Source organism: Camelus dromedarius, unplaced genomic scaffold, assembly GCF_036321535.1.
Source record: "Camelus dromedarius isolate mCamDro1 unplaced genomic scaffold, mCamDro1.pat HAP1_SCAFFOLD_158, whole genome shotgun sequence".
Classification (NCBI taxonomy): domain Eukaryota; kingdom Metazoa; phylum Chordata; class Mammalia; order Artiodactyla; family Camelidae; genus Camelus; species Camelus dromedarius.
Window position 1 is genome coordinate 825,952 of NW_026989827.1, and position 144,179 is coordinate 970,130.

At 42.7% G+C, this 144,179-nt stretch overlaps 1 long non-coding RNA gene across 1 annotated transcript; it reads right to left on the reverse strand.

Moving 5' to 3' along the window:
- Positions 1-42,627: 42,627 nt before the first annotated feature.
- LOC135320874 (uncharacterized) lies at positions 42,628-92,499 on the reverse strand. Its single transcript, XR_010380213.1, has 7 exons — positions 91,146-92,499; positions 89,800-89,914; positions 84,755-84,854; positions 57,047-57,144; positions 53,061-53,304; positions 50,318-50,441; positions 42,628-43,711 (listed from the first exon to the last, which is right to left on the reverse strand). It is a non-coding gene; the product is annotated as an uncharacterized LOC135320874 (long non-coding RNA).
- Between the last annotated feature and the right edge of the window lie 51,680 nt (positions 92,500-144,179).

The window sequence follows — 144,179 nt, forward strand, 5'->3', positions numbered from 1 at the left end:
GTGCTCTGCCTATTCCATCCTGTCTCACTATGATGACACAGAGAGAGCAAAGGCAGGGCCCTGCCTGTGCTCCTGCATTTAACAGCAGGATGTGTGGAGTGGGCTTATGATGACTCTGAGTAGTGAGAAAGGTGTTTCAGATTTTGCCACGTGAGACATGGGGACCTGCCAGCAGCCATCACAGATTTATCTCAAGGGCATTATCGCTTGTGTTGTTACGGAAACAACAGGCCAGCCAAGAAACATGCACTGAGATTTATTACTCCGGCGGGCTCAGAGGGGCTTCTGTTCCGAAGCTCTGAGCACCTCCAAGACCTGCACATGAGGTTCTATAGGGTTAGTTACAAGTAAGGGGCTATTAGCCAATAAGGCTCAAACAACAAAAAGCAAGGAATCAGTACACTGAAGCTTATGAATTTGGAACAGATCACTTTACTGACAATTGTTGACCTTGGATTTACGAGTTAGCTTATTAGCCCAGTCAACTGACACTAAACTTCAGATTTACGAGTTAGCCCAGCAATACTTAGATCAGTAAACCGACATTTATCACACTTAGATTTGTGACTTAGCTCGTTAGCCCAGCTGGGCTTTTCCTTCACAGTGTCATTCATCTTTTCTATATTTCTTTTTTTTTTTTAAGTATTTAATTCAAATTTAATATCAGGTTTTTTTGGAAAGAAATTTCTCTTTTTCTTTTCTTTGGGACTCTTTTGGGGGGGTAGGTAATTAGGTGTATTTATCTGTTAGTGGAAGCCCTGGGGCTTGAACCCGGGACCCCGTGCACCCTAAGCACACCCTCTACCACCCCCCCATGATCTTTTCTTTTTGCTTTAGTTGCCAAGAATCTTACAGCTGAATTTCTAGTCGTCCTTTAACACTTGCCCTGACTCCAGGGAATCCATTTTTATGACTTTACCTCCCCCAGGTTTCATTTAAGTATTGAATCTCCATTTTCTCTTCACTCTCAGTTTTGCCTTTTTGTTGTTATGGTTGTTAAGGTGTGTTTAAAAAAATTGTTTAATTTCTCTTTTAGCAGGAGGCTGAAAGTAAATAAATATGTAAACAAACAGCACACTTAAATGCTTTTATACATTCTAAGCTGTTTAGTAGTTACTTAAAAACCGAATTGAATATTAAATTGATAACATTTTTAAGTTATTTTTTAATTTTTTACAAAGATATAGCTGATTTAAAATATGATATGTTTCAGGTGTACAATAGATGCTCCATTTATAGTTACTGTAAACATTGGCTGTATTCCCTGTGTTGTAAGATACATCCCTGTAGCGTGTTTACATAACTTGTTGCAGTTTGTATAAGAAAGTTGGGTAACGCAGAGTCTGGGGCATGGCTGTGTCTGACCCAGGGTCACGCTCACCCTGCCTGTCAGAGCCCAGGCCCTCACTCCTGTCTGCAGGGCAGCGAGTGGAGGCAGCCCTCATCAGCGCTGGCACCACCCTCTGAGCGGCAATGACAGCAGTGTCTGTGTGTGGACGTGCAAAGTGTTTTTCCAGGAGCTTTACATGCATTTCTGCATTTAATAATTAAAGCCCTCCTGTGAGGAAGCGTTTTATGATTTTAATGAATAATACATTTTATTTTGATATTGATAGACTTCAAACCTCCGGAAAATTTACAGGAGTAGTATAGTAAACGCTTAGAAACAGTTCACCTAAAAGGGCACTATTTGTCCTTTTGTGTCTGGCTTATTTTAACATAAAGTTTCAAGGTTCATCCATATTGTAGCCTGAGTCAGTACTTTATTCTTTTGGTTTCATAATATCCTTTTTCTTTTTTTTCGTTTTTGGTCTATTTAAAAATATTTTCATTGAAGTCTAGTCAGTTTATAATGTTGTGTCAGTTTCTTGTGTACAGCACAACAATTCAGTTAAATAGGAACATACCTGTATTCATTTTCATATTCTTTTAAACATAAGTTACTATAAGATATTAAATATATTCTCCTGTGCTATACAGTATAAACTTGCGGTTTATTCTATACATACTCAGTATCTGCAAATCTTGAACTCCCAATATATTCCTTCCCACACCCTCTCCCCTCTGGTAACCATAGTTTGGTTTCTATGTCTCTGTGTCTGTTTCTGTTCTGTAGATAAGTTTATCTTTTTGTGTCTTTGTTTTTTGATTTTTTTTTTTTTTAAGATTCCACATGTTAGCGATCTCATATGGTATTTTTCTTTGTCTTTCGGGCTTACTTTTCTTTGAATGACATTCTCCAGGTCCATTCATGTTTCTGCAAATGGCATTACTTTATTATTATTTTATGGCTGAATAGTAGTTTATTGGAGAAATATACTACAGTCTCTTTATCCAGTCATCTTTCAGTGGATATTTAGGTTGTTTCCATGTCTTGCTATTGTAAATAGTGCTGCTGTGAACATTGGGGTGAAAGTGTCTTTTTGAGTTAGGGTTCCTTCTGGATATATGTCCAGGAGTGGGATTGCTGGGTCATATGGGAGGTCAATTTTTTGTCTTTTTAGGAACCTCTGTACAGTTTTCCCCAATGGCTCCACCAAACTGCATTCCCACCACAGTGCAGGAGGGTTCCCAGTTCTCCGTAGCCTCTCCAGCATTTACTGTCTGTGAACTTCTGAATGATGGCTATTCGGATTGGTGAGAGGTGAGTCTTGATTGCAGTTTTGATTTGCATTTCTCTGATAATGATATTGAGCATTTTTTTCATGTGCCTATTGGCCATTTGTATGTCTTCATTGGAGAAAAGTTTCTTTAGGACTTCTGCCCATTTTTGAATTGAATTGTTTGTTTTTCTTTCTTATTAAGTGTAAAAGCTGTTTACATATTCTGGGAATTAAGCCCTTGTCAATTTCATTTATTGCAACTATTTTCTCTCATTCCATAGATTGTCTTTTTGTTTTGCTTTTTGTTTCCTTTTCTGTGCAAAAGCTTTTAAGTTTAATTAGATCCTACTTGTATTATTTTGCTTGTATTTCTATTGCTTGAGTAGACTGCTCCAGGAAAACATTGTTGAGATGTATGTCAGATGTTTTGCCTATGTTTTCTTCTAAGAGGTTTATAGTGTCTTGTCTACATGTTTAAGTCTTTAAGCCATTTTAAATTTATTTTTGTGTATGCTGTGAGGGAGTAGACTAACTTCATTGATTTACATGCAGCTGTCCACTTTTCCCTACACCATTTTCTGAAGAGGCTGTCTTTACTCCATTGTATGTTCTCACCTCCTTTGTCAAAGATTCAATGACCAAAAGTTTGTGGGACTATTCTTGGTAATTTTGTTTATCCGTTCATTGATGGATGGATATTGTTTGTAACCTTTGGTTACTCTGAAAGATACTGCCATGAATATTGAGGTGCAACTTTTTGTGAGAATATATTTTCATTCTGTTGGCTGTACAGTTGGCCCGCCATATCTGTAGTTTCCACTTTATGGATCCAGATGGCTGATTGTAAAGGGACTCGAACATCCTTGGATTATGGTATCCAGGGTGGGGGTTTCCTGAAACGAACCCCCCGAGGATACTGAGGAATGACTCTATATGTAGGAGTGGAATTGCTGTGCCATATAATTCTAACCTTTTGAGGAAACACCAGGCTTTTCCAAAGAAGCTGCACCATTGCCCCTTTCCAACCGCTGCATATTGAGGGTTCCCATTTCTCTGCCTCCTGACCGACACTTGTTATTCTCCATGTTTTGATTATAACCATCCTAGTGAGTGTAAAATCAGATATCATTTTGATGTTGATTTCGCTAGTGATGCTGAGCATCTTTTCATATGCTTATTGGCCAATTGTGTATCTATTTAAATACTTGGCATATTTAAAAATTGGGTCGATTTTCTTTGTATTGGTCAGTTGTAAGCATTTGTTTTATATCCTGGATACTAGTCTCTTATTAGATATAGGCTTTGCAAAATTTTTCTCCTATTCTGCAGATTGTCGTTTCACTTTAGTTTTTTTAAACATTAAAACAATTTCTTTCTAGGGGAGGTAATTAGATTTATTCATTTTATTTTTCTTGCTAAGCACGCACTCTATCACTTGAGCTACCCCCTTCCCCTTCATTTCACTTTCTTGATGATGTCCTTTGTAACAAATGGTTTTAATTGTGATGAAGTCCATTTTATCTTTCTTGTTTTTCACTTGTGCTCTTGGTATTGTATCTAGGAAGCCATAGCATATCCTTGAACCACAAGGATTTAAACTATGTCTTTATTAGAAAGTTTATATATTTAGTTTTTACGTTTCCGTCTGTGATCCATTTTGAATTAATATTTTATTTGTTATATAAAATACGGGGGTCCAGATTCCAGATTAATTATTTTGCCTTCAGATACCCAGGTGTCTCTGCACCATTTGTTGAATAGACTATTCTTTCAATGGAGTTTTGTTGGCACATTTCTGGAAAAATGACTGTAAATGTAAGTTTCCCCCCTAGATTTTTTATTGTGTCTCATAGATTTATGCATCCAAACTTATGCCAGTACCATAATGACTTGAGTACTATAGATTTGTAGTAACCTTTGAGTGAGTCCTCCAACTTTGCTCTTCTTTTTCAAGATTGTTTTGGCTGACCTGGTTCCCTTGCACTTCCATATGAATTTTGGCATCAGTTCTTCAATTTTTGCAAAGAAGTCAGCTGGAATTTTGATAGGGATTCCATTAAATTTGTAGATCACTTTCGGGAGTCTTAACATTTTTAACAATATTGTCTACCATTCCATGAACATGGGATGCCTTCCATATATGTAGATCTTTTAATTTTTTTTTGGTGATACTTCAAAATGTTCAATGTGCAAATCTTGTAAAATTTTGTTAAATATATCTCTCATTTTATTTTTAATGCTGTTGTAATTGGAAAGGCTGAGCTTCCTAAGGGTGGGACTATATATCAATTTATTTATTTCTAGGATTCCCACACAGCAAATACACTAGATTTATATTTGCTACATAAATCTATCCACAATTCTTCCCACCCCCGTGTCATAAGAAACCAAGACCCAGGTTAAGCTACCTGAACACCTATGTGGAAGTGAGAAGTGAGACCCTTGTTTGGGGCTTTGTGCAGATTATACTGAAAGCTTATTCATTATGGCTTCATCTTAATTTCTTTTAAACAATCCTTTCAGTGTATATAGTCAGATACATTAAGAAAATGCCCTTTCGATGTGTGGAGGAGCTAAGACTATAATTTTCAAATAATTTCTAGTGAGAGTGTTGTACTTGAAACTAATTTGCATCAATCTTTGAAGATTTATGTTTCAGGAGCTTTGACTATATAATACCTGTCTTTATTCAATAACTACAACTAAATGCACAAACAACATGTAAGAGTTTGAGCAAACTGCCCCCGCCCCATACTGCTGGTTGGCTGCAGCTGTAACTGGAGTCAAGTCTTACCTATCCCAGTACGCTTGGGCGGATCTGCTCAAAGGGGTTCGTCCAATAGTTTGTCGGTAGTCTTTTGGACAAAGCCATAAAGCATTGATTTAAGGTTGCTGGAATGGAATCTATTTTATTAATATTAAGTAAGCACATATTGAGTGCTTACTGTATGTTGGGAATTGTCCCTTAGCTTCACATGAATATTATTCCGCTTAAAACCTCTCATATTTCCTTGTTATTCACACTTTACAGATAAGGAGTCTGAGGATTAGGTTTTCTCTCTTTTGGGGGGAGCTCATTATCAATGATGGGAAGTTGTAAGGAAAAAGATACTGATTCATCCAGAGAAAACATTTTTCTGAGAGTCAGCACTGAAGAGGGTGATCATTGTTTGAGTAAGACGAGCCACGGTTTGTACGGAGTCAGCATCCCTGTCCTGGTCACGGCACGTGTAGTGCTGCGTGGTGGGTGAGGCAGCGAGGCCGCGCAGGGAACGCGGATGCCAGGCCGTTGGTCTGTGCTCAGGATCAGTGGGGCTTTCTCCTAAGGGAAGTGGAAAGTCATTGTCAGATTTTAAGTAGGGGAGAGAGGTGCTCTCGTAGATCACTTTTGTCTTGTAGAACGCTTAGAAACATTTAGAAGGCTCGGCAGGAGGTGATGTGATAAGTCAGAGTAGGGTGGCTCTTTGGTGCAGCAGTGTTCAATTTTCAAGTGGTTTTCAGTCCCAGGTTTGTGGCTCAGTAGCCGTGTCACTTTGGATGACGCACTCAAGGAAGTGAAACAATTTATCTTATTAATTGAAGCAGTGATATACCGACTTCCCAGGACTTCTGTGGAGATCCAGTGAGGTAACGTGTGCACAATGTGCAGCGTGGTCCCCAGCACAGAGTCAGTGCTGAGGGAGTGCCAGTGAGAACCTGGTAGTTGAGGTTTGGGTGGTGTGACTCGTTGACTGAGGAAATTGGGCCCTGAAGGAGGGGTCCAGTCACATCTGTGAGTGATGGGACTGAGCTGGGAGAGGCAGAGAGACCTTGCCCCCCGACAAGAGGCCCTGGGCAGGACGGCTATGGGAGGAGCACCGTGAAGTCAGCTATTTGCAGGTGGAGTTGGAGGTTCCCTTGAAACATCTAAGTGCAGTTCCACAATCACAGAGGAGGTCTAGGCCCGGGCTGTGCATTTTCCTATAATCTCAATCCCTGAGGACGCCAAGTTATTGATCATTGAACGTGAAGACATACTTACAGGACAAGTGAATAGTAAGTATCATCTCTGTCATCAAAGCTCAGGTCTCTTTATTCATCACTCACTTTGCTAATTGGGTTCTTACAGAGTTCACTTCACCATCCTCACCTGGGCTCAGGCTCCACAGAAAAGATCTTGTGAGTCTCCCTCTTTTCCAGAAGAAAACACATTTAGCTGGTAGACTTCTCTACTTCGCCAGACTTAGAATTTTAGTTTGTTGATTTAATTCTGTTTTCTGTTGCCCGTCTCCTGACAGGAGAGACATTTTACCTCATGGTCAGGTTTCAATTAGCTGTTACTGAGAACTGCTGATCTGATCTATAGTGTATTTTTTCTATTAACTTTCTAGAGTACTTATCATTTTTCTGTCTTTGTCCTTTAATTTTGTTTCCTCTTCAATGTTCTATCCTATTTGGGGCCTTATTTTATTTTTTAATTAAAAAATGTCTGTTAGCAGTTTAGAAAACAAAAGCAAATAAAAAATGCACATGATAGCTAGATTTAGAATATATCTAGTGTGTTTTCTGTCTCGGCATTTGAGGGTTCTAGAAACTCTTGAAAACCTTCATTACATAAGTTCCTTAAAATGCTGATTAAGAAATTATACCTTCCTTCCTCATCTTTCAAGCTGCACAGCTAATTGTCAAGAAAGTGAGGGGAAATCCTCAGAAGCCAAGTCAAACCAGAAAGCAGGGATTCTGGGAGATACGCGAGCCTTAGAAGCCCTGGGGAACAGTTGGCTCCTGAACTGAGTTTCAGTTGCCTTGACAGGAGTGCAGGAGGTTAACCCCAGGCCTCTCACACTGGGAGTTGGATGGCTTTTCTTATGTAAGGCCAAGCACATCCTGAGAATTCTGCTTTATAAAAGGGTGAATTAGAAAGAAAATTAAAAAAGCATTCCTCAAGGCAAGGAAGTAAGGAAAGTCAATTTTTTTGGAAGCGGGGAAAAATAACATATCCAATGTAAGTATTTAGTTTAAATCTGTTCTGGCATGAGAGTGACAACAAACTCCTGGCAGAAAATCACAGCTCCTCCCGGAAAGAGAAGTTGTGTTTTGAATGAATCAGTGGGCAGCCATTCCGAAAAAGTTCTCCAGAGTCTTCTGGATCAAGATACTGGACCCAAACACCTCCCTTCCATGGTCTCATTTAAATAACCAGAAAGGTTTTAAAGGAAAGAAGCCATAATCATAGTTCTATTTATTGACATTAATATATGCTAGGAATTCAGAGGTGACTATGGAGTTGTCTCCTCTTTTATGGACTTTACTTTCTATTTGACATAGTTGGGGAACTTGGTGGAGGGTGGTGTTAGTCTGTTGCAATTAGCCAGGATAGGAGATTAAGAAAGCAGTGAAGGGCGGGTGACATTTTTAGCTGAGGACAGTCCTGTTCAGTTGGTTTGTAATTGCAGGCTCGTTGAGTTGTCACTGAAGGGAATTGATCTTATGGAGTTTGGACTTAACTCAGGCCTCTTCAGAATGGACAAGTGAACCTGGAAAAAGACAGTCAAATTTGTGCAGACATTAAAGTCCACGTGAACGTGCTGTATCCCTGAGCCAAAGATAGGACAAGTAGGCAGCACTTCTTGAGGACAGAGGAGTGGTTTTTAAGGTTCTTCAATAATGAACCAGGGAACCGGGATGGCCAGTTGTCAAACTGTGACGTTGCTCTTTGGACGGTGTACCCACCGAGGTTATTGGCCGTTTATAGGTTTCCATTTCTCTTTAATGCATGACAGGTGATGAGGACGTGGGCATACTATTTTGACACCTTGTACCTGCCTAGAAGCGCGGGCACAGCTACGGCTGCGCCTTACATCTTGCCGCCCATCCCGCTCCCTGGTTCCGTGATCACGGCCGAGTGGTTCCTTGATGACCTGTCCGTCTCCTCTGTGACAACGTAACCCAACAAAATACCGGAGCGTATTAGCTTGGCTTAGTATTTTTCCATCCTTCCCTTCGAATGATGATGACTGATAATGGACCCAGTTACTTTTGCAGATGATTTACACATAGGGCTTTCAGTACAAACCTCGTAATCCCCACTGTGTGATCTAGAGAAGAAAGTGACATTCTTTCCAAATTGTTTTGTTGCACTTATGTGGGAAAATGATGTACGTTTGAATATGTATTTCCTCTCTGAATCATCATGGCTAGAGATGAATATTTGTAGACATGAAATGAGTTTACTGTATTTGAACTGTATGGTCCCCTAAATTCTCCCCAGCTTTTTAAAGTCATCACTGGAGTGCTACCTCCAGAGTGTCCCAAAGCATCCACCACTGCCTGTTCTTCGGACACTGTGAGTTTCCAAGTTGGAGAAGGCTGCTGGCTGTTGAGGCATTCTCTGGCACATCTCTGGCTGGCTGATGTGAGCTTAGCACACAAGACTTGGCAGACAGTATCTAACCATGGTCACGTCCATTTCTGGAACACTCATTTAGGATTTTACACCTATGCTAGGGGCATACGTTATTTCATTTAGTTTTCCCAACAATCATAATTAGATTTTATCACCTGTATTAATAAGGAAACTGTGAAAGCGAGTGACGTGCAGACTTTGGACTGGAACACGGGTCTTTCTGATCCCTGTCTCTGTTCCCTCCCCAGCCTATCCTTCCAAATGGCCAGGAGACTCTTCCTCAGTCTTGAGTTTCCCCCTGATGTTACCACTCTCTTTGTTTCTGGAGAGGAAAACAAGTCTAAACTTACTTTCCAGTTGGAAATGGAATGGAGAGTTAACGTTGGAAGCCGGGAGAGTCTGTCCTGTGATGAAGCGGTCTCCGAACCACTTCCATTGGGACTTCACGTCACTGTCTGGGCCCCTTGCACAGCCTGTGCACAGGTGATAAGCCAGATGTGCCGAGCAGTCCTCCCGGACAGGGCAGCGGGTTGGAAATGAGTTTGGGTATTTGGTTTCATTACATAGGTTCCTGAGGGCCTTGGCCTGGCACTTCGAGTGGGACCACTCCCTGTCCCACAGACTCATGCTCTGGGCCCGTGCAGACCTAACGTGGCCTCAGCCTGAGACTCAGTGCCCGTGGTGATGAGGAGCATTTTAGTCCAGGGTCTGCCGGAGGCTCTGACACTTCTGGGCAGTGGGAATTTGTCCAGGATGATAATAAATCCTCCCCGAGATTCAGATTTCCTTGCCTGTGAGCCGGGGTAGTAATATTTTCTGAAATGATTGTAATGATTCAGTAACGGGCACAGCGTGTGCTGGCAGGTAGCTGGTGTTTAAGGAGCAGAAGTCGCAGTCACTCTGTCAGCCTCTCACTGTGTGCTCTGTGCTTTGAGAGGTTGTGTGTTTGATGAAAGTCCCGCCCAAACCCTAGGGTGTAGATGAACTGTTGTTCCTTTACTTTCCCGTCCTTTTCCTCTTTCCCTTCTCTGTGTCCCATGTTTAGGTAGCAGACTCCTCTGTTTCAGGTAATACGGGCCTTTCTAGTAAAAGGAGAGGAGGAACGCGGAAAGGTGGGGCCCAGAGGGGGTCTGGAGCGTCTGCACAGCGCTGCTTCCCTGCATTTCTGCATCCGGTCCCATCAGTGCACGAAGTCAGCCTTCCTCTTCCTTCCTGTGTCATTGGGTCTCTGTTTTAAGGGAAAATTTTTTACGGGTTTTTTTCACTTACATGTTTCGTTCAGATGCTTGTTGCTTTTCTCCCTGTGCTTCAGCATTCCTAGGAGAGAATTCAGCAGTGCAGCATCCTCTCCGAGCTCTATGAGTTGATCGGCTTCCACCGCAAGTCCGCCTTCTGCAAGCGGGTGGCCCCCGTGCAGCGCGCGGCCCCCGGCATCACGGAGCCTGGCGGGAAGGCCTGCTACCGACTCCTTCTGCAGACGCTTCCTGGCTACAGTCTGTCGCTGGATCTGCAGGACTTCAGCAAAGGTGTTGGAACTAAAACATTGCTTCAGTCCCATTAACCATGCCTGGTTTGGGCCCTGCTGTCCTGTCTCATCAGGGTGAATCCTGATTCGTTTAGAAAAGGGCTCAGCAGACTTTTTCTGTCAAGGGCTTGGGAGTAAGTATTTCAGTGTCTGCAAACCTCCTGATCTCTGGTGCAGCTGCTCAGCTCTGCTGTTCAGACGCCAGAGCAGCCGGACATTCCACACACACACAGAGTTTTATTAACAGCGTTGGCTGGGGCTGGATTCGGTGTATGAACTGCAGTTTGTCCCCACAGCTCCTCACTATTGACGCCTGCACCAGAGCGTGCATTTGCGACAATGGGTGAACCTGCACTGACACGTCATCATCACCCAGAGCCCAGACTTGACACTAGGATTTACACTTGGTGGTGTGCACTCTGTGGGTTTGGACAGATGTGAAATGACATGTATCCGCCGTCACAGCATCATACAGAGTAGTCTGTCTTAGTGACCTTAAAATGCTCCGTGCTGCACCTCATTCATTGCTCCTTCCCCTCTAGCCTCTGACAGCCACTGATCTTTTACTCTCTTTGGTGTTCCCTTTCCCAGAACACCATACAGTTGGAATCAGACAGTTGCGGAACCTTCCCAGATTGGCTTCTTTCACTTAGTAATATGCATTTAAGGTTCCTCCATGTCTTTTCCATGCCTTGATAACTCATTTCATTTTAGCACTAAATAATAGTCCACTTTCTGGCTGGACCACAGTTTATCCATTCACCTACTGAAGAAGAGCTTATTTGTTTCTGAGTTCTGGTGATTATGAATAAAGCTGCTATTAACATCTGTATGCAGATTTCTTTGTGGACATAAGTTTCCATTTCGTCGAGTAAACACCAAGGAGCACAGTTGCCGGATCATATGTTAGGAGTACGTTTAGTTTTGTAAAAAATTGCCAGACCGTCTTCCAAAATATCTGGGCCATTTTACATTCCCACCAGCAATGCATGAGAATTCCTGACGCTCCACATCCTCACCAGCATTCGGTGCTGTCAGTGTTCTGCGTTTTGGCAGTTCTGACAGGTGTGCAGTGATACCTCGCTGTTTCAGTCTGCATCCCCTTGATGACAGATGCTGTGGAGCATCTTTCCATAGACTTCTTTGGCATCTAGATTTCTTCTTTGATGAGGTGTGTGTTCAGGCATTTTGCTCATTTTTTAATCAGGTTGTTCATCCTTCTTGTTGAGTTTAAAGAGATTTTGGTATATTCTGGATATCAGCCCTTTATCAATGTGTCCCTGCCCTTCACCTGCAGCACCGGAGTTGCCCTTGGGGTCTCAGTGGAGTGTCAGCCCTTCAAAGAGGTTCCCTGTCTTCCCTCAGCCTAAATACTGTCCTTGTATTTTTCACTTTCATTGACTCATTTTGTTGTTTTTAAATAGCATTTCCCATAATTTGTAAGTACATTAAAAAAAAGGGCAATGATTGAACACCACCTCCCCCACCAGGCTGTGTGCGCTGTGAGAGCAGAGGCCCTGTCCCCACTCACCGTTTCCCATGACAGCACATGGCACATGTCCATGTAAAAGTGTGTAACGTGGGGCCAAACCTGATGAGCAGCTATGATGACATGTGTTGGCTACCATTTATTGAGTAGACTTTGTTTCTGATCTTAATTATTAAATCACATGAATGAAACTTGTTTGTTTTGAAAAATAAACAACAAAGCACACCTCCATTTGATTGGTACTTTCCACTTAGCCTTCTGACCCAGGAGGGGATGTTCACCATCATTTTGTGGAGGAGGTTGGGGAGGTAAAGTAAGAGAGTGAGATCAAATAAAGTAAAAATGATAACTATCAGTTGGCTTTATTTTCACTAAGACATAAAAGTTACTTTAAACCCTATCTCAGGTGTTGTTCTGTTGTTTTAAACATTTCTCATAGAATTAAATGGAAGCCCATTAAACCCTGAAAGGGAAATTGTGTGCTCAGGTCCTGAAAATTGTTTATGTCTATTTCTTGAAATGCACATTTTCCCTGCTGGTTACAGAAATTCGAGGCGAGAACACAGCCGTGCGCTGTGTGTCTGCTGGCTTCACGGGCTGCTCACTTTCATTTTCATTTTCTTGTGTTGCAGTTTATGAAGGTTTTCCATGAGATATATTGCTCAGCCATTTCCTGAATGAAGGATTGAATTTTCCACAGGAAATCTTATGAAAGAGAGTGACAAGGCACATGGGTTTCCCAAAAAGGAATACTTGATGTAATAAATTCTCACTATGGTGAACTTTTTTAATACAAGCCACTTGAAAATTCTATCACTAGGTCATAGGCCACAAATCTGTCTTAAGAATAAAAAGATTCAAATTTTATAGAAGAAGCAGTTTGAATCAAGTAGAAATTATGATTTGTACACTAGTTGGTGTTAGAACTTATACTCAGTCTTATCATAATTGCCTGTGGTAGGAACTGGATCATTATTTATTTATTAAAAAAAAAAAATCCACTAGGTGCTATTTGCCCCATTCTTGATGCAGCAGTGCTGAGGTTAGTTAAGTTGGGCCATTTAGGATTGTTAGCTAGGTTTTCCGGACATTGATTTCAGCCTCTTTATCTTTTTTACAATCTCTTCTTTTGTATCGGCCTTTGGTTTTTTGACAACGTGGAAATACTCCACGGATCTGCATTTCCCTTTTTTCCTGTCTTTGTGGGAAAAGATTTCTGAAAGACAAACTACTAGGATATTAAGGATTTTGTGTGGGGTAAGTTTATTCAGTTCTAAGGATTTCAATTAATACGTATTAATACTTGCTATTCAGCTAATGACAGTAAAATTATAAACTAAATTAAGTGTACATCAGTAAGTATAGTACAATCAGCCCATCACCCAGATTAAGGTATTCACAAACTTTTCCATATTTCCTTTATTCAGACCTTTGTTCTTTTATTTGTCCTTTGTTGAAGTACTTGACAGCAAATCCAAGAAGACATGTCATTTTACCCTATGTGCTCAAGTAGGCATGTCTGAAAAATGAGGGCCTTTTTTTGATCAGGTTTTTCCATTTGACCCATGTGCTCGTTAAGTATCAGCTTTATCAGGCATCTCACTAGGCATTAGGGATCCTTGGGGCAATGAGACAGTCCTGGCTCCCAAGGAAGTTAAGGGCTGATGGAAGAAACCAACACAGGAGCTTGGGTGCCTCACTTAAGGTCCCTTCTGGATGACACCAATTGGACAAAATTTGTGCACAATACAGTAGGATTCACAGAAGGGACTTGTCAGACTTGTAGGGCAGGCCGTGAGAGAGGCGGTCAGCAGGGCTACAAGAGGAGAACTCATTTGATCAGAATCTGAAATCCTTTCTGCCAACCTTTCTACCAAGCCCCCAGGGCCCATCACACACAACCCTGTGCTGTAACTGTTTTTGATTCCAGTTACCACATCTCCTTCAGGAAGGATTTTAAGGTGGAAAATATTTAAGATCCGTAATTGTTGCCAGAAGGGACATAGAACAAGGAACATGTAAACAACACAAATGTCCATCAGCACATGACTGGATAAAGACGAGGTGATACATATATACAATGGAATACTACTCAGCCATAAAAGATACCATTTGCAGCAATATGGATGGACCTGAAAACTGTCATTCTAAGTGAAGTGGGGTGGAAAGAGAAAGAAAAATTCCATACGATTTCATTTATGAGGAATCAAAAATTAATAGCAATAATAATAAGACCACAAATGAACTAAATATTGTTTTGATTTTTTGAATATATGCAAGCACATCTGACTGTCCTTTGTGATTGGATTACCATATTCTGTTTATTCTTTTGTAGATGTCCTTAATCCTCTGGTAACTAATTTTAAAAATCTAAAGCTCTAATCTGTTCTTAGAAACAATAATTAGTACATATATGTAAACAAAAAAATGCAGTATGCTCTATACATATATTTGCATGCAATATGTGTATGTGAAGTTGAACTGTAAAAATTCTACCTAATAAAACTGAAAAAGGAAAAAATAAAAAATTTATTTTAAAAAATCACCCCTATTTAGATATTAAAACGTTCATTTCTGGGATTCTGTGAAAGACAGCATTGAAGTAGGTTTTTAAGATTTTCTCCTTGTTCCTCGGTGAGCAGCCTGGGCTGCACAGCTTGGCCGCCACAGGCCCCCAGGACTTGCCGGCTTGCTCCTCACTTGTTGGGAGGAAGATTAGCTGCTTCAGGATTATTTATGTTCTTAGAAGTTGCTGAAAACCCCACAGAGCTTCTGTTTACATGGAGTTTATCTGTCAATATACCCCATTATAGAAATTAGAACAGAAAATTTAAACCCAAGAACTGACAAGCACATGATGTCCCAGCACGTGGTCAAAGCAGTGCTGTCACGGTGGCGTGTGTTGGTTCTAGAAAAAATGCACCATACACTCAAGAATGAGGGTGAACCCACAGATCTCATCTCAGCAATGCTATGAAGAGGTGGGACCCAAAGCCCCTAAAACAGTGCTGAAGTCCCCAGATGTCTCAGAACACACAGAGCCATGAGATCAAGAATCCAGTACCTCATGGATCATCAGCTGAGGAGACTGCGTCCTGGGTCAGGAGGAGCAGAAGTAGGGATAGCAGGCACATATTCCTATTGAAAGCAAAGCTTTAAAGGTATTGAATTGACTGAAAGTTTGGCAAAGATTTGCATTTAGACTACTACATTTCCTCTCCTGGAGACGTTAGAAGGATAACACTGATTAATAGAGGATGATTGTAATGGATTAATTATGATACTGATGACATGGGCTGTGAACACTAACCCTGCACTCAGTGTAGAATAAGCCTTTTATGTACACACTTCATTATGTCTCCACACCCCTGCAACGTGGCATTAAGCACTCATACAAACATGAAACCAGTGACTATAAAACAGTCACAAGCCTTCCTCTCCAGCATGAGGTAGCAAAACCAGCAAGGGTTTTCAATGACAAAAGCCAAAATCATATATTTTTGGGAAAGAAAGCAAATGAAACACTGAAGAACAATTAACCAAAAGAGCAGATGGAATGGAAAATTTTATTGAAGAAAGCAATGATTGATTCAATTAAAACAGCTAATGTCCCTGGTATAATTGAACCATCAATCCAAATTTTTGGAAAAGTGGGTTGTGAAATTATTGTCTCATTTAATGTTGGAATTCCTATTTGGACCAATTTGATATGCATCACTGGTGTGAGGTTAGATATTTAGGTAATTAACAATTTTCCTATTTTTTAAGTTAACAGGAAACATAACACAGGACTCCAGATTTAGGGAGAGAATGCAAACAACTACTTTCATAATCCATCCAGTAAGGACACGTGTCCCTGCGTCACCAAAGCAATGAGAATTTGCAGAAAGTAAACACAGTTCTCCAATTGTGATAAATACGAGACAGTGAGCCATAAATTACGAGAACTAGCAACTGTTCAAATGCCATGGGCAAATTTTTTTTATCATCTTGAAAACATCACTGATGTTCTAGGTAAGAAAAAGAATTGTTTTACTAAAAAATCCAACTGACACAGGGGTTTTTCCAAGTGAGAAGGTGATTCTAAAAAGTGCAGTAAAATGAGTAAAGATGATCTGCGCAGTGACGGAGATGGTCTAGACTAACCAGCATCAAGATTCCTGGTTTTACACTTGCACTCTTCTCGTCATCTATGACGCAAGAACTCATGAAATGATTTTTTTTTTCTTTAGGGAAAAAAACATTAATAAAATCTAACTATAAGATGTGGTATGTAAAGTGGTAATGAAGTTTTCTAACCTTATGATGCAGCCAGTGTAATGTAGCACTTATTCGGGCACTAGAATTTTTTAATTCATGATTTCTTTTATACCCTATTTCTATCCTAAAGGAGACACTTAATGTTTTCTACTTTATTCAACGTATCTTGTGAGGGTTGTGATATACACTGGTATGGCAGTTTTAAGAGATTCAAAATCGCCTCTGTTGTTGTGGTCAGGAAAGGCAAGGCTCCCTCACAGCTGCGACGGAGAAGGAATCCCCAGAGTCAGCCTCCGGGCAGCTTCCAAACCGCATCTGCTTGCACTTGGCACAGGACACCATAAGCAAGTGTAACTCTGACAAGAAGATTTCCCCGGGGACCTGGGAGGTGCTCATTGTGAAGCCACTTGTTTCCCAGTTAGGTAAGGGTTGGAAAAATAGTTTATTAGAAGTGACTCCCTTTGTATGTGCCTTTTGTCCTGAGAGGTCAATAATTAGCATAGAATATAAAATAGCCCATAATATAAGAATTTGGGTATCCCATCTTTCCATCTACCTGTCTATTTGTTTATCATACTTATAGTTAGGTTACATTTTCTATGACGTTCACTTCCGGGCACCAGAAAAGAAAGGTTACAAAATATTTATTATAAATAGGGGGGACTGGGTCTAAGGGTTAAAAACCACTTCTGCTAACAATAAAAACCATATAATAATTTTAATCTCAGTTGCATCAGACCTTCCAGAATTAATCCCTCAATTTCACTTTTAAAACAGTAATGGAATCTCGGTTCTTTCAAGACTCGGGCCTGATCACCACCCATCCAGACATCTATCTGTGGGTCCCTACTTGTCCTCGAGGACACCGAACACACCATACGGGGTGAAATTTCTTCACTGTCCCTACTGTAGGGGAAACCTGGATGTCCCAGGTAATGTCCAGGATTCACACCTACCTGCAAAAATCAAAGTCATGTGACTGAAATGGGAAAACACAGGTGGTGTGATAGGGCTGAAAGCTCACCAAAAACAGGTTTGGGGGCCTAACCCAAGCCCTCAGGCTCCTAACATGAAGAAGGACAGGGAGTCCCAATTAGCCACGAGACTGGGGGGCTTCATTACTCCATGAATAAAGGATTTGTGCCAGTGCCACCTTTAGACAGGGAACCCCAGAACCCAGACTTGGAAGCATCCTGTCCCCTCCCCTCTGAACAAATATTCTCTCAAGACACGTAGTGAGAGATGGGAGCCCCGGTGAGCTCTGGAATAAGATGCAATCTGAAAGACTGCTGGTAACAAATGGTGTGGAGCTCGGGCAGCCCCCAGGGCCACCAAACATTCTTGTACCACTGATGCCCACACTTCCATCCACAACAGTTTCTTCAGGACACTTACGCACAATAACCATCACACAAAAATGGTTGCTTAGACATGTTTTAAGAGAAATAACATTATGAGAATGCCAAATTCATGACAAGTCAGAGTAAAGACCCCAGAGTATTTACTGAATGAGATCTCACGTGTGCTCCGCATGAGCTTTAAACCCTTAGGACACAGTCATGGAACAGTAGGAATTTTCTTTCTTTCCTCCAAGTTGGCTTTGCTGGAGAACTCCGTGGACACAGGAAGACTCTGGATCCCACCTCTACTACTTACACAAAGGGCTCAACATATAGAGATGTATCAGCGCTGGTGCAGCCGGCTCCAATGTGCGCACTCCCGTGCCCAGCTCCCCGAGGAGCAGAGCTCCCCCCACGGGCACTGCAGTGCCTACGAGGATCAGGTGTCAGATGAGTGAGCCTGGGGCGGGCAAGACAGGAAGCAAGCACCACTCCCTCACGCTCTGCAGGTGATCTCTGTGTCATCTTGAATAAATAAAGTCAGCATTAAAGATGTTTGACCAGAGGGTAAAAGGTAAGGCCTCCCCAAATCTCCTCGCATTCCTTTAGTTGGAGTCCTGTTAGAACACATGGTGACAAGAGACGCTGGCTTTACATGCGCACGTTGCCCTCAGGGCTGCAGGGGAGGCCACGGTGCTGCCTCTGCCCCACCTCCTGCCTTCGTCCCGCAGACCTCACAGGGGCCGCTGACTCGTTTCTCTGACTTTCTCTCCTTGGTTGTGCTGCTCTTCCAGCTTTTAAGTGCTCATAAGAACCTCACCAGAAAATCTTTAACAATGAATGCAAATCAAATGAAATCAACAACAGAAACACAATGCCTTCATCATTACTTTACATTTTAGGATGAAATTCTTGAAGACGACTCCCTGACCTGAAGGGATGGATGGAGGAGGAAAGAAAAGAAGACAAGCATCTTTGGCCCATAAAAAATGAGAGGTAACCAGATGGTGGCTAGTTTTCATTGCACCTCTCTGCCAGCCTCAATTTCACATGCCCCTCCCAACTCAGCTCATCGGAACTCCACTGAAGGAGACGGCTTTGCAAATTTATTGGTAGCCAAAGAAATCGCTTGAGAAATAGTCTCCCAAACCCAGCGAGAACACTGAAAGCTGACAAGTGCCAGAATCAGAATACTAAAACACACAGATTCAAGCTCCGACACCCTCCCTGGTGGGTGTACTTACAGTGGGGGTGTGGCCGTGCAATTTGTCAGCATCCAACATATAAAAATGAAAGGGACACCAGTTTTCAACATCACAGTCCCTCTGAAACAACTGGTAGTCAATTAGCGTTTGTCGGCAGCAAAAGTCGATTTTCTCCCCTGCACGTGGAGGTGAACACACAGAAGAGACTGATGATCCCCGCTGCGAGTGTAGCTAAGTGTGTCTAAGCAAACTGGCTCCATCAGCCTTCTGATGAACAGGGGAGTGTGTGAGACGACGGGCTCTGCAGACTGATGGCGAGGCAAAGAGGGCACTTCCTTATATTGGGGAGAAAAACACGGAAGCAGCACTCGCTGGAAATAAATTCTAATTAAAATTTCAGTTGCGCTTCCTGCAGCGTAACCCACGCCAATAGATGAGGCTCCCTCCGTGCTGTCCAGTCATGTGAGCCAGGCTCATTACTGTACCAGTGTGTATGGTTTAGCAAGTGAATCATGTCTGTTTTCTGGAAATTACATGAGGGTGGAAAACCTTCCAAACATGTTCATTTATTTGCTGTGGAATTTGTTTAATCCTCTTGAGAGCATTTACAATGACAACCTTCTTAAATAACCATCTTTGCCCGAGAGGCCTTCCCAGGCACATGCGCCGAAATCTAGGACAACCCAGAAGCAAAATCAAAACCGTTAATAAATAATAATATGTCATAACACTAACCACCAAAATTATATATATTTAAAAAAAAAGCAAGGGCTTTATGCTGTCCAGGGTTTGATACATTTATTTAACGTGTCAATTGTTACAAGAATAAACTTTTCTAAATGTAAAACCTCCTCAGAAAGCTTAAACTACTATTCAAGAAAAATATCACAGATAATTTCTGAAAAGTATTTAAAGGAAAATCATTTTTAACTGAATCATATTCTAGGCACACAGAATAAATTCTCTTTAGAGAACTCCTAATTTTTTTTTTAATAAATGACCTATAAAAATACAACCAGCATTAATCAGTAAATCTTCATTCCTTATTTTTAAAATTTTTAGGGCATGCTATTTTTTTAAATCAAATGAGGAGGTATTTGCAAGCCAATGGACAACGGAATTACCTAAGAAGACAGTATAAAGCAGCAAGAGCAACTAGCACTGTTACAAGCATTCTGCCTGAGAGTCACTCGTACCATCTCATTTTGACCTAGCCACTTGGAAGTGAGCTCCATCAGCCCATTTAACACATGAAGAAACTGAGGCTCTAGGTGGTCATGTTTCCAGTACTTAGGGGAGCCAGTATCCAAACCCGGATCACTGTCTATAGAGCCTGTGCCTTTACCAGATCACACTTACATTTCTCACACTTCAAATGCACTCAGTCCCCGAGGTAACACACCTTCCTTGCGTTTCTAAGAGTTTTAAGAAGTACTGAAATACAAAGACTTATCAGGCATTTGTGTGGGCTAATTTTTTATTTTCTGATTTTCCTGAATCAGTTCAGGCTGAATTCATACTACTTATGAGGAGAAGTCCTGAGGCACAGGAGAGAGGGGAAGATAATCCAGACATAAACAATTTCAAGAGATCCACTTCATCAAGGAAGCAAAGTATTAAATAAACCACTTCAACAACAGGCTTGTCAATAAACCTTGGTGTCTCTGTCTCAGCCTGGAGGGTAAGCCATCCAGCCCATCTGCCTTCCAGCCACATACCCTGGACGATCTTGGTTCCCTCACCTGTGACACTTGTGTTCTCCAGGGAATCTTTGTAGAGATTAAACGATAAAACTATATGCATAGGGGATACTTATTTGTTAGGCAGTAGGCACTAAACAAATAATAAAATTATTTTATTTCATGAAAATGGGAGGTAGGTCTCCCAATTAAACATTCCTGACAGAATCCCAACAAACACTTTAATTTATCTGCCAGAAATTTGTAAAATAACATTTCTTTTTAAAGGCTGTATCCATTCTCCCTACTTTTTACCAATCCTGGCTGTTATCCTGAAAATCTATTCCCAGAACTTGGCATCCATCTCCCATATTTAAATCCTTTAAGTTTGAAATTATGATGAAGCTTGGGCACATAAAGATTCACACCATAATTCACAGAATAAACAAAGACCACAGGAACAGGGCCACTTCCAGACCCCCTGTGCTCAGGACAGGCTCCAAACTTCATAAAATCAGATGCATGCTGTTTGAAGAGAAAGAAAATTGAATGTGATCAAGGAGGCTGACATAGAGCACTGGCTGGCTCAAGAGACGACTCCTTCAACCCCTCGTCTGACTTAAGTCATCTAACAGTTATCAGGTGATCTCTAACTAAAAGTAAAACAGGGGTAGTTTTGAAAAGTAAATTTTTTCCTACAATATATACATATTGTCAACTAAAAATTGGCACTTGCCATCTGCCTCTGATTTGATTAAGTCATGAGCCACTGCAGCTGCTGACCTTCAACACCCTCTGAAAGTAGATCTGTGTGGAGATCAGGAATGGGGCGCTCTGTGCTCTGGGAAAATGGGCAGAAAACTTTCAGATAGACATTTTCAGGAAACTTTAAGAGCCCAAGTTCTTGCATTTCCTCCTATCTAGAAAAGCACTAAAATCATTAACAGAGACACCTGTTCCTCGACTAGCAGCAGCCTCTGACTTAATGTATAGTTGACGGCACGTCCCACTTCAATGAAATCTCATATTATGCTGAGATCCCCCTCATCTTCAGAGCAGTTCCTCCGAGCTCTCTGAGATGCTGTCACCTGGGTTCTGGTCCTCATTTTGCCCCAGATAAAACTTAACCCAGAACTCTCACATTGTGTGGTTTATTGACAGTACCACAAAAATTAAGCTCATAGTAAACATTCAGTATCAAACATTTCTTGACTTAAATTACTTTTTAAAGTAAATAATTATTCCATTTCTTAAATATAGCATCTTTAAATATAAATTAACAGATATTTGTGAACCTTCGAAAAATATATTCTGGAAAAATTTTTAGCTAATTAATAAAAAAGCTATTGTGTGGAGTTTTAGAAATTCAGAAGTGGAAAAGAATAGTATTGTAACTCAAGTTCTTGTTTTAATTGCAGAGATCCTGAGGCCTCAAAAGACATATAAAGTTTCCTGATTTTATACACTGTCCTTTAACAGAAAGCCTAGAACTAAGACCCTGGTCTTTGAGAAACCAAGGCTTGCTCGGCTGGTGCAGGGCTGAACTTTATGAAAATGGGTCATGAGAAAGAACCAGAATGCTGGGGCCTGGGCGAGGCAGCGGAAGGAAGGAGGGTCTCACCTGGTCGAGGGTGAGAAATAGGCTCCCGCAGTGCTGGTGTGATGGGCATCCCTCAAGGGCCTGAAAACTACTATTTAGCACACCTGCCACCGAAATGCACACATGCTGTTTAACTAGAAGGCTGACCAGGAGGCTTTCTCAGTTACACAAGAAGCTATTTTCATGTGAACTCTACAACTACAGGAAGAGAAAGAATAGAAAGCTGATATTAATTACTAATAATTTACACCAAGTACCAAGGAATTTCCAGGAGAAATATAAAGAATTGTTGGAAGTTTCATTATGTGAACTTACTGCCAATTCAGTTGTCTTAAAAATTGTTCTATAAAATATATTGTCTTTTGCTGTTCCATATCACATTTGAAAGAATAATGTTTCTTAAGGGTGTTTCTGGAATTTTCTTCTATTTCCTAACACCAAATCTCAGAGCTTTAAAGAAATGGAGGGTTGGAATTTCGTCCACTCTTTTCTAGGCAAATTATTGTTCCTGCAAAGAACAAGGGGGTAATCACACAGAAAAGCATTTGAGCATCAGGCTGCTTACATTTCCTCCGGAAGTCTTGGAAAATAACGTGGAAATGAACAGCAGGACAGAAACCTGGCGGGAGGGTCACTGGCTAGAAGGTGAGAACAAATGTGTTCTCCAACGTGCTCTGGTCGCCACTAGTTTAAATGAACCGAGCAATTGTTCCAGCATACACGCACCTCTACGTGAAAATCTCAACCGTTACCAACTGCTCAGTGCAGCCCGAAGCAATGGACGGACTGCAGAGGCCCCCGGCGGCTCATCGTGGTGTCTTACACCATGTGCAGGATGATCGGTTCCTTCCCGCCCACTCCCTCCACTCCTCTCAAGGGAGATGGCTGGTCGTGAGTTGATCTTACCTCATAGAAAGCTGTCTCTCAGCCCTCTGTCTAAAGCAAAATAAAAGCAGGAAAGCTACAAGGGACTTTACAGAACCATCCCAAAAGGGAACTGAAGCACATTTCTTCCCTCCTTTCTGCTCCTGGAATGTGGACCTGATGGTTGACCCTCAGGCAGCCACTTTGAGCCATCAGGTTGATGGGCTGAAGATAACAGGCATCTTGTTCTCTGACCCAGGGGCCATCATGCAAACCAGCCCTGGGCTACCGATTGCTTGACTTCTTTATGTAAGAGGGAAATACAATTTTAGCATGTTTAAGCCACTGCTGTTATCTGGGGAACTAGGTGTTGTACATTGCCATGGTAAGACCTAATAATAAAGTTCAATATTCACCAAAAACTATTTACCAAATAGTTAATAAATTATAAAGAGATCTTGATTTTTGTTTTAATGCTATGAAATGTAAATCAAGTTTCAGCATATGCCAATAAAACAAGACACTGCGGAGATGAAGCAAAACAGAGTTTGTAGAACAGAGACCCAAAGCATCCTCCTCTCCAAGGCACAGGAGTACAGCCGTGACTATACATGCCAAGGCTGGAGTCACATGGGCTCCCTGTTATCCATGTCTTGGGTTGTGTTCTGTTTCCAGCCTTGGGAAAAATGGATAAGACTGCTGGTCAAATCATTTCAGGAGCAGCTTCCACCGTGTAGAACCCATGTCTCTTCCTTTCCTCTGCCTCCTGGAATTTTCTGACACAATTAATCAGTCCAGCCTTCTAAATTGAGCAAATGGAGCTCAATCAATCTGCTTTTAGACAGAGCTAAAAATAGACATTAAAAAGCATAACTAGGAAATCTTACCTTCCAGAGGTCATTGCACAGATGAAATAGGAGAATATCTGTGAATCACTCTGTAAACACTAAGTACAATACAAACAATATTAGTACTGATTCTATGTTACACTCATCAATAAAGGAACACAGAACCCTTTCTTACCAGAAGGAAAAGTGCTTTGTAATTTTCTGTCACTTTAATTTTTCAAAAGTTTCTATAAAATTGATGTCCTTAAAAAAATCAGAATTTGGGACTAATTTTAATTCCTTCATCTCCCCTGGTTTAACACATATCAAGAATGTTACCATTTCTAGATTTTTATTTAGGAAAGCCTTTGGTATTCATGAGGCACAGAGCACGGCAAATTGTCAGTATCACTCAGGATAGGAAAAGCATTTTTGATACCCGAACTTGAAGACATGAAGAAGATGCCTGACATGTCCCACTGACCTTTCAAGCTATTCTTTTTCAAACACTTGCTTCTTCTTGGTCCAGAACAGACACGCATTTTTTGATGTGAGTCTCTTTAAGTGAAAATGTCAACCCATCATTACCACTTTAGAGACTGAAATCTTACCCTCCTCATCCATATGGACATAGCATTCTTACTGATTCCTGACATGAAAAATGACCATCGATGACATCTCAGGAAGCTCCAATGCAGAGGTTCTCTGCTGCAGTGAGGAGGAAAGAGCCGTGTGCTTCAAGACTCACTTCCTGTCTGTAGCTCACTTGGCAACACGCTACAACTTGTCTTAGCTAAAGCTTAAAAGTGGAGAATACAGACAACATCCATGGCAAAGGGCAATCGGAGGCTAATTCCTTGGCCCCAATTCATCGCTTCTCAAGAGCCTTGGGCAATACCTTGAGAAAGGCAGCAACATTGTACCCAATTCATCAAAACCTGCACCTCCTACTAGTTGACATTAAAGCAAGTGTCATCTGGCTCAACAGATCTCCCTGTGTCTCTACAGTGTATGGCTACATTTTCTTTATTTTCTCGGTTGGGGGACATTCCATTTCTGAAAATCCCCCTCCCTGCAGTAGAAGTTCTTAGTTTCCCAATCACAATGCAGGATTGAAGGGGGGATAAAAGATCTGACAAAACATAGATCACTATTTATTCCTTGATATATTTTTGGCACATGGACTAAAATTCTTTGGGTCAGTTGGACATCAAGATCATATCTAATTTACACAATTGTCAACTGTCATTTTACAACCAGCTCCTGAAACAGTCACGTGGTCACTAGTTTTTTTTTTTTTCTTTTCTTACCTTGACCCATGGATTTGATGATTTCTAAACAGACACAATAGATTTTTGAAAAGAAATCTGGTTCACCTTTTGCTTTTAAACCTAATTTGTGTACCTGACCCTGACTTCACTCTAACATTCACAAAAAGCTATCCAAAGACACCACCTTTTGACATCATATCTAGATGTCTTGAATACACTGCTGAGCTGAATCTTCCAGATAATTAAAATATATATGCACATTATGCTGTGGTCCTCTTCAATTTGTGGTGTTTTCAGTAATCATTTCCTCTTTGGATACTTTATTACACATTTAGCATTTCTTTATCCAATTCAGTTACATTAGTATATAAGATTTCAAAAGAACTCGTTTCTCAAAATGATGATATTTAACATCTATGGCCTTTTCTTAATCAAGTAAATCTATAAGGCTGTCAAGGGCAGCAGTGAACTTTGTGTGTGGTGATTGCTGCTTCAGAGTCTCCGGTGCCGCCACAAGATCTTGCAGGTGTTTACGCATCCTTGTGAATGTCAACACATCAATCTATTAGGAGCTGAAATTAAACTACATGGATGCTAATTTTTCTTTTTAAAAACAATAAACTCAATTTCCCTTACTCATTCTTTATTGTTTCTTATACTGAGTCTCACCACTTTTCCTAATATATATGTATGGTGGGGAGGGGGGCACAGCCCTGAATGCCTGCAGACAGCACCAACTCTATAAGATTAACCAGAGGTGGCCGTGGATGTTGTGTGACTTCAGCCACTGAGCACGAGCACCTGCTGTCCCTCCAACTGTTCTGCCTCCATTGCTGACAGCCCTGAAGGTCACTGCCTCTTGTAAAATTCTACAACATTACAGTTCATAAATTTTTAAAAGGTATCAATTTGTGAAAGTCGTCTGTGTAAAATGGGGGGTACTTGCCTTTGCTCATTTCAGGCTAAACTAAGTCCAGAAGGACACACACACACACACACACACTCAGTTCTGGGTGCCGCCAAAGAAAATTATAAAAGGCTTCGGGAAAGTGGTGGCACTCAAACCTTTGGAATTTTGAGCTCTATGAAAGTATCACTTATTCAGAAATTAAGCATTATAATTCTAGGCCAAGAGAATCAGAATCCCCCACAAGTTACTTACCAGAATTTTTTTAAAGAAACTATCTTCCCTAAAATCCAATGATAAATCAAATATCCATGGAAAGAATATAGATCAGTAATATCAAGCAACAATTTCTACACTAATGCTGATTAGCCATCAGCCCAAACCAAAGGACATAGAAATAAGACACCTAGAGATAAAGAGATGGAAGAGAGGTATTAAAAAGCAAGAATATAAAAGAAGTAATGGCCCTGTGGAAACCTGCTCATTTTTTTTGAAATAATTACTTGGTTAAAGGAACTCAATTTTGAGAATTTGAAATGCACCAAGGGGAAATCTAGCAGGGAAAAGAAGCAGAAGCAGGTCTCAGTTTTCTCCGAGGATGATCCTAAATGAAAAAAAAATTTTTGGCTTCCACAATACACAACCTGCATTGATGTCTAAGCAGAAGAGTGAGGAGGAGAGAAAATCGAAAGTGTGTGGAAGCCATCCTTCACCAACACTGCTGGAAGCACAGAACTGTGGTGTTGGGGCACTGCCCGACAGATATATATAACAGCAGGAATAAGCTCTAACTAGGTTTCTGAGCGAAAAATGCTTTTAGCTTTAAATCTACTCAAGTAAACATGCAGAGAAATCATGGTAAGTGCTTGAGATGAAGCCTTGCTGTTTAGGTAAGATAAAGGAATGCTTCTACACTTGTTCCATTTTGGAAACATATGTGATTAGAAGCCAACCTTCACCTAGGTTTTTGAGAACCCAGAGTTTCTGGCCTCGGGGAATTACGGTACTTACATATATAAGGGGAGGCACAATCTCCAGGAGGCTTTTCCATTCCAAAGAGCTTTCACTTGAAACCGGCTTTCAGAATCATGCTGAGAAATCAGAGTTAGTGTTTCTATATGTCACTCCATCTTTTATGCTGTATGAAAGAACTCCACACCACATGCTCAATTTTTAGATATGTATGAGTTTGGAAGCCATCCTTCAACTAGCTAATTGGGAACCCACAGTTTCTGGGATAGGGAAACTACGCTACATACATATCTATTGGGATGCACTAGTACCAAAAAGGTTTTACACTGCAAACCGCGTTTACTTGCAACCGGCTCTGAAAAACATACTGAGAAATCAGTGTAAGTGTTTCAGTATGTCACTTAACCTTCAATGCTGGATGAAAGAACGCCTCTCCACATGATAACTGCTGACATTTGAATGTGTGTTGGAGCTGTCCTTCACCTATCTTGTTGGAAACCCAAAGTTTCTGGTCTAGGGGAACTACGCTACTTACATACCTAACCGGAGGCACTCGCTCCAACGCGGTTTTCCTAAGCAAACCACTTTTACTTTGAAACCAGCGTTAGTAAACACGCTGAGAAATCAGAGAATCTGTTTCTACATGTCACTCTGCCTTTTATGATGGATGAAAGAACGCCACTCCACATGCTCTATTTTCAAATCTGTATATGTACGGAAGCCGTCTTTCACCTAACTTTTTGGGAACCATAGTTTCAGGACTAGGGGAACTACGCTGCTTTCTTATATTTGGGGACGTCCTAGCACCAACTCGCATTTCCACTGCAAAACGTTTTTACTTGAAACGGATTTCAGAAACATGCTAAGAAATCAGAGTGAGTGTTTCAGTATGTCACTTAACCTTCAATGGTGGAAGAAGGAACGCCTCCCAACATGCTCACTTCTGACATCTAAATGTGAGTTGAAGCCATTCTTCACATTCTTCGAGAACAAGGGTTTCTGGTCTAGGGGAACTACGCTGCTTACATATCTAAGCAGAGGCTCTCGCTCCAAAGCGGTTTTCCACAGCAAAGCACTCTTCCTTAGAAACTGGCATTAGGAAACATGCTGAGAATTCAGAATAAGTATTTCTGTATGCCACTTAACCTTCAATGCTGGATGAAAGTACGCCTCTCCACAAGATCACTTCTGACATTTGAATTTGTGTTGGAGACGTCCTTCTCCTAACATGTTGGAAAACCAGAGTTTCTGGAATACGGGAACTACCCAATTTACATATCAAAGCAGAGGAACACGATTCAAAACAGTTTACCAAAGCAAAGTAATTTTTTTGAAACCAGCATTTCACAGTATACATAAAAGTCAGAGTGAGATGTACAAACACGTTCTCTGATTTCTCAGTATGTTTCTTAAACCCGGTTTCAAGTAAAAGCGGTTTGCAGTGAAAAGCTGAGTTCGTGCTAGTACATCCCCATATATATGAAAGCAGCGAAGTTTACATTGGAGTGAAAGTCTGGGTTTCCAACAAGCTAGGTGATATGCGGCTTCCACACTCCTACATTCCTGAAAATTGAGCATGTGGAGAGGCGTTCCTTCAGCATAAAAGGCAGAGGGACTTCTAGACACACATTCTCTGATTTCTGACCGTGTTTCTTACGCCGGTTTCAATGTAAAAGTGGTTTGATCTGGAAAACGAAGTTGGAGCGAGAGCCCCCCCTTACATATGTAAGTTGCATAGTTCCTCTATACAAGAAACTCTGGGGTTCCAACAAGTTAGGTGAAGGACGGCTTGAAGAGAAATTCAGATGTCAAAAGTGAGCTTGTGGAGAGGCTTCTTTCATCCAGCCTTGAAGGTTAAGTTACATACAGAAACAAGTACTCTGATTTCTCAGCATGTTTCTCAAAGCCGTTTTCAAGTAAAAGCGGTTTGCAGTGAAAAAAATCGAGTTCGTGCTAGTACATCCCCATATATTGGAAAGCAGCGTAGTTTACCTTGGACTGAAACACTGAGTTTCCAAAAAGCTAGGTGAAGAACGGCTTTCACACTCATACAGATCTGATAATTGATTATGTTGAGACGCGTTCCTTCATGCAGCATAAAAAGCAGAGGTATTCGAGACACAAATTCTCTGATTTCTAAACATGTTTCCTAACGCCTTTTTCAATGTAAATCCAGTTTGCTGTGGAAAACCACTTAGGAGCGAGTGCCTCCCCTTAGATATGTAAGTAGCGTAGTTCCCCTATACCAGAAATTCTGGTTTTCCAACAAGTTAGCTGAAGGACGGCTCCAACACAAACTCAGATGTCAGAAGTGAGCTTGTGTGGAGGCGTTCTTTCATCCAGCATGGAAGGTTATGTGACAGAAATAATTACTCTGATTTCTCAGCATGTTCCTCAAAGTCGGTTTGAAATAAAAGTGGTTTACTGTGAAAAACCTTGTTGGTGCCAGTAGGTCCCCATATATATTAAAGCAGCGTAGTTTACCTTGGACTGAAACTCTGGGTTTCCAACAAGCTAGGTGAAGTACGGCTTCCATACTCATACAGCTCTGAAAATGGAGCATGTGGAGAGACGTTCTTTCATGCAGCATAAAATGCAGAGGTATTCTTCACACACACTGTTATCTCAGCAGGTTTCCTACCTCCGTTTTCAATGTAAAACCGGTTTGCTGTGGAAAACCAAGTTGGAGCAAGTGCCTCCCCTTAGATATGTAAGCAGCTTAATTCCTCTATACCACAAACTCTGCGTTTCCAACAAGTTAGTTGAAGAATGGCTCCAAGACACATTCAGATATCCGAAGTGAGCTTGTGGAGTGGCGTTCCTTCATCCAGCATTGAAGGTTAAGGGACATACAGAAAGAAATACTCTGATTTCTATGCATGTTTCTCATAGCCGGTTTCAAGTAAAGGCGGTTTGCACTGTTAAATCGAGTTCGTACTAGTACGTCCCGATATATATGGAAGGAGCGTAGTTTACCTTGGACTGGAACTCTGGGTTTCCAACAAGCTGGGTGAAATACGGTTTCCACACTCATACAGTTATGAAAATTGAGCATGTTGAGAGGAGTTCCTTCATGCAGCATAAAATGCAGAGGTATTATAGACACACATTCTCTAAAATTTCAGCATGTTTCCTAACACCGTTTTCAATGTAAAAGCCATTTAGTGTGGAAAACCACGTTGGAGCAAGTGCCTCCCCTTAGATATGTAAGTTGCGTAGTTCCCCTATACCAGAAAATCTTGTTTTCCAAAAAGATAGGTGTAGGACGTCTCCAAAACAAATTCAGATGTCAGAAGTAAGCCTGTGGAGAGGCGTTTTTTCATCCAGCATTGAAGGTTAAGTGATATACAGAAACACATTTTCTGAGTTGTCAGGATGTTTCTCAAAGCTGGTTTCAAATAAGAGCGGTTTGCAGTGTAAAACCGAGTCCGTGCTAGAAAGTCCCCATATATATGAAAGAAGGGTAGTTTCCATTGGACTGAAACTCTGGGTTTCCAACAAGGTAGGTGAAGGATGGCTTCAACACTCATTCAGTTCTGAATATTGAGAATGTGGAGAGACATTCGTTTGTCTATAATAAAGGGAATGGTTTGCAGTAGAAACACCTACACTGGATTCTCAGTAAGCTTCCTAGTGCTGGTTTGAATTTCATGCAGTTTTCATTGTAAATCCCAGTTGGAACTAGTACCTTCACATTTACACAAATGTAGAGAATTTACCCACTCATAAGAAACTGTGTGTTCCCAACAAGCTAGCTGATTGAAGACTTTCACACAACTTAACTCTCAGAATTGTGCAAGTGGAGAGACGTTCATTCATCTAGTATGAAATAATGGGTTGCAGTCGAAACACTTGCTCTGGTTTTTCAGTATGTTTTCCTAGTGCCGGTTGGAGATTCATGCAGTTCTCACTGAAAAACCGAGTTGGAGCTTGTACCTCCCAAAATAAATTTATTTAGCTTAATTTTCCACACAAAAGAAACTGTGTGTTCCCAACAAGCTACGTGATTGACGGCTTTCATACTCATTTAAAATTCAGAATTGAAAATGTGAAGAGACGTTCGATAATCTAGCATAAAGGGAATGGGTTTGTAGAAACACGTACTCGGGTTTGTAGAAACACGTACTCGGGTTTCTCAGTATGTTTTCTACTGCCGGTTTGATGTTCATGATGTTTTCACGATAAAACCGAGTTTGAGCTAGTACATCCATATACATATATAAGAAGTGTAGTCCCCACATAAAAAAAACTGTGTGTTCCCAACAAGCAAGGAGATTGATGGCTTCACAATTAAATCTCATAAATGAGCATGTGGAGAGAAGTTCGTTCATCTAGCTTAAATGGAATGGTTTCTACTAGAAAGACTTCTACTGGGTTTTCAGTATGTTTTCCTCGTGCCAGATTGAAGTTCATGAAGTTTTCACTGTAACACCGAATTGGAGATAGTACTTCCCATTATATATGTAAGCAGTGAATTTCCCGGCTTTAACGAAACTGTGTGATCCCAACAAGCTAGGTGATTGAAGGTTTCCCACACACTTAACTCTCAGAATTGAGCAAGTGGAGAGACATTCGTTCATCTACACAAAGGTAAAGGGTTGAAATAGAAACACTTACCCTGGACACACAGTATGTTTCCTAGTGCCGCTTGGAAATTATTGCAGTTTTCACTGTAAAACGGAGTTGGAGCTATACCTCCACACATGTATTCATGTAGTGTAGTTACCCACTGAAAACAAAATGTGTTTCAAACAAGTAAGGTTTAGGATGGCTTGCAAAATCATTTATCTCTCAGAATAGAGCATGTGGTGAGACGATGTTTCATCTAGCAAAAATGGAACTGATTGAGGTAGAAAAATTTCACTGGTTTCTCAGAATCTTTGCCTAGTGCCCTTTAGAAATTCATGAAGTTTACTCTGTAAAGTCGAGTTGGAGCTAGTAATTCCACATATATATGTAAGCAGTGTAGTTACCCACTGAAAAGAATATGTGTTCCAAACAAGATAGAAGATAGAAGAATTCCCACACACTTAACACTCAGGATTAAACATATAGACAGACGTTCGTTCATTTAGCTTAAAGGGAGTGGTTTCTAGTAAAAGAAATATTCTGGTTTCTCAGTCTGTCTCCTAGGGCCTGTTTGAAGTTCATGCGGTTTTCAATGTAAAATCGATTTCGGGCTAGTACCTCCCCATATATATGTATCGAGTATAGTTTGCAACTGAAAACAATCTTTGTGTTTCCAACAAGCTAGGGGAAGGACTGCTTTCATACACCATTATCTGAGAAGTGAGCATGTGGAGAGAAGTTTTTCATCTAGAAAAAAGGGGACGAATTGCAGGAGAAACACCTACTCTGGTTTCTCAGACTATTCCTAGTGCCGGATTGAAGTTCCTGCAGATTTCACTGTAAATCCGAGTTTGAGCTATTAAATACCCTTATAGAGGTATGTAGTGTAGTTTCCAACTGAAAAGAACCTTTGTGTTACCGACAAGCTAGGTGAAGAACGGCTTTCACACACACTTATCTCTCAGATCTGAGCATGTGGAGAGACGTTCGTTCATTTAGCGCACAGGGAACGTTTACAAGAAAATCACTTACTCAGTTTTCGCACTCTGTTTCCTTGTGTCTGCTTGAAGTGTCTGCAGTTTTCAATCTAAAACCGAGTTGAAGATAGTACCTCCCTATATATACGTATGTACTGTAGTTTCAAACTGAACAGATTATTTGTGGTCCCAACAAACATTGTGAAGTTCGGTTTTCACACACAATTATCTCTCAGAACTGAGCTTGTGGAGAGACGGTCGTTCAACTAGCACAAAGGGAACGGCCGCAGGGAAAACACTTAATCTGGGTTCTCAGTCTGTTCCCTAGTGCCGGTTTGAAGTTCCTGCAGTTTTCACTTTAAAACCGTAATGGAGCTATTATCTCCCCAAATATATGTAAGAAGTGCAGTATCCAAATGTAAAGAAACTTTATGTTCCTATCAAGCTAGGTGAAGGAAGGTTTTTACACATACTTATCTCTCCGAAAAAAGCACGTGGAGAGACGTTCGTTCATTTAGCACAAAGGGAACAGGTTGCAGGGAAATCACTTACTCTGTTTTCTCATAGTGTTTCCTAGTGCCTGTTTGAAATGGCTGCAGTTTTCCCTGTAAAACCGAATTGGAGCTTGAACCCACCAATATATATGTATAAAGAGTAGATTCCAACTGAAAAGATATTTGCGTTCCCAACATGCAATCTGAAGGACGGCTTTCACACACACTAATCTCTCATAACAGAGCATGTGGAGAGACATTCGTTCATCTAGCACAAGGGGAAGTTTTTGCAGGATAAACAATTACTCTCGTTTCTCAGTCTGTTTCCTAGTGCAGGTTTCAATATCCTGCTCTTTTCCCTGTCTAACTGCGTTGGAACTTGTGTCTCCCTGTATATATTTATGTTTGGTAGTTTCCAAATGGAAAGAAATTTGTGTTCCCGAAAGTTTGTTGAAGGACTGATTCCACACACAATTATCTCTCAGAAATGAGCATGTGGATCTACTTTCGTTCATCTAGAACAAAGGGAACGGGTTGCTGGGAAACAATTACAGTGATTTCTCAGTCTGTTTCCTTGTGTCTGTTTGAAGTGCCTGCAGTTTTCACTGTAAAATCGAGTTGGAGCTAGTACCTCTTCATATATATGTTTGTAGTGTAGATTCCAACTGAAAAGAAACTTTGTGTTCCCATCAAGCTAGCTGCAGGACGGCATTCAGACACACTTAATACTCCGAAATGAGCATGTGGATAGACGTTCGTTCATCTAGCAAAAAGGGAACGGTTTTCAGGGGAAACATTTACTCTGTTCTATCACTCTGTTTCCTAGGGCTTGTTTAAAGTTCATGCAGTTTTCCCTCTATAACAGAGTTGGAGCTAATACCACCCCATATATATGTATGAAGTGTAGTTTCCAAATGAAAACAAACTTTGCTTTCACAAAAAGTTTGCTGAAGGACGGATTCACACACAGATAGCCCTCAGAACTGAGTAAGTGGAGAGAAGTTCGTTCAACTTGCACAAAGAAAACGGGTTGCAGGAGAAACACTTACTCTGTTTTCTCAGTCTGTTTACTAGTGCCGATTTGAAGCTCCTGCAGTTGTCACAGTAATGAATACTTGGAACTAGTACATCTACATATACATGTATGTAGTGTAGTTTCTAAAGGAAATGAATCTTTGCGTTCCCAACAATCTTGGTGAAGTCGGCTTCCACAAAAAATTATCTCTCAGAACTGAGCATGTGGATAGACGTTCGTTCATCCAGCACAAAGGGAACGGGTTGCAGGGAAAATACTTTCTCTTGTTTCTTAGTCTTTTTCCTTGTGCCTGTGTGAAGTTTATGAAGTTTTCAAACTTAAAACGTGTTGGAACTTCTACCTCCCCATATATATGTAGATAATGTTTTTCATCTGAAAAAAATTTGTGTTCTCAACAAGATATATGAAAGACGGCTTTCTAAGAAACATCTCTCAGAACACAGCATGTTGACAGACGTTCGTTCATCTAGCACAAAGGAAACGGTTTGCAGTGGAAACTTTTTACTGCTTTCTCAGTTTGTTTCCTAGTGCCCGTTTGATGTTCCAGCAGTTTTCACTGTAAAATTTTATTGGAGCTAGTACCTCAATATATATATCCATATAGTGTACTTTCTAACTGATAAAAAATTTTATGTTCCCAGCAAGCTAGTTGAAGACGGCTTTCACAAAAAATTTTCTCTCAACTGAGCATGTGGAGAGACGTTCCTTCATGTAGTCCAAAGGGAACTGGTTGTAGGAGAAACATTTACTTTGTTTCTCAGTCTGTTTCCTAGTTCCGGTTAGAAATTCCTGCAGTTTTCAATGAAAAAATGAGTGGGAGTTTGTACCTCCCTTTATACATTTATGCAGTGTAATTTGAACTAAAAATAAACCTTGTGTTCCCAAACAGCTAGGTGAAGGGTGGCTTTCCCACACACGTAGCTCTCAGAACTCAGCAAGTGGAGGAATTTCGTTCATCAAGCTCTAAGGGAAAGTGTAATAGTACAAACATTTACACTGGATTTTCAGTCAGTTTCCCAGTTCCCGTTTCAAGTTCCTGCAATTTTCACTGAAAACAGAGTTGGAGCTAGAACATCCCCAAATATATATGTATGTAGTAAAATTTCTAACTGTAAAGAATCTTTGTCTTCCCAACAATTAAGGTAAATTACGCATTTCACACATACGTATGTCTCAGACTGGGCATTTTGAGAGATATTCGTTCCTCTAGCATGAAGGGAACGTGATAAAGGAGAAATATTTTGCTTTCAAAGTGTTTTTCTTTCTGTCGGTTTGAAGTTCCTACAGTTTTCAGTGTAAAACCGAGCTGGAACTTGTACCTCCCCATATATGTGTAAGTAGTGTAGTTTCAAAATGAAAAGAAAATTTGTGTTGCCAACAAGATATGTGAAGGGCTGCTTTCAAACGCACTTCTCTCTCTGAAAAGACCATGTGGAGAGACGTTCGTTCATCTAGCACGAAGGGAACAGTTTGCAGGAGAAACACATAGTCTGGTTTCTCATTCTGTTTCCTAGTGCCGGTTTTAAATTCCTGCCCTTTTCACTGTAAAACTGAGTTGGATTTAGTACCTAGCCATATATATGTATGAAGTGTATATACCAAATTAAAAGAAACTTTGTGTTCCCAACAAGCTAGGTGAAGGACGGCTTTCACACACACTTAACTCTCAGAAGTGAGCGTGTGGAGAGACGTTCGTTTATTTAGCACAAAAGGAACGGTTTGCAGGAGAACACTTACTCTGGTTTCTCATGCTTTTTCCTAGTACCGGTTTCATTTTCCTGCCGTTTTCACTGTAAAGACGAATTGGAGCTAGTGACTCCCCATATATATGTATGTAGTGTAGTTTCCAACTGAAAAGAATCTTGTGTTCCCAACAAGCTTGTTGAAGGACGGTTTCCACACAAAAGTATCCCTCAGTATTCAGCATGTTGAGAGTCGTTCGTTCACCTATTAGAAAGGGAACGGGTTGCAGGAAAATATTTTTCTCTGTTTTCTCAGTCTGTTTCCTAGGTTCTGTTTGAAGTCCCTGCTGTTTTCACTGAAAAACCGTATTGGCGCTTGTACCTCCCCATATATATGTATATATTGCAGTTTCCAACTTAAAAGAAACTTTGTGTACCCAGCACGCTAGGTGAAGGACGGCTTTCACACACACATATATCTCAGATCTGAGCATTTTGAGAGACGTTTGTTCATCTAGCACAAAAGTTAAGTTTTCAGGAGAAACACTATTTTTTCTCACTCTGCTTCCTAGTTCCTGTTTCAAATTCCTGCCGATTTCACTGTAAAACCAAGCGGGAGATAGTAACAACCCAGATATATGTATATAGTGTAATTTCTAAGTGAAAAGAAATTTTATGTTCCCAACAAGCTAGGTGAAGTACGGCTTTCACACACAATTATCTCTCAGAACTGAGCATGTGGAGAGACTTTCGTTCATCCAGCACAAAAGGAACGGGTTGCGGGGGAAACTCTTATACTGGTTTCTCAGTCTGTTTCCTACTGCCGGTTTGATGTTCCTGCAATTTTCACTGTAAACCCGTGTTGGAGCTAATACCACAACATATATATCTATATTATGTAGTTTCTTCCTGAAATAAACTTTATTTTCCCAACAAGATAGTTGAAGGACGGCTTTCACACACAATTATCTCTCAGAACTGAGCATGTGGAGAGACGTTCGTTCATCTAGCGCAAAAGGAATTTGTTGCTGTAGAACACTAACTCTGGTTTCTCAGTCTTTTTCGTAGTGCCGTTTTCAAATTCATGCCGTTTTCACTGTAAAATCGACTAGGAGTTAGTATCTCCCCATAAATATGTATGTCGTGTTGTTTCCAACTGATAAGAAACTTTGTGTTCCCAACAAGCTAGGTGAAGCATAGCTTTCACACACACTTATCTCTCAGAACTGAGCATGTGGAGAGACGTTCGCTCATGTAGTAGAAAGGGAACTGTTTGAAAGATAAACAATTACTCTCTTTTCTCCGTCTGTTTCCTAGTGCTGGTAAGAAATTCCTGCAGTTTTCAATGAAAAACCGAGTTGGAGTTTGTACCTCCCCGTATATATTTATGCAGTGTAGTTTCCAACTAAAAAGAAACTTTGTGTTCTCAACAAGCTAGGTGATAGTCGGCTTCCCCACACAATTATCTCTCAGAACTGAGTATGTTGAGAGACTTTCTTTCATCTAGCACAATGGGAACGGGTTGCAGGTGAAACAATTACTCTGTTTTTTCTGTCTCTTTCCTAGTGCCGGTTTGATATTCCTGTATTTTTCACTGTAAAACCTATTTGGAGCTAGTACCTCCCTATATATATCCATGCTGTGTTGTTTCTAAGTGAAAGGATACTTTGTGTTCCCAACAATCTAAGTGAAGTTCGGCTTTCACACACACTTATCTCTCAGAACTGAGTTTGTTTAGAGACTTTCGTTCATCTAGCACAGAGGGAACGGCTTGAAGGTGAGACACTTACTCTGGTTAGTCAGTCTTTTTCCTATTTCCGGTTTGAACTTTAAATTTTTCACTGTAATACCGTGTTGGAGCTAGAAACTCCCCATATATATGTATGGAGTGTAATTTCCAACATAAAAGGAGCTGTATGTTCCCTATAGTCTAGGTGAAGTTAGGCTTTCACACAAATTTATCTTTCGGAACTGAGCCTGTGGAGAGACGTTCTATAATTTAGCAGAAACGGAAGGGGTTGCCGTAGAAACACTTACTGTGGTTTCTCAGTATGTTTCCTAGTGCTGGTTTGGAATTAATTCAGTTTTCACCTTAAAACCCTGTTGGAGCTTGTACCTTCCCACATATATATATTTTCTGTTTTTTCCAACTGAAAATAACCTTTTTTTCCATCCAACTATGTGAATGTCGTCTTTCACACACATTTATCTCTGAGAACTGATCATGTGGCGAGACGTTCGTTAATCTAGCACAAAGGAAATGGGTTGCTGTAAAAACACTTACTCTGGTTTCTCAGTATTTTTCCTAGTACCGTTTTGAAGTTCATGCAATTTTCAGTGTAAAACCGAGTTGGAGCTTGTACCTCCCCATATATATGTATGTCGTGTTGCTTCCAAATTAGAGAAACTTTATGTTCCCAACAAGCTAGATGATTGACGGCCACACACACACGTATACCTGAGAACTGAGCATTTGGAGAGATGTTCTTTCATGTAGCACAAACGGAATTGGATGCTGTAGGGTCACTTACTCTGGTTTCTCATTCTGTTTCGAAATGCCGGGTTTTAATTCATGCAGTTTTCACTGTAAACCCGAGTTCGAGGTAGTAACAATAAATATATATTTATGTAGTGTAGAATCCAACTGAAAAGAAATTTGTTTTCCTAACGAGCTAAGTGAATGTCTTCTTTCACTCACACTTATATCTCAGACCATAGCATGTGGAGAGATATTCGTTCATCTAGCTCAAATGTAGTGAGTTTCAGTAGAATCACTTACTCTGGTTTCAGTATGTTTCCTAGTGCCTGTTGAAAGTTCATGCAGTTTTTACTGTAAAACAGATTTGGAGCTAGAACCTCCCCATATATATGTATGTAGTGTAGTTTCCCACTGAAAAGAAGCTGTGTTCCCAACAAGCTACGTGATTGACTTTTTCACTCACACTTATATCTCAGAATTGATCATGTGGAAAGACATTCGTTCATCTAGCTTAAGGGAAATGGTTTGCAGTTAAAACACTTACTCTGGATTCTCAGTATGTTTCCTCTGCCGATTTTAAGTTCCTGCAGTTTTCACTTTAATTCCCAGTTGGAACTTGTTCCTCCCCATATGTATGTATGTAGTGTTGTTTCCCACTTAAATGAAACTGTGTTTTCTCAATAAGGTAGGTGACTGACGGCTTTCACACACACTTAACTCTCAGAATTGAGCATGTGGGGAGACGTTCGTTCATCTAGCATAAATGGAATTTGAAAGTGATGATCATTACCTGTGCTTGTAAAAAAACAGTTAAGGGAGCATTAATTTAGAGCCTTTATAGTTATGGCCATGAGACATTACAGAATTTCGTTTTCAGCAGTTGATTTCTTTTTTTTAAACTTCAGAAAACTTAAGTTTTTCCTGTAACTGGATATAGATAGTGAATATCTTAAAATCTTGAGCGACCGCTTCAAAGTAGACTAGTTATTTGCTTTTGGTCTTTAATCTAAAGGAATATCCAGAAGTCCAGTGGCAGTTCGTAAGCAAGGGCATTATCTTTGCCTTTTCATTTTTTATGTGGAATAGGTATAACTGTATACTAGGTTACTGTGTTTATCTGAAGAGCTTCTTGAATATGTATATGTAAGTTATATTTTCAAAAATTATAATATTATGAAAATCAATTAACCTTGGAGATATATTTCATATATTTTATTCTTTAATAATATAGATTTAGATAGCCCTGTTTTATGTAATACTTATGAAAATAAGTTGGCTTTATATAAATCCTTTTTCGATAAATCATTTAAAAATTGGTTTTTTTTTATCATTTGCTTCTTAAAAATAAGATATTAATTGCACAATATGTATTTTCCTTCAAGTTCATCCTTTTTTCTCTATACTATCTTGAGTTGCTTAGATAATTTTTCCCGCAGTATTATTTATTTTAAACACTCAGTATGTGCTTCTGTCTGTTGCTTTATTAGAGAGCAAGAATTCATTATTATTTTTAATAAAATATACTTTCAGGAAACTATACTGGGATTCTTTCATTCACACAGTTAAGCAATGATACCTGTTTTGTTATATCAATTGTCTAAGCCTCTCAACTTCCAAAAGATTACATGGACAAAGTTTAAAACGTCATAAATGATTGACTAACAAAGTTTATTGTGTTCCTTGATTAAAAGTACAAATATGAGTCAGTCTTAAATTCGGATGTAAACGTCTTATAAATTACATGAGTCTTCTCCAAAATTCTTTAATTTGGGCTTTAAATCCTCCAGTAAAAAACTGGTTTGAAGAAGAAGAAAGTCGAGAATAGATTCAATCCAAATTCTATGGGAATAAACAAAGCTAAATGTTTCAGTCATTTTTTTGAAGCAGAATAGGTATGTTTTGTGCACCATATGATTTTAATAGTATTCATCTGAACATACGGTTTTGACACCATGAGACCACAAGCCAGCAAACAAGATCTCAGGCAAAGCAAGAAAAACAACTGAGGGGATTTTCTGCTGCAAAACTTCCCCTAACTAAAACTGTAATTGAGAACAAATCTGACGCCATATTGGATCTGTTCCTTCAGTTTGAAGCACTGTGCCCTGTTTTCCAGGCTTAATCTTGCTGGCTTTGCACCTTTTGTAAAACAACGTTGCCTTTAGCCTAAAACCTACAGGAAAGCCTATTCTCGGGGCTCTGACCTTTAAGGATGTTAGCACTTCTGCACTTATGCAGAGATGGCAAGTTGCAAAATAGAGAATAACCTTTGTTTTGTTGGAGGCTTACAGGGACACAATAGCCTGAGCCACATGGATGGCTGCAAGAACAAAGAATCCCGGCAGCAAGAAGTTTCACAACCAACCACACCCCCTCCCCTTTTTAGTTCAAAAGGAGCCTTAATTCTGACTTGGGAAAGATGATTCTCCAGGACATTAGTCCCCCATCTTCTTGGTCTGCCAGCTTTCTGAATAAAGTTACTATTCCTTGCCCCAAAACCTTGTCTCCTGATTTATTTATTTATCACTGTTGTGCAGTGAGGAGAACAAGTTTGGCCTCAGTAACAGAACCAGCTTTGTCATTCCCTCTGATGTGAAATCTCTCTGGGTGTACAAGTGCTTGCCTGGTGGTGGTGGTGGCGGTGGTGGTGGTAGGCAAAAATATTTCACATCTCCTGATTTCAATAGGCTAAAATTTACTGCTATTTAAGTCAACTCTAGACTTTTACACAATCACCTGCAGATGTGCTTCTGGGAGCTACAAAAATTCCAACAATGAAAATAATTCTATTGTCTCCAGACAAGATAATTTTCCTCAAAATTGAGCAGCTCTGAAACACACTTCAGGAGTACAGATAGATGCAGTGTTCTTCATTTCCCATGCTGTTCTGACACAATTTTCCACTTATATCAAAGTAAATTAAAATCAGTCTTCAATAGCAGATGCTCTGGCATGATACAACAATGTCAATTCCACTTATTTATTGAGCCAGAGCAGCTTTAGAATAAATGACTTTATACCAAACTCCTGCTTGATATCCTGTCTTCTCCATGGTGGCTAATTCCTTCTTCTTACTTCCTAAAAGTTCTCCTGTTATGGGAAGTTAGCCTTTACTGTGCACATTCAATTGGGAAGGCACAAATTAAATATGTGAGGGGATGACATACATATTTAATTCTTACTTATACATAAATACAAGCACACAGGACCTGTGTCTTGGAAGATGTCACTTTCTAATGTGGGCAAAAGGATGGTCTATAGTTCAATCAATGCTCTAAAAGCAGTTTTCTAGGATATAATAAAGCAGTGCTTGAGTTATAAGACAGAACAACTCCTGGATGTGAATCAGTGGCACCAATCAGTGGGTGCACATGTGTGCATACACACGCCTATGCACACGGAGCAGCCTTGGAGACACTCCATCTGTGCTGATGGAGCAAAGCCATGCTGGGGAGATGAGGAAAAAGTGCCTAATACAATCAAACCAGGACACCTGAGTAATGGGTAATAGGAGTCAATTGAATTTTCTGGTTAGCTGAAGGCCAAACAAAAACACTTTTAGTTTCAAACGTCATTGTTAAAAACTTTCTTAAAGCACAGAAGCCTGTTTTCCTGCTTTGCTTAGTGTCACATGGCATATTAAACATGACAGATTCTTAGTTCTCTGACTGTGGAACGGGAAAGGCCTTGCTGTCATATTTCTGAACATTAGTCTATGTTTTGCAGCACAGTGGATACTGAAAATGGGGCAATTTGAGTGAATGGGAATGGACATAACCTAGCAGTCACTGACTGTGTGTGATTTGCCAACTTTCTCCAAAAAGTAGGGGTAGCAAGCAAATCAGATAAATTGAGGGATCCTGGGGTGGGGAGTCAGGTGGGCTGACAGCTGGGTGGTCCCAGGTAGTTTGTTTTACTGTGTAAAATTGTGACTATGATCCAGACAGTAACACACTGTCAAATTCTTGTGCCTGTAGCTTTGATACCTGGCCAAGTCTGTGAGCCAATTTTATCGATGGTGCATAATGAAGATAACTAACATTCCCTGAGGACCAGGTTGTGTGACTTCCATGCATTGACTCACTGAATTCCCTAAGAACCCTTTGTGGTACATAACAGTCTTAAAATCTGCAGCAGGGGATTATTCTGTTTGCAGATGATAAAATGAAACTCTGAACTGTTGAAGCCTGGCCCGAAATAATGCAGATGGGAAGACGCCGTGCTGGGAGCTCAGCTCGGGCCAGGCTACAGAACCTGAAGCTCCCAGCAAGTCCCCTCACCCAGGAACCTGGCCCACAGCCACTGCCTGGCCCTGTTCTATTTCTATGAGTGCTCATAGGAAAAAGCCAGGTACTCAGGGTCAATGAGACTTGATTAAGAAATTCAAACTGGGATAGCCTTTTGTTGGGGACTGTAACCTGGGAGTGAAACTGGCAGTGAAATAAGGGAGGAAACATCTCTGGTTGTAAGAATATTTCTAGGGAAGAAGGTTCCCTGATGGGCTGGCATGGGAATCGCTGTGGTTGTGAGCCCCGTGTTGCACTGTGGGGTTGTGGGCAGGGAAGGAGAGAGGCTGTTCATACTGGTCATAGTCAATACAGTTTGTAAACAGCTGAGTTCTGTTCCCTCACAGCTCAGACACATGCAGGACATGAGGATGCTTAGCTAATGACCAACAGTTGTTATCAAAGGCCAAGAGTGGGGTGGGGAGGAGAGATGGGGCCACCTTCTGGAAGAACCGCTGCCCCAGGGGACCAGGAAGGTAGTGAATGATTGGGGATGCACAAAGTGTTTCTATGGCCTCATCAGGTAGTTCCTATTTTAAACTGATAGTCTGGAATATATGGTCAAATGCGGTGGAATGTCTGCTCTTATTTTAAGTTCTACAAACACTTAAACGGATAGATTTCTATCTCCATTATACAAGCACTGCTGGGTGACCTTTATAGTCAATGTGAGGATCAAAAGAGTGAGTACTTATTAATGCTATTACCATGCTTCTACTGAATTAACACTTCAGCAACAGTATAACGGCCACGCTCCTTAACAACTGCCTCTGTAAGGGTCTTGTAAGTCACAAATAATAATTATAAAGAAAATATATTAAAAATAATAACAATTACAGTTACAACAACTATGTTGTTTATAACGATGATAGTGTTAGCATCTCCCTCTCATATTAAACAGTACCCAACACTAGATTCCTTAGGAAACAACACCAATGCATTTTTGGACTTTTCTAAGTCTTCACCCAATGAAGCCTTTTTATTCACATTGGTCCACCAAAGCCAGAATTGCAGTTCCTTGCATGGTGGGCTGCCATGCTGCGATGTTCTGGGCTTTCTGGCACAATGCATCTATACTGGGTAGTCAAGGTTCCACGTACCCACTCTGATTTCCAATATATTGTTCTCCAGAGCCAACAGAGGGGCCACTGGAAAGAGGCCACATATACTGTGGTGAACCCAAACTGAATACCTGTTGAAGGAATGGACACAAAACATGGAGTGGTGGATGGATGGAAGGACAACATAAATTCTTTTACTCCTGTAAAGAGAGAGGGGAAAATGGTGAACTAAATCCCAAAGAGAAAAGAAGTTCATGGTAATAATAATGTTCAACAGTGAAAGAATCCAAACAAAAGGCAAATATAAAATCTCTGGGAAGAAGACTCATTACAACCTGTTTCTTTCACATATATACACTTAGTAGGAATAACATACTTAAAAATCTTCAACCAACCATAATTATTTGCTCATAATAAACTTGGGAATCTTGAAGCATATTATTCACTCTCAGTGTTGAAATAATACAATCTTGGAAGATGATTTGTATTTGAGGATTAAAAAAAGAATATTGTGGATGTATCTAACAATTTAAATAGAAATAAGAAATGTACCTTTGGGAAAGCTATGCATAGAGAATGTTGGAGGAAATACACTGAATATAGGCAAGTGAGCAAGCTCCCTTGAGTCTGGGAAAGTGAGTGCAGCACATTCAGAGGGTCTATGAAGTTATTACAAGTCACAGAAAGGTATGCAATTAAAGTGTCTTCCTAAGCAAAATATTCTTCTTCAGGAATTTTTATCTTGATATTTCTATGGTCTGTGTGGTCACAGGAAGTCAAAGTTATGGTGGTGGCTTAGAAGTTCTTTTCTCTCTGTGTGTAATTTACAGGGCAATGCTACAGATGGGGCAGCAGAGATCTGTGGTAAGCTGTTCCATAGGGTGGGGGAGTGGTTAGAAATGATAAGGTCAGAGATCTAAAAGACTTTTAGACCCTCCCCTCCTAACTGGCAGACCTTTAAAGTAAACTAGCACAGGTATGTAACTAAGACAGTGGATGAGAGGCAAATTTATAGTCCCTTTAGTGTTACTGCTCAGTCAAGGGGTAGGGACCACTCTGGCCAGGAACGGCAAGACCGTGAATGGGGTGGATGGGTAGGAGGAGCTGACATTTGCTTCTGACCTGAGAGGCAGGCGTGTGTTGCAGAAAAGCCGACAGTGCTGGAAAGATGCAGTAGGTCCACAGCCCAAAAGGAGCTGTCATATTCAGGGAGGTCAGAGAGCAAGAACCAGAGTTAGTGACGCCACAGCGTCAGCAGCGTGGCAGCATTGATGTCAGTATCTGTGTCCATAACCCACCTAACCCTACATGAGCTCATCTGCCTACGGGGGCAGGTAAGTAGCAGAAATGCTTGGAGTGGGTGCAGCCACTGGCAAATTGGCAAGTGGACATCCTAAGGAAACGCAATGCTCACCATCACCATATTGGAAATAGGGCCTCACAGTGTCAGATCTCCTTCTTATTCAAGAGAAGCCAGAAATTATGAGTTTATTAGCAATCAACCCAGATCAAAACCCAGAAAAGATATCATTTTATAATGACAAAGCAGGCACAGACTATTCAGAAATAAATTAATGAAAAATATTAAGAAGATTCTGATAAATGATTTAAAAAAAGAAAAAAAAAAGACGATTGAATGAACAGTAGAATGCACCACCCTCTTCAGTGGGCAGACTCAAATTTGGGGGACATAGAACATTTTTTCTCCAAAATAAATTTAGTATCTGAATGCAAATTTAGTTAATATTCCCAAATGGATTTAAGAAAAAAATCTGAAAGGTGATCCTAAATGTATTCCAGAAATATACCCATATATACAAATAAAATAATGAGGAGGGATGTTTGAATTTGTAGTATTAGAGACATTCTGGAAAAGGATAAAACAGGACCAACTCTAGGAGGTATTAATCTATGTTCATGGAAACATTATAGAAATAGTGCACTGAGAGTATGAATGAAATAGATTACATTTCAAGAATAGACGTGGATATTTGTGAGATTTTAGTAATATTATAAAACTGACACTTCAAATCAGTGGATTCAAGTACTGCAGTAATTAGCTAAATCATTGGAAGACCTGGTACAGTGTCCTCATTTATGACATTAAAATAAATTCCAGATAATTTTTTAATTAAAAAATAAAACACCAGAAATAACCCAACATGATTTAATCTGTTCAGATTTTCAAGCGAGAAGAACTTTCTAAAAAGCTTTTGGAGCAAAGACCAAAAAGAGCAAAGGCCCAGCAACTCAGCAAGGCCAGAAACGCCCACTGTAAAACAAAACTAACCCTCGCCCAACCCTCTCTCACGGTCCTGTGTTGCTCTCTGATACTTTCTACACTTTCTTCTTCCCTTTAAAGTCCAGTTTCTTGGAGAAGTACCTGCGCTGAAGACTTCTCCAGGGCTCAGAGCCCTGCATCCCCCACGGCCCTCATCGCAGCACTGAGACAGGAGTTGCACTGCCGGTGGCTGCGTGTTTCAAACTAGTCGGCACTTCCAGCTCCTATTTATTTGATTACCAGTTAGCTTTTGCCGTGGACAAATATTTTCCTCTCAGTGGAATATTTTCCCCCCTTAATTTTTGTTTTACTTAAATAAATTTAAAAAGCCCAGACAGAAAATTGTGTGTGCACATATGCACACACACAGATACACACAGATCTGTTTTTTAAAGTCTACCTAAGTATAGTCCTCCTCTGCCTTTTCCCCAGTCTTGGCAATTAAAGCTGGGTTTTAGCTCTTGCTTTTTTGCCCCACACACACACCCTTTCTCACTATGCTCCTTTTAGTCAGTGTTCAAATCCCTCTGAAGCCAAGTTACAGCCTTCTCTGTGTTGCCTCAACTAGTTTCTCCCAACTGCTCTGATATTATTCTTTCTCTTGCTGGATTTCTCTTCTCCCATGTGCCATGTACATGGCCCTTTTCCCCAGGGCCTCGTCCTCAATCCTTCACTTGGCAGGAATGAATCGCCCCCACGGCCTCACCCGCAGCTCCTCTGAGCTCCTGACTGTTGAATACAGCTTAACAACGGGCATCACTCCTCAGATGTCCCATAGACACTTTGCAATCAAAATGCCACACACAGAACAATCTCCTGGAAACCATCTCCTCCCCTTACACTCCCCCTGCAGATCCGCTCTCCAGATGGGTCACTGGAAAGTCACCTCAGCAGCTCTGTGGCCCGCCGCCGCGGCCCTGCAGTCCCCTCTGCAGCAGTCACCACTTCTGCCGCCCACGTCTCTATCCCTCTGCCCAGGGCCTCTCTGCAGGCATGTGCCACTTGTCTGGATTACCTGGAGTGGCCCCCGAAATATCCTTTCCCACCAAAATATGGACCTCCTCCCAAAAATATTATTTTCCATTCTGCTGCCAGTATAACCAGATCTTCTTTAACATAATCATTATGCAATTCTCTTGCTTACTTATATTCCAATATAGCGCTGTTTCTTTAAGGATACATTCAAGTCTAAGCACACAAGACCCATTGTGACAGAGGCCTTGTGCACCTGATATTCCCACCTGTGGATACTTTGTTCTAACCCTACTTGTTGTTCTTCAGTCTGGCCAAGCCGCTTCATGCCGTGTACTCTTATATGTCTCTACCTCTCTGCATGAAGTGTCCACTCCCTCTACCACACATTAGAGAGCTAACTTCCTTTCACCTTTCAAAATTCAGTTCAAATATTTCCAGCTCTATGAAGTCCAATGTGTGTTCACCTGCTTAGCAATCCATCAACTACTCGCCAAGTCTCGCCTGCCCTGCAGAGTGCAGACACCATGTCTTACCTGTCTTGGTCTCCCCAGCAGTTGATACAGTGTTTGGCATAGCAGGTGCTCAGTGTTTGTTGGATAGATAAACGAATGAATCAGTAAAGAGATGAGAGGTCTACAATCCCCCCCAGTAACTCAGCTGCCATTTTGGAAAGTTCATTCTGCGGAGTTAAGGAAATGTCAATGCAGGTGGTGAGCAGACAGAACAGAGGTAAGGGCGTGGGGGAGAAAGGCGGTCCTGGAGAGCGCAGGAGAGGCGTGGGTGGGAGAGCACTGGAGAGAGAGGGAATGGAGGGGGCGGGTGCAAGGAGATGTTGAAGAACAACTGATATTAAATGCAGTAAATTAAATAGAGAACATAATAAATGAAGGGAAGATCAAGTTAACACAGCAAGGATGGAAAAGTCAGTACCAGAGACGAAGAGCTCTCACTTCATCACTTACTGCATTTCACTTACGGCACCCGCCCTCTGGGAAGGCAGCGCCAAGTTCTTGAGAGACTGGTGTTTGTGCTGTGGGTGCTCTAAGTACAAAACGGTATCTTATGGCTTCCAGATTTTAAGACTGATAGATTATTTCTCTTATGTCCCGTGTCTGAGTTCTCAAACAGCAGGATCTTTTGCTTCTGGGGGTGAGCTATTGTGGTTAATAACTCAGGGTTACTCCAATAATCTCAAAGGACAGTGGGGAAATCACTAGAACAAATAAAAGAGAAATTTCACTCAGAAAAAAACATATGCCCTATAGAAACTTGTGGGGGCCTTGGGGGCAATGTTACCGCCAACTCATCTAACAGTTGTATGTGAGTGCATTGAAACTCTAAGCTCAAGTCACTTAAACACGTATGAGAACCAGGGTCCAGGCTGTGGTGCTTCAGACATGCACGGGAAGATGAAAAGCCTGACTATTGCCTCCGACAGGATCAGTCCAGCCGGGGAGCGCAATGGACACAGACATGATCACGCACCATCAAGACAAGAATCAACTGCAATTCATGCTTAGAAAGGAGAGCAGAAAATCTCTAAAAAGTTGAGGGTTTGCTGCCAAGGCTTGGCAAGAGCCCTTCCAGGCAGAAAAGCAGAGAAAGATACTTCTGGCGAAGGAGACTAGGGATGGTGGCAGGGTGCGAGGCCTAAAGAAGCAAGGGTGGAGGGCTCCAGGGTCATCTGTCAGAAGCTGTTCCCCTTCAGCAGCTAAGAGGCCTAACTAAAAAGGCAGGTGGGGTGTCATTAATGATCATGGGGAAAACTGGGAGGAGGAAACTGAGGTCAGGAGATCACCACCAAAGGCACTTTATTTGAGAGGAACAAAAATAATTCAAAAAGCACTTGGAAATCCTATCTCCCATGAACGAAAAGAACACAAAATAAGTTTCACTCCAGCGTTGAATACAGAATAACAGACTGCCTACTCTCAAAAATGGATTGAAATTTCTAATTCGTTAGGGATTATTTAGAGAATACGAAAACGAATAAATCTGAACAATCTCTCTAGAATAGCTGTTACTCCATCCTGTTATGTAGGGTAGAGTTAGGCTGAATTATTTAATTAGTATTTTAATGAGACTATAAAGTTCTAAAAGTCCTATCCATTTCTCCCAAAAGCGTGCAACTTTTCCTTTCAATGACCTTTATTTGACTTAACTAGAACAATAACTATTTTCCAAGGCTTTTTTCGTGTGTGTTAAAATACCAAATGATATGCTGCCCTCAGAATGTTGTTGTTATTATTAATGCTGATAATAGCCCCAATAAGAAATATTTACAATTATGACTCATTTTGGAATAACAGGTCATTGGATTAAAGTCCTTTTGAAAATAAGCAGAAAAAACGAACATAATTTCTACACCAGGGACAGGAGCTGCACCCTTAATCGAACCTGGTCACTAAGCACAACAAAAGCAAAGATGAAACTCAAATCAGACACCAGGCCACAAAGCATAGCTGACTGAAGATGACACAAAATGACCTTTCATTCACCGAGGGAATCAGATGCGTTTCTATGTATATTATATATTTTAAAAGCAATTATTATATATATAGCATGTAATTTAGGAAAAAGAAAACTCCCTCTTTCTGTAGACTTATAAACAGGAAGCCCAATGGGGTGTCTTGCAGACATGAACCGGCATGCATAAATGCAAAGCCTATTGACAAAAATACTTTCCTGTCTCCTAAGCTTAAAAAAAAAAAAGTAATTCAAGGCAGTGGTGAGCTCAAAGGTCTCAGATACAAAACGTGCACATCATCAGCCTTCTAGTAGATAAAAGTGCGCCATGCATAATAGAAAAGTTGAAGTTTCCTAGGGAAATCTATTTTGAGATGCAACAATTTAAAGGCAACCGAGAGCTCAAAACCAAGTTCAAACAAAGAGAAACAAAGGCCAAGCAAATTTACAGAAATGGACAAAGACATTGGAGAAGGAGGGGATCTGTGTTCTACCAATACTCCAGATCAGCAAATTCATCCTGAATTCAAGCCAGTGATGTGCCATGAGGTGACTCAAGGAACCAGGCTGAAACCATCGGCCAGAAGAAATAGGAAAAATGTCAAAGGCAGGTGTGAGGTGTGGAAGGGGTGACCCTGTGACCCTTGCTGCCATGAGGCAGGATGCTCTTGCGGGCTTTCTGCACAGGCTGGCGGGCTCACATGACTCTGTTTAGAAGGATATCAGCCAACAGCTGTGCCACACGGGCTGCAGCCCGTGCTGAGTCACATCTAGTAACGGTTCTGAGTTCATCCTTAGACGACATGACCAGAAGGATCTGAGAATCAATGATGGAGAATTACCTGAATGAGTATTCCATTTCATTCCTTGGCAGTAAACCTTCAGCATTGTACAACATAAATATTGACAAAGATATACACAGGCAACCTATTTGAAAGCCTGACTGCATAATTGCATCTAATTGAGAAAAGCGGGATCCGTTTCGGTATGCTAGGTCTTTGTTTGGCTCGGTAACCGATGCTTCTGAGACCCAAAGCATATTCTAGTATAACCGACAGCACAGAAATCCCCACTGATGACTTACTCATTTCAGGGTATTCATAAAATAACCCCAGTTTGCCCGTTGGATACAGATGGTTGTCCCATTCCCATCGTGGGGTGGTCTGTTCTGCTTCCGAAACTGTGGCATCATTAGATTCATGACCCAGCTGTCAAACAGATCAAATTATAAAGCAAGATATTATCAGACCAAGGTCATAAAAGTATTACTGACATTTCAAGCTGAACACATCATCTTCCCAAGAATTTAATTTCTTGTTTTCAGGATAAATTTCTTTTTATTGCTGCCTACCTACACTCAAGTATTGTGAAAACTAGTCCTGACTACGTACCTTGTGTTTACCAAAATTGTAACGACTACTACTACTTTATCTCCTACCTCCTTTTCAGGTGGGCACTTTAGCTTTTAGAAGATACCTACCCTCATTAGTTTTTTCCCCCTATTTCTCTGCTATTATCCACCATGGCATTTCCAGTTTGTAAATTGTCAGAGAAAATAAGTAAAAGAAAGAAATACAGGGTCGGTGAGCTGGTGATAAGTGCTGCAGAGGAAAATAAAGGAGGGCGAGGAATGTGTGGTAGGGAGGAGTGTGGATGGGGCAAGTGACCTTTGAATAAGGCAAAGACGGAGGCAAAGGTGTGGGCAGAGGGAAGAGTGATCACAGGCCTTGAGGTCCCTCACGCTGGACAGACAGCATGGAGGCTGGTGTGGGCCAGAATGAATAGGAAATAAGTGGTGGTTTTGGGGGGTGGAGCCTTAGAGGCTGCCGTGAGGATGTTCATTTTTCCCTCTGAAGGAATTGTGGAACCATGGAGGATCACTGATCAGAAAAGTGATACTCTACCGTTGGATCGAACAGGTCCAAGACCCTAACTTCAGCTGAACAAATCAAGGGCCAAAGAAGTGACATGCCACCTCAAATTCAGTGCAGAGCTTGAAAGAAACAGCCTCGACTCGCAGCCCAGTGCTCTGCACCCTTCTGGATGTTGTCCCACAGAGCTGTCTCTAAGGTTAAATTTTTTCCTCACTCAGAGGCTTGTGGGACAACTGAATGCTTCCCCCTTTTTCAAATGGCAATTTGTCCTGAAAGGAATTCGGAGTTGGCAGTGAAACAAGGCATGGACCTGTAGACTACAGAGCTGTTGTTCCTGAAAGCAACAGCTGGCGCGTGGTTTACTCGTGGAGTTCAGCAGAAGAGACAGAGCAACAACAGACAACTTAGCGTCTGGCGGAGCTTCGGCTGACTGCACTGCACGTTTGGATGGATTTCAAATTTGGACAGTGAGGCGTCTTCACACGAAAGGCAGGTGTATACATCATACATGCCCACACGTCTGTATGCACACACACGTGGACACACACAGAGTATATGATGTGACTTGCAAAGAGCTTCCCCTGCTAGGTTTCCCACTGCCTCTGATCTCAGCGTTAACCTTTCCCTGGCCATGCTCCCAGGGTTGCTACGAGATTTCTTTGCAATGGAACATGCCCTTCGCTTCACAAACTTTCCCCAATTCTTTCAATGATATTAGGGGAAGAGCAGGGAGCTCTGTGAAGGGGTGGGGATATGGACTCGTGATACCCCTGAATCTGAATCCACACTTCATGGCTTATTTGTTATTTAACTTTATTTACATTCAAAATGCAATTGTTGCAGATCTCAGAAGTTGATTTACACTCACTGCTGTGGCAGAATGTTGCGGTCAGTAGACCCACCACTGGATCCTCTTATTCAACACGTCCTTCCAATAATTCAGATATTACTGTATCACAAAATGCCCATTTCTATATTTTGATACCTGCTTTTCAGTATAATTATCTTCCTTCTTTATTCTCTAAATCTTATGATTTTTAAACATTTTTCTGAGAAGTGTTCCACAGGCACTTTACATAAGATAAGTTGATAAAGAGATCCTGGAGTTCAAAACCACATTTAAATCCTGAGATAAACTCAACTGTGCCGTATACATGGCTAGGTTTAGTCTGCTTCCTTTGTTACTTTGTTTAGTAATTTTTGTTTCAAACAACAAGATCCTACTGTATAGCACAGGGAACGACATTCAAAAACTTTTAATAGCCTATAGTGGAAAAGTATATGACAAGGAATATATATATATATATATGTATGTATATGTGAATCACTATGCTGTATACCAAGAATTAACACAATATTGTACACCAACTATACTTTCAACAAAAAATGTTGAAATAAAATTGGGAGGTGAAACTTCGACTGCCCAGGCTGCTGTCAAGATGAAACGATTCAAAGCAGGCCAGGTATTAGCAAACCCCCTAACACATCAAAACCCCATATGGGATCTTCTTTTTGAGCAGCACAGGCTAACCAGCTGTGGTCACCTGTAAATAAGGTTGAAGTCACTTAGACCCTTGGCTTGGGAACGCCGTGGCCACCGGGGTGGGGGTCACTGCAGCACCTACGAGAATGACGGGGACAGCCTGCTCCTGATGCCGCTCCCCAGGCCGCAGCCCGGAGCACTGCAGTCAGGTCTGAGGTCCGGCCGGGAGCGCACAGCTCCACAGCCACTCGGAGCCCTGCGGTGCGGGTGGAGCTGGGACCGTGCTCGTCCATCACCCTTCCAGGCACCCAGACTCGGGAGTCCCCTGGGGGAATTTTTCTCTGCCTCATAATTCCTGTCTCAGCCTCTTGTGGAATGCGGTCCATGCCCAACGGAAGCAGGGCTTTAACCCTCCGGGACCCAAATCCATCACTGTTTGGATCCAGGATGTAACTTCCATGTTAACTCACCTGGTGCTCCCTTCTTGTGCTGAACTGCCCTCCCCCGTCGATGACATTAGGTCGTATTAGAAGTCCCGACTTGCTTGTCCTTAGCTAAGACTCTGAGCCTCTTGCTCAGTCTTCCTGACTGGAACCACTCTTCTGTGGCAGAAAAGCTTGGGCTGTCGGCAACCCATCATTGTCCTCGGTCTTTTGGGTTTTCTGTTGGTTTATGGTTCTCATGCAGGGATACCAATTTGCACATGAGAAACACCTGTAGACATTTTAAAAAATACAGACACTGGATCCTCCCCACTCTTCAGCCAAGGCTGGAAGCTTTCTCCCTCTAGCAGGGGTTACACAATAATTTGCTTGGGAATTGACCACACATATTGGCATAATCATGGTAAATTGCCCTTTACTCAGTGCTTCCCACGTGGCATTTTCTACTTCATGTTGTCTTAGTACGTTCATTATCACATTTAATCCCTGAATTATAGATAATCACCTTTTCTTTTGAGGACACTCCTACTTGCTAATCTTGAATACAAGTATCTTTGATTCTCTTAATCTATTTCATTCCTGAGTTTCCTGTTCCTGGATTTAAAGAGTGAATTATGGACACATGTATTTAAGATTCTCTTAATATATCTATCTGACTCATCCTCTAACCAAATCATATCTGGAGAAGAGAGATTTTCTCTTTTAAATATTTGCATTTTCTTACTATATAGTAGTGCGTACACACGGTGGAAAATGTAGAAAGCATATAAAGTAAGAAAATTACAGCCATACATTATCTAAACACCAAAGGACAGTGCTATGTCATGTTGGGCATTTAACCATTTTTCTTAATATTTTATCATAAAATTTCCCTAGGGCAAGTTACTTAACCCTGGAATTGTACTAGACTTTTGTCAAGTACAGAATAACATTCCCAGAAATGACCCCAACATCAAAATAGTACGGGAGGCTGGGAAGGCCATAGGGCACTCAGCTTATTCTCTGAGTCCTACAAAGAATGCTGTTAATTCACTGATGTTACTCATTCGATGCCTGTGAGTCACTCACTCACTCAGCTGGCTCGGACTGAGACCTACTTTATACCAAGTGCCGATCCAAGTGCTGGGGAGACCCCAGAGAGAGCCTGGATCACGGCATCACTGTCCTTCTTCATTTGCTCCCAGAATCCTACTCAACAAACCCACATGGGATTGGGGGGTGGAGGCAGGTGAGATATGGTAAAATTCATTTCATTATGTTCCTTTAGACATATTTAAATAGCATGAAAATAGTCACTAACTTTGATAAGTTTTCTTTTCCCTTCCGATGTATTTTTGAGGATGGGTATAGTTTTGGGGCAGCAAGAGTAATTGATAGATCTTTAGTATGTTAGGATTTTATATGAAAAATTAAGAAGGAAACTGGCACCTTATACAAAGGGAAGAGGCAGTGAGGAAAACACAAGCCACCCTCGAACTTGGCTACCATTCAGAATTTCTGGTATTCAAAAAAGGGAAACATAATTCAAAATATTTTCCCTAAATATTTTAGCCCAGAGTAGAAATACATGTAGGCAAAGTTCAGCTCACTGGAACCTACAACAATGTGCTTACTTAAGCGAAGGTATAAACAGACCACAGATACTATAATGCATCCTTTACTTTAAACTAGTTAATGTGAGCAAGTTTCATTTCACATGAATTGCTCAGTACCAATTTAGGAAATATATCCTTCTTGATTGGTAAAAATAGCTCACTGATAACCAGATTCAACAAAATTTAGTGTTAAATAATTAACCTATTTCCTTCAGGAAATGCTTTTGAGTAATCTGAGTTAAGTATTTCCTCTATCTGATCTATTTCTTTTCACAGAGAAAAGTAGTATTATTTGCACATGAGCTACTTTTACTCCTCTGGAGAAATCTGACTGTGAGCTCAGGGTAAGAGTTGTCTACTGCACAGTAGGGAAAAAAAAGATTCATTTCACAGCAAAGATCAGAATCTTTTTTTTGAGGGGCATGGTGAGCTGGGGGACAAGGGAAATGCCTTTGTTTGGAGACAGACCACAGTAATCCATCCTGAAGCTGAAAGATGAAGACCTTGTGAAGAAATGTGGAAGGACACACTGACACACAAATGTGTTCACTCTGCAAAAACAGAAAGAAGGAAAGAAAAAATAATTTAACTGCCCTATAAAGAGAATGGACAGAAAATTGGTAATAAGGGAGAGTGAAGGAAAGTTAGGGAAGGGAGGAGAAACAGTGAAAGGGAACTTGGATGCGGTGGGCAGAATAGCAGGTTTCTGGAGCTTACAATGAAGGATGATAAGAAAAAAAGTAAAGTTTAAAAAAAGTTACAAAGTTTAAAATAGTTTAAAAATTAAAAAATGAAGTTAAAAAGTAATTTTTCTATAGTGACATGGAAGATTGTAAAATGATGGAGGATTTTATTTCAAAATTCAAGTTGTTTGAGTTTCTCCTCCATGCTCCAAACAACAGTAAGATCTGCTTGTGTAATTGGTTTTGGGGGACACCACAGAGAGGGGTGAGCAATGCAGTTCGGTTGGCCAGGAGCAGAATGCTTTTGTGGAAGGCAAGACAGAAGAGAGATCAACAGTTTCATGAGGACAGAAACTCAAAGCCAGAAATTATCTTAAAAAGCTTAGTGTGGTGGGCAGAAAAATGTCCCCCCCCAATATGTCTATGTCCTTATCCCCAGAACATAGGAAGAGGTAATATTCCCTGGCAAAGGGGGCCTATGGTTGCAGTTGTGGTTAACGTTGCTAACCAGCCTACTCTAAGAGAGATGAGCTGGATTATAGAGGTGGGCCCATTGTAATCACCAGGGTAGTTAAATGAGGAAGAGGGAGACAGAAGAGGGGAGAGAGGAGAGGAGATTTGACCACAGGATCAGAGTCAGAGTCACACAACCATGCTGACCTTGAAAGAAGGAAAAGAGGTCACAGGCCAAGAGACGTAGGTGGCCTCTGGAAGCCAGAGAAGTCAAAGATACAGTTTCCCCTGAGGCCTTCAGAAACAGCCGTGCCAATATTTTGACTTCAGCAGGCTCCTGCGTTCAAGAACCCTACAAGGTTAAATTTGTGTTGTTTAGTGGAGACTATTTCTTTTTTCTTCCTACTACCATGTCATTTGGGGATACTTGTTACAACAGAAAGCGAATACACTAAGCTCCTTGAAATGTTCAGAAATTGCAGATAACACTGGACTGTCCACTTTGATATGGGATTGGGCTTATGTGAAAATCGAAAGGACAGTGTGACCTTTGCTAACATCTGCTTTTCTGATTTTTAGGAAGAGAACAGTAAGTCAAAACCTCTGTAGTTATTATTTTAGACAAGTGTCTCTTAAAACATTATGTAACCCTTTGCCTTAGGACCCCAAGAGAGTCTCTGTTCTTAGAAGAACATGGATTCCGTGAGATAGGGTCTTACATCTGAGTCCCACAGTGGTCTCTTATTGGCAATGAGAACTTGGGCAAATCATTTACCTTCTTTAAGCCACAGGATCTTCATTTGAAAAGGAAGATAAGAATAAGGATTGTTTGGGTGATTAAATTCTACTCACAAACACACGCACACACACATATATGTACAGCATTTAATACAGTGACTAACACATACTAGGCACTCAACAAATTCCTGTTATGGATTTTTAAATGCATGTATAAAAGGAGGAGAAAGTTGCGGGAAGTTGTGGGAAAATTAGTTCACGGCCCCAAAAAGGGCCATCTCTCAACGGGCTCTGATCAGTCAGTCCCCAGTGATGGGCTAATAAGCAGAAACTATAGCACTTGAGGATGTAATTTAAACATAAAAAGGGAGGAATTTAAACATAATTATTAAACAGGAGGTATGTTTACACTGTTGGCTGGATCATCTTATCTGGAGAGCTTTAATAAGCAGAGAGTCTCCCCTGTTTTAGAGATGGGCATGCAGGAAAATTACTTGGATGGGTGGGCCGTTCTCACCCCAAGATCACATGACTTATTACTCACGGAAGTAACACCTCTTGTATCTTATTCCAGATGGACTGTCCTCCCATGATTATTGTCAGCTGCATCATCAGTTCAAGGAGACAGCCACCTGGGTCACACTGGAATATTAGACAGAAAATCTCATTTAAATTTTAGATAGCTCTAACATGAAATAAAGTCATTATTTTATGCCTAAAAAAATCTAAGGAACAGAGAGTAAAGACACTCTTCATTGGGCAACTAAGAGAAAACTTGAAACAGGTTAGACTGTCAGAACACAAAGCTGTATTCACACGTCTTCATTTCTGTATTTTCACAGCCAATACACCAGATCTCCAGGATAAGTCACAAATCTTCCCTTAAAAAATGTGATGTAGAAACACGAGGAGTAGTAGTTGACAAACTGGAAGAAGAACACCTTCATGGCTAGGTTGTTCTCATAGTCAGTCTGGTCCTTGGGATCTCTGCAGCTAGAATAAAGAAAAGTTAAGTCTGTAAAACTGTGAACAGCCTTGAGACCCTAATCAAAGCCACGGACACATGAGTTAACACGCTAAATATGTATATATATTTATATATATATATATACACAATTCACACTTTTTTCCATATAAGCTGTTTTGAATTCCTTAACATAGCTACTATATTAATTCCAACTGTACACACTGTTGTAAGAGTTTCTCCCACTATGAATGCAATATCACACAAGGCAAAAAAAAAAAAAAAAAAGTCACCCGTTCCTTAAAATTTATAAGCACAACAGTATCCAATGGGCAAGAACTGTCCTCTGTCAGGTGTAAGTTGAAAGAAAGCTACTTCTAAACATCCTGCTAAATGAAATTCTCTTGTCTCCCTGAACAGCAGGAAGGTAGGACTATTGAAGAAAACAAACAAAACACGGGGCAACTTGCTAGAAGCTTTTGGGGAACATAAAACATCCTCCTAGTTCAAAATTTGAATTGGTCTTAGTGTTTTCAGAAGATGACCACTGAGCAGACAACTGGGAGAATGACCCAGCCACATGCAGTGTGTGGGAAGCAGTTAACTTGGGCCGCTAAGCTGCTGGCTGGGATACAAGCCAGAGAGAAGAAACATTTGTTATAGAAGCCACAGCTGATGAGAATGGAGCTACACTAACAGGAACAGCATGGGGGGAGGACACAAAACAGTGTGATTACTTGTCCTCTCCGTAACGCACAAGCAAATTTGCCACTGGAACCACGACCCTCTTCCACTTATTTGCAATAGAGAGACTATTTACTTTCAACAGTAGGGTACATGATCTAATGTAATTGAAATTATTATTAAGCACTGACATATTTACACAGAGCTTGGACATTCTAAAGCTTTCTTTATCCCTTTTACTAATGCAAAGCTGCAGCTAATTCACTTCTCATATAGGCTAGAGAAAATACGTTTACACTTGAAGTTTTCTAAAGACTGTAATGTACTGGAATTGAAGTGCCTAAAAGATAAAGTCTCTGTTTTGACCTGGTTCTAAAACTGGTGTAGAAATGACCTCAGCTGCAGAAGGAGCTTAACAGACTCAGTCATCTTGATTGCCACTTTCTCATATATGGCGTTCAGGGTCACGATGATGATAAAACTGATGAGGGAAGCAGTGATGGGCGTGGCCCACCTGCACAGTCAGGTACTTCTGGATTGGGTCTCTTCCATTCAGGTTCTAGGGAAGTTCTGCTGAAAATACAATGAACACTGAAAGTCCGTAGACAATGATCCCAATAACTGAAGCAATGGTCAACAAGACCTGACAACCCAAAAACCTAGCAGCATAAGGCTCACTAATGATCGTATTTTTACACAGAAAACTTGCCCCCAATCCACGCTTAAACAGAAAACATGCACGTGCTGTAAACCTCACATAAACGTGAAAAGTGATGTAAATCGCATGTAAATGCCACAAGAGACGTGAATATCAGGCATGTTAAATTTTAGGGGAGGAGGAATGAAGGATGTCAAAAAGAATGAGTGCATCCACTAATATAACATGCTGACAGCAGGAGCAGCTGTGTGCAGGGCATAGGGAATATATGGGAACTCCACTTTCTGTGAATTTTTCTGTAAACCTAAAACTGCACTAAAGAAGGAAGCCTGTTAAGTATATCATTAAATGGCTGAAAATGGAGTAACTGGTGGCATGTTCTTTTGGAGACAATTTTGTGATAGCAGAACCAGTGAAAGTATCCCTTCTACATCTATAGAATTACTTAGGTTATGAACTAGTTGTAACCCATGAAGGGGATATGCTTCCTTTCAAGGGAGAACCTATCACTGATTCAGGGGTCAGCAGTTGCTAGCTGTCATCTTCATTCTTAATAGGACAAGTGAAGCTGTGGACATGCCCTGAGGGAAATAGTGGAAGTGACAGCAGGTCTCTGCTGATGAAAGCTTCACATGCTTTTCATACTCCTTGAGATCTTAAAATGGCAGGTATTCCTACTCCCTGCATTTGCACAAGATTCATGTCCCTGATCCATTGTAGTTCTGACTGTGTGGACCCAAGGACAACGGGAGTGTCTGAAGCATAATTTGCACGTGGCTGGTAGGGCTTCAGTTCCTCACTAGGCAGGTATTTTTCTGCCCACTGAAGAATGCACATTAAAGGTCCCATTTTTAAACTGTTTTCCTTCCATCTACCTTCTTGGTCATAGTCCAGAAGCATGTACTCAGGGTCCCTGGCTGCTCCTGATGGCTGCCCCAGAGAGAAAGCTACAAAGAATGTGAATTTCAAGACTAAGTGAACCACATCATGTTATTTACAGTAACAGCGGGAGGCTGGCTTGCACCTGCAAGGGAGAGCAGATGGAGTGTTTACAAGCCCCTCCTGGAGCCACACTCCTGCATCTAGATCCCAGCTACGATGCTAGCTGTGGGGCCTTGTGCAAATTTCTTATCTTCTAGGGGCTTCAATCTCCTCACCCATATAATGGGGGGATAATAATAGCAATTTATAGGACTATTGTGATGAGTCAATGATTTACTAATTGTGAAAACAATTAGAACATTAACCACAGGCATGTGAAAAACTCTACCTAAGTATTAGCTATGAATATGGTGACCAAAGTCTTAAAAAGGTGTTTTTCTTAGTTTTTAAGCCATCAGTTTGTAGAGAAAGCATTTTATTTTCTCCTCTACTCTCTTTCATCATCCTTTTCTTCACAGAAAGTCTTCATGATTGTGAAAGGAATAACTTTTTGGTGTGTGTGTGATTAAATGTGAAAATTAGTTAAGGCTGAGAAAAATGTATTATAGAAGGTATATAAAGCCTTTCCCACTTGTACAGCACATATAGGCCATTTAAATGCTATGCATTTTTAAAAAGTCTGCATAATAATTTTTTAATTATTTATTAAGTAATCGTAATAGTTAAGACTCTTTAAATGCTTACTATTGCTTCAGCACACGTCTGTTTTTCTAAATCCTCACAATCACCCTGTTGGGAAGGTAATATTATATCTCTTTTACAGATGAGGAAATAGAGCCACGTGGAAATGATGCAATTTCCCCAAATGAAGCAACTATTAAGTGAAAGAATTGAAATACTCAAAGAGCCAAAAGACACACTAACTGTATAGCACTGTCTCCAACATGGTCTGTGAAATTAATTGTAATTCATTTCAGAACTTTTACAAACTTGACACATTTCCATTTTTCTTCCAAGCACTTAATGGGTTCAATATTTCTTATGAAACAGGAAAGCTTTCCATTCTCCTTCCTCAAGTTTCTTCGTATTTATCATATTTTCTGATCATAACTTTAACATTTGCTCATTAAAGAAAATTTGAAAGTACTCAGTAGTGGACAGAACTGTTGTCCTGGATCTGTCCCCAGTCTTAGAAGGGGACCCAGATTTTGCTTTAGGATAAATAACCTCCCTTTTGTTTTTTGTCCTGTGATTTAAGCTCGATTAACCCACTCTTTCTGAAGCACCAGAGGTAGATCTCAGTTGGTTTAAGACAAATAATACCCGTCATTGTATTGGCCTCGCACATGATTGGAGAATTGACAAATAACCCAGTAAGAGCCACTATTATGTGAGGAGATACGTGCTTGTGCCCATGTGAATGATAAGCTTCCTCTATCAAGAGAGGAAGCTTCCAAAAGAGACCTCTCTTGGTTTGGATGGATGATCTGGGATGCTGAGTGCCTAGAAGCAGCATGCTGAGACATCATTGGACACAGAATGAAGACAGGACAAGACCAGCCCTTGACATCATCTGGGCTACAGTATCTCTCCTTGACTGAAGCCAGACCTCAGATCTGAGGTTTTCATTTACAGGAACCAATAAATCCCATGCATCCCCATTTTTTGGGTGTTGTTTAAACACATTGGAAATTGATTTTGTCACCTACAATGAAAAGACTCCAACTCTGAAAATGAATAAAAAATAAATTAAGAAAAATGCTTCTACCTATAGACATAATTCCTTCAGAAGGGTTCATTGTTTGTATATTACAAATCATTTTATATATTAATTTTATTCTCAAGCCTATCGTAAGCATAACATTTTGACATGTCATAAAAAATTTTCATGGACACACTTTTTCATGGCTGGGTATTGTTCTACTTTGTGAAGGGTTGGAAGAATATTTTGGCTGAGATTATATATATATATATATACACATATAAAAGTATGTCTGTGACTTGCATCCATACTGACTTTTCCCTGCCATTTTGAAATACTTCCTGATTAAAAGTTTTTCAAAGCTGAATTAGTGGATTAAAGCATAGGAATATTTTTGACTCTTGATATCAACTGCCAGACTGCTTTCTAAGAAGGCTTGAGGAGTACACTAGAAATTAACACAGCATTGTAAATCAACCATACTTCACAAAAAATATCCAGTAACCTAGTCATGGGATTGGTGATCACTGGCATTTCATCCTCATAAACAGAGCTGTGTCACTTGAGAGGTGGAAAACTACTTCATTTTGATGTGCACTGAATTACCATTGGAGTGTGACATCTATTTTTTCTTTGTGAATGTGTGTTCCTTTTCTCTGCCTTCTATGCTCCTGAGATTTTTTGATGTTACCTTTGAAGTGATCTGAACTCTCTATGTATTGAAGGAATTAGCCCCTTGTTGGATTTGTAAACAAATAACATCCTCTGGTGTTTTGTTTAAAATTAGGATGCTTCTGATGCATGGAAATCTTTGTATACTTTCCTCAGAAACTTACTGCTCATCTAGAGTTTGTGTAAACATCCATATTTATTTCTAGTTTTTTTCTAATTGTGTTACTTTTTAAATGTTTCTGGAATTTATCACAATATATGGTTCACTGTATGATTTCAATCTTTTCTTTTCCCCCCAATTAGCTAACGAGTGTTCCATTCACTGAATAACCTTTATTTATCTCCCTGATTTGTAATGCCTTCCATCTCTTATATTAAATTATTATTGATATCAGAGCCCATATCTGGACTTCCTGTCCTATTTTCTAATCTGGCTATTCTTGAACTACTAAAAGTCTCATTATCTTATTAATTATTATATTACTAATATGATTTTATTCACAATAAACCCCAAATCAATTTTATAACTTCTGATATTTTGGAGATATGATATTTTAATCTAGAATCATGTGATTAAAGCTTCTTTTATATCTTTCAGTAGTTTTTACTTTTATTTTATGATAGTTCCTACTATCCTTTTCTTAGGTTATTCTTAGATATTTTACCTTGGTTGTTACTCTTGGAAAATTTTAGAAATCTTAATGCCTCCATCTGGTCTCTTAATCAGACCCTGGAGAATCCTAAACCAATGATCTGATTTGAACAAATGAGGTGAAAAGAATTGGGGGAAGCACTGTGAGCAGAAGAGACTGTGGAACCTCAAGAGTGGCGCCCTGCATTGGCTCAGATGTTCTCTGGAAAAACTTTTCTCTATGAGACTTCATAGTTCCAAGCTTGATTTTCAGTTTTCTCAAGATTTCACATTAGATTTTAAAAAGTCTGTGGCAGGTTCTTACCCATAAAAGAGCACTTGCACAAAGGGTTATATGTATACACTTTCCCCAGGTGGTAAATGGAACACGCTCTTCTTCCTAATTAAAAAAACAAGTTAAGTCAATCAAGGGATTACACCTATGAAATGACTTTTCTCCTAACTGGTCAATAAATCCTAAACATAATTTAAAAAAAATAATTTTCAGACATAGAATCATTATTTGTAATTGCATGGGTTTTTTTCCTGTTTTTTTTTTCTTTTCTTTTCTGTTAACGATTTCAAACAAACAACAAAATACGTACAGTGTTCATTTTAATACTATTTTTTGAAAATGCATATGTGAACAGTAAACTGTTTCCCTGCCATTGTCTGAGCTTGGGGATCTGGGTACCTGACGAGGCCAAGCTGTAAAGCTCTACGCCTGAGCTGGCCTTAGGTTTCAGAAGTGACGCTAGTGACAGCAGAGTCCGTGCAGGACAGAATGTTTCACAGGTGTCGGCAGCTAACTGGTCTCCACTGTGTGTTCCTTTGTTGAGCTTTATGTGTTTATTAGCAACAACTATGAAGTTTTAGAGTTTCCATTTTAGAGTTTATATTTATATTTCATTTTTAGAGATGAAATCAGTAAGACTCAAGTTTTACCTGGATAATGAAAGCAGATAAAGTATAATAATAGCTGTCACTAAGTACATGGCCTTTCCTCTGTGCCAGGAAGTCTTCCAAGTAGATTCTGCACATAAATTCAACCCGTCCTTACCATAGTCATGAGGAAGCAACTCTCTTATTCTGATTTTATAGGAAACTATGGTACAGAGAAGTTAAGTTGTCCAAGATCACTCAGGAAGCAAGCTGCTGTGTTCAAATATGAATTTAGGCAACTTCATTTCCAAGCTCTCACTACCACAACGCTGGCCTCTCTAAACAATGGAGCATACTTTCGCAAGTAAAGTAAAATGCTTCAATTAAAAAACTAAACAAAATATTAGGCAATTTTTTAAATAAGGAAGAACAATAAAGTGAAATGAGTTTTCATCTTCAATTTTTCAACAAGCATGTTCTAATGAAAATTTAAACTTATTAACTGGCAATTTTAAATTTAAAATTGGCAGTTTAAATGACCAAAAAACTTTTATTCAGTATTTTTTTGTATACTGCCAATATGATACGTTTTTGTTTTTCAGGACTCAAAAGCATTATGAACATCTAATTTTGTCTAAGTTTCAGCTTTCAACTCTGAATGTACAGTCTTTTACCAACATATGCTTTGACTCACATCTTCAGTTGTAAACAATGGGAAATATTCATAATGGGGATTATTAGAAGCTTATTACATTGTAAAAGACAAATGTCACTTTCTATTTGTAGCTGAACCTCATTTCTTTCCATTTATAAAAAGAAGAGTTTGACCTGCTCCCTCCAGAACTTTTCAGTGCCAACATTCTGTAGATCTGTGATTCAATTTATTAAATCTATAGTTGGAGACATTTTCAGATGCTCCTAGTAAAAGCATTTTCTTTCCAAGAGTTATTCATGCTCACAACCTACTGTCCTGCTGCTGCTGCTGAATGCAAGTACCATTAGCTCTAAATTATCTCAGCTGATGGAAAGAAGCAATAATACAGATGACTCAAAAAATCATCTTTTCATAGCTCTGGAATGTTGATACAAAGATATATAGTTTTATTTTTTTAATTTTGCAGCAGGAGAGGCAGCAATAAATTTACATTTTAAGTTATGTAACATGCCTAGCTCAAACACTGCTCAAACACTGATGGCACCTCAACAAATGTTTCCCTGCTTGTTTTACCCTTTCTCTGACTTTAGGATGAGAGCCATGCTGCTTTGTGCACATCCCAACCGGAAGGGGGAGCAGTGACCGCGACTTAGTTAAAGACAAATGGGCACCTAGTCTACGATGAAAAGGAGGCGGCAATAATGAAGGCACATGTTAAAAAATGGGAGTCAACTATAAAAACCAATGTGTCTTTCCTCCTACATCTATGTCATAGCAGCTAATTTATATTTTGCATTTATTTATTGGTGTTATGAAAGGATACAAGTCAATGCCTCTTTTCTCATACACTTATACCAGACCTTTTCTTTTCCCCATTTTTACTGTTAATATGAATGAAGGACCTCAGTTCTCTTCTGTGTCCACCATTCCAGGGAGTGCTCCTTCACCTTGGCTGCACATTATAATAACAAGAGGAACTTTAAAAACTTCCCTATGCCAGAATGTACCCCAGGCCACTAAGTACCATCCGAGTTAGCAGTGATGGAATCCAGGCACCAACATTTTTTAAGGTCCCCTGGTGATTCCAACATGCAGCCAAGGCTGACAAGCCCAGAAGTAAACAGACTAAAGTGAATCTAAACAGCGCCCGCTTTTCCTGGGTAATCTCATCTGTCTCCACGTGGGGACACCGCTCTTCCTATTCTGACCGGACTTGTTCTTCCTGCTCAACCGTGTCCCATTTGTACTCAAGTTATGCCTGGTGCCGCTTCCAGAGCTCCAGAAGTAAGGTGACTAACAGAGAGAGAGAACAGCAGAATGTGGATCTTCAGTGATGACTGATGCTTCAGAAATTTGTACTTAATATTTATTACCCTTAACACTTTCATAAACGGTTAATAAAATCACATTTTATTTATAGGCGATACTAAAGAGAAACATGAGTTAATGCCTTTTTTTTAGAAAAAAGATAATGTAGATTATTTATTGAACTTTTGGAAACAGACTAGCTCTCTAGCTCATGGGAAAGGTATTAACGTGATGGTCAGACACAGGTGACTGTGTCTGATGCTAAAGTATCTGCTACCAGCACATTATGCCCGCTAAAAACACAAATATCGGGGGGATGGGTATAGCTCAGTGGTAGAGCACGTGCTAAGCATGTACAAGTTCCTGGGTTCAAGCCCCAGTACCTCCATTAAAAAAGAAAATTAAAAAAAGTAAAAGTAACTGTCACAATTTAAAAGCAGTGCACGGTCCACCCGCCAAAGAGGAGGTCCTTTTCCTCACATACCTCTGTCTCTTCTGTCCAATGGACCTGAGGGTGGGGAAGGGGATTAGAATGCTTTAGTAACCCCTCCATTTCTATTTTCCACCACCCCAGTCACACAAAATTAAAATAATATTCTTAAATATGGAAAACTGCCATTTTCCTCAATCTTCGGTAAAGTAATTTTTAGGAATCGTCATTCTGTTTTAAGACTCGTCAATTCAAATAGACAAAAACAACATGAAATATTTATTGAAAAATGTGGCTTCAGGGTAAATCCCCTAAACCCTTCTTCCAACCAGACTGTTACTCCTAGGCCATAACTCTAGAGAAATTCCAGAATAACCACTGTTCCCTCCACCATTATACCTGAGTCTCTACCATGCTCTGAGAATAAAGAGAAAAAAGACACAGTCCCTGCTTCCGGGAGCTCCTAGGTGCACAGGACTCATCATGAAATGATGGCTGAGGAGGCGTGTTAAGACGGCTTGGATAACAGTCAGCAGTGGGTGCTCGGGGCAGAGAGCCGGAACTGTAGCCAACGCTCTCCCAGAGGAGGGAACCACTGTGGTGAGTTCTGAGATGCCCTAGAAGTGATCAGGTGAAGTTATAATGTTAAGGCCATTTCTCCCTGGGGAGCTGCACATGCAAAGGAGGGAGGCCAAAGAGAGCCAGGTCACTTCCAGGAACTGCAAATAGTCTAGAAGTGAGAACAGGGTGTGGGAGGCAGGTGAGGCAACCAGGTGGAGAGATCACAGGTGCACATCACACAGGACTCTGTGTGCCTCCAAGGTAAAGGAGACATGCAAATTGATCTAGAAAGAAAAAAGATAGAGGCAGGGAGACCTATTGGCAGGTTCATGTGAAGGCCTGCTGAGGCCCCGCTAGGAGGAGAGAGAAGAAAACATTTCAGCAGGTGGACGGATTGGCCACAGATGTGATGGAAGGGCAGGAAGAGGTCAAAGATGCCGGCCAGCTTTCTGGCTTTGGCAGTGTCCTAAATTATAGTGCCATTTCCTAAAACAAGAAGGGCAGGAAGAGGAGCAAGTCGTGAGAGGAGACAACTGATTCAGTTCTGGCTGGGTGCCTGTGGGCTCCAGGAGAGATGTCCAATAGGCAAATAAAAGTCTAGAAATCGGGAGAAAGTTCTAGGCTGAGCCAAGTAGTTTTCCTGCTTCAAGAGGCTAATGGTTGTGAGTGGACAAGCTCACGAGAAGAGATGTAGAGGGGTAGCTCTCACCGTCCTGCACATGGGAAGCATCTGGGAGCCTTTAAAACATAGTGCGCCCCAGCCTGGTGTGGGGCCTTTGTACTGTTTATTGTTTTTTAAATACTTTCCTTTTTTTGGGGGGGTAGTTAGATTTATTTATTTTAATGGAGGTACTTGGAATTGAACCCAGGACCTCTTGCATGCTAAGCAAGTGCTCAGCCACTGAGCCATACCCTCCCCACCATTTTTTTGTTTTTAGACATTAGCTCTACTGAGCAGTCAGGGTTGAGAATCAACCTGTAGAGAGCAGAGAGCCTTGGGGTAGAGATCAAGGAGAAGCTTCCCAGAGCCCTGCAGACCCCAGCAAGGGCAGCCGGAGATGCAGGGAGCCTCGGATGGGCTGTGAGGAACGTGAACTCAACACTCCCCAATGACAAACATGTTTCAAGCACCCACTTCCCAGCAGTGTTTCTTCTGAGTTTACTACTTTTCCAGTAATACTGGGTGAGAATAGAAATAATCTGGACAAAGGGATCAAATTCAAATGCTCGTTCTGACCATTCTTAGCTGCGTGATTACTGATTAAAAGGTTACCGGTCTGCCACGTGTAAACTGGGGGACCTAGAACCGTGCTCGTGGGCTGCTGTCAGCGTAATGAAATGACAACTATAAAGGCACTCCTGACTCTCAGAGGTAATTGCTACTATTGTCCCCATTTGGGACACCAAGAAACAGAGTCACAGAAAGCTTCAAACATTTGCCCAAGATGAAGGTTAGTGTCTGGAATCAAGCCAATGACTTCGTGGATCCAGAGCCCAGGATCTTCTTACGAATAACACGGCACTGCCCAGGCTCCCTGCTCCAAAACCCGCCTCCCTTTGGCTCAGTTCCATGGGCCCTGCGCTGCACAGATGTCGTCACTGCCTGCCTGCCCGCCCGGTGTCTGACCCCGGCACTGCTCCCTCCATCTCACACACCGCTTCCTTGGGCACACCAACCCTCACGAGGCCATTGCTGTGGGTACTCGGATGTTTACACGGAAACGCAGGTGGCAGCCCAGCTTTTTGCTATAGATGCTGCTGTCAGTGGAGGCAAAGAGCTCACAGTTGGTGGCGGAGGCCACTTCTGGTATCCTCCTTGGCTGGAGAGCTGGATGGAATCCAGTTTCCCTCTGCAACTTAGACATCCAGCATGAGAGTTATGTAAGGCCATCTGGCCTCTCAACATAGAAATGATGCCCCCGCAGTCGTACTTAATATTGTAATCTCCTGGCTCCACCAGGGAGCAGAGGCCATGGCCTGTTGTCCAACAAGTTTTGTTTCCTTACACGACAGCTACAATGGGGTGAGTAAACACCGGACCAGAAAATCTACAAAGCCCTCGTGTACTATTTCCTGACACTTGCAGGTCACCCAAATACCCCAGATCCTCCAAGTAAACAACTAGTAAGAGGAACTGAGCTGGCTCGTCTGTCAGATCCCTGATGGCAGGACGGATTTGTCCTCTCCTGCTCTCGGGATCATCCGTTCTCCTTCTGTGTGCCCTTCCCCGATTGAAGGAGACTGTTCTTTGTTTATGGGCTATGGAGTATTTGTGGCTGTCTGACGAGAACCTTCGAAACTAGAGCTCTTGGTGAGAATGGAAGCATGGCACCCATGTCTCATGAGCTCAGCTACCGAACAGCCTCATCTAGCCAAGACTGTGGCCAACACCAGGGGTCCACGCTGTTGAGTGTTGGGTCTGGAGAGCAATGCCTCCACCACTGAGAAGCTGCCCCACCACTTGTGCCCTTGTCCCCATCCAGGGGGAGGTGACGCATCCATGGGGTGAAAGCCTTGAGGGCACTAGGTGACTGTGGACCAAGCTGTGACTGGCTGGTCCTGCCCCCCAAGTGACCCATGTTACCCTCACATGCAGAAAATCCCCAAAGAGACCCCTGCTTGAGGGAATGGGTCACCTATAAGCCAACTGTCCTTGGGCCACCTAAGAAGCAACACAGTATACACAGTGAGCCACCCACTCACTACAGTATCCAAGGCTCACAGTTCCCTCATGTGACACCATGTACCCCCAGCAAAAAGAAGACCGTTACTTTGTAATTGACTTGAGAATTCTACTGAAAACACTGCCTTCCACCTTCCACTTATGAAGTTCTTTCCACTGTGTCCCCTGCTCTGCAATTGTGCAATCAGTCCAGAGCTCCCTCATGAGAAAGGAAGGGGCCGGGCAAATCCAATAAAGGAATGGCACAGCCTTTAGCACCAAGATGGTGGAAAAGTCAACTCCCAGTAGATCTTGAGCTTCAATACACACTCACCGAAATACAGCAGGATGTTAAATGGCACTCCCACAGGTCCCAGGACAGGTTCAAGGCTGACCATAAAATGTCAAAGGGTGAGTGGTGGCCCAATTTCTGGGAATCCCAACACCTTTCCCAAAGCAGTTGGAATATTCCTCCCACTTATTAGCATATGAAGATACTGAGTGCATAAAATCTAACAATCCCACAGCTCGTGGTTGCTCTCTCTGCTGAGATAGACAGCCCACACACTGTCTGTGGAGTGTGTATCTACTTTTACTTTAAACTGGAGCACCCAACCCCCATGCCTCATGGCCTTTCTGTTGCCTTCTGAAACAGCCCACTCTGTCTATGGTGTATATATCTCTCTGAATAAATCTACTTTTACTGAACTGTGGCTCTCGAATTTGTTGCTGGGCAAACCAAGGACCCACACTTGGTGAGGTGCATCCCAGGGACCCAAATACGACCTGGGATATGGCCATCCTCTCCCCCACATTTTCCTGTATCATACATTCCTTCCCAAAGGATCTCACCTTGTGCACTCCAAAATAGACAGCACTCATGTGTCCTGACAAGGATCTGCTCCTGTGTGTATCATTTCTTATTTCCACTAGAACATCAACTTCAGGAGGACAAGGATTTGGTTCTGTTCACAAAGGAAGCACCAGCACATCACAGGTGCTGGAGAAGTATTAGCTGAATGAATGAGCTGTGGGAAGTCCTGGGATTTCCACCTGGAACTCCTAGCCTCTTGGGTCCCAGCTGACTACAGGTGCTCCCTGCTACTCATGGCTGACCTCTTGCCACCACTCTCTGCTCTGCCATCACCTGAGCTGGGATGAGCTGAGATGGGCACACACCCCGGAGAGCATGGCGCATGGTTCATGCCGTTACAACACACTCGCCCCTTGACTGTTAGAGGTTACTTAGGGTGGACAAACTGAAGGCAGCACCATGTGCACCGCCCTACCCCACAACTCACTTGAAGCACCAGGACTGCACACAGGGGAAACGCTGGCCCTTTACAACCTAAGGAGAGGGACTATGGGTGAGAAGAGGGTCTCTGTCAACTAACAGTCTCTTTACAAGCCCAGTCTTAGGAAAGCTCTTTAAAGATACTTTTTGTATCATCCTTGTGTTTCTGTAATCCCTCTAGATTTTGTCATTTTAATCTACACATCAGAAATACAGATATTCTTGAAATCTCTATTGATTTTCAATGAAGAAAATCCTCAATTTCCTACACTGCTAAGAAAATTACTGCACTTTATTTAAAAAAAGCAGCTTCCTTTCATGACTTCCTATCTTCAAACACCTAATTTCACAAGAATCAGTGAAGCAGGACATGAAAATCATGCTATGCTTTATCACCTACAGGTGGGCAGGGATGAAATGAATGAGTACTGATCTCATGAGACGGGTGAGGGTGAGGAAGGACCAAGGATGAGAAACCAACATTTTCTAACCCATTTCTCTTTTTCAGAGTCCCAGACAAAACAGTGTGATTGTATCAACTAAAACAAGAATATCTGCACCCTTCTAAATGCACGCTACAACTTTACTACTACACACGGCACTCTGTCATTGACCTAAAGGCTGATGACAGCCAAGAAATTTGCAGGGATCTTATTCTGTGCGCATCCCTTTTTGTCTTTGGAACCTCAGGATATTTGCCTCCTCTCCCTGAGTGTCATTTTCCTCATCCTTCAAATGGGAGTGTAACTGTCATTCATTTGCTCAGGGTCTATTCGACAACTGGAGACGGCTTATGAAAACAACAACAACAAAAAAAGCAAAACAGAAATTCTGATCTGTGTTGTCTTCCTCCTCCTCCCTGAACATGAATGGCATCTTTCACTGAATCCCGTACTTAAGGAGTAGTTCTGATGAGGAAGTCACAGGACTGCCGTGTAACTGAGAAATGACCTGGTGTAAAAGAATGAATTGCCAGCAAATCCTCAAAACCCATAAGGGTGCAAACCCTGGGAGCTACAGGCATGGGTGGGAGTTCCTTGGTTCCCCATTTCACAAATGGGGAGAATTTTGCAGGGTCCATGAAAGACACAGATAGCCCAGTAAAACCACACCATGTTTTGGAGTACACCAGGGCCACGTCGATGCTGACCTGTACTTCTTCGTGTCCCAGAGCAAGGGCCCTGGGCAGGGGTGACTGTGCTTGAGGCTGGACAAGAACTTTCTGTTCTGTCTCTTTTGCTCTCTCTCTTCCTGCAATAAAACAACTGGTAGGACTCTGGTGGGGAGCAATATACCCACATTCTCTGGCAAGCCACACACCAGGCAGCTCTAGCTGATCTGAGAGAGGACTCTTCAATGAACATATATACATCAAAGTCAGGCAGAAGGCTGCCTGTGACCTTGGGAATCCAAACCAGCTTGTCCTCTTAATCAGGATATTAGACATCTAAAGAAAGTGTGCACCAGATGAAGACGATGCATTAGACAGCGTTGGTGGTTATGGCCAGCAGTATCTAAGGACAAGTCATGCTCTGGCAGATGGGAGCATTTTGGTTGCTTTAAGAGTTTGCTACTGAAGGGCTGGGACATTTCATTGGGCCTTGAATCTCCAGACCTCTTTACTCACAAAGGCAGACAAGTTAGGTGAGCCAGCTCAGCCTTTATTCCAACTTCCTAACCAAAATGCTATGAGGTTGAAAATATATTTCTCAGACTCTTCTGCAGCAAGGGTTCCAGATGTGGCTTTAAAAATGCCCATCAGAGATTGAGATTTACAAATATTAACAACTATATATAAAAATAGCTAAAAAAACTAAATTTCTTCTGTATAGCACAGGGAACTATATTTAATATCTTGTAATAACTTTTAATGAAAAATAATATGGAAAGGAATTCATACATATATATGTGTATATGAATGACTGGAACATTGTGCTGTACATCAGAAATTGACACATTGTAACTGACTATACTTCAAATAAAAAAAAATATATATATATATAATGCCCATCAGCAGCTTCTGAGTGTCACTTAAAGCAGAAAACCAGATGAATGGAGGCAAAGGTGGGTGGAGGAGCTACGTTATTTTGCTGGGGTGGATGCAGCGGGCCTGGCAGAGATCTAGAAGGAATGCTCACAACAGCCACTTACTGATCTGCAAATGAGTTTTGGTAATAGCTTCCTGAAATCCTCCCCACCCCTCCTGATGAGCCAGGTGTCTGGCGTTTCTCTGGAAATCACTAGGCACAGCCTGGGACTCAAAGGTAAAAATTAAAAACTGCAGTAAGGTAGCGAAGAGGCTGGCAGGACGTGTTGGACAAAAGTAGGTCAGAATCAACAAAGAATGAGGAGGGGATACAACGTGGGCTGAGGACCCTGACTACAGTTGTGGATTGTCTGTGTTAAGGACTCTGAGTCAGTATGAGTAGATGGATTGGTGTGGACTAAAATGGTGGCCATTGTTCAGATAAATATGTGATTTGGACTTTATTTATTAGAGGAGGGATTTTTTTCCCCCTTCAACATTGATCATTCCTAGGGAGCAGAAAAATACTCTGCCACACAACATCTAAGTGCAAAAGAGATGCTACGGGATGGTGGTGGTGTGAAAAATTTCAGTCCCGCAGTTCCAAGGTTTCCTTAATGAGGTTCACAGAGTTGGTACTTAAAATAAAATAAGGTACTTATAATAAAGACATCATCATATGTACATATCCTTAAAGATACACATATGGTGCTATAAGTGGGCCTGAAATGTGTTCTACATTCTAAAATCCGATGAAATATAATCAGTAGCTCAATATGCCTCTCGGCTCTATAATCATGATGTAGCTAATGATCACAGAAAACAAGATCAGCTAGTAAATTTGAAATTTGTCTTTTCCAGTGTCGAAGATAATATTTTTTGCTTTACTTAAAAAGCATTTTTTTAATTAGGACTGTCAGTGTCCATTGGTATATGGGGTTCAGTAGATATGTTCAGATGTTCTAGACAGTGAATCAGAGCAAAGACTGAGGTTTAGACAGTAGTTAAATGCCTCACCCGTGTAATCAGCATCCACATATTGCTATACTGAAAATCCTTAAAACTGAGAACTTCATTAAAGCAACTAAAAGAAAGGGAAAAAAATAGCCACAGACTAGTGGAAGATTTGTAACGTGTAAAAATGACAAAGGGCTATTCATGAGCATATTCTTAAAAACCCCTACACTTTAATAAGTAAAACAACAAACGGACAACAGGTTGCACACTTCTCCCTGTAGGAGAAGCCATGCAGATGGACTCTTATGTGAATGGGGCTGGAGCTGTAGAATTAGTTACTCTTGCAAGTAACTCAGTTAAAAACAAATGCAAATGGGATACACTTCTACAATATCTGAGTAAAAATCTTGGAAAACTTACTCCTCTGTTAAGCAATGACAATGGCAAAATTTGTTAAAATTAACCTCTGCAGAACTCTGGAAATTTAACCAAGGCTTCCAGCAATAAGGGGAATGTTTATTTGAGAAAAAATAACAGCTAAATCTCCATAAAGATAGTCAGGTTTGTCATATCGTAACTTGAACTACCCCCATCCCCGTATCCTCACCTAAATGGTGGCCTTTGAAAGCAACAGTCTCACAATCAAGGAAGAGGCAGAAGTGATTTGAAGTTACCCAAAAAATCCGCCCCCAGAGAGCTGTCACTAATTCACCTATCTCAAACTCATGCTGTGCAAACAGCCTGTCCCCAGAGTGTTTGTGGAAAACAATCAGCAGTGAGTAACTTTACAACTGCATGAGGCAGTGGTACCAGTACAGGCTAATTAGATGCTGACTAGGAAACTTAGAAGGCAAAATTGAGTATTGAGACTTTCTGGGGTTGGAGGTAGGGTTAAATAGCTCCAAAAAATTCTGAGAATTGTAGAAGTCCGTACACATGTGTGGCATATGGCAAGGAAAGATCTGAGAAAATCTTAAGCCTTCAACTCTGGCTGAACTTGAGGTTCTGCATAAGCAAGAACTAAAGTCTACAGAATAGCTGCAGACTGCCTGCCGGTGCTGAGGGCTTCCCTCAGCACGCAGGCACACAGCCACCTGGCAACAGCTCAAACGATTGGCTCCAGGCATTGAAAGAATTCACTGTCCAATCATTATTACAGTGATGACAACTAGGCTTTCTGCACACATACAGATCTCATGGCCATGCATGATAAAGAATACAGACTTTACAGAATTTGTTCAGGAAAGTAACTACATAAATAGCTGCAGCAGCAATGACAATGGAAGCAACGATAAACCCTGGAGATGAGGAAAATCTGGCTTTCAGATCTGCCATATTGTAATATTTTAAATGTCCAATTTTCAACAGAAAATTACAAGATGTACAAAGAAACAGAAAAGTTTGGCCATAACACAGGGGAGAAAGTAGTCAATAGAAACTCCCTGAGGAAACCCAGACACTGGACTTACTAGACAAAGACATAAATAAGGAATTACACATATGATTAAAGAGCTAACCGAAACCATGCCTAAAGAATTTAAGTATGTGAACATCTCATTGTACAGAGAATATCAATAGATAAAATTTACATTAAAAACCAACTGGACATTCTAGAGATACAAATATAATGACTAAAATGAAAAATTCAATAAGAGATTTCTCTGTAGATATGAACTTGTTGAAGAAAAAGTCAGTTAATTTAAAACTACTGAGATTATCCAGTCTGTGGAACAGAAAGAAAAAGGAATGAAAAAAAATAAACACTGTGTCAGAGATAGGTTGGACACCATCAACAATACCAATACACATATAATATGAGCGCCAGAAGGAAGGAGAGAAAAGAAGGGGTAGAAAAAATATATAAAGAAATAATGGCTGAAAACTTCCCAAATTTGATGAAAACATTAATTTGTACATCCCAGCAGCTCAACAAACTCCACGTGGTATGAACGTAGAGACATCGAAAATAGGCACATCAGACTAAGTGTGTCAAAAGAGAAGAACAAAGAATCTTGACAGCAGAAAGAGAAAAGAGGCTCAACATATTCAAAGGCTCCTCAGTAAGACAGTTGATTTCTCATCAAAAACCATGGAGACCAGAAGGCAGTGGGATGGTATCGTCAAAGTGATAAAAGGAAAATACTGTCACCAAGTATTTTATAGCCAACAAAATGATTCTTCAAAAAAAAAAAAAAGAAGAAATTAACACACTCCTACAAAATCTGAAAGGATCAATTGCTAGCAGGCCTGCCCTACAAGAAATACTAAGGATAGTCCAGCAGGTGTAAATGAAAAGACACTCACTTGAAAAATAAAGAGCACTACTACATGAGTAAGAAAATAAAACAGTATAAATACAGTATTACATGTACGTGTTTTCTTCTATTTGATGTAAAAGACAACTACATAAAACAATACTTATGAAACAGTGTAGATGCACTTATAAATGCATAAAGGTGTAACTTGTATGACAGTGACAGCATGAGGAGGGGGAGGGAAAAGATTGTTATCAAAGCAAAGTTTTTGTGTACTATTGAAATTAAGTTGGCATTCATGTGAATAAGATTGCTTTAAAACAATATGTTAATAATAATCTCCAGGGCAATGGAGGAGAAGGAGGAGGAGGAAGAGGAGGAGGAGGAGGAGAAGAAAAAGATAAAATAAACAACAAATTAAAATGGCACACTTGAAAATGCCTACTTTGTACAAAAAAGTGTAGTAATAGAGCATTGGGGAAATAAAAAGTCATATAGAAAGCAGATAGCAGATGTAACTTCAACCTGATAAGAAATTACATTAATGTAAATGAATTAAATATTCTAATCAAAATAGTAAAGGCAGAAATAAATGGAATAGAGAATAGATGAATAACAGAGAATAATCAACAAAAAGAAAAGTTGGTTCTTTGAAAAGATCAAGAAAATTGACAAATTTTTAGCTAATACTGAAGAAAAAAAGAGAGAAGGTTCAAATTACTAAGATGAGAAATGAAAGGAAGGATGTCACTACTGCCCTAACAAAAATAACAAGGAATATAAGGGAATACCATGAATACTTGTATAGCCAATAAATGAGATAATCTAGATGAAATGGATAAATTTCTAGAAGGATATGTGACTAAATCTAATTCAAGGAGAGATAGAAAACTCAAATAATCCTACAATAAGTAGTGACTGAAACAGTAATCCAAAACATTCCCACAAGGAAATGCTAGGCCAGTATGGCTTTGCTGGTGAATTCCATCAACTACTTAAAGAAAAAACAAAAACAAAAAACAAACAAACAAAAAAATGCTTCACAAACTCGTCTAAAAATAAAGAGGTGGGCACACTTCCCAATTCATTCAATGACACGAGTATCACACTGATACCAAAACCAGACAAAGGCATCACAAGAAAACTAAAGACTATCTCTTATGGATATAAATGCAAAAGTCCTCAACAGAATAAAAGCAAATCCAATCCAGTAACATATAAAATAGACCACAATTCAGTGGGATGTATCCAGGTATGCAAAGGCATTTCAACATACAAAAGTCAATTCATGTAATATGCCATATTAATAGAATAATAGATAAAAACTAGGAATAGAAGGGAACTTCCTCAACTTGACAGAGAACATCTATGAAAAACCTGGAGCAAAGATCATACATAATGGTGAAAGACTGAATTATTTCCTCCCAAAATCAACATTGTACTAGAGGTTCTAGTCAAAGCAAACAGACAAAGAAAATAAAGCCTCTAGATTAGAAAGAAAGAAATAAAACTATTTCAATTCCAGATGACATGATATTATACATTGAAATCACAAGGAATCCACAAAGAAAAAAGAGAGAGAGAGAGAGAAAAAAAAAACTATTAGAATTAACAACATAGTTTGACCAAAATTGTAAGACACAAATCGATATATAAAAAAGTAATTATATTTCTATACAACAGCAGTGAATAATCTAAAAATAAAATGTAGGAAACATTTTCATTTACAATAGCATCAAAAAGAATAAAATACTTAGGAATATTAAGAAAAATTTGTGGAATACTGAGGAAAATGTCTGAAACTTGTATATTGAAAACTAAAATACTACTGATAGAAGTTAAAAATGACCTAAAATAAATGGAAAGCTCTTCTGTGTTCATGGATCAGAAGCCTTATCATTGTTAGGATGGCATTTGTCCTCAAAATGACCTATAGATTCAATGCAAATCTGGCTTTTTGGGAGAAATGAGCAAACTGTTCCTAAAACTATGGAAATGCAAGATACCCAGAATAGTCAAAACAATCTTGAAAAAGAACAAAGTTTTGAAGTTTCCAAATTCAAAACTCAGTAACAAAATGGTAATCCATACAGTGTGGTACTTGCATAAGGGACACACAAATAGATTGAGAGAAAAGAACTGAGAGTCCATAAACAAACTCTTACATGTAGCCAGTTAATTTTTCGTAAAGGTTCCATGACAATCCAACGGGAAAAAAGTAATTTTTACAAAAATGATGCTGGGACACCTGAACATACACCTGGAAAGAAAGAAAACTGAACTTTTACCTTAACACCATTTATGAAAATTAACTCAAAATAAATCACAGACCTGAAATTATAAAACTTTTAGAAAATGAACAATGAGAAAATCTTCAGGATTTTGAAGTACAAATACTTCTAAGATATGACAGCAAAAGCACAAACAACAAAAGAAAATATATCAAGTGAACTGGACTTCAGTAAAATTAAACACTTCTGTGCTTCAAAGGACTTCATCAACAAAGTAAGAGGACAATCCACAGAATGGGTGAAAATATTTCCAATATTTTCCCTGATAAGGGACTTTTTATCCAGAATAGACAAAGGAGACTTAAAACATGAAAATACAAAGACAAATACAATTAAAATGGGCAAAGAATTTGAATAGATGTTTCTCCAAAGAAGACATACGAATGGGAAATAAGCACATAAAAAGATGTTCAACATCAGTAGGCATTAGGGAAACAGAAATCAAAAGCACAATGACATGCCACTTCATACCAAATAGGATGACAAATATATATGATATATGATATATAAATATGTATCTATAAACTCGGTAATAAAAAGTGTTGATGAGGATTTGGAGAAACTGGACTCCTCATACATTACTACTGGAAATATAAAATGGTGCAGTCACTTTAAAAACTACTTTAGCAATTCCTCAAAATGTTAAAAGTAGAATACATCCCAGCAATTCCATTTTTTGATATATCCTGAGAAGAACTGAAAATATGTGTTCACACAAAAACTTGTCCATGAGCATTTACAGCAGAATTATTCATCATCAACTGATAGATGGATAAGCAAAGTGGTGTATTTATAACAATGGCATATTATTTGAACACAAAAAGGACTTTGGGTACTGATATATGCTACACCATGGATGAGCCTTGACAACGTCACACTAAATGAAAGACGACAATCAAAATAGGCAGCATACTGTATGGTTCTACTTATATGAAATGCCCAGAACAGGCAAATCCGTAGAGACAGAAAGTAGAGTGGTGGCTGCTGGGGTCTAAGGGAAAGGAAGTTTAGGGAGTGACTTACTAAAGGGTACTGGTTCTTTTTGGGAGTGATGGCTACAAAACACTGAAATGTACTTAAAATCCTAATGCACAATTTCAAAGGCTGCATTTTATTGTATGTGAATTATATCTCCATAAAGCTGTTACTTTTGAAGCTGAGCCCACATATGGAGCAACTGGCCCAGCACTGACTGCAGCATCTGGAGGGGGAGTGACCCACCCACCCACCACAAAGGAAAGGATCACCTGACCCAGTGTTGGAGGGGTGCAATCTTCTTGCCGAAAGACACTGTGAGCAGCACAGACAAGGGGGCAAACAGAGCAAGGTGAGTTTGTGAAACAGGGCGAAGACACAAAGGCCTCTCAATAAAACCATTAAGAGCACACAGTCTCTAGGAGAACACATCTTTGTTTTTAAAATCTTTTTATATCTGTTTTATTCCTATTACATTTTTAATCTTTATTTTTAAACAGTCCTATATGTTTACAATTCTCATTTCATTTATATTCTCTTGGTTTTGATCTGTTATTTATTAGTCACAGTTTTCAAATATTGTATTTTGAGTTTTCTCTTCTTTTTATTAAGATTCTTAAAAGATATCTCAACTCGATTGCTATTCTGCTTCAACTTGCTCTTCTATTATTGATTATACACTCTTTTCAAACCTTCTTTTCCTCCATTCTTTTAAAATTCTCTCTCTCTCTCTTTTAAGTTTTATTCCCACATAGGCTTTAGATAGATAAATAAATAAACTCCTTTAAGGACCACAATAGATAACTGATACTCCAAAAGCCACAGGGCCAGAGAGATATGAGCAGAATGAAGAAGCAGAGGAAGTCCTGCCAATTAAAATAGCAAGAGAAATTCCCTCAAAGAACGATCAATAAAATAGACATTGATGGCCTACTAGATCAAGATTTCAAAAAAGAAGTGATCAAATTACTGAAGGAACTAAAAGAGATAGTCTTTAGAGACATAAAATATATCAAAAACAAAATAGAAGCTATAAAGAAGAGCCAAGTAGAATTGGTAAATTCATTGGCTGAAATGAGATCTGACCTAAAGGCTGTACAAAGCAGGCTAGATAATGCAGCAGAACGAATAAGTGACCTAGAAGACAGGACAACAGAATGCACCCAATCAGAACAGCTGAGAGAAAAACAAATATAAAACAATGAAAACAATATAAGGAACCTATGGGATAATATAAAGCATGCCAATCTATGCATAATAGGGGTACCAGAAGGGGAAGAAAGAACAAAGGGGATGGAAAAGGTAATTAAAGAAATCATGACTGAAAACTTCCCAAACTTAAAGAAGGAATCAGACACCCAAGCACAGGAGGATCAGAGGGTCCCAAACAGGAAGAGCCCAAAGAGAAACACGCCAAGATATATCATAAATCAAGATGGCCAGACTGAAGGATAAAGAAATGTTCCTAAAGGCAGCAAGAGAAAAACAAAGAGTGAGTTACAAGAGAAGGCTCTCAGCTGATTTCTCTACAGAAACACTACAGGCCAGAAGGGAGTGGCAAGATATATTCACAGTCCTGAATGAAAAAAAAAGATGCAGCCTAGGATACTTGCTCCAGCAAGGCTATCCTTTAGAATAGAAGGAGAGATAAAGAATTTCACAGAGAAGCAAATACTAAAAGAATTTAGCAACACTAAACCCATGCTAAAAGAAATATTGAAAGGTCTACTCTAAATAGAAAAGAAGCAGGATGCTACAGAAATGAGAATTCATGACTGTGAGAGTATTTTTCCTTTCTTCTTCTTTTTTTTTTTTAAATCTTGTTCTCAGTAGGATGGGTTTGAGATTACATTAATATCTGTTTAGTACACACAGTTACAGTAATTGGTTAACAGACTTACAAAAAAGTGTAATCACAAGCCAAAAACTTACAAGTGAGTCACAAAAACTAAATACAATACAAAGGAAAATTACCATACCACAAAAGGAAGAAGAAAGGAACCAAGAAGAAATACCAAATCAACTGCAAAAATAAATTGAAAATAGCAATAAACTCTCATCTATCATTAATTACTGTAAATGTTAATGGTCTAAATGCTCCAGTCAAAAGACATAGTAGCAGACTGGATAATAAAGCAAGAACCTTCAATACACTGCATACAAGAGACACACTTTAGGGAGAAGGACACATATAGATTGAGAGTGAATGGATGGAAAAGGATATTCCATGCAAATGGAAATGCCATAAAAGCAGGTGTAGCAGTATTGATTTCAGACAAAATAGACTTTAAAACAAGGGCCATAAAGATAGATAAATAAAGACATTTTATAATGATTAAAGGATCAATACAAGATGAAGATATTACAATCATTAATATATATGCACCCAACATGAGCACCTAAGTACATTAAACAACTACTAACAGAGATAAAGGGGGAAATTGATGGGAATACAATCATTGTCAGAAATTTTAACACCACATTAACATCACTAGACAGATCTTCCAGACAGAAAATAAATAAGGCAACAGAGAAATTAAATGATACAAGAGAATAATTGGATTTAGTGGATATTTTCAGAGCATTACAATCCCCCATAACAGAATAAACAATCTCTTAAAATGTGTGTGGAACATTTTCTAGGATTGATCATGTACTTAGTCACAAAAGAAGCCTCAACAATTTTAAGAAGATAGAAATTATCTCAAGAATCTTTTCTGACCACAATGCCATGGAAACTAGAAATCAACTTCAGAGAAACAAAGGAGAAAGAAAGGAAAGCATTGAGATTAAACAACATGCTATTAGAAAACCAATGGGTCAATGATGTAATCAAAGTTGAAATTAAAGAATACCTTGAGACAAATGAAAATGAAAACACAACCACACAAAACATATGGGACACAGCAAAAGCAGTGCTAAGAGGAAAGTTTAGGGTAATGCAGGCCTTCCTCAAAAAAGAAGAACAATACCAAATAAACAATCTAACCCACCAGCTGAAAGAACTAGAAACAGAAGAGCAAAAACACACAAAAGTCAGCAGAAGGAAGGAAATAATAAAGATCATGGAGGAAATAAATAAAATAAAGATTAAAAAAATAGAGAAAATAATCAATCAAACCAAAAGCTAGTTTTTTGAAAGAATAAATAAAATCGAAAATCCTCTGGCCGTACTCACAAAGAAGAATAAAGAGAGAGCACAAATTTGCAAAATAAGAAAGGAAAATGGAGAAATTACAACAAATAACATAGAAATACAGAATATCATATGAGAATATCATGACAAACTACATGGAAAAAAATGGATAACCTAGTGGAGATGGACAAGTTTCTGGAAACATACAGTCAACTAAGACTGAATCAAGAAGAAACTATCCACTTGAACAAATGGATCACTAGGAATGAAATTGAATTAACAATAAAAAACCTCCCTACAAATAAAAGTCCAGGACTGGACAGCTTCACCGGGGAGTTCTACCACACATACAAAGAAGAACTCATACCAGTCCTTCTCAAACTCTTCCAGAAGATTGAAAAGAAGGAATATTCCCAAACTCATTCTATGAAGCCACTATTACCCTGATACCAAAACCAGGCAAAGACACCACCAAAAAAGAGAATTACAGACTAATATCACTGATGAACACAGATGAAAAAAGTCCTTACCAAAATACTAGTAAATAAAATCCAACAGCACATAAAAAAGATAATACATCATGCTCAAGTGGGGTTCATCTCAGGGACACAAGGGTGGTTCAACATATGAAAATCAATCAATGAAATACTTCACATCAACAAGAGAAAGGACAAAAACCACATGATCATCTCAATAGATGCAGAAAACTTTTGATAAAATTCAACACCCATTTATGATAAAAATTCTCACCAAAGTGGGTATTGAGGGAACATATCTCAACATCATAAAAGCTATAGATGACAAACCTACAGCCAGCATAGCACTCAACGATGAAAACCTCAAAAGATTCCCACTAAAATCTGGGACAAGTCAAGGATTCCCACTATCACCACTCCTATTCAACATAGTCTTGGAAGTCCTGGCCACAGCAATCAGGCAAGTAACAGAAGTAAAAGGGGTCTAAATTGGAAAAGAAGAGGTAAAAGTGTCACTATATGCAGATGACACGACAATATATATAGAAAACCATAAAAGGTCCACACAAAAACTACTAGAGCTGATCGAAGAATTTAGCAAAGTAGCAGGTTACAAGATTAATGTTCAAAAATCAGTTGCATTTCTTTACACAAATGATGAGTCAACAGAAAAAGAAAGTAAAGAAACAATCCCCTTTAAAATAGCACCCAAAGTAATAAAATATCTAGGAATAAATCTAACCACAGACGTGAGAGAATTATACACAGAAAACTATAAATCATTGGTGAAGGAAATTAAAGAAGACTTTAAAAAATGGAAAGGTATCCCAAGCTCTTGGATTGCAAGAATCAATATTGTTAAATTGGTCACACTGCCCAAGGCAATCTACAGATTTAATGCAATCCCTACCAAATTATCCTGGACATATTACATAGAACTAGAACAAATCACAATAAAATTTATATGGAACCATCAAAGACATAGAATTTCCAGGGAATAACTTAAGAAAAAAAGAAAGAGGCTGGAAAAATAACTGTCCCAGACTTGAGACAATACTATAGAGTTACAGTCGTCAAGACAGCATGGTATTAGTACAAAAACAGACATACAGCCAAATGGAACAGAATAGAGAGCCCAGAAATGAGCCCAAATACTTTTGGTCAACTAATATTCAACAAAGGAGGCAAGAATATACAATGGAATAAAGATAGTCTCTTCAGCAAGATAAACATAAGACAAGATACAATAAACCTCCTAGGAGAAAATACAGGCAAAATATCTGACATACATCTCAGAAATCTTCCCCTAGGGCAGTCTACCCAAGCAATAGAAATAAAAGCAAGAATAAACAAATGGGACCTAATGAAACTTACAAGCTTCTGCACAGCAAAGGACACCTTAAGTAAAACAAAATACAACTTACAGAATGGGAGAACATTTTTGCAAATGAAACTAACAAAGGCTTGATCTCCAGAATATATAAGCAGCTCATATGACTTACTAAGAAACAACCAAATAACCCAATCCAAACATAGGCAGAAGACCAAAACAAGCAATTCTCCAAGGAAGATATACAAATGATCAATGGGCACATGAAAAAATGCTCAATATCACTAATTATCAGAGAAATGCAAATCAAAAGTACAATGAGGTATCACCTCAAACCAGTCAGAATGGCCATCATTCAAAAATCCACAAATGACATATGCTAGAGAGGCTGTGGACAAAGGGAAACCTCCGACACTTCTGGTGGGAATGCAGTTTGGTGCAGCCACTGTGGAAACAGTATTGAGTTTCCTCAAAAGACTAGGAATAGAATTGCCATATGACACAGGAATCCCACTCCTGTGCATATATCCTGAAGGAACCCTACTTCAGGATGACAGCTGCAACCCCAATATACATAGCAGCACTATTTACAATAGCCAAGACATGGAGATAGCCTAAATGTCCATCAACGGATGACTGGCTAAAGAAGTGGTATATTTATACAATGGAAAACCACTCGGCTATAAAAACTGACAATATAGGGCCATTTGCAGCAACGTGGATGCTCCTGGAGAATGTCATTCTAAGTTAAGTAAGCACGGTAACAAGGAATAAAGAGAAGTTACCTCTAAGTACAGTTATTTTGATTAAAATATACATACAGAAAGCAAGTCACCCCCACGACTGCTGCCAGGAGGAGCATCTGAATGTAATAGCCCAGCCCAAGCAAAGTAGATTCCGACCTTCTCTCCGTAGAATTTCCTGTAGAAAGACAGAAGGTAGTTTCAGAAGACACACATATTCACTCTGTAGCTTCATCCTCATGTTAATTTCTTTTTTCTTTGTTTTTTGGTGGGGCATAAATAGGTTTATTTATTTGTTTTTTAAATGGAGGCATTGGGGATTGAACCCAGTACCTCATGCATGCAAGGCATTCACTCTACCACTGAGTTATACCCTCCTTCCATCATACTAATTTCTGATTCTAAATCAAGGGGGCTTTAAGTTTAAACCTCTGACTCAATTCACACTTAAAACATATGCGCTTTCACAGCAGCCCCCAAATTCTACCGTGAAATAAGAAGTATTTTACGTATCATAGAAATACAGATCACTGGTTCACCTGCTGAAGAGAGATAAATGAGAACAGAGCAAAGGAGGGGACGAGGCCGACTCCGGAGCAGATGCAGGGGATCATCACCACTCACTGGACAGTCTGGCACATTCAACAAATCCCACCAAAGATCATTCTTAACAGGCTTGACACAAGTGGACTTCAACTACTGGCTCAGTCATCTGAGTCTGCCTTATCTCGGGAACTTCCCAGGAGCAAATGCATCGTAAACCACAGATAATAAGGAAATGGCTGATAATGATAACAACTGGGAGTGCAATGTCTCTCTGACAAAATATTTATAAAACTCATGTAGGAATGGGAGAGGGCAGGAGGGATGTGGCTGAGTAAGGAACTGCCCTGTATTCTTTTTATCTAGCACGTCGGCTGTTCCTAGGTTTCAAAAACCCTTCAATGTTACTCAGTTAATCTGGAGTAGACGGAACAGGCCAGGGAGGCAAGATTAGAAGAAAGGAGTCAGGGCACGAAGCGGTGCCAGGCTGGTCCTGAAAGGGAGACAGACACAGACAGGAAGACACAGAGGGCTTAGGGATGAGGCGGAACAATGAGGCGGCGGCTCAGGTGTGTTTGCTGCTGCTGATACTTCCCTCAGCTGGAGCACTGCTGACGCGGCAGTGCTGGGTAAAACCTGTGACTTTCCTCAGCTCTGAGTTCTCTCGGAAGCTTCCGGCTCAGTCTGGAGCTGAGATGAGCTCCGAGGGCCTAGTCTAGGGGGGACTCAGCTCTGAGAACAGCCTGGAGTCCTGAGAAACTTCACGCAGGAACCCCTAGGGCTGGACCAGCGCTCACAGGGCTGCTGTGAGACCAGCTCCATCGTCAGAGACCTGGGCGTGGACCATTCCATGGGGAAAATGGCTGAGCCCGATGCCAAATCAGATAGGAGGGACAAAGTGTGTTCATTCTCATGTGACTGGTCTTTGTGGCCTGGCTCACAGATGGCAGGCTCAGGATGGTGTCTGGCAGAGAAAACCCTGGCAATGGGTTTGAGATATCTTGGACTCTTTCTTGTTAAGCTTTTTGTAATACATTCTTATCAACTATCCATCCTGAAAATGCCACATTCAAAACTGAAAGAATGTTAGAAGTTGCTTGCTCCAACTGGCCAATGGTAAACACACCCTGCTACAGTTAGAGAGCTGGTCAGGCAGCCTCTGCCTGCATATTTACAATGACGGAGAGTTCATTACTTCCAAAGGTTACATGTCGGCAAGAATGTCAGAAAGAATTTTTGAACCTTAAACAGATGTCTGCCCCCTAGTCCTTGCTGAAAGGCTAGAAATAATGAGGATCCCTTCAAATGTAGTTTTGTCTGATTGTTATCTCTCTCTGTCAAAAACACCCCAATTCTTAACATCAATTTTTCAAAATTCAGCTTTGATTTCTTTTTATCAAACTTATACCATACATTCATTAAAGAGTCAAACAGTTCTCGAACACCGATTGTAAAAAGGAGCAGTTCCCAACAACCACCCCATTTCCTGGTCAGAAGCAACAATGTTCAGCTCCTACTGCTGACTCTTGGAATAAAAACTCCCTATTTCTGACTAATATCCTTGTAACACAGCCTACTGACTTTTTCAGCTTTATGTATCACCTATTTAACTTTCTATTTTGGAAAATGAATATTAAGCTCTCTTTCAAACCACATCTCCTCTACACACCCAAACCTTCATTCTTCCAACCTTTTGATACAAATACATTATAATTTTGATCAGCTCAGTATCCCTGCTTTACATTATTAGGACTCTCTACAGACTGTTCACAGCTGTAGCAAGTTGTCTGCTAGGCTTACTTTTTTATTCCCTACTTTGTTTTTCCTGGAGTTAATAATTGTCTTGGTGGTTCATAGCTTAGATTTCTCTGCGCTTAACAATTCAACCCCATACCTTCTCCTAATGAATAACTTTCTCAATACTTTCCAATTCACTGTCTACAAATTTCATCTCCTTGAATAAATCTCTTCAGATCTCCTTCAACCTGGATTAAAGACATGCTAGTCTTGTCACAGAGCTCAAGGGGCCACTAGTGGGAAGCAACAAGGGAATACATGGACCAGGAGAAGGGAACAGATCAACATAATTTCCTTCACAAAACATACTTAAAATAGTGGGAAAATTGTTTTCTTTACAAACACAAACACACACACCAACCCCAAAATCCCATAAAGAATGATTAAATAGCCATCAAACCCATTGCCCTGCCATCAAATTTTGTATAACATAAAACAAAAATAACAGAAGGAATATATCATATAAATATGAATCTCAAGGGGGATGGGGTACACTCAGTGGCAGAGTGTGTGCTCAGCAAGCATAAGGTCCTAGATTCAATCTTCAGTACCTCTATTAGAAAAAAACATTAGAAACAATAGAAAAATGTATCAACTTTAAATATTTACAAATATAAAAACTTCCTGTTTTAAAACTGTTCTACAGGATAATCCGGGTTAATGAGAAAGTGCCTCTTCATGACTGTGATCCTGCTGATAATTGTGGGAGGAAATTAGAGTATGACCACATGAAATAAAATCCCTTATGTAATAATGATCCCGGGTGACAATCATTATTGGCTGCTGTCATCACAAAAAAGAGAGTCAACTGGACATTATGTACCTTATGACAGGAGTACAAAACTTCATATAACAAATATTCTTGCACAAATTTGAACCTCGTTCAGATCAAGCTTTTAGGGGAGGATCAAATCACTTAGCTAAAGCCAATACATAGGATGGAGAAATAAGTCTAACCACAGGGGAGAATGAAATCAACCAAACAGGAAATAGAGAAATCCCTCAGCAATTTCAAGGAAAATGAGAAACAGGAAAATTATAGATTAGAACCCACTTGAGAGATATGCTAGCTGCAATGTGTGAACTTAGTCTGGATCCTGATTTCAACCCCAAAACTGCTTAAAAGTGTATTTTTGTGACAATCAGGGAATTATTTTGTAACCCTAAAAAAAATGAATATTCCAATTGTATTTGAAAGAGACCTTGTCATTTCACTAATGAAAGGTTAAGCTACGTAGGATTGCCTTCAAAATGATCCCGAAGTGGGGGAGGGGAAGAGGTGGAGATGAAAGTTGCAACAACAGTGACTCTGAGTTGATAATTCTGGAGATGGGTGACTGATACAGACAGGCTGGCTGTGCTGTTCTCTCTACTTCTGTACGTGTTTGTATCTTTCCATAAAATGTGAAACAAACAAAAAGACTTCAGTGATTTAAAACCCTCACTTGGAAGGTTAAGAGGTTTGCCCAAGTAGGTGGGCATCTGAATGGGGCACTGAGATTAGGAAGATCAGGCACCTGGCTCCAGGCCGACCTGGGGCTACCTTGACCCTTCTCTTCTCCTCACCATCCACAGCCAGCCCATAACTGCATCCTGTCAGCTCCACTCCCCAAACGCATTCTCCCTGGCTCCCACCATCTCTCATCTGGCCCACTCCAAGAGCCTCCGACCAGGCCTCCCTGCTTCCTGGGTCCCTGCAATTCATTCTCCACATTATCTTTGCAAATTGTGAGAGAAAATTACCTTAGTGCTTAAACTATCATGACTGCTTCTCACTGCACTTAGAGTCTACACTACTTTCCGTGCTCCTGATGCCCTTCTAAACCTCGCGTCTCATCACTCTCACCAGCGTTGGCTCCAGTATCTCCTCAAACCTGCTGAGCACATTTGTGCCTCGGGGCAATGGACAAGCTGCCTCTATTCCTGGGGTGACTTATCCCAGATCCTCAAAGACCAGCCTCCTTATCACCATCTCAGCTCACATGTAACCTTCTCAAAGATAGCTTTCTTGACTCCATTTCCCCCAAGTCTCCCATCTCAACACTGTATTATTTCCTTCATTTCAATCTGAAATTGTTTCCTTATTAGCCCGATTATTTTTGTTTGCTCAGTTGTCCTTGGCCTCCCTCCTCCCAGAAGCCTTGCACAAACAGCATAAGCTCCCGGGGAGCAGCCGGCGCTGATGCTCTGAGAATACACATGCTGAGCGCGACATTACAGTCACGTGGTGTAGTGAAACGGTGTCGAACAGCAGATAGAGCTAAGCAGTGAGAATACTTCTCTTATTTTATAATTTAAGTGAAACCTAACATTTACTCCTGTTTAATGAAGAATTTGGTAGGTCTTTGTTCCCAGTTCCTGGACGGCAACCCCTAAAGCCTTGAAATTTCCCAAGATAGGAGTGTCTTTACTATTCATGATGGACCCTTGGATGGCTTGTGTTCATGAGATAACTCAGGATGGGGACTGGCCAGCCAGAGACACCAACCATGTGATTAGAGGAGTGGGGCTTTGAGCTTTGTGACAAGTGACTGACCATCAGGAGAGGTAGGGGCTCAAATGTTAGGGCTTTGACTTACAGTTATTGTGTGGGGTAGCCATGTCAGTAGTGACCCAATAAACCATGTCTTTGTAATAAAGTCTCCAGTAAAAACTTGGGGCAACAAAGCTCAGAGCTCCTGTGAGCTTCCTGGTTGGTAACACTCTCGGAGGACTGTCACACTCAGAAGCCATGAGGGCAACCCTGAGCCCTTCCCACTGGAGTGACCTCCACAACAGCTCACCTGATGAGATCTAAGGGCTGCTTCTTGTCTATGCTTCGAGGAGGAGCACATTCCCTGTACAGAAGGCCCTGTTCGCTGGGGCAGCTGAGGTCCTCTGATGGAGGCTGAAGTTGCACTGGGAAGCAGAAGCAAACAGGTGAGCGTCACTGTCACCATGTGTTCACATGTTCTGCTAATAAAATGTGGTGCTAACACTTTGTGGTCATTTGTAAATAAGGGGCCCTCCTTTGCCAGAAGGGATGGAGGTACCATATAATTTTTCATAATTCTCACCGAGGATTAATACTAACCCCTTGAGGGTCATTTGCAAACGTGGCTGGAAAGGAACACTTGGATGTTACACTCCTGGGACCACCGTGGGTACCTGGTGAGGGCCTTGCAGATGCTTAATGTCCTACAACCGGGCCAGTCTTCCACAGCAAAAAAAACTACACCACCCAAGTGCCCAAACTGCTTCAGTGGAGGCAGCAGCCCCCTCCTTGGACACCCAGAGGAACCTGGACTCTGGCTGTTTAGGGGCAGGGTCAATTCTAAAACCCAGGCTATTTTGTCCCCACAATTCAGTAGTTATTCGGTGACAGCACATGGAATATAAACAATAAAGAAACTTGACATGATGTTATATATTTAGCTTACTCAAGAAACAAAATTTAAATCCAGTCATTCTCCTTCCCACCTGACCTACTTTCCTTTCTCCTGTACTAGAACCAGATTATTACCCACCCAGCCTTAGCATGGGTCCTGACTCCACTTACCTCCCTCCCAAACAACACATGAGATGATTCCTCAGCCTGGATGTGGAACCAGCAATTACAACAGGCTTTAGTGGAAAAGAAATGGTTGTGTGCAGATGCCAACTAAACACTGTAGAATCCTGGTGTCCCACATTAGTAATCATGACAGCTGTTTGCAAGTGTCCCCAAAGTTCATTTCAGACTCTCACTGCTAATTTTGCTCGGATATAAATATAAAACATGTGGACTGCTGGGCTGGACTGCTATGCTGAGTCTCTGATCCAGGAAGCTCAGTGTCTGCTCCCTGCAACCAGCTCCCTGTTCTGTTCATGCATGTGCATCAAGCAGCTGTTTAGTGTCCATTTTAGTATCTTAGACAGTGTATTTCAGTATGGTCTTCATCCACAAATACGTGTACCACACAGTAGTAATGATCAATCTCAGTCTTTGCTTTCTTTTGTCTTAGAGAGTCAGATAAACGGATAGCAAGGTAACAAAGTCATAGAGCGCTATAATATAGTATTTCCTTTATTTCAATGACAGGATTTATTTAAAGAGCTTAGATATAACATCTTTGCATTTATGGCATCATTTAGCGTCTGAAGCTCTTACATTTTACAAACTTCATTTCATGCGAGATGTTGTCAGTTAGAGAAGTGCTTCTGAATTTGAGGGGTTGCTGTCATCTCAGATGGAGTCCCTAAAAAATGTCAAAACTCTGCAGTATTGTCATCATGACAAGAACTCAGACAGATGAAATTTGGAAAGCCCTGTGATTTACTAGTGCACAGACAGAAAATGGTATTTCAGAGGGAAAAAGCCTGAATTACAGAAAATGATAAATGAAATGGTCTAACATGCATTTCCCTTACAAAGAACTAATACTTCTTTGGTTGATAATAACATCTGTCAGTAATTATGAAAAGAGCTGGCAAATGCATAGTACTTACTATTAGCCAGGGCTGTTCTAAAATTCAAGCAGATTCATTAATCCCCATAGCATCTCTACGAGGTGGGTACTATTATTATCCCCATTTTATTGATGAGGAACTTGATAAACACAGAGGCTAAATGACTTTTACAAGGTAGACAGCGAGAAACCAGCACAAGTGTTCCAGCCTGAGTCTATGCTCTTGGCCACTTCTACCTTTTTTTTTTTTTTTTTTGGTGGCAGGGAGATAATAAGGTAATTCTGGTGGGGGGTGGGGAGGTAATTAGGGTTATTTGTCTATTTTAGAGGAGGTGTTGGGGGCTGAACCCAGGACTTTATGCGTGCTAAGCATGCGCCCCATCACTTGAGCTGTACCCTCACCTCTCGTGTCTATGTTCTTAGATGCTAATCCACACTGCCCCACATGGTAACTCTGGGGGAAATACAGTTCATTCATTCACCCACTTGTTAAACTCAGCCTTCCTGGTGCCTGGGATTCAGCAGTGAACAAGACAACATGGTTCCTGCCCTAAATGGGCTTGTCGACTCCTGACATATTATCTTCATTTTACCCAGGAAGTAACAAGGTCAAGAAGACTCACCTTTTCCTGTTAACACCGGAGGATACATGAAGTGCTTTATTTCATTTCTGCCATTTGACTTACACCATGGGAAGGGAAAGCTGCCTTGCAGATCCCGGAGCTCACAATCCAGTTAATCCTGAATTTTTTTTAAAACTGTCCCTTACTTGATACTTGATCTGAGAAAGGATGAAGTAAACCTAAATAGATTCTAAGAAAGCGTGTGGTTTATACAGGGTAAATAACCAGCCACTGTTTACTATCCTAACAGGAATCTGTAGGCATATTTCTTTTCTTTCTCTTTTTTCATTTTTATGGGCAGCTTTTAAAAACCAAACCAAACCAACAAAACCAAATCACTTATAATTCAACAGCAGGTTCTAAATCACCCCCAAGACAGCAGCTAAACTCGGTTTAGACTTACAGTGCGGCTCCTGGTGGTTGGATTGATGAATGTATCTCTATCCTGAATATAAAATTCGTTCACGCAGCTCTTCTCAAATAGGGCAATGAAAAACTCTTGTTCCGGTTGTTGATACTTTCATCCACTTGGAGGACTTTCATAAAACAGCTGAAGGTATCAAAGGCTGAGGACACGGTTTTCAGATGATTGGGATTCAGAGGCAATTTTATGTACAGTATCTCAGCGTATGTACAGATCACCTCCCACAGGGTGTGTACATTTGCAAATACAAGCTTGTCATCCAAAACCTATATTGGGAGAATGAAAACACAAACCAGGAAACTATTTTCACATTTTTAGTACACAGATTTTTCTTACATTGCTGGTAGTTAAAGCACTTGTGCAAACACACACAGATATGACACTGGTAAAAGTGAAGATATAATGAAAATAGATTTGCAAACCATCATACATTTTTGCATTAAAGTTAATTTCTTTGTTGAAATTACTGAAAAGTTATTTAAAATCCTTACAATTCATTCATAAAATAACCAATGTTTTAGATGAAGAAAAGTAAACTTGTTAACTTTTAGTCCAAATTAGTAACTAAGAATAGAAACACGAAAAAATTCTTTGCAGGGGCACTGTAATGACAATTTTTTAAATTTCTCAAACCTAGGACTATTTACATATCTGTTCAATATAATGTTAAACAGCCATTAAAAGGGATTTAAAAGAATTATATTTATTAATATGGAATATATAATAAAAGGAAAAAGAAAAAAATGTGAAATAATAATTTTCATTTTTGGAAGGGAAAAATATCTACATTTGAACAAAAAAAATGTTTAGAAGGATTTTAAGATTCTTTATGTATAACTAAGGTACAGATGATTTTTAATTCCACTGTTTTTAATTCCATTGGATTTTAATTCCAATGTTCTTTCATTTTCAATTTTGGGGGAAATTTTTATAATAAAAAAACTTTAAAGTTGTTCTTGCATAAATACATTAATAGATATATTTATGACTACATTCTCTGGCTATTAAAAAAGATCTCGTAGCTTTGGATCTGAAAAATACATTCCATAATGCAGATTCTGACTGACTCGCCTCCCAGTCCAGAGCGAAGGCACGGCTAGGGTGACATGTTTCAAATATCAGTCCAGGGAACATGCAGGCTCCCAGCCAACGGCTGCAAAGGGACTGACACTGATCTGCTTGCTCCCAGCTGCAGACCATCACAGATGAGTTTAGATTCATAGGCTCAAGTTTTCTCTGTCAAAAGAAATCAGAAAATGTTAGGCTTTTACTTTCACCAAGGGAACAAGAAGTTGTTTGATTTTCTTTTATTAAAAAAAAAACAACAAACCAATTTGAACCTGAAGAAAAGACATTTGCTCAAAATACCACAGTAGCAATGAAGGTGCTCTGGCTGGCAGGGACTTGTTGGATTCCTTTGAGTGCTGGACTCCTCACATGGAATTCCCTTGGCACTCCAGAAGGCCTGTGGTTGTCCCCATGGGTTTGTGGCCATATGTGGTGCACAAAAGTCTCTGGCTTTGCCACAATTTCAAAGCCTTTTTTGGCTTATGAAAGGCTTTGCACTCAAATGGAGTTTTCTTGAGTCCACTCACTGATGTCATTCACCAGAGTTATAGTCCAGATCTGACATTCTAGACTCTTAAAATCTTGCAGACATTCAAATGGTTCAGGTTTGGATGTGTATTCACCTCTGCAGGCCTGGACCAAATTCCATAAAGCCACCCGGACAAGTTCAGCAAAATGCAAAGACATTTTTCTTTCTGCAAGACTGAAATGTCTGTGAAGCTATAAAAACTTCTGCATCTACAAAAATAGGGAACCAACTCATCAATAACATATCTATCCATAATGCATGGACATTTGAAAAAATACTGTATTTACTCCTATTAAATTCTATCTGGCTTTTGCCAAATTGTGTCCTAAACTGTAAGGAAAGTATATAAATGTAGAGAATTTTTGACCTTTTAAGAGAAAAAGGAACCCTCCTACTCGGTTGGTGGGAATGTAAATGTTGCAGCCACCATGGAGGACAGTATAGAGTTTCCTTAAAAAACTGAAAATATACTTCCGTGTGATCCAGCAATCCCATTCATGGGTATATGTCTGGAGAAAAATATAATTCAAAAAGACACATGCACCCCAGTGTTCACAGCAGCACTATTTACAATAGCCAACACACTGAAACAACCCAAATGTTCACTGGCAGATGATTGGATAAAGAAGTTGTGGTATATTATATATATATGTATATTTACATATATACACGCATATACACACACATATATACACATGAACACACACACACACAATGGAATACTGCTCAGCCATTAAAAAATTAAATAATGTCTTTTGCAATAACATGGATGGACCTACAGGGTATTATGCTAAGTGAAATATGTCAGAGAAAGAAAAACAAATATTCTATTTATTAACTTATATGTATATCTAAAAAATAAAACAAATTAATTACTATAATAAAACAGAAATAGACTCACAGGTACACAGAACAGACTGGTGGTTACCAATGGGGAGAAGGAGGAGAGGGAGGCAGGAAGGGGGTAAGGGATTGAGAGGTAAAAAGTACTATGTATAAAATGGATAGGTTATAGGGCTGTATCATACAGCACAGGGAAATATAGCCATTATTTTATGGTGACATTAAATGGAATATAATATATAAAGATGTTGAGCCTCTGTGTTGTACACCTGAAAATAATATGATGGAAATCAACTACTCAATTATAAAATACTTAATCAAAGTTTTTTTCATATTATTTGCAATAAGTTAGAAGCCAGCACTGTCAATAGAAACATAGTGCAAGTCACAATTTTCCAGTAATCCCATTTAGACAATAAAAAGGAACAAGTGTACTTAATTCCAGGAATAATTATATTTATCCCAAAATATCCAATATACTATCATTTCAAAAGTGTGATTAACACTTTGAAAACTTTTAATAAATATTTTACATTATTATTGTTGTACGAAGTCTTGAAAATCTATTATGTATTTTCCACTTATAGAACATCTCAATTCACAATAGCCACATGTGGCTGGTGGCTACCATACTAGACAGAGCAGATTACACCATTCACACTTCTGATAAATTACCTGCTCTTATTTATTTAAAAAACTTCCAGAAAAGGCTTTAGATATTCCCTATATCTAACAAAGCAACCTTGACGGGTGAGGAATATCTTCATTATAAAGTGAAAAATAAAGGTAAGAGAGCCATGGTTACATGTAAGTTAATGTAACAATTCCTTCTTAATTCATTCAGGACTTTACAATCTTTCTTCATATTCCAAGGATTCACTGTCACTGTGCAATGTTTTTCACTATAATCATCTTTGGAATTGAGAGGCTTCTGATGACCCTGCTTTGTGCATCTGTACATAAAAGAAAATAACAAAACAGAGAAAAAGACCTTATTAAAGATAATTTAGGGGAGTATAGCTCAAGTGAAAGATCATATTCTTAGCATGCACAAGGGCCTGGGTTCAATCCCCAGAACTTCTTATAAAAATAAAATAAATAAAAACCTAATTACCACCCCCTGCAAAAAATTAATTAATTACTTTAATTAAAATTTAAAAAAAGATAATTTAGAGAAGCCTTATCAGGCTACAAGAGCTACAATGAATGCCCCTCCTCCATTAATTTAGAAGAAGTTTCACAATATTTCCCAACATAAAGGCTAAAATATAATTCGGAACACTTCCTGATGGTCAGCATCATTTTAACAAAAATGTAGATAATTACCTCCCTGGTGTCAAAGCTCTGTCAGAGATGGGCACAGAAAATTTAGTAAAAATTATTTTGCAACTACCTTTGAAAGAAATGCTGAGAAATGATCTTTTCTGTTGGAAATTAGCCTGCTTTTACATTCTGCAGTAGGCATACGTGTTTACAAACCAGGCAGGAACTGGATCATATTTTACACATACTTTAGAAACTGATTTGAATTTTGCTCTCTACCTGCAAGGCTATTTCTTAGGTAATAACATAAGCTGGCCACTATACTAAATTTTGTTTCCCTGTTTGCTTAATCCTCACAACTCTGTAAGCTGCTATTATTACACCCATATAACAGACATAGAGCTTGAGGCAGAAAATAATTTGGGTAACTTGGTAAATGGTGGAGCTGGGTAATATCGCAGCCAGTCTGACACTCAAGTCCATTCTTCTCACCGATGTCTGATACTGCTGCCTACATTCAGCAATGACTCCTGATTTCATATTTAAGTGTGTCATTTCTAAAAGTGCAAAGCTATATTAGTACTGCTGTGTAAATTATTCTTTTCAGATGTGATTGCCAAAAAAACAAAAACAAATAAAATCAGGGTGCCACTGAGGGGAGGGCGAACTGCATATGGATGGACACAAGGGGACTTTATGAGGACACAGTTGCACAACTCTAGAAATAGTTAAAATGGCTGAATTGTACAATTATAATATGTGAATTGTATGGCCTGTAAATTACACCTTAATACAGCTATTAAATTAAGAAACTGAGATACCAAATTAAGACTAAAACACATATATATATATCATACATAGTACAACAGGCAAATATCATTATTTACTGCACCATTTTCCTTCATGCAGCTTCCTTTCCTCACCTGTTAATGAAAGGATGATTCATTTTTAAAATAGCCTTTTAATTTATTCAGCAAATAATTTTTGACGGCCTACAATGTACCCAGGACTACTCTAGGCACTTGGAATAGATCAATAACAAAACAAAAGTCCTGTCCTCACGGAGCTTGGTTGGAGTCTAGCTGGGGTGGGGGGTGGAGATGACAATACACACAACAGAGCAGCAGAGGAGGTGGCATGCTAGGAAAGAGGAACCATGGAAAAAAGTAAAAAGGGCAAAGTAAAGAGAGTTGAGGGTATAGGATGAGGGTGATGTTGTATTAAATACCAGAGCAGGGCACACTGTGAACTGAGGTTAGAATTAAGACTAGGAGGTGAGAAGTCCCAGGAGGACGGAATAACCATCACCAAGGCCAGCGTGACCTCGCATGTTCCAGAATGGGGGCACGGATGGAGCTGCGGAGAAGGGTCAGTGCAGATCCTGTATGGCCTTGGAGGAGATTGTAAGGACTGTGGCTTTTACCCGGAGTGAAATGGGGAGGCACTGCAGAAGGACGACACAATCTAACTTAGGTTTTCAAGGCTCACTTGACTGCGGGGTGAGAATAGTGCAAACGGGTCAGAGATGAAAGGTGGGAAGCTACTGAGAAGGGCTATGCAGGAGGAGAGGACAGTGGCTCAGGGCAGGGAAGCAGCAGTGGAAGCAGGAGCCATGGTGAGAAGTGGCTGGGCTCTGGATATGTTTTAAAGGCAGTGTTAAACCAGATCTATTGACAGAATTCATGTGGTATGTCAGTGAAAGTCAGAATAACTCCAAGTTTTTTGACCCAAGCAGCTGGAAGGATTAAGTTTCCACTAACTGAATGGGGGAGGCTGCATAAAGAACCAGTTTGGGGGGTAGGAGGACCAAGAGTTCAGTTTTTACACATGTTGGTTTTAAGATATCAGAGTTCCAAGTGAAGATGCCAAATCAGCAGAATATTATAAGAGTCCAGAGTTTGAGAGAAAAAGTCTAACGGGAGACAGAACTGTGGGAATCATGGGTCACACAGGTGGTACAGGAAGACATGAAACCCAGGTACTCAAACATTAAGATACCCTGGCATTAACCATAGAAGTTATCCTTGAGGGCTTGCCTACTAGGTGAGGATATCAGTCCTATTTCCCGACCACTCGAGTTTTAAAAAGGAACTTACAAATGAATTCGTGCAAGACACTGCCTCCAGTGTGTGGGATCAGAGCTGGAGTCAGAGAATGGGATGGTGCACGCTACTCCCTACGGCACATTGTGTGTGTGTGTGTGTACGCATATTTGTGTGAGCAGGGGGATGAGTTACACCTGTCTTAAGAAAAAGAGGTAGAAATTCTAGAAGCCGAAAGATGAAAGAACATCCAGATCTGGTAGAGGGAACAGGGGAAACACTGTGTACTGTAAGACATATCCCCATAATGCCATTTCCCACCATTCTTTTATCAGGAACACAGTTGGAACCTGGGGAATTATGTAGATACGTGTGATGTACACAAACTTTCTGACTATGTAACACTAAATATCTACATATGTAGCAAGTTAATGATATTTATATCTGCTTCAAGTTTAATAACAAGTTCACAACAGAAGGAAAATAAAATATTGAGGACTGGTAGAATAATCCTTGAAGGCCTTTCAATGCTCAGAATGGAAGCAAAAGCGGCTTCACCCCACAAAGTATGTCATTAACAGTCAAGAATGTATTTATTTGCTTAAGAAATTGAGAGTTACAACTTCCTGCTTTAAAGAGTTAACTTTAAGACAGATACCATACTATAAACAACATCTATACTGGTGCTTTCTTAAAGCTATTTTTAGTTCCTGCTTGTTCTGATGTACTCCAGAAACTCTGCAAAGAAAACCTTCTATTCAAAGGCTTAAAGGAATAAAAAAAGAAATAACACCGCATTCTTTTAAGTGTTCTCTGTACTGAAAGTCATTTGCAAATGCAGCACTCTGCCACATATCTACATTTTTAACAATAAAGACTTTTGTGCAATTTTTCAATTGCTATGTGACTTTGCATCAGTCTCTCACTCAGAAGCAGAATGGAGTACCAGAAAATGACACATCATGTCTAAAACTACAGATGTGGAATATGAACTTACACCAGGAAACAGCTAAGTGGGAGGGTAAGGTTTACCTTTTAAGTTACCGTAAGTGCAGTTACACCTTCTCCCTGCTTCCCCTGTGAAGTGAAGAACTAGTCTTTTCCAGGAAAGCTCTCATTCTGAGTACTGTTTTCTTTAAAATATTTGGAGATTCTTTTTTAAGGTTCTTTCACTTTTAAGTCTTTCCCCAACTCTACATCCCATAACAAGTGTTAAAATTATCCAATAGCCTATTGTTACAGAACATACTCTACAAAAGCTGAGGTTTCCCAGGGCTTGGATCCCACAACTCTGCTACCAGATAATCCTAAAGCCTTCCTTCCATAACTGACTCTTCTGCCAATTCCCAGCTGAGGGCAAATTTGGCTTCTCAGCACAGTTAAATTTCTAACTCTGCCTACAAACACTCTACTGCCAGTAAGGGAACTCTAAGGGAGCCAACAAAGCCCCTAGTGAGTGTTGCCTCCTTCAAACAATCAAGATGCCATCACCAAGCAAATATTTAAACCTACTGCAAAACTTCTGAAGACATCTTACAAACAATATAGTTTATATAGATTCATACTATTTGCTCTGGAATAGTGATTTCCAATGGAGGGAACAAAGGACCACATGACCCAAGCAATTATTTAAAATTTCACATAACTATCCCTATTCACCTGAGGATTCAGGCAAGCCCGTCTTATAGGTCTAGGTGTAACAGAATGGCAGCACCTCTTCAGTAGGGTGAAAAACAGCGAGGTAGACTTTTAGTGAAAGGGAGTGATGTATTAGGACCCACCGCCCACTTACCTCCCACCACAGGACAATCATCTCAGATCGAGAACAAACACTTTGGGAAACAGAGGTTGTTTATGTTTTTATGGTTTTCTGGTGGAAATAATGCCCTGAGTCACGTGAAGTTGTGGCTGCAAAATTGAACAGGAGACCAGACATTTTCACATTCAGGACACAAATAATCAGCCCCCGAGTGGTCACAATAACTGTTCTCCCCTTTGCCTGTTCACCCCAAAAGCTGCAGGACTCTCCTGCTTGCAGTGACACCCACCATTTCTCACAAATTCCTGCCAAGTTCACGTCAGCAGCTGGTGGTGTCAAAGTCAACATTTGTACTGCTCTGAAGTCTCTCCATTACTTTATATCCTTCTATTTTCTCTGTTGTCTTCCTAGCTACCCTTGCATTCAGAAGCTGGTTAACGCACTAACATTGACTCTGTAATCAGTCCAGGATATAGGAAGCAGAGATTCAACTGTAACCAGTCCCAGAATACTTGTCATGCCACTCTAGTGTCCCAACAAAATACTCTGGCATCCCTCATCTCACCCAAAGAACCACCGCATTACTTAGAGGTTGTAAAATTAGAGGGTTTCTCTACTGGGAAACACTGGCTTGTGGTAGAGTCTTGATTTCAGTTTTTGCAACTAGTTACAGGCAAAAAGACATGGTCCGCAAATTTTCTTCAAGCGTTTGGAATTTAAACTTTTATTAGATACAGAGCCGGCGGACTAACCGTAATCTATGAACATATGGTCATATTATAAAATAATGTCCATGTCTGCCTTACAGCCATGTAAGAACTTGAATTACACCTGCATCCTGTAGGCCTTTAGAATTGGATGTGAAGCATCCTGTGTTAAAAACCTCCTATCCAGTCCCAGAACACCTTAAAGACAACATCACATTAATGCCACTGAATACATTAGTATAGAACTTGTATGGTTAAGTTACATCTCCAATTTCCCAGAGCTGGAAAGCAGATGCCTAGAAAGGCTGGAAAAGCCCAACTACCAAAACAGCTCAAAAGTTGAAGCAGACTCCTGCACCTCCCAGGGCGGAAGGCGGAGGGTGGAGGGGGCATTGCCAACCACACTGTCCTCCCCCAGGACGTGGCATGTGGGGAAGCAGGCAGAAGTGGGTGGCTGGGACTCAGAGGTGGAGAGGTGATGAAAGCAGGAGTGGAACTGCTCTGGTCCTAGAACAACAGAGCTGTAAAAAGCTCGGCTTCAGTTCAACCCGCTTCGTCTCCCACTTCCCCTCCCACCTAAGTGACAAACAGAGCACAGTCAGGCACTTTCTGCCCATGACGGTGACTACTAGCAGGAAAGGGACCAGGATAAAAGCATGTCCTACAAAAGATCAGTCTGATTTTAAAGACTGTGTTATAATCAATGAACAGCAGTGTCAGAGTGGGACACTTGTGAGGTGCTCAAATAGGGAGGAAGAGGCTGAGGATCCATTTCCAGCACTTCCATGTCTTTTATCACTCCTATTTCTGACCTTTCCTTTGCCACGTTTTGTAGCACTGCCATCACTGGCAGGTAAAGGGGCAGCAATGAGACTTGGCCGTTTGGCTGATGGGGCTACATTTCCCAGCACTGGAAGAGGAGCAGCTGGAAGATGTGAACCGCGGTCCTGGCCTGTGCCAAACACTAACCAGGTGACCCTGGGTTAGGCTGTTAGTCTCTCTGGGCTTCCAGCTGTTTACTTAAAAAAGAAGGTTTTGTCATTGCACAAATATATCCAATATGAAATGTAACGTGAAAGTCAAACATAATGACAACTCACCTGCTTGCCTCAGGGAACTGTAAAAGCACTGAACACTATGTGAATGTAAACACAGAATTAAGAAAACTGTTGAGGTAAAGCGCTAAACTGAACATGGAGATAAAGTTTTATGGATTTTCTTGGCTTTCTTTTTTAATTGCAACACTGAATTAATAGTTATTAGCTATACTCCAAACCACCACCCCTGCGAATAAAGTAGGTTAGCACTGCCTGGATGCCTGCTATTGCCCGATGCTAAGCAGGGTGAGGGTATAAAGGAGGCTGAACAAGGGAGTCTTCTCCAGTTACCAGCTAAGTGAGGAGACACATTGGAAACCAACCGGCAATGGTACCAAGTCAGTACTCAAAGACTAGATTACAGGCTACCGATCATGAACAGTGCAGAAATACAAAGAGGAGCTAGAAATATTTGGAGTAAATAGGGAAGAATCAATGAAGGGGATGGGGCTCCAACTAGTTCTCAGGGCAATTCTAAGCTGTTTTAACTGAGGACTGGATAGGAAAAGACTGGTGACTCCTGGTTTTTAATAAGGCACAGGTTACCCTAGGAGGCTAAGTCACATAATGATTGGAACAAATAAGGTAAGGCCAAAGTGATTAAGGGTCGAGACTACCTGGCTGAGATCTGGTTGTGGTAAGTCTTTGACTTGACTCTAGATGTTGGAGGGTCAAAACTGAAGGTTGACTGAAAGGAGGGGAGAGAATATTCAAGAATTCAGCAGAAGGAAAAATTCTTGTATCAGGGATGAACGCTCTTCATCAGAGTATCAGCAATCAGAATAGACATTTGAAACCAAAAACATACAGTTCCAGAAGCCAAGAATATGTGGAGGGTGGTGAGAGAAATATAAATCAAAGACCATTCCAAGCCTTTGGGTATTCAAGACTAGAAGAATGATTATGCCACTGAATAAATGGATACGCTGCAAGAAAAATGATTATGAAATCAGCTTTAGACATGTTGAATCTGACATATGAGCTAAGAGTAGGTGTTCTCTAAGAAGCTCAAAATTCAAAACTGAAGCACAGATCTAGAGTACAGGCTTAAGTTGCAGATGGACAAGACATGATAAATCTCCTAAAAGAAAACATACGCAAAACATTATCTGACATAAATCTTAGCAACGTTCTCCTAGGGCAATCTACCCAGGCAATGGAAATAAGAGAAAAAAAACAAAAGGGACGTAATTAAACTCATAAATTTCTTCACAGCATAGGCAACCATAAGTAAAACAAAAGGAAACAACAACCTACGAATAGGAGAAAATATTTGCAAATGATACGACTAACAAAAAAGCCTTAATTTTCAGAATATATAAACAGCTCATACAACTTAAAAACAAAAAAACAAACAACTCAATCCAAACATAGGCAGAAGACCTAAACAAGCATTTCTACAATGAAGACACAAATGGCCAATAGGCACATGAAAAAATGCTCGATATCACTAACAAACAGAGAGATTCATATCAAAACTACAATGAGATATCAGCTCACACCAGTCAGAATGGCCATCGCTCAGAAGTTCATGAATGATAAATGCTAGAGAGGCTGTAGAGGGAAGGGTACCCTCTTACACTGCTGGTGGGAATCCAGTTTGGTGTAGTCATTATGGAAAGCATGGAAATCCCTCAAAAAACTAAAAGTATACTTACCCTATGACCCAGAAATCCCACATCTGGGTATATAACTGGAAAGAACTCCAATGTGAAAAGATATCTGCACCCCAGTATTCATAGCATCACTGTATACAGTAGCCGAGACATGGAGGCAAGCTAAATGTAGCAACAGATGACTGGATAAAGAAGTTGTGGCATATTTATAGACTGGAATATTACTCTACCATGAATAGGACAAAATAAAACCATTTGCAGCAACATGGGTGGAGCTAGAGATCGTCATTCTAAGTGAAAGCAGCCAGAAACAGAAAAATACCAAATGATATCACTCATATGTGCAATCTAAAAAAATAGAGAAAAAGACACTGTGAACTCATCTACAAAACAGAAACAGACTTGCAGACTTAGTCAACAATCTTAAGGTTACCAGGGAAAGGGGATGGCAAGGGATATATTTGGGAGTTTGAGATTTACAAATGTTAGCCACTATATATAAAAATAGATTTTAAATAAAGTTTCTTCTGTATAGCAGAGAAACCTATGTTCATTATCCAGCAATAACCTATAATGAAAAAGCCTATACAGCCACCAACTGAGGAAGCAAGAGAAGAAAGGAGAGTTAGTTATGCTGGGCTAGAGCCCACTTCCAAAATCATTGTCAGCCACTGAGGCTGCCCCGAGGGCACTGAGCACTCCTCCCAGGGACAGACTGACATGACATGCGTCCTGTGAACCTGGAGCAGCAGAGGCCGTCCACAGATCTGGCCCTGGGGGAGATGGGAGCAAGTCCACCTGATCCCCTTGGGGCAGCACCCCTCCCCGCAGACCCCGCCTCCTGACTGCACCGCTCCTGCCTCTCAGGAACCCACTGACTTGAAAACAAGTGATCCACGAACCTGGGGCAGCGGCAGGGAGATGGGCAGCGACCTGGCAGGCTGGTCGACTTGCCCCCTTCTCTCCCACGGCCTGTCCAGGGCTCGGCTTTTGCTGCTCCAGGCATGGTCCGCAGGTCAGCCTGCTTCTGGAAGGAGGGCACGGTGTGGTCGAAGGCAGTGGCGGGTTATGGGGTCTGCCCATGAGAGCCCGTGGATTGGCTTCAAACTCCCCAGCGCATGGCCTGAGATTGGCCTCTGCTGCCCCAGATTCGTGGAACTCAGGTTACAGGCCAGCCTGCTCCTGGAAGGCAGGTGCTGTGCTGTCAGGGAATGGCGGCGGCTGCGATGGCGGGACTGGGGCTGCCCTGTGAAAGCGCGGGGTTTGCGACCATTTCCCGCTGTTGCTGCAGCCATCCCAGCACACTGATCACACTGCGCCCACCTCCCAGGGGCAGCCTGACCTGTAACCTGAGTCACAAGAACCTGGGGATTTAGAGGCCGCCCCCAAGGTCAGGCCGCGGGGAAGATGGGAGCAAATCCAGGGGCTCTCATGGGGCAGCCCCCATTGCATCCGAGGCCCCGCGACCGCACCGCACCCGCCTCCCGGGAGCAGGTCATGGTCTGAGGGCCAGTCAGAGATGCTTCGAAGCCGTCCGGTGCCCTCCCACCTCCCGGGGCAGTACCTGCTCTCCTAAACCCGGGTATAAGCGGCGGCAAAAACGAGGGGTTCAGGAACTACTAATAGCGGGGTTACCACTAACCACAGCGGCGGCTGGGAACCGCCTCAGGGTCCTAACGGGACGCGCGGCCGTGACCTCACCTCCGCACCCCTCCCTGTGCACCTCCTCAGTCGCACAGCCCAGGCGTCACCCGCCGGCTTCGAGCAGCACGCCCCCACCAGCGCCCCCTTAACTGCCCGGCAGCGGCAGCCAAACCAAGGGCAAGAGGCGGCCCAGACCCCAGGCCGTGTTCCTCTTCCAGGAGCTGGTCCAGGAACAACCGGCTGCCTCCAGCTTCCACTCGTTCTGGGCGGGTTCCGGCGTCCGCGCATCTGTCCGTCAGCGCGTGCGCGCCCCTCCTCCTCCTCCCTCCTGCAGCGCAAACTGCTCGGGTGGGTCTCCTGCTTTACCAGACCTGGCCACTGGGGCCGGGAGGAGCCAGGTGGTGCCCCTCCTGCTCGTCCCGCCGGGTCTCCATCCCCAGAGCCTTCACCCCGCCACCGACTGGGTCCTGGCACTGAACTAGAACCACGACTGCCCTGGGCCAGGCCACACCCCACCAGCCCCACTTCCCCTGCTCACCTTCCCCTCCCTGTTACTACCCTCCCACCCCTGGCCAGGCCCAGTCTCCCACCAGACCTTAAAGACAGGGCTTCTTCTCCTCACACCGAGGTCTGTGCCCTGACACTCCGTCCTGCTTGGTCTTAACCTATGGCCCCTACACCCTCATGCCTCACCACAGGACCCCCAAAATCCTGAAACTATACTCCTCACCTCTCAGCCAGGTCAGTTCCAATCTGAGCGGCCCCACACTCCTCAACCTATACCCCCTCACCATGGGATCCCCTTCACTCTGAGTGCACCCCTACCCTAAGCTCACTCCCTCACCCCTAACCCTGTGGTTGGGGTGGGGAAATCTGAGCTCCAGTAATGATGACTACTGCCACCAGCGGGGGATCCAGCCTAGTGTGCACCTTCATAGTTAGTGTCTGAGGCTACAGGGCGAGGCAGGCTGGGCTGAAAGAGGTTCCAATTCCCGCCCTGGCACCCTGATCCCCGCACCCTGTGTCTCATCTGACCCGATGGGTCAGGGTGATCCCAGGCTGCCAGCCAATGGCCTGTGGGCCTTGGGTGGTTGATGGTCCTGATGGTGATCTGGACCCCTAGGGCGGAGGCACTAGGCACGCGGACGTTTGGGGTGGGGGAGTTCAGAGGGTGCACTTGAGCCCAGGGGTAGACAGCAGATGGTGGGCTGTGTGCATGGGGCTGTGTGCGTGGCCTGGCCTCAGCCCAGGTGGGTGCAGGTATCTTTTTCATTCACACCAGGCCAGAGGGAAGAGGGACGGGAGCTTTCAAAGCATCAATTTTAGGAAGCCAAGGCTGGAGAGAAAAGTAGGAATGTGCACTGTCCAGGCCACCATGGATCCCGCCGTGACGCTGGTCCCTTGCATCAGGGGAGACTGGCAGTTAACTGGCCAATGAGACATCCCCTGCTGTGGTATAGTTTACAGGCAATTGAAGGGATTTTGACAGGTAATTTTAATCCAATAATTGTCACTTTCTCTGCGGGAGATCAGGTCCAAAGTCATGGTGAATCTGGCAGGGACCCTGCCTGAACTGCAGCCTGGGACTGTAGAGGACCCACCCAGGAGTCATCCTCTTAGCTCTCACCCAAAGGCACTGTAATAGAGAAGAACAAATCTGACTCCATATTGGATCTTTTCCTTTCCTTTAACCCTCTGCCGTGTTTTCTAGGCTTAGTCTTGCTAGCTCTGCAACTTTTGTAAAACAATGTTGCCTTTAGGCTGAAATAAACAGAAGATCCTATTCTCAAAACTCTGACCTTTAAGGATATTAACACTTTTGCACTCTTATAAAGATAACAAGTTGCAGAATAGAAAAAGTTTGTTTTGTTGCAGGTGTTACAGGAACACGGTGATCTGATTCACGTGGACAGCTGCAAAGGATTCAAAGGACAAAGAAATCTGACACCAAGAAGTTTGCAACAACCAACCACAGCCCCTCCCCTATTTACTAGAAAAGGAGCCTGAAGTCTGACTTGGGGAAGATGGTTCTCCAAGATATTAGTCTGCCATTATCTTGGTCTGCAGCTGTCAACGTAGACCAGGTCATAGGGCCTCTGTAAAACCTCTAACAAAGCAAAAGTTATTTTCTATTCTGCAACTTGCTGTCTTTATATAAGTGCAAAAGTGTTAATATCCTTAAAGACCAAAGACTTGAAAATAGGCTTTCCTTTATATTTCAGGCTAAAGGCAACACTGTTTTACAAAAGGTGCAGAGCTAGTAAGATTAAGCCTAGAATATAGGGCACAGGGTTAAAGCCAAAAGGACAGATCTTCTATGGAGTCAGATATTTTTCTTTTCTATTATAGTATATTCTATTTTTGTTTTAAGTTTACAAGAATAAAGTTTAGCCTTTTCCCATTTTAAATTGTGCAATTTTAAGGAGCATTAAGTGCATTAAAAATGTTGTGAGACCAACACCACTGGTTTAGACAATTGCCTTCCTCAAACTAAAAGCTTGTATACAAAGCGCACCCCACATCCTACCACCCCCAGCCAATGAGAAGCACTAATCCCCTTTCTCTCTCTGTCTTAACCTATCCTGGATGTTCCCTATCAATGAAATCATATAAAAGGTGGCTTTTTTTTTCTCGCTGCCCTCATATTTTAAGTAGGGACGGGTGAATTTTTTGTTTGTTTGTTTTCACGTGAATTAGCATTTTTGTATTTTGAGAGGGAAATCCAGATGGATTAAAGATGAGACGTACCAAATGAAGCCATTTTGGTAACTCTGTGCATAATCTCGTGGTAGGCACTGCTGTTCTAAGTGTGAAACCAGAGCCAGAAGGGAGATGCTTAGCTCTTCTTGTGGCAAAATAAAACCAAACTAAAGCAGAAAACAAAGGCCAAGAAAGACAGCTGGAAAGAAAAACCACAGCCTGGAAAAAGCTTTCCTCATGACCCAAGGTCGGAGAAAAGCTTCACATCGCTGTGGTGCAAAAACCTCTTGAAGCCCAGTGTTCTGAAAAGAAACAAAACACACACAGGCAGTTCCAACGAGAGGCAGTGCAGGTGGCCAGTGTGTGCTAGAGATGCTCGACCTGTAAGGTGAGGACATAGGCAGATGGACAGACTGCAGAGATAGCATTGGCCACCATCACACTGGCAGGTCTTTAGCCCGGTGACAACCAGCCCTGGTGACAACGTGAGCAGGCAGAGGCCCCAGGAGGTCCCCTGGAGGGAAGAGCAAATGGACGCTCCTCTCCAGCAGAACAAGGTACAGGATACATCAAAGTGCCACAGGAACATCCCTTCCCTAGCAGTGCTGGTCCTTAGAGAAGATTCCACCAAAGTGTTTGCACAATTTTCAAAGATAATTTTTCTTTAGTAACATGAATTCAAAATAATCAATATGTCATCAAGGGATTTTCAGAAGTGACCTGCCCTGCGCCCGAACAATACACACACATAAATACACACATATACACATAAATATATACACACATACATACCGGAAAAGAGACAGACAGACTGAAACACAGAGAAGCAGGGGAGACAGAGAAACAGAGAGAAAAGACAGAGAGAGAGGCACTGAGAGACAGAGACAGAGAGAAGGAAAACTGGAGCTGGGAAGGAGTGGAACTCACGCACATTTTCACAAGTCAGTCTGCATGTCAGAACCTGGTCTCAAAGTCCATCCATCCTCCAGGGGAGGGTGTGGGGATCACAAAAGGGCGTGGGAACTGAAGGCAAAAAGTATGAAGCCATTGTGGGGCAGTCCACCACAGAGGCCGAGATCAGACACTGGGCCTGTATGTCAACATGACAGAAAGACCTAGGAGGTTGTATGCCAGAGCTGACGACGTCAGAGTTGTATTTAAATTTAGTCGCACGACTGGGAGCTGGGAAGCAAGCAATAAGGAAAGTGACTTTCTCCAGACCTCAGGGCAGACCCAGGCCTGTGTGGCATCTTCTCTGCGCTCCGCCAGCCCTCTGTGGGGTCATTCCTTTGCTAAGTCTGTGCACGAGCTCCCTGTGATGCTAGCCCATGGGGGTGACAGATGCAGTAGGTGTTTCTAGGTCTAGAGACAGGATGGCTTCTCTAGGAAGCAGGGGCCAGAATGATCCCCACTGTGCTGACGGGAGATTGGGGAGACCCTGAGAGGCACGTGGCTTTTCCATGGTGATAGCACTGTTGAGTGGGGGGAGCCATGTCTGAACCCAGCTGTATCTTCAGAGCTGCAGCACTGGCTGCATCCAGGCCTCCCCAGGGCTATGAGGGGGGCTGAGTTGGTGTCACTGTGTGTGGACATGGCATGGAGTGAGAAATGATAGATCGGCAGCCCAGAAAGGTCCTTGGGGAGCTATGTGTCAGGAGGAAGCTTGGGTAAGTGGACCCCAGGAAGTGATCTCATTTCCCCAGCAATAGAGCCCAACAGAACTTGGAACTAAAGTCACCAGGCACCCACTCTGTAGAGAAGTCCCTACTCAGCTCACTTGATTGGAGACAGAGTCACGTTCTGCTGCATCCCAATATCCCGAGGCCACAGACCCCGGAAAGCCCGCAGCGAGGGGCTTTACCAACGCTGCCAGCGCTGGGTCATGTCTCACCCAAGGCGCCTCTGGACTTTTGGCCAGAGAGACCCAAAGGTAACACAGGGAGGCCCAGGGCAGGCCCGCCCAGGCCAGGCCACCACTCTGATCCCACCCAGGTATCCCGACGGCCCCGTCCTGGCTGGTGGAGGTGGAGCAGTCAAGTTGGGGATGGGTTTCTGCCCAAAGCAAGAGCAGTTCAGAGGCCTGGTGGGCCGGTCACATCCACAGCCCAGGGCAAAGCTGGCTGGCTGGGATGTGGAGAGCCAGGGAAGGGTCCTGCTGCCCAAGGTGGAGCCCATGCATTCTGGGTATGTCTTTTCCCTCCCGGGTGTCTGAGCTGAACAAGGTCTCGGTCTGATCTGGCAGCAGAGGGTCGAGTGGACAGAAGCAGGAGTGTTCCTGGCCGGGCAGGGCTCTGAGGCTTCCAGGCCGGGTCAGCTGCTGGTCACTGTCATTGCAGAGCTAGATACCACATATTGAACAGCAGCTGATGAATAAGAAAACCAACGCCCCCTCCCCCAAGTGAAGGGCTGATGTGCCGCTCTTCTGAGGGCCAGCGCAGGATCCAGGTGGGTCTGGATATGGCAGGGTCCCCTCCACCGTGGCCCACAAATCAGTGGGGCACGCCTCCGACCCAGAGATCACCCAGGGCTCTCCCCTGGTACCTGCCCGGGGATGACGGGTTGCTCAGCACACCCTGCTCTGACATGGAGCACAGTGCCCACCTCGCTGCAAGTCAGGTGGAGGACCAGGAGCCCCCAAAACAGAGCCCGAAGTTCAGGAAGGCAGGGCTGATGCGTGTGTGTAGGTGAGGGAGGGGCGAGGGCTGGGCCACACAAGGAGGTGTACCCAGAAGCTACTGTTGGGACCAGAGAAAAGAATGGCCTCAGACCACCTGTCTGGAAAAATTCAGTCACAGAACACATCCTGTGGGCACTTTCTGGGTGGGAGCTGTCTGGAAAGCTCTGGGAAGTTTTCTGTCCTTGAAGAGGCACATGGAAAGGGAGGCAGGTGGGTAAATTTTTCCTCTCACACAGCATGAGCTCTTCCACAAGACTTAAATCTCTCTCCACATCCAATAGTTACAGAGGAGGCAGGGGCAGGGGAAGATGTCAGAGACCAAAAAAAGGATGATCTGGATCCAGCAGGAGACCGCGAGTTCCCTCCTGCCGCTCCTGCAACTCCTCCTGAACCTGCATCTGCAGCTGGACTGCTGGACAATGGAGAAACAGTTCAGGCATCACCACCAACTGGGGCAGAGCCCCCTCTGCACCCACCCACACCTTCTTCTCCAAAATGTTCTCCAAATTCCCACTATCATTCCCCTCCCCCTCCCAAACTTGACTTCCCTTCCTCTGGAGATGTTTTTGTTTGGTTTTCTTTAGTTTCCTTTGTTTGTTTCACTTCATTTATGGCAAGCTTTATTTTTCTTTTTGGAGTTTCATTAATAAAATATAGACTTTTCCCCTTTTAAGTTGTGCAACTGAGGAGCATTAGAGGCATTCACAATGTTGTGCGACCATCACTACCATCTAGTTTCATACTATTTCTTTCCTCAAAGTGAAACCTTGGATCCAGAGCGCGCACTCCCCTCCCTCCTCACCCAGCTCCTGACAACACCAAGTCCTCTTTCTCTCTGAGTGTCTTTAACTCTCCTTGGTGTTCCCTGTCAATGAAACTTTAAAAAAGTTTTCTTTTATCCCTGCCCACTTGTTTTTAGCTGGGGCTGGGGATTTTTTTTGTTTTCACTTGAAACAGCATTTTTATCATTTTAAGGGGATATCCAGGGCGATTAAAGATGTGATGTACAAAATGAAGCCCTTTTAGTAACTCTGTGCATAATCTCAGGGTAGACACTGCTGTTCCCCCTGTGACACCACAGCCAGAAGACATAAGGGAGATGCTCAGCTCTTCCTGTGGCAAAAACAAAACCAATCAAAAAAATTAGCAAAAGCCCAGAAAAACTGCTTGAAAATGAGACCACAACCTGAAAAAAGCATTCCTCATAACCCAAGGTTGGAGAAAGGATTCCCATCCCTGTAGTCCAAAATCCTTTCGAAACGCAGTGTTCTAAACAGAAACAGAACAGACATGGGCAGTTCCAATGAGAGGCAATGCAGGTGGCCAGTGTGTGTTAGAGATGCTTGACCTCTCAGGTGAGAACACAGGCAGAAGGAAACTGCAGAGAGAGCACCGGTCACCATCACACTGGCGGGTCTTTAGTCAGGTGACAACCAGCCCTGGTGACAATGTAAGCAGGCAGAGGCTCCAGCAGATCCCCTGGAGGGAAGAGAGAAGGGACACTCCTCTTCAGGAGAACAGGGTGCAGGACGCATTAAAGGGTCACAGATGCAGCTCTTCCCCAGAAGTTCTGATCCTTACAGTTCATCCCACTAAAATCCTTACACACCTATTCAAAGATGCCTTTTCAAGGGTGATCATCACAGCACTGGTTGAAACAGTCTGAATTAAAGCAATACTAATGTTGATGAAGAGTGTATGGGGTCCATTTTTTCTGGTTCATGTGGATGAATGAATGCTGTGCAGTTGGAAAAGTGGGTGTCTGGTCTCAACCCAATGTCAAGGGAGGCCTCAGGGTGGAAGTATGCAGACCCACTGTCTGCACCCAGTGTCCCATCTGCATGACCACATATGTGTGAAATCAGTATAGATGTAAACTGATCTGATTGTGAGTGTGCGAGAGACAGAGATGGAGAAAGACATACTGAGAGACACAGAGACTGAGACATAAGAACCAAATCATTCATGATAGTCACCTCTGTGGGTGGGAATTACAAATCTCTTCTCTTTTAGGCAATATTTCAATTTTTTGTACTGTGTCTATATTACTCTACTAATTCTAAAAGGATTAAAATCCTATCTTAATGTGACCCATTCATTACTCATCTAGTAATTAAAGTACATTAATCCTATTTTTAAAAGAATTTAAAGTCTTCTCAGGACGCAGTTCCATGTCAGCTCCATGGCAGCAGAGGTTCTCCAGGAGGTCGTGTCTCTTCTGAATCAGCATCCAAAGAGGTGAGGAAGAAGTACCAGACTTGGACACTTAAGACTACAATAGATTAGAGATTCTGTTGAGAGAAACTAAGACCTACATTCACAGAGAATAATCCCATATTCATGGAGCAGAAGGCTTCATTCTACTTAGATGACAATAGTCCACGAATAGATCTAAGGATTCAAAGAATGCCTACCCAAATCCCAGGTGGTGTTTTGCAGGAATTGACAATCAATCTAAAAGTCATGTGGTAAATCCAGGGGCTCAGAATACATGAGTGAATGTTGAAAAAGAAAACAAAGTTCGAGGAATGGAAAGTCAGATGGAACCCATGGTTAATACAAAAGCACTTTAAGCTGAAGACACCTGAGATTCAATAGATGTAGAAGAAAACCTGTCATGGAAGCCAATTCTCTCCTCTCCCTTTGCCCTATTAAGTTAGGTTGATAAAAAAGGCTTTAACTTTCACCATTTAACATGGTACTTACTTTTCTGGTTGGCTCCTGCTTGTGTATAAATAAACCGTTTCTCTCGTTCATCTCCTCCTTACTTCTGTGTGCCCTTTGGGAGGGACTCTGGATGATGGGGACCTGCTCTTTTCTCACCTTCTTTAGTGACATCTTTTGTCCATGGTGAAGTGCTTAAAACAAAAAGGCTCATTGGTTTTGGGTCAGATTTGGAACATGTAAACCTTTGGAGAACCCCTGGAGGTACAAGGGGGTTCAATACTGCTGGGAGAATTTACTTGTCCAAATACCTAACAAGATACAATTTGCATAGTTGTTTGTTTTTTTTTTTTTAAAGATTCTTACCCTAAAACAAATACCCTATCTAAACCTCTTGGATGATCAAATAGAAAGAAAAAAGAGAATCATGTCTGGCCTAAGAACTCTTCCTTAATAAAATGGAAGGACAGAATCAGATTCAGAGCAAAAAGTAAAATCCATTTATACCATCAACCCTCCCACTCTTTTGTACACTGTCTTCATGTAATCTGCCAGATGGCGCCCTGGAGAAGGCCCTTTGCCCGGAACTCGTGCTCATTTTCAGAGCTCTGCCAAGAATGAGGTTGGTCCCCAGGGCCTGAGAGGGGCTACTTGTGAAATCTTCTCTGCTGAGACCCACCGGACTGAAGGGAACTGTGTGCTCTGAGGGAGAGAGAGCACACCAAGCCTCTGTGGAGGCATCTCTGACATCATTCCAAAGGCACACAGCTCTAACTGTGGGCATGGGAATTTTTGAGTGGCATCTTAGATGGAAATCTCCTCCTGGATAGAAAGAAGCCGATTCAAGATGTTGCAATTGGATGGGCAGGTCGGCCTCTCGAATTTGTCGATGAGAAGGACACGCAATTCACTGCAGAATTAGGAACACCCATCCCTGCTCTGCTGACTTCATCTACAGAGAAACAGAGACGCGGCTCTAGGGGGAATTAAACACCCACCAACCCTTCTTACCGATGTCAACGTCCCCACTTTATTCTCCTTTCAGGTCTCTGCACAAAACTGTGGCTCAGCCCCAAATATCACATAACCATCACCCTGAACCACTCTGTGTCTGTGTCCAACTCGAGCATTAAGGCCTGTTACCATTACTGTCAAATCGTGTCCCCCTTTCAGCCCGTCTCCCGCCATCATCCCAGCCCAACCTCGGTGTCTCTCTCCAGGTCAGCAGCACTCTTCCCATTGGCTTCCCATCAGCTTACCTTGCCCTGCTTCCATTGCTTATTCCACATATATTACCCACAACGGTCTTATTAAATTATGAATCGGAACAAGCTGTTCCGCTTTGCAAAATAATCTCGTAATTTTCCATTGTATTCAGAAGGATATCCAGAGTCCCTACCAAGGCCCTGTGTGATCCGGTCCCTCACCCGTCTCTGCAGCCTCAGTTCTCACCGTTCTGCTCCAGCCCATCTTCAACGCCCAGATGGTCCCCACCAGGAGAGCTGTGTTTGTAACTCCAAGTCTCGTACCTACACTTCTCCCGGCCTGGGAGGCTTTTCTTGTCTGTTACCTATGTGGCTTATTCTTTTGCTTCATTCAGGACTTTGTTCAAATTATTTTACCCTCAGAGAGGACTTACCTGACCACATTATTTAAAATAGCACGCACATATTTCCTATTCAATCATTTTCTCTCCTAATATGCTTTATGTTTCTTTCTGGCAATTATTAGAACCTGGCAGTACGTCATATATTTATTTGCTTACTGGTTTATTGTCTGTCATTCTTACTAGACCTATATTCATGGAACCACAAATAACTTTTAACCAGTAACTTTCAAAACGCCTTTAAATGAATTCTTTTATAGGATGAGAATTTCAGATGCTTCCACGGGTTGCTTAGGGGAAAAAAGAGAAAGGATTCAGGTTGAACTAGGTTATTAAGGACCTGGGAGTTGGTTATTTATTTTATACGTAGTAGTGTGTATCTGTTAATCCCAAACTCCTAATCTAGCAAAAGACTGAGCTGACTACTATTTTTAAAAGACATTTTTTTCTTTTTAAACGGGTTCTTTGAGATCTCTTTTCTTATTTGTTATTTTTCTTTTATTGTAAAGACTTTTTCTTATTATATTTTTACACTGAGGTACTGCGAATTGAACCCAGCATGTACTCTACCCCTTCAACTATACCATCCCCTCCAAAGACAATTATTTTTATACTTTGACAATACCATATTGAATTAAGATTTTTTGTTCCATTTTCCCTTCATAGAGTTTATAACTGAGGGAGAGAGTCAGAGGAAGCCCTGGGCCATCCTTTCCTTCCAGCAGGTCACTACACAGCAGAGGAGCTTGGCTGTTTCCAGGCCCAGCTCACCTTTCTGCTCTGAGGGCCTACTCAGGCCACTTCTCTAAACAGCGGCATGTTAGAAGCAGCAGAAAGCCAACTAGCGAGCAACAATGACAAAACTGACCCACCTGCAGTTGGACATCATCTGATCTGAAATGACCCTCTTAAAGCTCTTCTTCCTATTAGTGGATGGTTTTCAAAAATATTCCCAAGGAAATGAATCTCACTCTATTTTTCTGGATTTCTTGGGACTTCTATTACTTTAACTGCAGGCTTGATTTTCTGCAGAACATCTGTAGGGAAGCCAGGCAGAACATGTGAACAGACCCTGAAGGTCACGGCTGAGGCCTCCGGTCAAAACATCCTTGTTGTGCAGAGCGTACGTTCATGGGACCATTTTCATGACTGCTGTAATTAGTTCTCACCCAAGTGTCCCACCTAAAATGTTTCTAGATAGAAGGTGGTCTGACGCAGGTGAGCAGTGGGGATGTGGGATGCAGATGGCAGACAGACTGGAAGGAGAGAAGTGAAATGTTTCTTCAGGCTTCAGTTTGGAAGATTTCTGATTTTTATATGGACATTAAAGTTGGTCAGGCTGAAGCACCGTTTGTTCTAAGACGGGGTGATGTACACGTATCCCTACAACTTCTAAAAAATATGTTGAAGCTGGACGTGACAGCCTAGGGGACAGACAGCTTAGAGTGACACCTCCGTTCCAGGCTGCCTATGATCTCGGGCTCACAAAGAGGAAAAGTATACACATATTTTTCCTGTGTAGTTCTATGTGAAATTATTTTGACCCTTGCCGGATGGTGTAAGATCAGACATCATGTAGTCTTTCTTACATCGCAAAGACGACAATTCTTGATGAGTCAGCAGACTATTTCCGATGGCCCGGGGTCTGTGCCAGACATTAGCTGTCTAGACAAATACCACACAGCCCCCATCCCTCAAGGAGATCACAGTGTGTCATGGAAGAGACAAATTTAAATAGGTTTTCAAAACAATGTGTTAAGATTCACTTGGCATCATGTTTACTGTATGTTCAGAGGGGCTTTTGCACTGCCTGGGGCAGGGTTCTAGAAGGTAGGGAAGGTGTCAGAGAGGAAATGCTTTCTGCACTGACATCTGAAGGATTCCAGCAAATCTGTAGACCAGGAGAGTGCGTGGTGGGGACGGGATTCTCAGCAGCTTGCGTGTCTCGTGCAGAGGTCTGGTCGTGTCTAACAGCACTTTGCAATTAGGGAAGGAAGGTCAGTGAGGCTAGAGGCTGTGAGGAACTAACGGAAGCTGAGGCTGTAAAAAAGCAGCAACTAGGTTATGAGAAGGTGTGACGTTAAATCAGAGAGCGGGGACTTCCTCACATACGCAGCGGGGAATTCTTTGGGGTTTTAAGGAGGAGAGTGACACAAATTTGTCATTAAAAGTGAGCAAAGTGGATTGTTCACTCTAAAGAACAGCACTGGGCAGACTAGCAAGGGGTGGGAATTAATGCAGTGGGGAGCGAGGAGCAGGGACTTAGTTGGGGGACATTAAGGAATAGAATTGTAGTACTGACGGGGGTGAGGGAGTGGAAAAGTAAAGGAAAACTCCCAGATGTTTGGCACGGAAAACAGAAGGGATAGTGATGCCGTTGTTTGAAAATGTAAACCTAGGTCTGAGCGAGTGTAAATCAAAACATACAGAGCTTGAGATTTTTATGGGCTAATAAAATGGGAATGTCTAGTTGTCAATTATACGTATATTTCTGGGACTGAACTGAGATGCCCATGCTGGAAAAGATTTGACAGTTAATCAGTGGACAGAGAGCAGTTGAAGCCACGGGAATAAATGCCACCCACTGACAGTTTAACAAAGGAAGGGGAAGCAGGGCACTTCTGGTTCAGAAAATATGGCAGACCAGAAACTTGAAGACCCACTCACTAAAGACACATAAAAAAGTAGGACAAAATGCCGCCAATCTTTTCTTGTTTTTTTACAGGCACGTTTATTGTCGTATGATTCCTGTACAGTAAAATACACATATTTCACATGTTCAATTTGATGAATTTGATAAATGTCTACACCTAGAAAACCATCACCACTATCAAGATAGCTAACATTTCCATCACTCCCCAAGACGGGCACTTTTTGAATCCCCATATTTATCCCTTCCCATCCCCTTCTCTCCCTGGGAACCGTAAGTTTGTTTCTCTATGTCTGTGGGTCTGTTTCTCTTTTGTAGTTAAATTCATTTGTGTCTTTTTTTAGATTCCACATATAAGTGAAATCATATGGCATTTTTCTCTTTTTCTGGCTTACTTCACTTAGAATGACTATCTCTACGTCCATCTATGTTACTGCAAATGACATTGTTTTGTTTTTTTTCATGGCTGAGTAGTATTCCATTGTATAAGTATACTACTACTGCTTTATCCAGTCAGCTGCTGATGGACATTTGTGTTGTTGCCATGTCCTGGCTATAATAAATAGTGCTGCTGTGAGCATTGAGGTGCATGTGACTTTTTGAATTAGAGTTTTCTTCTGACATATGTCCAGGAGTGGGAAGGCTGGATCATGAGTTAAGTCCATTTTCAGTTTTTAAAGGAACATCCACACTGTCTTCTCTAGTAACAATGCAGCCCATTTTGTGAAAGCAGAGCCATTCTCAGAAAGTAACGGGTATTTCTAGGGGCCAGATATGAAACACAGTGAGTGTGGCCTGTTCAAAAATCAGAGGGCAGTCTGCCAGGGCTGGAGGAGAGTGACAAGGGAAGTGTGGTACAGGTAGGATTCAGACCACATGGGGACCTGACAGGCTGGGATAAGGAGCCTGGGCCTCCAGTCATTCCTTGGTAACCATGGGGCACTTGTTCCAGGACTCCCCCCAGACGTCAACATCCATGGATGTTGACACCTCTTGTATAAAATGACATAGGACTTGCATGGGACTCATGTACATCCTCCCATCTACTTTTTCAATATATATACAAACTTTTTTTATTGAGATATAGTCATTTTACAACATTGTATCAAATTCCAGCATACAACAGAAGTTTTCAGTTATACATGAATATACACGTATATTTGTTGTCACTTTCTCTTTTGCTGTGTCCTCCTGTGTACTTTAAATTATCTCTAGGTTACTTCTGGTATCTAATAAAACATGAATGCTATGTAAGTAGTTGCCAGTGTATGGCAAATTCAAGTGTTGCTTTTTGAAACTTTGTGTTTTTTCCCGAGTATTTTCAATCCACAGTTAGTTGAATCTGCTGGATAGGGAGCCCCTAGATCCGGAGAACCCCCAAGCTCCTCCTTCCCACCTCCTAAATTTCCACTGCAAGCACTGAAGGGGTCCAAACATAGAAGAGCGCCATCTACCTGCTGGAAACCCTGAGGAATTCCGTCAGCGTATGTAGCGCAGGAGAGAAGGCTTAGGGCCAACTAGTGGGAAAGGAGGGCCTGCCTGGAGTGGAAGGAGGAAGGACCGCAGCGGAAGCCATCTCGTACTCTTACTGGAACTAGCTGATAGCAGTGAGGGACGCCGAGGAACTGGGGACACGGTGCATGGGGGGCGATCCTGGCCGCCAGGTGCAGGGTTCACATAGCTGGGACCCAGTTTGCAAGATCAAAATAACAAGGAGGGAGAGGGGCTGCCTCAGCCCCGGGATCCTGACAACGGCCACAGCGCCTTGACCCCAGCTAATGCGGCTCCCCTAGTAAGCCAGAAAAAGGAAACTCTGTGCCAAGATATTGCAGATTCCACCGCAGCCACACGGATAACTAGATCTCTAAGCTGACAAAATGTAACCACCAGAAACAGGAATCTTTCCTTTTCTCTTCCTTTGGACCTTTGGACAGGGAGTCACACATCTTTAACTGGAACCACCTTTAAACCGATAGAGAGCTCACTTTTTCAGGAATAAGCATGGAGAAAAAGAGTGGGGTGATGGTTTAAGGCGGAAGTCAAAGTGGAAGCCCATGTGATAAATGGTAAAAACATGCTTCTCAATGAATTCGAGTTATGGCAAAAAGAAGGAGGAAGGTTAAGGAAATCTCTATTAATATCCATTCAGCATACAAGACTAGCCAGCCATAAAAAGACAGCACCTTAAATTAAGAATTTTTTTTTTTTTTTTTGGTGATGAAAGACAATGCCTTAATTTAAAATAAGGTTTGGGCTATGAACAACACACTGAGAGTTGTTGATGAGGAGAACATAAATCTGCATATAGATATGAAAGTTTTCCAAGTCAACCGCTTGAAAAAAATTAGTCAATCTTGTGTCCAGTTGATTGGGAAATCCCGATAAGTAAATAACTCAAAAGTGGGAAACACATGGAATTAAATAGTGTTAGTGAGCAATGAAATCCAAGATGTTTATACCTATATTTTCTTTGTTAATGTAACAAACTTAAAGCAACTGTCTAAAAAGTAACTGGAGCACACAAACACACACACGCACACACACACACACACACACACAGTTTGGAAGAGCAGAGAGGTAAAATATGCTAAATTTTTCATTATTGAGGAACAGGATCTAATAGATTATTTCATTTTTGAGACTCTTATAGGAATACTGGTCCAATTGCATATAAAGTTACGAACTTAGAGATGATTTTTAAAAATTTAGAGAGAATTTTCATTAAGAGGTAATATAGCTTCCAAATCACTGAAGAGAAAATTAACAATAAAAAAATTAATTAATCCAGGTAATATGGAGTAACACTGACCATAATTACCACCCTACAATAAACCACAAAATGGATAAAATATATGAAGCAATGATTTTTAAGACACTTGAAAACGATCATCCACTAGGACCTTGTCCTGCCACCTCTATGCCAAGGCTGCTAGGCCTCCTACTGCCATCACCAATAATGTCCACCAAGAGGCGGCATTTCCTTCCTCTGCTCCTACTGCAGAGCCAGTCCTGAGCAGTCCTTTTCCAGGTTTTGGCAGGCAGCTCCCAGAAGTGCTCTCATAGGCCTTGGTCCCTTTTAGCCACCAGCAAAGGGATCAAGGATTATCAGTGAGCATCCTTCCTCATCCAAGACCTAGGAACCTATCTGACTTCTGAGCAGCCCTTCACTCTTGTCTGCTGTCTGGTACTCTCCGCCCAGCTTCCCGAATCCCCGGCTTGGGCAGCCTGCACGCTGGCCACAGCCCATCAGAATCTGTTCCCCCGCCAAGAGGCCACGCATGATCGTGAGCAGGGCTCCAGGCCTCTGGAACAGCGTGGCTTGGACTGCGTCCTGGTCCTGGGCTCGCTAGCTCCATGTCCTTAGTTGAGTCAGTTAACATCTCTAAGCTACAGTTTCCTCATCAGTGAAATGAAGACATAATCAATATGGAAAAAAAATCAGAATCTGAGGGGGAATAAATTTCTGGTGATTGAAGATTATTTTAATTTTGAATTATACAGCAAAGGACATCATACAATTTTTATTACTTCATAATTCTAAAGGACAGCTTCTACTATTAAAACTAATACATGCACGTACACACAAACACACGTGCAGACACACTGGCTCTGCTCCACATACATCCCCACGGGCACACACACATGGAGTCATGTAACACACACACACTCATAACATACACACAACCACACACGTTCTCAGGCGCACACACATACATAACATACAGAACCATATACATCCCCAGGCATGCGCATGCAAACACACACACACACAGTCATGTACCACACACGTCCCCAGGTGCGTGCATGCGTACACACACGTCTTACACACTTTGGCGTTATTCTAAATCAATTTACAATTGAGGGTCACAGTGTCCATTGTTTTATCCACTCAGAAGATCCTGACTTTGGAGCGTGAAGCAGGAACCCCTCCTCTCTGGAGATGGTCTTTACCACTTACAGTCTCAGTAGAGCTAACATAACTGCTCTGGACCTTTGGAAGTGCAGGGCCAGAGCATACCTGGGAGCTCACATCCTATATATGTAAACATGTTAAGTGCAGTAGGGTCTAATCTCCTGCCTTTACAAATATACATTCATTATAAGGGGGAAGTCCAGGTTCAAATTTAGAATTCCCAGACACAGGGGAGTCCGGCAAAGAAAGTGAGCGTGTGGGGAGAGCTGATTCCCAGTCTCTGATCACTAGCCTGACCGTTTTCTTCCCAATGCTGGGTCCATCCCTTGCCACAAGGGGCCTTGGATGTGCACAGGGGGACACACAGACCTCATGTCCGGGCTCTGCTCATACCCTCCATGCAAACAGCTATGCTTTGGCCTCTCTGTGAGTCCTAGGAATCTGAACTCCGGGGAGAGCTGATGCAGGCACTAGAAATGGGTCAGGGGCTGCTGAGACAGGGCATTTGGGGTCCTGGGTTTCTAGAGCACAGGGCGGAGCCAATGACCATGTCCCCTTGGCCCTGCTGACTCCACCCCATGGAGGCCATGGCCAGAGGAAGTGTCAGGGCCAGAGGGACCCTCTGTAGTGCAGGACCCAGGTCAGAGGGCCCCCTTGCCGGGGTCTAAGGGCAGAAGCCCCAAGGAAAGGTCTGAGGAGGCTGTAAGGTATCTTCATTCCCATTAATTAAAAAAAATAAAAGCATACCACAATCGTGGGTGGAAAGGTTTTGTTACAAGGGAAGGCACTTGACAATGTCTGGCCATAGAGGGCTGGTAGGTTTGCCAGGTTGAGGAACCAAGATGCCGTTAGTCTCCAATGGGTCTAAACACCTCCTGAATTCCTCCGGGTGACACTGAAATGCAGTGAGACACGGAAACCTCTTAAGTTGTTAAAATCTTCATGGTGAGCCATTCAACTCTCTCCTCATTCTTGGCTATGAAAGCACGATAAACACAGGCCAGAAACGCATCAGCCTGTTGGTTGGTTCACTATCCGCCTGGTGCTCCCTCTTGTAGGAGCTTTTATCACATCACCCAGGGCTGACCCGGCTCAGGATTATAGCTGATTTTCAGCACGTGGCATCACTTGCTGGTGACACGAATCAGGCAAGTTAGCCACCTCCAAAACTCTGAGGCTCCTCCTGGGAGGAGCCTGCAGACCCCCAGTCTAGCCTCTGCACCACAATGCTCCTTATTGCCACTCCCATCTTGCTGCCCTGGCCTCTAGCTCTGACCAGAACCTCGCTGGATTGTCGATAAATGTCACCCATATACCACGTCTAAGCTTGGGGTCCAGATGTGACCATGGTTCTTATTTACTTCCCATCGATTGATTGATCTTTGTGTAATCGTGTTGGCAGGAAGGCCATTACCACCCTCTTGAGGCCTCCTCGAGCCGCCTCTGTGTATAAATGTCCTAGCACCCCAGGGGATTGGGTCTGAATCCTGGAACTCAGACAAGATGGCACCTGGAGAGACAGGAATCCACTCTTGCCATGGCTTCTGCTGAGGCTCGGTGTGGCCATAAAAACGGATCCCACAAGCCCTGACGTCACTTGACTCGCTGCAGGGATGCTCCCACACTGCCCCGTTCCCCCCAGAGACTGAGGGCTTTCTGCTTGTTCCCGAAGGCCCCAGCCCCGTGGGGGCACCGGGTCCAGTGGAGCATCCAGCCTGGTTCCCCGCCAGCCCTTAGGGCCTTGGTGGGGACTGGAACATCAACTACCCTCCCCTTAGGGACCCGTTTGTCTTTTCCAGCCAACAGACCTAGGTCTTAAGCACTTTAACTCACCTGAGGGTGTTTTCCTCACTTCAGGGGCAGTGAGGACTGGGCTTCTTCACACTCCAAGAGCCCCCGGTCTGGATGCAGACAGTCTGGCTCTCCCCCCAGTCCTGCAGTTCCCGGCCACACCTGCTGCTGGTCACAGTCTGTGCTGTGTTCTCTTCCAGGACAAGAGGTGCATTCTGACCCCAACCCCGCCCCCACCAGCGGTGGCAGAGGCAGCGGACAGGCAGGTGAGCAGGGGCCTGAGACCATCTCCGAAAATCAGTGCCCCAGAGGCCGCTGGTGACTAGAGGGGCCACGGGGCAGAAGGCAGCATGGGATGGGAGGAAGAGGAAGGCTCAGGACAAGGAGATGAAAGGGGGAACAGATAGCACTGTGAGGACCTCGGCCATGAAAGGGAAGAAAAAAGATAGTGACAGCTGAAGCGGTGTTGGCGTTAAAAGCTGCGGGCTTTTTCATTTAATTTTATTAATTACCATTACATATAGTGGCATATTTTTATTTGATTAAAGATTAGGTGCCATGCCATATAACAGGATACAGTATGTTATTATTTATTAAATAATACATAATAGTAGATATACTACCATAATATGTTCTGTTTATTTATTATCAGATAGTATATAATACGTATGTAGGTATTTATAAACATAATATATAATTCATGCATCTATATAATATATAATACATAAAAATGTAGGATTATGATTAATATATTTTATAACAAGATTACATAACAATAATGATGTAATATTACACATTGTATGCCTTGGTTCATGACACAATCTCACCTTAGGTGCCTTTGAGAAGTATTTATGTATTAAAATTAATATTATAAGAAACAGTTGTGAACCTATCACCCAGCATCAGAACAGGACTATTGACAGTGACATACTGTGTCCTAACCTGCACTTGGCCTCTTCTCACAGGAAGTAACCAGCATCCTGAATCCTGGCTTACCCTTGCCTTGTGTTACTTTCACACACACAACACTTAAGATCAGTTAAAACAAATGAACTGCAGGTACATGCAGCGAAGTGGATGAATCACCCACTCTATGTTAAATTGAAACATAAGCCCTAGAAGGTAGGCGATAGTGTGCTATGCTTTTAACTGTGTATATATATGTCAACTAATCTCACTGAATTAAGAACTACAGCTAGAGTCCAGGTGGGAGAGGGACAGATAAAAGATGAGGTGAGAAGATTTGCTGCAGGTGAGCGAGTTCCTTTCCAGTGACATGTCATTCTCTCTGAAGCAGGAGGGAAGACCATCTGATGGGAGTCAGGGAAGAGACAGAGGGAAGCTTAGAGGTGTGCAGAGAGCAGAGAATGTTGACACCACTGAGTGATAAGTGGGGAAATGTGCTCACTAGAGAAATCCTGGAGGATTGCCTGGCAGTGGCAACACGGTGGGCATTGATTTGTAGTCTTAGAAACCTGTGCTGGGAGAGCCTGCTGCCTGCAGGCTCAGAACAAATAGAGCTGGGTGAACCGAGATGGAAGTCGGCCTGGTGAGGAACTGAAAAGGTCAAGGCTCAAGGGGGTTTTGTTTGTCATAAAGAGAGTGCTGACTGTGGATGCAGAGCTGGAAGGTGGGGTAGTGGAAGTAAGAGGAATGTGGACAGGCAGGAAAGCAGAGGAGTCAGTGCATGATGCCTTAGTGAGGGTGAATGAGGGCCAACGAGGCTGGTGGAGAAGCAGCTGGATGGCTAGAGGTGGGCACTTAAAAGAGAGAGGCTAGACCTGGGGTGGAGACACACCCGGGTATGAGCCCGTGGGTAGGGTGAATGGGGGGTGGCTGGCTCAGGCTGACGGTGAAGAAGACCCTAAAATGAACATACTGGGTGGTGGAGGGAGAATGAACTTTGACGTCTTGATGGTAGGAGGCGAGGCAATACAGAGCTGGTGGTCCAGGTGCTCCTGACTGAGGCAGATGAGCAGGGAGGCCAGGGTGGCAGGCACTGCTAGGAAAGGATCTGGGTTTTCCAGGTGCTCCCAGGAGAGTAGGAGCAATCATCTGAAAGGGGAAAGTGAGCACAAGGAGGCAAACCCAGGCTCCTTATCAAACGGGGGGTGTGAGGGGGCAAAGTGTCAACTCCAGAGATGGTGGGCCAGGAAGCAGGGACCACGGGTGAAGTGAGGGGACACTCAGAAAAGAGAGGGAGAAGAGTCTTCTGGGTGTAGGGGAAAGAGAGGCCCCAGGACAAAGTAGCACAGGGGCACATTGATGAGGATGGACTGGCTCTATGGTGACACTGCAGGGCTGGCTGGATCTTTGTCCTGAGGGCTTAATTTGGGGGGGGGGGCTGCTGGCCTCACGAGGACACCCCTCTCAGCAGCCTGGACAGACGCTCCCGTTCTTGAGAGCTGTGTGGCCAACACTGTTCTCGGAGGGGCTCTGCCTCCATCTTCTATCAGACTTTCCTGCCCAGCCCCCGTCCGCCAGCGAGGGAACCTGGGCCTTGCAGCTGTTTCCCGTGGAGGGAGACAGGCTCCTTGGAGAAGCAGGCTGATCTTACTTTTCTCCGTAACCCAGGTCCTAGCAAAGCTCCAGTGTGGCCCATTCAGAGGATCAGATACTTAATAAATTAACTTAAAGCAGTAGAATAGCAGAGCTGGAGGAATTGACCACTGAGCTCACAGAATTCACTGCCCATACCCCCATTCTACAGATGAGGAAACAGAGACCAAGCGGTGAAACAGCCTTGGCCAAGGTCACGCTGCTCCTTAATGCTGGCCTGTGTCGGGCATGCCAAGTGATGAGCTGCAGTGAAAGGCCTGAGAGGGGGCTCTGGGGCCAGACAGTTTGGGTTCAAGTCCCAGGTCTGCCATTTACTAGCTGTGTGATTAATGACTGTCCTTCCTGTAAAGTGCCACCTCATTGGGTTGTCGTGAACACAGAGTTGCTGGAACAGCAGGACAGAGTTCTGTAAGGGTTTGCTGTTGCTTTGTTTACTATTATTATCACCAAGTGAACCCTGAAATGAAGAACAAAGACAGCAAGAATTTTTATTTTAAAGGATTTTAAAATCCGATGATGAATGTTTGATTTAGTCTATTGAAGTCTGCATTTGACCCTTATTAACAACTACACAATGGATGACTTTTGAGGAAATGTTGCTTCATGTCTTTAATTCTCACTAACGACACAGGCTATTCAACAGGAAGCAGCTTTTTTCCAGGAAGAGGGACAAAAAGTTAACAAAATCTCGGTACCTCTCGGTCCCCAGTGAATTGGTTGTGACCTGTCAACCCAACTCTGGGGAACTGCCCGCTCCTCCTGGGCTTGCTGCACTGCCCCGCGGCATCCAGGGGGCGCTGTACGCCCACACGAATCCAGTCTCTTGGTTCATATCTTTGCTTCAGATCCCTCAAGGACTGCCCATGCCCCAGGGCCCCATCTGCCCCGCCAGCCTCGCCTGCTGGACTCCAGGACACCATCCTGGGTCTCAACCATCCTCTCCTCCTATGCCCGCCCCACTACTCTTCACTTTGTCCTTCAAATGTGGGCTCCTGTGGCTCTCCACCCAGCAGGGGTCTCCCTGTCCTCCACCTCGGGTAACTGCATCGTCCTGCACGGTGCGGTGCGTAGCAAATCCTTGTGGAGTCAGGAAGAATACAGAACAACAGGTGCTCAGAGGGGCTGCCTTTCCCACTGCAGGGGCCCTTGAGAGCTTTCTCCCGGCTGGTTATTCACAGGCGCTGAAGCTGTAGAATCTCGATCTCACCAATTTAAAGTGCATCATCACTAATTACAAAAGCAATCATTTTTTCAGTAGCAAAAGGACAAAAGACTTTGTGCCCCGCACCTCCAACTTTCTTCCTCCGCCTTCAGAGGTGATTCTCACTCTCTGGGCAAGGGTAGAAAGCAACACACAGAATATTATTTTTCAATGTTTTCTTTCCCACTATGAAGATTGCTTTCCCAGAACCGATGAAGGCAAGGATGGTTTGGCTTCCCTGCACTGAGGATTCAGAGACGCAGGGGGGGAGGGGAGTGGGGAGATAATTCAGCATTATTGAACCAAACCGAGACATTAAAAGTTTCTATTCTAAACAGAAAGAAAGCAGGATGCTATACAAACGGGAAACCATAGTTGGAAATGCAATAACGAGTTACAAGACAATAAACATGAAGATGGAAAAAAGAAAAAGTACATCAAAATACAAAAAGTTGGTAATGGGAGACGGTAGCATGAAAAGATAAATTTTTTTCTCTTTCTTTCTTTTTTTTTCTCATTATTCTTAGGATGTGTTGGAGCCTACGTGATTATCAGTCTAAAGGAAATAGATATAATAATGGGTTGATATACTTGAAAAAAAGATAACCACAAATCGAAAGCATACAATAGAGTAGCAAAAAAAAAAAAAAAAGAAACAAGCTCAAAATTGCTTAAAGACTTAAACATTAGACAAGACGCTATAAATCTCTCAGAAGAAAATGTAGGCAAAATATTATTTGATATATATCTCAGCAATGTTTTCCTAGGGCAATACACCCAAGCAACAGAAATAAAATACAAAATAAACAAATGGGACCTAATTACACTTATCAGCTTTTTCACAGCAACAGAAACCATAAGCAAAACAAAAAGACAACCTATGGAATGGGAGAAAATTTTTGCAAAAGATGAGACTGAACATGGCTTAAATTCTAGACTATATAAATAGTTCATACAACTTAATAAGAAAAAAAAATTAACAACCCAATCCAAAAATGGGCAGAACAACTAAACAAGCAATTCTCCAATGAAGATATACAAATGGCCAATAGGAATATGAAAAAAAGGTTCAATATTGCTAATTATCAGAGAAATGCAAATCAAAACTACAATAAGTTATCATCTCACACTAGTCAGAATGGCCACCATTCAAACATCCACAAACCACAAATGCTGGAGAGGCTGTGGAGAAAAGGGAACCCTCCTACATTGTTGCTGGGAATGTAGTTTGGTGCAGCCACTGTGGAAAACAGTATGGTGAGTCCTCAAAAGACTAAAAAAAGACTTATCATTTGATCCAGCAATCCCATTCCTGGGCATATATCCAGAGGGAGCCTTAATTCCAAAAGATACCTGCACCCCAATGTTCACAGCAGCATTGCTTACAATGGCCAAGACATAGAAGCAAACTAAACACCCACAGACAGATGACTGGATAAAGATGTAGAATTTAGGTATAGAAGAATATTACTCAGTCATAACAAAGAAGGAAATAATGCCATTTACATCAACATGGATGGACTTGGAGATTATCACACTAAAGTGAAATAACTCAGACAGAGAAAGACAAGTATCATATGATATCACTTGTATGTGGAATTTTTAAAAATGATACAAATGAACTTATTTACAAAACAAAAACACACTCACAGACTTAGAAAACTAAATTAGGAGTTTGGGATAAACAATTACAAACTACTATATGTAAAATAGACAAACAACAAAGATTCACTGCAGAACACAGGGGAAAATATTCAGTATCTTGCAACCTTTAATGGAAAAGAACCTGAAAAAGAATAGACTATGTATATGTACAACTGAATCACTATGCTGTATACCTGAAGTTAACAAAACAGCTGTATATCTGAAACTAACAAAACATTGTAAATCAACCACACTTCAATTAAAGAAAAAGATAAGCTCTAAATACCTTTATTCAAAGAAAATCTTCAACTCTTACCTCTTACGGAAAGTAAAATGGGAAGCTTGAGCAGGACCAAATTATACTGAATGAGAGGTTACATACCTTCCCCAGCACGTGGCCCATGCTACACACACATCGTGTTTTCCTTCAGGTAAGAATGGCCCTTATTGCCCAGGGAGCGAGTCCTCCTTAGACAAGGCCTGTGTGGCAGTGGCCTTCTTGTCACCGCTCCATCTCACCAGGAGGCCAGGATTTTCAGAGCGGAGGGAACACAGATCTCATACACTTCAGATCTATTTCCTGAGAAAAACTATGGAAAGACCAAATTCACCTGCAGTGCGGGAAACATGAGCAGGACCCCTTAGCAGACCGACAAGCCCGAAGCAAAATGGCCCGATGTTCACATCGGAACCAGAACAACAACCGTCTGGCCCCAGTTAAACGATCACCATCTCACCTGCAATGAACGGTTCGTACTCAGTGTCAGGGATGTTTCTGTTGAGACTTGAGAGATCAAAAAAGTCAGACCAGGGAATCCGGACCTGGTGGATGTCCAGGCTCTGCCAATGGTAGAGGCGGCCCCAAGGGGGTATCACCAGCACCGATTCCTCCATTTTCAGCAGGGTCTTCAGGAGGAAGGCGATGTGGATACAGACGCTTCTACGGAGGCTGAAGCCCTCTGGAGGGTTGACGTCACACAGAATGTACCTGGCAGGGAGCAAAGGAGAGCGGGTCTTCAGGGCCAAGCCTCTGCACAGGAATCCCGGCTTAGATAGAACAGATACAATGGGAATCCCTGCACAGCACATGGCCTAGACTCAAGACACGTTAACCAGCTTCTGGTTTGTATAGTGGAGGCACTGCCCACCCGTCTCCATGTGGCCAATTACTTCGAGTCCGGGAGCACATGCAGAAGACATCTTGGCATCTGTCTAACAACGCTAAGTACCTGACTAGTACCTGAGCACACGTTCTCCAGGGGCTCTCAAGCTTCTTGGCCTACAGACCCCTGTACACTCTTAATTACTGAGGACTCCAAAAGGCTGCTGTTTATGTGGGTTAAATCTATCAATAATTCCTGTGTTAGAACTTAAATAAGAACTTTAAAAAATGCTTATGATTTCACTTAAAAATAATAACAACCTACTACATGTTACCATTAATACTCTTAAGCAAAAAATAAGTATATTTTTCTAAACAAAAATCATTAATGAGAAGAAGAGCAGTGATTTTAATTTCTGCAAAACTCTTTTGGACTGGTGAGTTCTGAATTCTATCTGCCTCTAAATTCCCTGTTTTGTGATATCACAGACCAGGTTTTCCCTGGAAATCCCCACAGGAAACTCGGGAGTGCAAGAGTGTGCAAAAGGCAGGTGACATACCGGCGTTTCTACGAAAATAGTCTTGCATCTCAGGGGCCTCAGTCACACTTTGATAACTGCTGCCCTACCCTAGGCGAGACTCTCCTACACAAGAGCCAGGCAAGGGTCCTGGCTTCTTTAATGAGTTACCGCAGCCACACTCCTCCCTTCTCTGTGTTAATGTTCCCACAACCTCCATTACCGCAGATGAGGATGTAATCCTCAACTGGGGCCTCTAATCCCAGAAGACTGCCAACTTTGAGAGGGAAGGCCCATCTACCATCCCTACACCCCGCACAGTCTATTTTGAGTCCAGCCCTAGATAACTGCTAATCGGCATTGACCCTTGTCTTATTCCTGAGGTTTACCGAAGGAGCCAACATCTGGATGGAACTGAAATTTCCCTGCAGATAAACAAGGCTGATAAACCACCCCATTCCAACATCTGATTCTGGGGCTCTTCAAAACCCGGATAAGGCCCCGCTTCATAAAAGACAGGTCCTCCGCCTGCCCTTCCCCGGGGGTTCTGGGAGGCCGCGGCCAAGCAGGGCTACACGGACTCGCGGTCCCAGCCCCAGTGCCCGAGGGGGAGGAAAGCCTGAGGCTGTGCCCAAGCCCTGCCCCGCCCCGCCCCAACACGCTCCCCGGCACCACAGCCCTCCCCGGCCACCGCCCCAACCCCGATCCCACCCCGGTTCATGTCCGCCGGCCCCGCCGACGGCGCGGCCGTAAGTTTACTGTCTGTGGGACGCCGCCCCAGACAGGATGTCGGCCGCCGACTGTCCAGGCCAGAACTAGTCGTCCAGGCGAGCAAGCCTCCAGCCCCAGCAGCAAGCACCGCCATGGTCCCTGGTAGCTGCACACTTCCGGAGCCCGCTGCCCGCCCCAGAAGCTCACACCGGCCCGCGCAGAGCGCGGCGCATGTAGCCATGGCAACGCCGCGGGGCCCTCCTCTAGCGCTTGCGTCTGTGTCCTCCCGAGGCTAGACGTGAGAGGGCAGAAATTGCGGAGCCAATGGGAGCCAGGGCTCGGCCAGGACGGGGGCTGGGGGGAGGCTTATGGGGCAGCTGGGCGGGGCCGGGGCGGGCGGTGCCGAGCAGACGTCCTCACCTGCAGATGGCGCCTGCCGGATGCTGGGGCGGTGCTGCCACCAGTGGGCGGGGCTGCGGGGCGGTGGGGCAGCGGGGCGGGGGCACCCTCACCTGTCCGTGTGTGTGGCTCAGCCTGGGCTCCGCGGCCTCCCCTTGCACCGGACGTGGACCCAGGCTGCCGTTGGGCAAGATAGAGGACTGAGCCAAGGCACAAATGGCTGGCCAGTTAGGGCACCTGAAGTGCAGATCCGCCAGGCCCGCTGCCGGCCTTGAATACGCACTGCTGGGCAGTTTCCAAGGAGACGGGATCTGTCCTAAGAGGGGAGATAGGGCAGGGTTGCCAGATGCCGGGTTAGGTGCGGTCTTACAGGCGAGCCACGGTGAGAGGGTTTAGAGAAGCCCCTGTGTTGGCGGGGCTAGGAATTTGGGGTATGGGGTGGGGATGGTGTGTGCCATGCTCTGTGGTGTCCCCAAGAACTCTCACCCCCAAGCAAGGGACCCTGCTCCCTCCACCATTCACTGCACCCCTGCCTTCCCCAGCACCACTGCCCCTGCCCCCGGAGTGTCCCATGACCTCTCCCCACACCGGGCACCATCCCTGTTACAGGTACTGAGGTACTGGTGGTTCCAGCCCGAGGGTGGGGGCTGTATCTGACCAGTTAGGATGCCTGGAGCCTTGTATGAAAACTCAGAGCATAATGCAGACGTGCACAGAGGCCCCTCAAACAGGATTCCCTGCATGGCCCTCCCACCACGGACCCACAGAGCAGCTGCCACACCAGGCCAAGCCTGCTGGAAGACCGCTGGTCCCTCTCATCCTGTTCCTGATCAAGAGTGCACCGGCCACACTGCTGGGTATTTAGGGGGCCTTAGAAGAGCAGCTGGTATTTTCATGGGCAAATATTTGCTCTTTTGGGAAGATTTCAGTGCAAAGGGATGTAGGATATGCTTTTTCTGTTGCCCTGAAACTGGTGACTAGGATGCAAACTTAAGTCAAAACAGGTTTTAGAGAGAGCTGCAAAATATCTAACCCAAAGATCACTGTTCCCCAGCAAATGCAACACCACCTGGCCGGTGGGGTCCTGGTCCCTCATTCTGGAGGTTGGGGTTTGCACCCTCCAGGTGGGACAGAGCCCGAAACAGCTCTGAACACGCTCCAACAGGCTTTCCCAGCAAAAACGGCCTTTATTTTGAATCTGGGTGAAGGAACCAGCTGAGATATCTGAGTAAATCTTCCTGGGTGTAACCAGGCCTTTTATGCTGAATGAAAGAGCGGCTCTCCACATGCTAACTTCTTAGAACTGAATGTGTGTCAAAACCTTCATGCATGTAGCATGTTGGGAACAGCGTTTCATGGTGAGGGGAACTATATAACTTACATGTGTATGGGGAAGCCCTCACTCCAACCGGCTTTTCCTGCGCACACTGCCTTTATTTCGAAATTGGCTGTTGCTGAGAAATCTTGGTAAGCTTTCCTAGGTGTAACCATGCCCATTATGCTGGACGAAAGAGCGGCTCTACACTTGATCACATCTCAGAAATGAATGTGTGTTGAAGCCGTCATTCATGTAGCGTGTTGGGAACACAGTTTCGTGGTGAGAAGAACTATGTAAATTACATGTCTATGATGAAGCAATTGCTCGAAATGGGTATTCCAGCGCATACTGCCTTTATTTCGAAACTGGCTTCTCAGAAGACCTGTGGTCTCCACTGCAGGTCTGTCTCCAAGCCCTGGGACAGCATGGTGACTCTGCTCCCCCTGTCTATTCTGGGAGGTCTAGGGGTCCTCCATGGCCCTTCCACCATTGTTTCTTTTGGAAACACCCCACAGATGAAATGGGCCTGAGAACAGGAGAGCTGGATGCCAGCAGCCACTGCCCAGTTTGTGGCTCCTGGGAGGGGCATCTCCTCTCTGTGTGCTCTGATCTCCCCTCCCCTCTCCCCTACCCCCACCCCTCTCCTCCTGCATTTCCCGATTGATCCCTGGATAATGGTCCATACCAGGAATGACCTGGGAGAGGTTTTATGAGTCTTTAAGGGAAAAAAAAAAGAAATCTTTAAACAAATTACTGAAAGTAACTTCCAGCTTTCCCGGGAAAGCCCTCTTTCCAATGTTTAAGGCTAGTTGACAGGGTGTCAAATTGCCTAACCACTCACATCTGAACAACTGCTAACTCTCTTTCCACTTTCCCGCAGCATCCACCTCTGGTAGCTTGGCCACAAGAGGGCAAGAAAGCTCTTTCCCCATGCCAGCTCCAGCGCGGCTTTGGAGGCAGTGGAGGCTGAGAGAAAGGGCCCCGCCCTGAAGTTTGGGGGGCCTCCAGCCACAGCCAGAGGAGCAGGGGTTTCCAGAGTGCCCCAGGAGGGAAACCAGGCAAGGCTGCCTGGCCCAAGTCTTCCCTGCCCAGAGAGCCCCATGAACTGCTTTGGGCCCCACTCCCCATTTGGGCCCCCTGCAAAAAGGTACCATGGGATCCACACCTGAGAAGGCAGAAGGATGACCCTTTGGCCTGTGGTCCCAGCAGGTGTGTCCTGTGATACCTGTGGCCACATATCTTCCTTGTCTCTCCAGGTCAGTGAAGGGTCTGTGCTGGGCACCTTGGTGCTCAGGAACATGGGAACAACTCTAAACTCAGAAGGACAGAGAGACTCTGCCTGGAAGCAAGGATTCCAGGGAGACGCCTTGCCCAGAACTGGGGGACTGTGTGCTGAGTAGACCCCTGGAGGCAATGTGGGGCTGTGGGGTCCTCATCAGAGAAGGGAGCAGGTGTGCTTTCCGGGGGTGGAGCCCTGCTTTCTCCAGTCATGTCCTTGTGTAAGACTCATTTACAAACACCTTCCAGTCCACCTAGGGGTGGCCTCAGAGTTGGGGGTAGAGGAGGAGAGTGAAGGGTGCAGACTTAGGGCCCCCTGACCCACCCAGGGAGCCAAGGGTCAGTGGGAACATCGTGGGAGTCTAGTGCAGGGGTGGAGGACGAGAACTAAGAACATGCCAAGTCATGCAATAAAGTGACCTGTGATCACGAGACACAGGTGGCTGTACACCAAAGGAGGGAGATAGAAATTTAGACCCAAGCTCTGAGAAACTTGAGAGGGGCTGGAGGGTCCCAGGAGCCCTGAGGAACAGCTCTTCTAGGGGCACAGATATCCCAATAAACACATTTCTCATGGATGCTTTTTGGGGTGCAGAGTGAGTTACCAGGATACTAAAATTAGTATGGAATCCCACCCCCTTGTTCATCACGATTCCTGGCAATAAATTGCTGTCATTTGTTCCTGGACATGCACAGGGGAGGTGACTGCTGTAGTGGTCACTGCAGGACTAGAATCTTCTGGTGCGGGCTCTGTGACCATAGAAACCCAGGGGGATTTCTTAACTGGAGCACCTGGAGACCATGCCTGCAAGGACCACCCTCATGGGATGGCCAATGAGCCCGTGGTACCCAGGTCACCAAGTGACGAATTTGTGAGGTTGCCTGGGGTAACCTGGGGACATGTAGGTTTCTGTGGTCAGCACGTGGGCCCAGCACTGCGGGATGGTCTGCACAAAGAGGGGCCTGCCCTCCTGATGATGGCTTCTAACACCTGCAGGGAAACTGCTCCCTGGACTCCTGGAGGTCCATATTGAGAGCGTCCTGCCAGCCATGAGGGATCACCTTCCCCTGATGCAGAGGCAGGCCTCTCCCCCTTGAGGCCCAGGGGACACCTGGCTCAGGTCCCAACTGTGTGCCCTGGACACACAGAGCCCCAGATCTCTGGCACAGACTGGGGTGTGGTTGTGTCAGGGCAGGAAAGGCCCAGGGAAGGGGCTCATTCAGGGACAGAGGCCACTCTGCAGGGATACTGGACCTGGCAGCGATACACTGCTTCAGAACTTACCTGGGCTGGGTTTCCAAGCTGTGGGATGGAAGGGCCTCTCCTTCCTGCGGTGCAGAGGGGGGAACTAGATCCATCGTCAATGTCAGCCCTGAAAATGGAGGCTGCGCTACATCCAATCCTGGAAAGAAAAATCAGGCCCCTCCAGTCCAGGTGACTCAGAAAGTCATTCAGCTATGTTCGGGGCCCCCAGTTTAGGCTTTGAATTAGAGCTGAGCGGCTCAGGAGGCCAGATCCCTGTCCGTGGCTCCAGGAGTAGGCTTTCTGCTGGGGGCAGGATCCTCACAAACACCTGTGTCTTTTTGGGACATTCCCCTCTGACCAGATGGGAGGCAGGGTGCAGTTGTGGGAAATGGTGTTTCCATGAGCAGAGGGCCACCAAGTGGTGGGGGCACAGGAGACTGTGAGAATGAGTCCCGCAAAATTTCTGGAATCAAAAAACTGGCAAATGTGAAAAAGTGCATAATTTGTTTTATCGAACAGGCTGCTTATGTAAGTTTGGAGGGCCAGGTTCAAAGACTCTGCATCCATCCAGGACAATAGCATCAAGAGAAGAACAGACAGAGCAGAAGGAGATCTGGGGTTTCCCCCAGGAATGAGTTGGAACAGGGATTTCTGCAGATTTGCAAGGCGTCACCTACCACTGAGCATGGGGTTACAACCCCACGTGACCACCGTCGTGTTTGGCTTGGGCTCTGGATCTGGCCTGCTCATTTATTCTTCCAGCTGAGTTCCAGAAACTCAGAGGGTGGACTTTGAGGGGCTGCGTTTGGAACCTAGTGAGGAGCTGGATGGTCCTTTATATTGAGTCCCTTCAGCCTAATCACCGTAGCTGAATCCCAACACCCCCGAGGCACCCAGGGTGGCTGTGGAGGGAGAGAAAGCCTGGCAGGCGACCTAGGGGTCCCACTGCTCTGTCCCTCCCTTGTCTTCATTCCCTTTCACCCCAGAAGGTGTGATTGTCTCGTGTCATGGTGGCCACCGTAGTGTCCCTCCCAGCAATCTCTCTTCTCCATCAGGTGGGGTTCCTAACCCCGCTCAGCCTTCTCTCTGCATGGATGCTGAAGGACCAGGACCACCTGAATTTCTGAGCTTGAGCAGTAAGGTGGAAACAAAGAAACCAATGGAAACAAAGAAGCAAGTCATTGTGGCAAAACTGCCCACCACAGAGAAGCTGCCCTGAGTGGAAGGGAGGGTGTGGGCATGCCCATTTGTTTCCTGTCTCCCAGTGCTCTTAGCTTTCTTATTGCAGACCTGCATGGTTTCAACAAAATGATCTGCAAAACTGAAAATATTTACTCTCTCGCTTTTACAGAAAAGGCTGGCCAGCCTCTGGTCCGGTACCAGGCAAGTGATTGGAGTCCCTTTCCAGTTTGGAAACATCTGGGCAGGCCCAGGTTTGCAAAAGTCTTTAAGAGTAGTTACGGAGTTTTGCTTCTAAAATTCTTTACGGCTGTATATACTTCTGAGATGCGGTTGTGCTGTGTAATTCTGAGCCGGGATTTTCTCAAACTGTTTCTCACTTCTTATACCAGACATTCCTAAATTCCAAGGGGAACTGTATATTAAGGAAGCCATGGAATTTAGGAAAAGGATACAGATCTCATTTCCTTTTAAGCATCAGTGTACCTCCATCATGGCAGTATTGGTTATGAGTTATTGATAGGGGAATTAAATAGTAACCAGATTAATAGAAAATAGGGGATTTTAGGTACACAGGTTCATCTTTTCAACATTTTTTGTAATATTTGCAGTTTAAGATGGACATTCCTGAGAAACAGGTAGCCTCTTAGAATGAAATAGCATTTCCTCTGAACCATACTTAATTTTTATTTCGTAGACAGCAGGAAGGGTAATCACACATCACACATTTGGGGACGTCAAAGAGAAAATGTAACTTTCTGGGAGTGCACTCCCCCATCTCCCCCTGCTCTTTTCACTGTCCCATTCTCCCTGGAAGGCTCTTTCTTATCTTCTTCTCATGGCTCCAGTAACTCTTTCTTCCTCCTCGTCCCTCAGCTGGTAAGGTTACTTTTCTACTTTTAACAAGCAAACAAGCCAACAGAAGAGAAGTTTCACAAGCAACTCCCAGCACATCCGCTCACCTAGTGTTGTCTGTGACCTCACTCTCGGTGCCCCACCTCTTATTACAGGTGACATCGAAAGCCAATTCTTCGAAAAGTCCCCAGGGCCCCATCCCTCCCATCTTCTCTGGGTTGTCACTCCCAAAACCATCCTCTCTTTCACTACCTCATCTATTTTGTTCTCCTGCTAGTTGGCTCCCATCAGTATATAAACGTCCATCTCCTTAAAAGAAACAAACAGCACTCCTTGACCCTAATTCACCCCCACCAATTGCCACCCTGTGTCTTTGCAGCAAATCTTTAAGGAGTTGTTTAAACTCACTGTCTGCATCTTCTCTTGAGCCATCCCCTTTTACACCCACTCTGGCTCTTCCCCTGATCCCTCGCTCTATGGAAACTGCCCTGTCAAGGCCATCAGTGACCACACGTTGCTAAATATAGCGGTCAATTTTCAGTCCTCATCATGCATAGACCCTCGGCAGCATTTGACCCAGCTCTTCCATCCCTCCTCCCCCGTGTTCCTGCTTCACTTAAACTCCAGCCCATCGCTCTGTCTGCTTTCTGCTTTTGGTCTACTGGCTGGTCCTTTGCCAATGTCTCCTCTTTTTCCCAAACATACACTGTGGGTGTGCCCCAGGTTTGGCTCCTGGGCCTCTCATCTCTCTCTCTGCTATTCCTTTGGTGGAAGCAACCCAGCCTTGGAAATTGGCATGCCATCAATTTCTCGATTTCTCCAAAACTCCCTGATTTGCCCTTTCCATCTGGACCTTTATCCCTGAGACTCACATTCTTTTTCTTTCATTAATCTTGCTTTCACATTCATACATATGTTCTACTATGTAATTACTTTTCCAAATTTTGTATCAATAAATATATATATCATGTAAAATGCTCAAATCTGTATTATTTCCACTAAGATGCTTATTCTACCTTAGAACCTTTCTGCATTTCTGTATTTATGTGAAAAAAGCGAATAACATTTCTGCAAGCCTCATAGATAAACAGTGTGTTAGTTTGGGGCTATTATGTAACATGAAATAATGATACATTAACATAGTCCTTTTTCATTTATTTTTATGTAACACCAAGATGAGGTTTTTGCACTGAAGACTGGTTTTATTGAAATTTTACCTACGTTATGGACAGTCAGTTTATGTGAAAGCCCTCATTTCTCCCCTTTCTGATATATTTTCCATTTGGCTATATATAACATATACCTTGGCATGAAACAAACTTCCCAAATCATTCACATAATACAATTAATACATTTAAATTATATTTTTTAAATGTTAAAAAGAAAAAGAAAACAGACTCCTCTACCTATTAGGCATTTCTGTGGCAATATGTAATACATCCCTTAACCATGACATTGAAGAACTGAGCTGATACCAGCCCCTTTCAACCTGCTCAGCCCCACCTTGTCCCATCCCTTGTGGATGGAGTGGACATCCCTCCCATTGTCCAGGTCCAGATGTTGGAACAATGTTCTTTCTGTCTTTCTCTTACACACACAGACAGCAAGTCCAGCTTGTTAGAAAATTCTGGGTATTCTGTCTTCATTAACCACCTGCTCCCTGCTCCCCGCCCTCCTAAGAGCCACCTTCAGCCCTTCCTGGACACCAATAGCCTCCTGTTTCCATCTTTGCTTTCCTACAATCTCTCATCCACACAGAGTCAGAGGGAGCCTGCAAAAGCATACATTGATGGGGTGGGTTTAGTTCAGTGGTAGGGCGCATGCTTAGCATGCAAAAGATCCTGGGTTCAAAAATGATTATAAATCAATAAAAAATGTTAAAAAAAAAAAAGAGATCCTGGATTCAATCCCCAGCACCTTCATTAAAATAAATAAATTACCTCCCACATAAAAACACAAACACAAAAGCTTAAGTTGGACTATATCACCCCTCCCCTCAAAACTCACTAAACGGGTCATCATTTCATTAGGAGCCAAAGTCGTCACAAAGGCCTCAGGACCCGGCGTGCTCTGCCTCTCTGCCCACACTCTCCCCCTCACTCAGGGGGCCTCTGGCTCCGGCTCTTCCTTCTTCCTCCGGATCCATTCTGCTTCAAGTTCATTACTCCGTGAGATCTGCCAGGATTGCCTTATTCCCTCCTGCCTGCCTCCCACCCCACCGCCATCACCGGAGTTTTCTCATATCACTCTTTTTTTTTTTTTAATTTTTCCAAACTCTTACTACCCCCAACATGCTGCCTGTTTCCTCTACTAAAACTCTGAGCCCCCAGTGATGGGGAGTCATGTCTATTTTGTTGACTGATAAAGCCCGAGAACCTTGTGAATTGGTCTAGTTAGGAGATTCCCGTACGTAGTAGGAGCTTATACACATTTGCTGAATGACTGTAGATGCCCTGGTCCAATCCGATGGAGCACTTCTGTGTCCTGCTCAAAGAATAACTGTCCTGTCGACCTGAGAGGGGGTGACAACTTCCTTGGTGATCAAAGGCAAGATCTTTATGCTTTATGCTGTTAACCTTAGGCGGGGAGACTGGGGGATCTTCATATATATTTTTAAATTTGGTTCACTCTGCAGTTTGTCTTTGGTCTCTGTATAATTTTGAGAAACTCTTTATGAGTGATCATTCTTCCATCAGATTGAACAGGATCCAGGGGGAAGGACAAAGCCTGTCCCATCGGCCATCCTATGTGTCATGTCCTGGGACCCAGTGGATGCTCAGCACGTAAGTGAACCGACTGGAGTGAGTGAAGAGATGGGAGCATCTCCTTATTGTGGTGGCTGCTCTCTGTCAGATGCCTTGAGATTTGAGGAAGGGTTTACAAGTGCGGAGAGGGGAGATCAGGTCCTCTGTGCTCTTCCTGAGTGCCCTGGCTTTACCCATTCCCCCAGCCCACTCTGGGCAGCCAAGTTGAGGAGCTGGGCCACCGGAGGTTGTGCTGATCAATAATCCACCTTCACCCCAAGTCCGGGGTTAGGGACCCCTGGTTGTAGTCTCTGGAGTCAGGTCCTTGGAGGAATTCCTCACTGAACTATGTTTTGGACCTTTTATTTTTCTCTATAACCTCCAGCTGAAGAAGATTGTCTTAGACACATGGAAGCTGAGGACGCCTACTGTCCCCTCGGAACCCAGGTGGGGCTGGGAGTCTGCTGTTTGTATAGCCGGTGGACTCGTGTTGCTTTGGGCATCCCTGTGTCTGAATTCCTGCAGTACACTCGGTGGTAAGGAAGGGGTGCCTGGCAGGGAGGGAAATGGGTCGGGAGACTGCACAGCTGGGGAGATGTTAACCTGGGGTGTGCACGAGCCTGCTGATGCATGGCATCTCGGTTCAGGGAACTCTTCACGCTCAGAGGGGTTCCCACTCCCGCAGGGGCCATTTGATCAGGATGCTGGGCTGTCAGGGGACCGCAGGGGTCCCAGTGAGGATTACAGTGCCTTCAGGCAATGGGAAATGAGGGGTCCAGCGGCACTTGAATTAACTGTGCACCCAAACCCAGCCCCCACCTCTTTCAGCCTTTATCCTTATCTGCAAAACTGGAATTTTATTAACCATCCCGCGGGGTCGTTGATGGGCTAGGACAGACTAGACAGTCAGGAGCTGGAATTCCTCTGTCCCCTGATTGTTTTCCTTCCTTCTGACTATTTGCTCTCACAAGCTCAGTCTCTCTGTCTCTCTCTCTTTCACTTCTAACTTTCTCTCATGCTCTGGTTTCATTTGACTTCCAACCACCGCCCCTCACCCTCGCCAATCCCCAGATGAGTGAACTTGATTTCTGTGTGTCAGTTCCAAATTCCCAGGAAAGATGCTCTGTCTCCATCTGGATCTGTTGTCCAACCCATCAGTTGTGGCCAGATGAGGGAGTCCCTCTGGGACCAGTGGAGGGTCTCCACCCAGCCCCCCAGCCACCACTTTGGGAGCACATATCTCTCCAAGGAGGAGGTACTGGCTGTGACCTTGTGTCAGTCAGTATGAATTTATGTCTCCTCTTGCCCCTCCTTCATCCTCCTAAACAAAGATGAAAATTAAACACTCCCGGGATTTGTGTCATGGAACACGCAGGGTGGGGGCTAAGGGGGCTGGAATCTCTGCTGCATTTAAGGGGCTACAGTGAATCCCCAATGAGAGCCTGCAAAGGGAACACCACCACCCCCACCTGGCACTTAGGGTGCTGAGTCTGCGTGATGTTGAGCTAGGCTTCTGACCACAGCTCAGGGGTCTGGTCTGACCAGTTAGCCTTTGAAACCAACCAGCTTTGGATTCCTCAATCCCTCCCTGAGGTTTTACCCGAACCACCAGCTTCTGCATCTCTGAAGACAGATGATGAGGACCCTTCACGTAAGCCGTTCGCACAGCCCTGTGCAGGCCTTTGTGCTGCACGGTCTGCCCGGCGAGATAACTGAGGTTGGTATTTTACTGATGTTAGAAATAGTCTGGTTTCCCTATGTACTGTTTCACTGAACAAGAAACAGAAGCCACTTCTCGCTGATAAAAGCAAAAAGGGACTTAATGAGAAGATGCTGGGAGGGTGTATGGATTGGCCAGGACCGGAGCCAACCCAGGAGCTGTAGGAGGTATTAGGGAGCCCCAGGCACCAGGCCGGGCTGGGTGCTACTGGGCCCCCTGCCACCCAAGAAGGGACCCCTCTCCACCCGACCCTCCACCTCACTCACTGCAGGTTCACATCCCGGCAGGGCCAGGTCACACTGAAGCCACCAGCACACACCTCAATGGGGGAGTTGGCCCCTTCTCAGCTGAGGGCGTGCCTGGTGTGGGGAGAGGCCCAGTTAGAGGAAGGCGGTTCCCCTACTGTTCCGAGTTAAGGTGCAAGTCAGTGCCCATCACTCAGGAGAGCCAGGCTGGACGGACCTCATTGCGGTGACTAGGCCGTCTGAGTTCACTTAATATTTTCTATGTTTGAAGGCCCTGGAGGGAGAAAAAGTGAAGGTTCTAGTACTTATTTTGTGTTTCCCATGTACCAGGTGCGGTAAGCAAGCCACTTCAGACAAGACCCAGAGCAACCACGTTAATAGGCCACGGAGCAAGTAGTGCAGTCAGGCCTCTGTGGTCCCGAAACCCGTGTCCACATCGGCTCAGTTGTTACCAGTGGAAACTGGGGGAATTTATGGGACTGTGTGCTCCTGTAGGGGCTGGGATGTGTGTGTTTAAATCCACATCTCAGAAACTCGGCTAGAACCACAGCCACTTATTGCACGGAGGCAGAGGAGGGGAGGATTCCAGCCTTTGTTCCAGCTCGTGTGGAGCTCAGAAATTTCTCCTTCTGTCCTGAAAACAACACCAGAGCTGAGGGAGCTGCAATCCCACTGTACTTCTTAGATCCCAGAAAAATGAGGGGAAAATCTGCTCCCAACACAGAGAGGCAGCCAGGCAGGCTTGGCGAGTCACAGCTCCCAGGGCAGAACCCGCTTTTGTAACAACCCCCAGGGCAGGCAGATTTAAAAGGTCCCTGAGGCCAGTGGAAGTCTCAGCGTGGGGAAGTCCGAGTGGAACAACTCCAGGGGGCCAGTCAGAGGGGCCCCCTGCTCTTTTTCATGCATTTTACCTCCAGGACCGTGTCCTGTTCTCAGAATGAAGGCCTCAGAGGATAACTCCTCATGCTTCCTGCCTGGAAAGGAGAAAATAACTCTATTGAAATATACCCAAAACATTCTGTTTCATTTGGGGAAGTTGTTTTTTGTTTGTTTGTTTTTTTAATGAGAAATTATTTTACCAGAGCCTAACCAACCTGGGAGAAGGGAAATCCCTTCTGTCTCACCCAAATTGGGGTGGGGGGAAAGAGACACACTTGTGGAGGTCACAGCTCAGGGCACAGGCTCAATGAGAACTAATCACAGGACTACAGATGCCCTGCTCTGTCCTGCTCCCCCAACACCTTACCTCCATGTCAGTAGGGCCCCTGTGTAATAACAGGAATAAAACTAAAAGAAGTAAATGTCTCAGGAGTGTCAAGGGAAAACCCAAAGACAGCGGGGAGATGAAAACAAGGACACACAGGCTGTTTTAGCATCTCACACCAATAGCTGTAGCAAACGACACACAGCCCATCCCAGTAGATAAACAGAAAACCTCACAGAAGAAATTATTTATTTTGGTTCTCTTACCCAGTGCATTCCATGGTGCATCCTCGCCTAGAATTGAGTGGAAGCAAGTCCATCTCAGAAGGGACATAACTGAAGAGGGATGGCTTTCCAGACTCTGATGGGCAGAGAGAGCAGCAGCCTGGGTGAGAGCATGGTGAGGGGTGGGGTAGGGGGTGGGCTGCCTTCTTCCCCAAATAAGGAAACTTCCTGAGGCCAGCACAGGAGGGAGGGCCATGGGGTGGAAGCAGCCAGACTTCTTCCTGAGAACTGATGGGATGCCTCAAAGGGACCATTCAGGTACCAAAACTGGGCCGTGAGGGTGAGAGCCTGTCGGTCTGACTCAGAGCCCAGGACTGAGGTGGGCGTACAGCAGGCCGGTCTTACTTGGCTGGATCCATTTCACTTCTCCGAAGCCCTGTGTAAAACATGAAGAGTGGACGGCCTGGTGAGCACAGCTCTGCCCTCAAGACCTGTTTCAACTCCTCTCTTCCCGGAAAACAGCATCTCTGAACCCGCCCTTGGTGACCTCAGAGAGATCACCCTACTGGCCCAGGCTAGTGACCGGGAACATGTACCTTCCTGCAGCCAACCCCAGACGTCCACTGATGCATCATATACTGGCAAAGATGTGAGTTCCTGTGCATTGGCCTAACAGCAGAGACTCTGCCACAGGCCCAAGAGGTGGTGTGTGGGACATGCAGGGGTGCAGGAGTGTAGGCAGTGCAAAAGTGTAACTGGTGACAGGGGTGCAGGGGCTGTGGAGGGAGCAGGCAGTTCAGGGGATGCGGGGGTGCAGTGGTGCAGAAGTGCAGGCAGTGCAGAAGTGCAAATAGTGGCAGGGGTGCAGAGGTGCAGGGAGTGTAGGGATGCAGGGAGGTGCTCAGGCACGTGGCCAGGATTAGAAGGCAAGTGCACATCCTCGCAGTCAGCCTGAGCCCGGGAGGCTAGTGCA